This window comes from Amblyomma americanum, chromosome 11 (genome assembly GCF_052857255.1).
Source record: "Amblyomma americanum isolate KBUSLIRL-KWMA chromosome 11, ASM5285725v1, whole genome shotgun sequence".
NCBI lineage: Eukaryota > Metazoa > Arthropoda > Arachnida > Ixodida > Ixodidae > Amblyomma > Amblyomma americanum.
In genome coordinates, this window is record NC_135507.1 from 12,255,831 (window position 1) to 12,380,977 (window position 125,147).

Here is a 125,147-nt window from a genome sequence, read left to right on the forward strand (position 1 = left end):
CTGCGCGCCCTGGCCTGCTGCCTCGGAGGTACAGCGAGAGATCGTCGACATTGCGGGATAGCGGAGCACACCACTCTGTGCTGTGCAGCAGCTGGCCAGAGCCGTCATACACGAGGAGCTCCAGGACCATCTCCTCGTGTACACCGACGCCTCAGTGGCCCGCGACAGCTGCTCCCTTGCTGCGGCGGCCACTATCCCCGCCCTGCAACCGCACAGCCAGCAACACGCAGCCTTCCTGGGCTCCCACGGCGGAGTTGATGGGGACCCGGCTCGGGCTGGACCTGCTGCTCACCCTCGGCCCTCCGCCGCCCAGTAGTGCTCTGCTGTGCGACTCCCGCGCCGCCCTCAGCCGCCTGCAATCTAACGGCCGCGGTACCCCACTAGGGCGGGAAATTCGCTCGCGCATCGAGCGCCTCGCGCAGAGAGGTTGTGCCGTGCGTGCACAGTGGGTGCCCGGTCACTGAGGCATCGCCGGCAACGAAGAAGCTGACGACCTCGCGACCGCTGCACACCAACTACCTGCCAGCGATCTGCCCCTTGCGCTGGAGGGCGTGCGTGCGGCCATCCAAGACCACCTCCGAAAGCAGCACCCCGACCCACGCATCGCGGGAGGTGAGCGCATCGACAGTGTCACCGGCTGTCGCGCACTTACAAGGTCACAACGTGCAATGATCCTCCGCGCGCGCATTGGCTGCGTGTGGCCTGGGGAACGACGAGTGCGTCACGGAATCGCTACGAGTGATGTGTGTGACGGATGCGGTGCAGTGGAAACACTAGAACACCTGCTCCTTCGCTGTGCCGCGTTCGCCGATGCTCGTCGCGATATGCTCGCGGCCTATAGGGCGCAATGCATACTACCAGACTCCATCAAGACGCTATTGCGGCCGCAGGGCAGTGCGCGCACTCGTCAGCGAACTTTGGTGAGCCGCTGTGCATTCCTCGAACCCACGGGCTTGACGTCCCGTCTGTTCTCCGTCAGGTAGTTACACGCAGTGACCGAACGCTCCGCGGGTTCTACCTTGAACGATTAATAACTGGACGCCCCACTCCAGTTGTAACCATCACAGTGCTGTGCGCGTGTGTGATTTAATTCCTCTAAATGAACTAATCACGCGCACAACCTGGACACATTTCTTATTGTGTAAATAGTTTGTACACATTACTTCTCCCCCTATCCTCTCTTCCTGTCCCCTCACCTCTCTCATTTCATTTCTCCATTCTGCCTGCTATACTTTATTTCCGCTGCCCCAGCTCAGGTGCTTCAATATCGATGGCAGATGCCGGGGCTAGCAAAAAATCTTTTCCTTCCTTTTTACTATTGTTTTTAATAAAACCACTACCACCACCACCATTTTCAATTACTACTACTCACTTTATATGTAACAACCTCGCAAAGGGCTCAGCCACCTAGCAGTGTACCTAGGGGTTGGACATTTCGTTTTAAGCCGAAATAAAACGATAGGTGTGGGCTGATTTTAGTTTTCAAAATTCAGTTTCAACCTAATTCTGAATTCTTTGCATCCAAGGCACAGATAGCTGCTGTTGAATGCAAGTGAACTCAGTCAAAGCTGAATTAAGTAAGCAGGAAGCCAGGGGCATGAAACGACGATGGTGTTGTTGAATAAGCAGCGCAGCTGTGTGACTTGAGGAACTGCTCTGCTAGTTTACACGCCTGTGACGACCGGGAAGCAGCAACCTCTCACCGCCTGCAGGCTAAGCACTGTTTGTTCACTATCATCACCTGCTTAGAGCAGCTAGTCAGTTCGGCATGTTAATCAACTGCATGCTGGACAATGACACGGAACCGTGCACGGGCGTCATGAAAAGGTAAGTTCTGGCTACCACCAAAAATTAGGTGGCAGTTCAATCACTGCCATCAACAAAGAGACCACGTGATGCCCCGCCCTTGCGCTCAACCAAGCGCGACAACCCAGTGTTAATAAGTCAACCTAGATCTTAGAAATTTCAACTTTCGTTTTTGTCTGGCCGCTATCATGTATAACTTGACCTACTCTTTTAATGAAGGCAGCAAACTCTTCTACAAGCACAGCCTGTGGTAATAACGTTTGCACGCTAATTAGTGGTAAATAAATTGTTCGTGATGACAAGAACACAGACTTCAATATGCTTTTGACCACAGAGTATTGCCGCGTAACAATACCAGAAAAAGTCAGTATTTGATACCTGGAAATAATATTCGCCGAAGAAAACCGAAACCTCGGATCTGAAATAAAAACCGTTTAATGTTCGCCAAATTTTCAAAATAAAAACCGAGAAGTCCAAGCCCTAAGTATACAATATTTACACGTATAAAATGTGACCAGTAATATAACGCAAGGGCGAAGTTTGACGCTGTGAAAATGATCGGCAGATGTACATTTCTTTTCTAGTTATTATTCTCCCTCATCAGGATGGTCGCAGCTGCCTGCCATTTATTGTCAAAAACGCACCCCATTGATTTTCTATGGTAGTCTTAACTGCTCGGTGCAAGTGCAGAACAAACTTTCAAGCAGGTCAAACAGAAAAAACGTCTAGACGTGCCGTGAGTCACCGAAGTATAGTGATATCAGGCAGGCAAAACAAGCAGCTGCGGCCGTGTGCCGGTCCATGCGGTGACGTTACGCGTTAAAATAAAAAAACTGACCCCCAAATCGCAATGCGAATATTAGCAACAATATGCGTCATTGGCAGTTCTCACCGATATTCGCGTTAAAGAGCGGGAACCGGGAGGTCATTTTTTAGTAATTCATATCTAATTACATGCGAATGAAAGCGTCTGTCATGAATAAAAAAGCAAAGGGCCACAGGCCCCAGTGTCGCAGTCTGCGGTTAAAATTGTATTTACCGCTTCGCGAAAGCCCCTCCACTTAGTGGCAGCCATAACGGTCTATCATCCACGTGTCTAGCGTCAAGAAAGAGAATGTAGGTTCTTCTCAGCGCCATCATTGCACTGACTGTACTGCCACAGATCTGTTCGTACCGCTGTTGTAAATTTCCTGCTTGAATCTCACCGGCTGCCATGCTATGGATTAAAACATTTTCTTTCTTCTCAATTATTACATTTTGGCTTAATAATTTTGTTCCATGCAGTTCCTCTCTTCATTATTATTATTATTATTATTATTATTATTATTATTATTATTATTATTATTATTATTATTAATTTTGAAGTCAAAACTTTCATCGCTTTCCTGTACATGAGGAAGAATCCTCCGGAGAGGCTTTCCCGCGGTTTTTTCTTTTTAATTACCTGAATACAGGTGAATAGTCGCCCGATTCTTGGCCGATCCCTCAGTGTATGTGCCATCTTTTGATAGGCTAACAGTAACAACAACGACTGTACTGCAAAGCGCCTTTATAGGTGAGTCGAATACAAAGACACTTCCTACAAAACGGTGGAATCGTGTTAACCGCTGGAAATGTCATATACCCCGTAGGATTCCTCTTATGCTGGACAAAACGTGGACTATCCAGTGGCATTTGCGAGATTCCCTTTGATTGACACAGACAGCCTAGGCAGCAGAACGACAAATGAGATTGCCATTAGTGTAGGAAAGAACCTCTGTTCGAGCCCAGGTCTTCTCTTACTGCTCAAGTATGCGAACAATGATGAATTTCTCTATTGAATAACGCCGGAGTGGTAAAATAATTCTCGCGCAAAGAAAACTTAAACCCTTGAAACCGTTTGATGGATAATTTTTTTTGGTAAATTCTGATGAAAAGATAGAGAAATGTTGGAAAACTCAATACTTGAGTCAATTTGGCCTCCGTGTGGCTCAGTGGTTATGGCACTCGGCTGCTGACCCGAAAGACGCGGATTAGATACCGGCCGCGGCGGTCGAATTTCGATGGAGGCGCAATTCTCGAGGCCCGTGTACTGCGCGATGTCAGTGCACGTTAAAGATTCCCACGGGGTCGAAATTTCCTGAGCCCTTCACTACGGCGTTCCTCACAGCCTGAGTGGCTTTGGGATATTACACCCCATAAACCAAAACCAAGTTTAGCCAATTTCATAATCCAGCTGCTGCTGTCGATTAGGACATAGATTGAAATTTTGCTCAAAATTCAACAATGTTCAGCCAGATTTCTGTACAAGGCTGCTAATTTATATAAGGCATTCCCAGCCGAAGTCTCGAGGTACGCCTCCCTCTTCCCCCCCCCCCCCCCCCCCATTTCATTTTTCTTACGTTGCTCACCCTCCACATCTGTCTTCGTTCTTTTCCGTAGCGATGGCTCGATGGTTATGGCTTTCTTCTGCCGAACCCAAAAGCACGGGTTCAAATCCCAGCCGCGGAGGCCGCGTTTAGATGGAGGCGAAGAGCAAACGGCACCTGTGTGCTGGCGATGTTAGTGCGTTATTCCGTACACCTTTACTACGGCACCTGTTTCTCTCTCCCTTCTTTCACTCGCTCCTACCTCCCTTCCATCTCGGCACGGTTGAGATGTCTAATGAGAAGTGGGCAGTTACTGCGTCATAAACATCCATATATAGAGTTCCAGAAGAATAATCTATACGTCTTTCTAGGTTCTACATTTCCCTTTAGTGTCCTTTTAACACGAAGTGATGCGAGAAAAAAGTACCCCGAAGCTTTAACTCGCCAGCCATTTTTAGGATCGCAGACAAGAGCGACGAAAACGTGGTCTAAGCAACTGCCTGCAGGCGTGCCAGACGGCATGCCAGACGAGACGCACGCGTGTCTGAAACAAGATCTTGATATCACTTCATCGCAAGCCATCACCCCTGCGACGCCCGAGGATGAAGAAAAAGCGTATCGTCATGGGAAAAGCGGCGAGCACTGTCTGCGCATGAAAGATGCGGCAGCGAAATGCGCCGTCACGGCTTCGGGTCCGCACGTGTGGTAGCGCTCGAAGACCATCGGAACGAAGCACAGTTGGGTTATCTGGAAGGTATAATTACAAGGCCCTCGGGGCTGCGTAGGAAAAGCTTGGTCACTTATCGCCGCTGTAACCCCAGCGACAGAGATTACCTTAGAGAAGCGTCGCTAGAGGGCGCGCAACGGCGGGCAGTTTCGCGGTTAGAAACGCGTCAGCTCTCGTCGGCGGCTGTCGTTTTGTCTTCTACGCTGTTTTTTTCGTTGGTGGTGGTGGTGGTGCTTGAGTCTTCGCCATTCCCGGAGGCGCCTGGAAGTCGTGCCCATGATCAACCGACAAGCGCCGAGAGAATTACCTCCGAGCCAGGCCTTCGGCATCCAAGGTAGGAGCGGGGCTGTAGCCTCGCAGCGAGGGCGACCCGTGTCCATGAAACCGGCTCTTGGCTACGCGCCAACGTTCAAAATTGTCTCCCATAAGCATTGGAAAAGAGCGTGTCACTAACACGCATCGCGTACAGGTTTCATGGACCGTCGCCGTCGGGTTTTCTTCGGTGACGGAAGCGCGGCGGGCTGTAGGACTTGCGGCGTGCAGTAGATTTAGGCTTAGCTGACACTAGGCAGGGATGCGGTAGAGCCCGCTGCCGTTAGCGTCAAGGAAGAGCCACCCGTTCCGAACGCCGTTGCGTCTCGGCCACTATGTCGTGTCAAGGAATGCCCGGGCGCGGAAGTGCTCTTGAGCGACATGTGGTTTGTGGCTGCATACGGCGCTCGGAAATTCTCGCCACCCTCGTCCAGCAACTCCGAAGAACGGACGCTGCCTTCGGTCTGCGGCACGTCGTGTTTCCGCTGCAGCCAAGGTCAGTGGAAAGCATTCATTGTCGTATTTCAGATCCGTCTTGGACATCATCCGTCTCTGCGCTTCAAATACTATGACGCCATGCCTGCCAGGTGAGTACCCCACTTTCCCGTTGGCGTTTCTTTGCCAGTCATCTTTTCTTTTCTTCTCTTTTCAGATGCGCGCTCTCCGCTTCTCGCACGCGTGCATACTCGCAGGAGGCCCCTCGGTGTGGGGTTTCGAGCTGGCACCTGGCCCGTTGTGACAGCTGCTTACGGTGCAAGTTTGTCCACGTTCCCTGCCTCTTGGTGCTCTGCGCGAGGCTATTCCTCACAAGCCCTGCAGCTGCCCGGTTCGTATACATCGTACGCTTCTAGAGTGTGTGCACTATACTTACGCGCGGGTTCTCCTTTCATCTCCACAGGTACGCGCTGACTCGGGCTTTCCAGTGCTTCACGCAGTCAGCACGGAAGACTCTGCAAGCTGTGTTCCAGGCTGACATGAGTGGGCCTGGCGTCTCAGCCACGAGTGGGGCACGATATTCCCCAGCCTGCGGACTGTTGTGTTTGCCGGACGTCTTCCGAGTAAGGACCAGAATTCCTGACCCCGAGTGTTTTTGTTGCAGCTCCGCTTTTGTCTTCGCAGATGGGGGAACTTCGGCTGTGCCGTACTCGACACATCACTCGAACGGGCTCTTGGTCGCCGCACAAGGCACTCGGTTCAGTGGATGTCTTCCCAGCTCAGCTCCGACCCGGGCGTGAAGGCGTCGTGCCAGATGCCTACCTGTTCCACATGCTCTCAAGCCAAATTCCTTGTGCTGTCCCAAAGGCGCCGGCGACTTCCTCTAAGCACTGACCTGCTGGCATCAGCAAGATGACCTAAATTTTAAAAATAAAAGCATACACCTTTGCACTCTTGCCATTTGTTTCCTTACGCCACTTCTGTGCGCGCTGGCGTCAACTGGTTTGAGCACTTTTTTGGCTGACGCAACTGACGTCTGTAGGTGCCATGGAGAAAATGGGTATTTCTTGCAGGTTTTTATTTCTAACGATAAATTGCGCTAGTTACATTATCATGCAATACATCAAAACCAGCTACATAAAAAAATTTCCTGCTAGCAGTGCATTTAGGTATAAATATACAGTAATGTGAACTTTTATTTGTCCTAAAAGAACCTTCCGTGAAGAATGAAGTATATTTACGACGATGTGCTTATGACACGAGAAGAAAAAATATTCTCTAAACAGGCCAACGTTCCTTGCTCCCTTTGCGCCTTTTCAGCGTCCGAACCAAAATCCCATCATCAGAGGCCCTACTATTCGATGCATCGAAAATATCTGCTGCCGTTGCAGTATAATGGTGTGCACCGTGGTTTTAGCGAGCGCGCACCGTCGCGGCGCTGGCAGCGTCCTACGCCGTAGCCTCCGCTTCAAGGGCATTTCAAAAGCTCGCGCCTCACGGTAAAAATTGCAGTCTACGCCGAAAACGAAACTAGTTCCTAAAGTGCATACTAGATGGCGCAGGATCACCGTAGGGGCTTCGGTGCTTCAGTGATCAGTTCCGCATTCATGAAGAGGACAGCGCTCTCGGCGTGGCCATGTTGGGTCCCACTCTCCCGTAGAACGCAAAGTGGCGGCGCACCGTTTCGAAGAGAAAACTGCGGCTGCCGGCTGAAAGTCAGAAAATCTGGTATCCTACCAAGTTAGAGTGGTACCACAGATTGTTTTAAACAGTGAATCTGAGTTAGTTGATCGAAAGTATGCCATCTTTCGCACCCAATCTGCCGAGAAAGTCGGCGCTTTCATGTTGATGCGTTCATGTTTGTTGGTTCTCTTCTATCACTTTCCTTTTTGGCGCAGTGTTCTTTCATAACAGCAACCTTACAACGTGCGTAGCATACTCCAGTGCGATCTCTGGACACGGATACTCTACATTTTCAATTACTTTTCCAACAACCAAGATAATTTATTTCGAGTTGCAGTTGCATATTCGCCAGACAGCTATTGAGGGCTTCTGGTTCGCCATGAAATCAATGTCAGAAGGTGCCTTTTACGGTTGATAATTTCAATAATCATCACGATGCAAAGTTAAGTTGTGCATTATACCTTCGTCGCTAAAAGTAATTGTTCTGGAAAGCGAGCGTTTCGCACGCGTTGGTCCAGCCGTCTCGTTTGACCTGCGATTGCAATTTTTTGGGCGCGCGCTATAACCACGCCGTCAGAAGTCGCATTTTTTGTCCACCAGACCAGAAGCACTTGCGCTGATGACGCAGTTAATGGAAGCTGAAAAGCTAGCTTTAAAACTTGGCGGGCCACATCAAAATTTTCCGAGCGGCTTCTTCACAACCTGCATGATCACAGTGACATTTCCCAATAAGGCAGCCGTGTTGTTTAGGCGCTCGTGCGGTTAAGCGAGTACGTGAAGCTCTCGTCGCACGTTTTGTTCAGTTTATTATTGGTTTTATATTAATGCCACGAAGGTATTATAACCTAAACCCTCTTTCTATTTCTTTGCGCCAGCCCACTACGAATATCCTTGCGCCAAACCTATCTTTAGTGCTTCAGTATAAGCAAACATGCCGTGGCTGCTTTACGCGAACGAAAGGCGACTTTTTTCCCCCAGTAGTGGTTTATTATTCCTCCTTTTCGTATCGCTTTTAAGGAAACGACCACTCGAGAAAAAAGGCCCTTTTCATTGCCGTCACCAGCCACACAAGTAGACGGCCCTGAAGTTTTAGACAACTCGGAAAGGCTGGGAGTTTTTCTTTTCACGCCTATCGTATTACCTGCACCTCTGCCTCGACGGTGCATGCTCTACTTCAGTTCTTGCACCGACACGTAGAAATTTTCAGCCTCCCGTTATGCGCGATTTCTTCACCTAATTTTGGCTGTGTGCTTTCCGGAGCCGACCGACGGATTAGGCGATGTTTTTGCCCACGTATACCTCTTGTGGTGTGCAGGTGTCACTAGACTGCCCGCTGGCGCAAAGGAGGGTCAACATCCCCTGCCGTGGAGTCCGATGCGGGCACCTCTTATGCTTTGACGTGTACTCCTACCTCGGCTGCAATGAGGCCACTCTGGAGCCGTCCTGGTGCTGCCCTGTGTGCCGTGAGAAGGTCTTCGTCCAGGACATCCGCATGGACGTATTCACGCTGTACATTCTGGATAGGGCCGGCGCACGGTTCAACGCCGTGGAAATTAGAGCCGACGGAAGCTGCGAGTTCCTTACTTCGGGCGACGACCGTAAAGTTAGCGGCGGAGAGGACAGCTCGGCGAAAGCAGAGGCCGCCCCGTGACGTAACCTCGACGTTCCAAACACTAACAGCTCATCCGAGTACTTTGCGGCTCCACCTTCATTCTTTAGACCACAGCTTGTTCAAGCACTATAGACACCCAATTTTATTGCGTGTTTGTTTGAAATAATCCATGTATTCAAATGACATTAGAATACCTGGATCACCTCATGGTTTTCGCCTACACCCGCTAAATATTATATGACTGAATTCCTTATTTCATGCTGTTTCGGTTTCATCAACCGACCGATGGCTGTGACGTGAATTTGATGTTTAGGTCACGTGAAGCCCCAAAATATGGCAATATAACAGCTGATACGCCGTTTGTTGTAATTCCAGCTATTGAAGCAGGCGTGTTTAAGTGCTCTAGTGAGTTAAAATTAAGTATCAGCGTTTATTTTGCCGTTTTTCGTGCATCACATGACCTAAAGATCAACTACAGGTCACAGCCATCGTTTGGTTGATTAAACGGAAACTGCGTCGAAGAAATTCAAATCAAAATTATTTAGCGGTCGTAGGCGAATACCACGGGGTACTCTGTGCATACCAACGTTTTGCGCCGTTTGAAAGAAGAAAGCACGCCAGCAAAAATTAGGTGTCCATAGGCTTTTAACTTCAGGGACCATCTCTTCCCCTGGCGAAAGGACGTAGTGGCCTCGTTTAGCTAGCTGAATTAAGATGCGAATAAACCGTTTGCAAACCGCAGTTGGTCACCATATTGCTGTAGCTGAGGAAAAGAGACCGCATTTAGATTTTCTAACCTTTGGACAGCATCGCTTGTAGCTATTTTCTATGCTGCTTTAATTCTAAGCGTGAGTGTTGTTCTAGTTGCGATACTAATAGCCTGCTTTTGAAGCGATCTTTAGGTAAGTAAAATAAGGGCAAATAAATATTCCTGCACGGTATTCACGTCACTGTACTTCTAGCTTTTGACCACATTTTGATGCTCTGGGCCTATTGACATGATGTTTACGGTCTTCTGTTGATGACCAGGTACGTCTAAATAATCACTTAGCGAGTGTGGTTTTATGGTGCAACAAATGAAAGATGTGCATTAATTTTGAAAAAAAAAAAAACGTTTTTATGAAAATTACACACAAGAAAATACCTCTTCACTTTGTGTACGGTACTAATAACATATCATTATTAGAGGTGACAGAGTATAAATATTTTTGTCTATGGATTACTAACAACCTTTCGTGGTCAAAACACGTAGGCGCTGTCGTAGGAAATTCAATGCGGAAACTCTCTTTGTTGAGGCGCTCATTAAAGTCATCCCCACCTAGTGTTCGTCTACTGACATAAAATTTCCTCATCCGTCCGTTACTAGAATATGCTTTAATCATCTGGGACCCTTTAACGGTAACAAACATTCAAAGATTAGAGCGAATACAGCATAAAGCAGTTAGATTTATTTTTAAGTCATACGGCCGTGCATCTGTAAGTGAGCTCGTGAGGCGAAGTGGTTTTCCCCCAGTTGTTGAGCGCAATCGTGTTTGTCGATTAAAGTTTTTCTTCCAGCTCATAAAAGGTCATTATGAAGTTAATACTTCTAATTATTTTGCTTACTCCTCAGGTTATAACACGAGACAAAGGCATGCACTAACAATAACCCCTTTGAGCGCACGAAATAACTGCTTTAAATATTCTTTGTTTTTCCGAGGACAATTACTGAATGGAATAACTTAATAGCGAGAATGTAAATCATAATTCTTTATTGATGCTTGAAAATTGCTTGCAAATGTTAAGAATTTGAGTGTTTATATGCTTGTATTTTTTTTTCCCACCCTGCTATGACCTGTACTAGATCGCAGTATCTATAGATAAATAAATAAATAAATAAATAAATAAAGTGTACTTTTTGTACTGTGTTTTTTGTCGCATCCACAGGGTGTTGTTACTTTCTGCTCGCCGCATGGGTGCGGTTAGTTGGCGTACGTGCTCTGGACAGGAGACTCTTCATGCGCGTTATCTCCAAAGTTCCGAGATGTTTTTAATAAGGGCCGGCGGCTGTTAGCTACAGTAATTCTGCTGGCGGGGATTGCGAGCTGGGGCGGCGCATGTTGCGCTCGTTGATCTCGCCGCGCACCGAATTCTGTATAGTTGCGCCTTCCGAAGCACTGGGAAAGCGGAGGCCGCGTAACAAATTGATTTAAACCAGTCGTGTGACCTCCGCGACTCGCCAGTGTGAATCGGCCTCAAGTTCGGGCAAGTTTGTCCTCCATCGCCGCCTTCCCCCAGTCCTCCGCATGTCGATGGCGGCAACCTGTGCCCGAGGTGGTCGGAGTCAATGCGGAGCCCATACCTACGGCACTCTGTCGCAGTTCAGTTAACACTTGCAGGTTCGGTTTTGAACCAAATGTACTACAACAAAGTATGGCGTGTGGGGGCCATACCAAGAGCAGCTTGTTTTCAAACCATTCGCCACCCTCCCTGTCCCAGCTTGCCTTTGTCATCATACAAACAATATGTTAAGTGAGCCAAGGCCTAGCTCCACATTTTCGTATATTTTCAATGGTTAAGCGCTTCTAATAACCGGCAACTTTTCTTTCGAGTGATTTGATATTCCAACACAAGTGTCCGTATTTGTGCCCCACGAAAACGATTTCGGTATGTTTTTGTTGTGAATTCGTGTGCTCTTCTACTTTTGATTTGCTATTGTGCTTTGTATTGTCTCGTGCTGCGCATTCTTTACAATTTCACAATATGTCATTTCCTGTGGAGCTGTAGAGGTATTAAGCATTAATAAAACAAACAAACAAACAAAAGTGTTGCGTCTGCTGCACCGTAAGCACAGCCCCCCCCCCCCCCCCCCCCCCCCTTGCACTTGCTGTGCCCGGAAGGAGCACCCTCCATTGGGTGCACCTCTTGGTGGCCACCGGTAAAAATCCCTCTCTCACCCATGGGCAGATCGCCGACAATCCTTCCACCCAGCACATCTCGCATACGAGGCGGATGGTCTAATCCCTAGCTCCCCGCTGTGATGGCCTACAGTGTCCACTCCAATATGTCAACTCTAGGAATGTGGGATTAATCAACATTTTCGAATATCGTATTTAACATTCTTGTATTCGACTCGGAGAACGAATGAACTATTGAATGTTGAAAATTAACCCAAACGAGTGGAGTTCATTTCAAGTTTTCGAATAGTTTTCGAATAACTGGCAGTAAGTTCGATTGGGGCACGCAGCAGTTTTATCGACGACTGATGAAAAACAGCCCGCTCCGACGCCGCACAACATGATATATATACGCGGTGTGTATGTTCAAAAGGAGGGTCTAGCAACCGCGACGTGGTCCATTCCTGTAGTGGAATTCATAATGCCCATATTGTAACGTAGCGGTGAGTGCAATTCGGAGAGCGGAAAGACAGCGAAAATGGCGTCTAAACAAAACCCTTTACTTGGGCTGCCTTGCGCCCACAATGGACTAAATCACTCGGCGGCGGCGTAGCAAAAAGCGTGCTAGGCGGTCGTCGAACAGAACGCCCTCCGTTCTCGGCCGTGCCCAATTTAATGCTGATAGCGAACTTTCGAGATACGTTGTGCAAAGTTACCACAATATTGTGGAAGAAACGTAGAACAGACTCTGCTTGGATGCAATCAATATATATAGATAAATCTGGACGAGTCTTGCAAACAAAGAGATAAAGCCGCGCGCCGGCATCTTTGAAGATGAATGAACAAACAAGCAGTACACAGATCAGCGGTATTACTCCTCTCAAAGAAACATCGACTCGATGCCTTAAAACAAATGCGGTGAAAAGAAAGAAATAGCATGGTCAGTGCATAATAAACACCGAGAATGGAAATACAGCGTCCTTTAGCGCACATAATGCGGCTTTAGTTGGAAATGGACAACTTCTGGTCGTACGCGACGTCACTCAGATGCAGTCATTTCCTTAGGTTGGACTTCTTAGTCCAGTTCACCTAGTCGACGAAGAACTTTGTATACGGGCCGAAAGAGCGGCGCAACGTTTTTCACTCAATCCGCGGAGGCGAATTGGGCTCTTAAAGGGCACCGAAACACATACTCACTGCGTTGTTTTGCCAGTCGTTTGCACAGAATGAGTTATAGAGATGCTATTAGCATCAGTCGTACCGCGTATACTCCGGTTTTTAATATTGAATTAGCTCGCGAAAACAAATTCATGGCGTTGACGGTGTCACCGTATGCTTGCGGTTTCAGAAGAGAATATAACATCACTGAGCGGGAGCTTGATGATTGGACAAACAGTCAATATATTGCAAATTGTGGTAATAGAGATACGTTTTTTCAAGTTTTTGCGTCTTACAATTAACAAAACCCACTCGGATCCCTTAGATAAAAGTGCTGTAAAGCAAGTATAACAAAAATGCACCACCAGAGGCTTTGGCTACTTTTTTCATCGAAGGACTTCGCGCCTTTCTGTACACATCCTACGACCTAGCACACAAAACTACTTTCTAGGTATCTGAGAACGGCTTTTCGGAATCGATCCGATTGAACCATTGCACTCTGCAAGCGTTAGTTTTGGTCCCCATGAAGGGTGCGAAGAAAAAAACCACGCGTTTCACATTTAGCAGTGCGCGTCGTCAGCTTGTGGAGGATAGCCGGGCGACGGCGCCAGATGGCGCCACGTTCCCAACAACAGCGCGCGCGCCTAATTCGCCGTGACCAATCTGCGCGTTCAATAGCGGGGCGATGGTAGGGAGTAAGCAGTAGTAAGCAGTAGCGGTACCCGCTATGCTAAAATGCTAAATGTATCTAGTATCTTGTGCAGGCCGTCCATCCGTCGCAGCATCTCGCGGTCGAGTTCTGCTCCCAGTTCGGATCGCGCTCGGATCTGTCAGGGAACGTCACTGATCAGTGTTCTCTTCTGCGCCGTCGACGTAACGATGAAGCATCGCTGGGTCAGCCTGGGCGTGCACGTGGTTGTTGTAACTATTAAAACGGCGATACCAGCACTGCCAAGAAGGAGTTACAGCGATTAAGCAACCATGATACGCAAACTTCCGCGACGTGCTCAGATATGCTGTTTTGATTTCTCCCGGCCCGTGTCCTAATTGGGAGAGTGTAATTGTAATGGGAGCCGCGCGATAATCGAGTTGAGGGCAGCATGTTGTTTGCTTGTATTTCAAATTTCTTCATTGAATAACCCCCTTTCCTATGCATCGATTCCTGCAAATCTTTTTGAGTCAGAGCCGCCGCGGTGGCTGAGTGGTTATGGAGCTCGGTTGCGGCCAGAAAGACGCGGGTTCGATCCCGGCCGCGGCGGTCGAATTCGATGGAGGCGAAATTTTAGAGGCCCTTGTACTGTGCGATGTCAGTGCACCGTTAAAGAACCCCAGGTGGTCGAAATTTCCGGAGCCCTTCACTACGGAGCCCTTCACATCATTAAACAGAATAAATAGAGGTAGCGTGAACTTTATAGAGAGGCTTTAGGTTGGAGAGCTCCAATACGAAGACATCGTTAAAGTGACGTCACCACAGTTAATTTTTCGTTGGCGCTTTGAATTCGGAAGGGTTCGGGGCTTTCATTTGCGGTTTTAATTCTCAGCAACGCAGCCACCGTTCCTTGTGGAAAAAAATGTCGGTATATAGAGTCTCCGAAAATAATCTATCCGTCTTTCTAGGTTCTACATTTCCCTTTAGTGTCCTTTTAACACGGAGTGATGCGAGAAAAATGTGCCCCGAAGCTTTAACTCGCCGGCCATTTTTAGGATCGCAGACAAGAGCGACGAAAACGCGGTCTAAGCAACTGCCTTCAGGCGTGCCAGACGGCATGCCAGACGAGACGCGCGCGTGTCTGAAGCAAGATCTTGATATCACTTCATCGCAAGCCATCACCACTGCGACGTCCAAGGATGAAGAAAAAGCGTATCGTCATGGGAAAAGCGGCGAGCACTGTCCGCGCATGAAAGATGCGGCAGCGAAATGCGTCGTCACGGCTTCGGGTCCGCACCGTGTGGAACCGCTCGAAGACCATCGGAACGAAGCACAGTTGAGCTATCTGTAAGATTTAATTTAAGGCCCTTGGGGGCTGCATAGAAAAAGCTTGGTCACTTATCGCCGCTGTTACCCGAGCGACAGACATTACCTTAGAGAAGCTTCTACCAGTGTCGCTAGAGGGCGCGCAACGGCGGGCAGTTTCGCGGTTAGAAACGCGCCAGCTCTCCTCGGCGGCTGTCGTTTTGTCTTCTACGCTGTTTTTCTCGTCGTCGTTGTTGGTGGTGGTGGAGCTTGAGTCTTCGCCATTTCCCGGAGGCGTCTGGAAGTCGTGCCCATGACCGACCGACAAGCGCCGACAGAATTATCTCCGAGCCAGGCCTTCGGCATCCAAGGTAGGAGCGGGGCCGTAGCCTCGCGGCGAGGGCGACCCGTGTCCATGAAACCGGCTCTTGGCTACGCGCCAACGTTCAAAATTGTCTCCCATAAGCATTGGAAAAGAGCGTGTCACTAAGACGCATCGCGTACAGGTTTCATGGACCGCCGCCGTCGGGTTTTCTTCGGTGACGGAAGCGCGGCGGGCTGTAGAATTTGCGGCGTGCAGTAGATTTAGGCTTAGCTGACACTAGGCAGGGATGCGGTAGAGCCCGCTGCCGTTTGCGTCATGGAAGAGTCACCTGTTCCGAACGCCGTTGCGTCTCGGCCACTATGTCGTGTCAAGGAATGCCCGGGCGCGCAAGTGCTCTTGAGCGACATGTGGTTTGTGGCTGCATACGGCGCTCGGAAATTCTCGCCACCCTCGTCCAGCAACTCCGAAGAACGGACGCGGCCTGCGGTCTGCGGCACGTCGTGTTTCCGCTGCAGCCAAGGTCAGTGGAAAGCTTTCATTGCCGTATTTCACACCTCCGGCTTGGGAATCATCCGTCTCTGCGCTTCAAATTCTGTGAGGACATGCCTACCCGGTGAGTACCCCACTTCCCCGTTGGCTTTTCTTTGCAAGTCATCTTTTTTTCTTGTCTTTTCAGATTCGCGCAGTCCGCTTCTCGCACTCGTGCATACTCGCAGGAAGCCCCTCGGTGTGGCGTTTCGAGCTAGCACCTGGCCCGTTGTGACAGCTGCTCACGATGCCAGTTTGTCCACGTTCGCTGCCTCTTGGTGCTCTGCGCGAGGCTATTCTTCACAAGCCCTGCAGCTGCCGGGTTCGTATACATACATCGGACGCTTCCATAGTGTGTGCACTATACATAAGTGCAGGTTCCCCTTTCATCTCCACAGGTACGCGCTGACTCGGGCTTTCAAGTGATTCACGCAGTCAGCACGGAAGACTGCAAGCTGTGTTCCATGTTGACATGATTGGGCCAGGCGTCTCAGCCACGAGTGGGGCACGATATTCCCCAGCCTGCGGACTGTTGTGTTTGCCGGACGTCTTCCGAGTAAGGACCAGAATTCCAGACCCCGAGTCTTTTTGTTACAGCTCCGCTTTTGTCTTCGCAGATGCGGGAACTTCGGCTGTGCCGTACTCGACACATCACTCGAACGGGCTCTTGGTCGCCGCACAAGGCACTCGGTTCAGTGGACGTCTTCCCAGCTCAGCTCCGACCCCGGCGTGAAGGCGTCGTGCCAGATGCCTACCTGTTCCACATGCTTTCAAGCCAAATTCCTTGTGCTGTCCCAAAGGCGCCGGCGACTTCCTCTGTGCGCTGACCTGCTGGCATCAGCAAGATGACCTAAATTTCAAAAATAAAAGCATACACATTTGCACCCTTGCCGTGTGTTTCCTTTCACCACTTCTGTGCCCGCTGGCGTCAACTAGTTTGAGAACTTTTTTGGCTTACGCAACTGCCACCTTTGTAGTTCAATCAATATTGCCGAAGTGACCTCTGTAGGTGCCATGGGAAAAAATTGTATTTCTTGCAGGTTTTTATTTCTAACCGTAAATTGTGCCAGTTACATTATCATGCAGCGCATCAGAAGCAGGTACATAAAACTTCCTGCTAGTACTGCATTTAGGTAGAAATATACAGTAATATGAAATTTTATCAGTCCTAATAGAAACTTCGGTAAAGAATGAAGTATATTTATGACGATATGCTTGTAACGCGAGAAGAAAAAATATTGTGTAAACTAAAAGGCCAGCGTTCCAGGATCCGTTTGCGCCTTTTCACCGTCCGAACCAAAATCGCATCATCAGAGGCCCTACTGTTCGATGCATCTAAAATATCTGCTGCCGATGGAGTAGAATTGCGTGCAGCGTGGTTTTTGCGAGCGTACACCGTCGCGGCGCTGGCAGCGCATGAAGCCTGGACTCCATGTACGCGAAAACTCACGCGAAAGCGATGGCGGCAAGCGAAGAGCAACGCCGTCGCGCGAAGCAAAATGCATGTGTCGCCTGCGGTGTCGCTGGGATCTGCACCCACAGATAATTTCGCTCGTCGCCCGGAAGACCCCCACGCAACTGTCCAATCAGAGCCCCACAAAGCCATTTCCGGTTTTGCCATGGTTTGTCACGTGTACATCTCAGGAAACCCTACCAGCGCGTCGTCTTGGTCATCACCACCGTCGAGAAAATATTTGGTTTTGTAGCTGAGAGGCAGAACCCGCATGATTTAAATAATTAAAACAATCCACATATTGGTTGCGGAGGGCAACAGCATTTGGAGCGGGCGTACTGCAGGGAGAGATGCGTGTCGAGCCGCGGGGACCGGCGCTCGATCCACAGTGCTGCTGTGCAGGACTGTATATACGTGCAGAAACACTCGCGGCGCGCATTCTCACTGGTATATTGTAGTTTACTCACTAACAATCAGATTGCGGTGACAGTTTATGGGAGTGTTCTTACTAAGCCGGAGTGCACACAGGCACCGAACGAAAGCACACCTCCCCCGTGAATCCGTGATGTGACTTCGTCTCCGCAAGCACGCCGTTGGTTGTCTCCACTGCCACTACACCGCTGCTGTAGAGGAAATATTTATTTTGCCCTGACTATGAGGCACACTCACAAAATTTTAAGGGAGAGAACAGGTTACGGGCGTGTTTACTAAACTGGAGTGCGCAAATTACTGATTGCCGAATCTGGCTGTGTTAGCAGGTATTATCGCAAGCGTTATATATATATATATATATATATATATATATATATATATATATATATATATATATATATATATATATATATATATATATATATATATATATATATATATATATATTAGCAGACAAGTTAAAGGAAATGAGGGGCCCGTTTGACAAATTTATGAAGGGGGCCAACAGTCACCGAAACCAAGGTGCATAGGGGAACGTTAATTTTTTTTTTTTTAATGTGTTATGCTTATGAGTGGGATAATAATACTTAGATTAATAAATTGCTTAAAGAAAATTACTTATAAAGCAGCAGAAAAAACAACCATGCCGCCGGTGGGATCCGAACCCACGACCTCCGAATATCGCGTCCGGTGCTCTTACCAACTGAGCTACGGCGACGGCTGTCCAATCTGCTGCTGTCGTGGGTATTTATGTTTACTAGGTGTAAGCGAGCCTTGAGAGTGTTCACCAGTAATTTTCTTTAAGCAATTTATTAATCTAAGTATTATTATCCCACTCATAAGCATAACACATTAAAAAAAAAAAATTAACGTTCCCCTATGCACCTTGGTTTCGGTGACTGTTGGCCCCCTTCATAAATATATATATATATATATATATATATATATATATATATATATATATATATATATATATATATATATATATATATATATACACACCTTGTGCCCCTTGGTGGACCAACCAAGTGGTCTATGAATAGAAAAATGTGTAAGTGACCGCCAAAGTGTGCTACATCGATAAAATTAAGCACATAAAAAGCGCACAGGTCCTTAGTTGAATCTGGGAGGGAATGGGAGGGAATTGAGCGCTGCAGTCCTTTGCCGTGCTACGCTCTTCAGATATAATACAAACACAATGGTCGCTTCCTTTTAGTGCGTGGCTGCTCTTATAAAAATAGTTTTTAGTCTTTCTGTACACTTCTTATAGACTCTATTACCCTCTCAGAGGTATTTGTTTTTGCGTATTCATTGTCAATAGAATGTCTGTAGAAAAAAGTCTACTGAAATTGTTCAGCAATACACCTCGACTATCCATAGATTTCTATCAGATTTGTCTATGGAAACTGTATAGATTTTATACACAAATGTCTATGGACAGCTACAGACTGTCTAAAGAAATTTTTAAGGGCCACACTAAATCATACAAACCGAGATGGGGAAACGAGAATCCGGGGCCTTTCTTCTTTCACTGTCTCCTTAATGCCTTCCCTTACAGGACAGTTCGGGTGTCCACCGAGTTAGTGGGACAGTTACTGCGGCCTTTCCTTTCCTTAAAAATTATTTCAATTCAATTTGAAAACATGACATGGAAAGAGCTGTTCATAATGCCACGGGCATTTTGAGCCTTGGAACTTTGCTTTTCGAATAACTAAGTGCGTTGAAGATAAGAGCAGACATGGTGGCGGCATAAAGCGGTGAGAACCGGTGAACTCTAGCTTTGAGACCGGTGATATGCATGAGGTCTATCCCCTCCTTGGTTTCATAGGAGTTCCACAACTGCCAGGAATTGCACCAGGAGCGTTGCGTGTTTCCATTCACCAGCGTATATTTTTTATTGGTTTATTTTGGGTTTACAATGCATATGTAAACCAAGGACGAGCAGGCAAAAGGCGTTATACAACACCTGACTAAGGCCTGCCCTCCTATACAAAAACAAAACAACGAAATTAAAACAAGCATTCAAAGCATTTGACAGCAACCGACTTCGAACAGAAAACGGAAGTTAAATTGGTAGTAATATACAGAATTGCTTACCAATAAAGAAACAAAGCTCTTTACATATACAGCACTGTCACGAAAGTAGCATATCATGCACGGCTCTTTTCTAACTTTGGTCACTTCATTTTTTCAGTGCCATAGAAAGTAGCGGGGGGTAAGCATTTAGAGCTCTCGGTACCACAAATGTCAACATTTGGTGGCCATAATTTGTAGGGGACCTTGAAACATGGAAATCAGCTGCTCGGAAGTTATATAGTTCAGGCATGTGCAGATATGTGTTCTGAAACGTTTCTTTACTGTAGTTTATTTGATTCTTTATATATATAGCCAGTTTTTTGTCATTTTGTATTTTAAGTAACTTGTGTTTTCTAAAAAGCTCCCCTGTGTCTTGGCTGAGTGTAAGATTGAATATAGCCCGGATAGTCCTTTTTTTTTGCAGCGAAAATAATGTTGCTATATTCGTAAGTGTTGTTGTTCCCCACACAAGTAGCCCGTAATGTATATAGGAGTGAACTATAGAGTATTATAGTATAGCTGTAGTCTGTATCTGACAGGTAAAAACATACATAGTCTGTTTATTGTACCCACTGACCGCGATACTTTACTGCGCAAATAGTCTGAATGGTCATTCCACGGTAAGTGCTGCTCGAAAATTACTCCTGAAAGTTTTATTGAATTTTCACGAAATATAGTTGAATATTGAAATTTTAGTTTAAAGCCGTCAGCAATGGTCTTGTTTTTGTCTCTAAATACGACATATTTAGTCTTTTTAACATTTAGTTTCAATAGGTTAGATTCCAGCCATGAAGAAAGTTCTTGTAGCCATACGTTTTCCTCTTTTTCTAATATAGCCATATTATTTCCTGAAAAGAACACATTAGTATCATCTGCGTAAATAATAATATTCTTAGTCTACGGTATGCTCACTATGTCGTTAATATATAGAAGGTACACTATCGGCCCTAAAATAGAACCCTGTGGTACCCCAACTACCATTTCACCTGATGTTGATGATACTGCGTTTATTTGTGTTCATTAATAATAATAATTGGTTATTTTTGGGAAAGGAAATGGCGCAGTATCTGTCTCATATATCGTTGGACACCTGTACCGTGCCGTAAGGGAAGGGATAAAGGAGGGAGTGAAAGAAGAAAGGAAGAATAGGTGCCGTAGTGGAGGGCTCCGGAATAATTTCGACCACTTTGGGATCTTTAACGTGCACTGACATCGCACAGCACACGAGCGCCTTAGCGTTTTTCCTCCATAAAAACGCAGCCGCGGCGGCTGCGTTTCTTCTTTCACTCCCTCCTTTATCCCTTCCCTTACGGCACGGTTCAGGTGTCCAACGATATATGAGACAGATACTGCGCCATTTCCTTTCCCAAAAATAACCAATTAATATTATTAATGAACACAAATAAACGCAGTATCATCATCAGGTGAAATGGTAGTTAGGGTACCCCAGGGTTCTATTTTAGGGCCGATAGTGTACCTTCTATATATTAACGACATAGTGAACATACCGTAGACTAAGAATATTATTATTTACGCGGATTATACTAATGTGTTATTTTCAGGAAATAATATGGCTATATTAGAAAAAGAGGAAAAAATATGGCTACAAGAACTTTCTTCATGGCTGGAATCTAACCTATTGAAACTAAATGTTAAAAAGACTAAATATGTCGTATTTAGAGACAAAAACAAGACCATTGAAAACGATTTTTCAAATAACTGGTTAGAAGCTCAAGAGCAAGAACTCTTACCCCGTGCCGTTCCAGCTTTTTAAGAAGGATATCATCTTTTACCGAGTCGAAGGCTTTCTTTAAATCGAGAAAAATTCCCATTGTTACTCGTCTTCTTTCTATAATATCAATTAGCTGTTCCTTTATATTAAGGAAAACAGATTCTGTTGTTTTATTCTTTTGGAAACCATATTGCTCTTTCCAAGTAATTTCGTGTCGTGCCTGATAATTATACAGGCGATTATTTATTGCATGTTCAGCAACCTTCGCAAAAGTAGAGAGAACAGAAATCGGTCTGTAGATGTTGAGGTTGTTGGCGTCATCGCCCTTGTGAATTACAGCTACACGAGCCACTTTGTTCACGTTCAAGTTGTTAACGAGCAAGTTTGTTCACGTTTGACAGCAAATTTTCATCCTCACCTTGCTTATGGCCATGAAGTTCTAGTTTTTGACCTCTACCGTACTGCTCAAGCTCATTGACCTGCAATTTTAGGTTGATAATTTCATTTGCAAGATCAGTTGCTTCAAGGTCGTCCATAATTTTTTTGAGGGTCTGAATATCAGAATCCTGTTCTTTTTTTGGTGTGCCGGAATTTCATCATACTTATCAGACATCATTTGAACAGATGTTTTAAGACTCTCTATTGTTGTTCGCAAACCCGCCAAACCATCAACTTGCACTTTCATCTCGGCCCAAACAGCCAACTTGACATTGATGTCGGCCAGTACGCCAGTGTGTTCACAGCCTTCCTCGCCTCGAATCCACACGTGTACTGCGTAGGTTATTTCAGCAGGCATAACACCAAATTTAATATAAGCTGAACTGTCGCAACGTCCAGAACTAGATTTAGATGGTGACGAAGAAGCACGGCGCTTCTGCATAGGGCACGACGTTTCGACGTCTGTTGTGTAGATGTCAGTGCGACAAGCACTGCTAGGAACAGAGATCTTAGCTGGGACTTGGGGAGCATTAGGAGGTGATGTTGAGCCTCCAGCACTAGCTGCACAAGCTGAAACAGATGCAGACGTGACTGGCAGAGCGGAGGATGTTGACGGTGACACATATTGAACAGCAACAAACTGAGCCAACGCCCCCCAAAAAGTGTTTAGCAATCGCTCCACCACCTTAGTAAGGGCTTTTTCTACTGTGGTCACAATCGAGGAAGTCAAGTTGGACTCAATGTTCCCAACAGAAGCGCGCACACGACTAGCATATGAGTCTTTTTTTCTGTGAAGAACAGAGTAAGCATCGGCTCTTGAGTACCAGTTCTCTTTGATAATTTACAACAAGCTACGCTATTCACTATGTTTTGCGCAGTTGGCATCTTCAGCTGAGTGGGTGTTGCTGCAGAGGCAACAATGAGACTGCCGCTCTGAGGTGCAGTTTTCAGCAGAATGACATTCTCCACTTAAACGGCATTGGGTATCTGACTTGCATGCTTTGCCGCTATGCCCGAACCGCCAGCAGTTGGTAAGAAAAGTTTTAATTTAGCAGGGCAGGAAGAGCCAGCAAAAGTAATTACAGACTCGGTAGCAATAAACAAGCCATTTACCTCTCTACTACAGCGGTAGACTGAAAAAACCCCAACTTCTGAATCCTGAAATTCTTCTAGAATTTCTTGCGCGGATGATGCTGGGCCGACACCACGTACGATATCCTTGACACATGCAAGTGGTTCGGGAATGAATGATTTTACCAGCAGTGAGCTGAAAATTTTGCACTGAAGCAAGTCTGCAACACAAGCGATATCAGAGGGCTTGCACACAATGCCTCTACGGCCAACTGTACGCACTTGAGAGATCTGCAGATAGTGGTCTGTCAATGATCTTAGCTCCTGTCGAATTAGTTTGGGGGTTTTCATTTTGATCGCACCCTCGCCGACTGGGACAAGAGCCACGGCAATTGCAGCAATGCCATTTTTTTTGAAGGACTCAAGCGGTAGGCTTTGGGTTGGCAAGCTGGCAAACCAAGCTGCGAACCCTCCACCTGGGGAGGTCAACGACATCTTTCAGAAAACGCACCCTCAGGTTCACATTAACCGCAGCATAACCTACGCGTTGTCCAAAAATACTCAACGTAGTACGGGCTCACCAATTATAAACATGCCGGAACCACCAGAAGCAGTGTTGTGGTCCGCATTAGTTCACCTTCCTCAATAACTTTGGAGTTTAGCATGTGTAACCCATGAATGCAGGAGAGAATTTGTAAGTCGCAGCCAGGACAAATCTCACTCCCACTCCCTGCATTCAGTGGAATCGCGAACCCTCGCATCTTAGGATTCTTTCCAATGTCAACTGGTTATGTACCTGATTTTCGCCTTTGGAAAGTGTTGGTTGTGTACCGGAATTTTGCCTTTGGAAGGTGTTCGCGCTTCTCTTGTGTCGACGGACGGGACTTGCAACCTTCAGTGTGGGCTGCATTCTTGCTGAGTTCCTTCCACACGATGTCGGTTACGGCGGTTACCAACCGAATCTATAGGCATCGCGTTGTAAGAAGTTCGCTTTGGCGGAACCAAAAACGCAGAGCAGCGAAAGCTGTGTAGGGTGTGTGGGGAGCTGCACGCCACACAGCGGGGAAAACATTGTGCTGAGGATTATTTTGCAGTGCTGCCTGGAGTCCAATACATTCCTTAGAATGTCAGAAATGACAAGGGTGGTACAAGCCATGCTCCGGTTCTAGGGGCTAAGCAAACAGAGCTCCTGGCGCAGCCGTGTTATCTATAAACGGCACAGGAAAATGCCTAACACGGTAGGTAGTTCCCTCATAAAAATATACATAGCGCCATGGCCACAATAAGAAAGGAAAAAAGCTGCATCACCTACTTCTAAACAAAAATTGAGCGGGTGTTATAACTTAATACTTATGGACCAAAACAGTTTTGACGTCCGCAACTTCGACGTATGAATGTGCCCTTATTCCCAGAAAGAGCTGGACGCTTAAGAAACTGCTTTCAAAGTCATCGCCGCCGTTCAGAAACTGCTTTACGGCTTATTTACCTGCGCATCTTGCTTGCGAACGTGTCGCACCACTAACAGGCTCAACGGTTCACGAAGCCAACGCAATGCCGAACTCTCAAGCATCTCAACTAAGGTCATATTTATTTTGCTTCAGGAACATCAGTTGTGGACGGGTGGCGATGCGGACAACAGCCCGAAGATGCACCGAAGACTAACACTCCGAGAGCATCCGTCCACACAAGTAACTTCGCAAATGGTGCTTGAATTGGTCGGACCACAGACGATTAGCCAGGTTGACGAAGGCAGGGCTGTCAAGGGTGCATCGTCGGCGAGACGCCAGGATTCCGCAGCGAGGCTAGGTGGCGTGGCCTCTCCTGTACCCCACTTTGTGGAGACGGAAGTCTGTTCTCGAAGACTGCGGCACAACATGCGAACGAAAAGACGCACAACAGAGCATAAAGATTGCGTTGATAGAACTTTTTTAACGAGAAAACACACACTATGAGGTGTTTCTTGTTAATCTGCACCCTGAAAACCACCACAATATAGTAACCATAAGCCAACCGCTTACGCGGGGAAAAAAAAGGATTACTCGCTGCATTTCAACTAAATTTAATGGTAAGAGTAAAATAAAGGCTGATGGGACCATATGGAAACGCGTTTTCATGCGTTTTCAAGCCATTGGTCGTGTGACGCGCGCATTACGGACTCATGAAACAAGAAGTACAGTCTTTGCCAAATGTAACCAGGCTGCATGGTTTGCGTCTCCCTTATAAAATCGAGCCCCCACCTCTATCCTAAAAACCAAAGTGCATCGGTAGGTGATGAAAAGGTTTCTCCTTACCTCACAAAGATTTACAATTTCATGGGTGCGATGACTGTTTCGCTATAGAAATGTGAACAAACCGGGCAGACCAGTTACTTTGGCGAAGGGTTTACATTGGTTTAGGCTAGCTGCTTCATAGGTAAGATATATTCTAATGACAGCGCAAAAGGGCCGTTGTTTCCTTCCACCTTCCTTTTCTCTTTCGCGCCGGCTTCAGAATCAGCCGTATATCATGAAACGAATTAGCTGCAGAAATGTCCACATTCAAGGGAGACCTTGTGGCCAAGGACTGCTCTATTTGTTCAACTGGCTGCCAGCATAACTGTGAATAGAGCAAATTCGAGGCTTTAGAGAATGTCATGCCCAAGAGTCAGTTTTTTTGTTCCCGGGGTGATAAGTATTGCCACCGCCTCAGTTGCGCCGCTGGCTGCGTGACAGTGACGTAATCCCTGCCAAATCACGCACTCTTCGACAAACTGAAGGGCCTCGGCACTACCGTGAAGGCGAAGCTTAGGGACGAGCAAAGAAGCGGTAATTACCCAATGGAGGGATGTCAACGTCATGGTCGCTGCCGCTACCTGCTTCCATGTTGTGGTCCCGTTGAAGTGCCTGTTCTTTAAGTTCCGGAGGATCGCACCAGGTGACTCCGAGCCTGCAACGAGAATGCGTGTAGAGTTAGGTCACCAGAAGGATGGCACGGCATTTTTTAACCGCGCACGTTCAAAAGTGTGTTACCGTACAAGCATTTCCTAATGTAGTCCTAGTTACTGACACAGAGTACGAATAAAGCGGCGGGCAATAAATGAGTCTCATGCTACCGAAACGAAAACAACATGATTACCAAGAAGAAACACTGAACGCAGCCCTCACATGCGAAAATTATTCTAGACAGTCTTCGGACTGTCCATATTCTTTTGTCCATATAGTCTATAGACTTTCTACAGAAAAATCTTTTAGATTTGTCTACAAAAAATATCAATGCTACAGACGGCCTACAGAGAATTTAGATTTATGGCGTACATTATTAGTAGACTCTTGTGTGTAGACAATCTACTGGCTATGAATAGACAAAAGGAAAAACCCGTAGGAAGGTAATAGAGCCCACAAGAAGTCTATTGAAAGCCTATATACCATTTTCGTAAGAGTCGTGACCTCAAGCTTAACAAAATTTCGGCCAGACGGTAGACAGCCAATATCCCCCATAGAAGAATGAGCCAGAAACGGAGCAAGCGGCAGAAAAGACAATAGTTTAAAAATAATAGCTTTGCGCCCTAACAGCGCATCTACTTCTGTAGAAACCAGATTGCGCGCCCATTCTTCCGCCTTGTGGCCCTGATTAACTCAGTGGTCCTCGATGTTCCGGGTGTAGTCCTGTCGATGGTCAGCTGGCGCACGCTCTTAGTTTTCGATTAAACGACATGAGGTCAGCGCAGTTTACGTGGTAACTGCACAGTTATGAACGAGGGGGCGGGGCGCTATTTCTCAATTGATGTCTCAAGCAATATGAGACTTTGGGAGGCTCGACAGTTGTGATGCTATATTTGTGGTGCCATGAATAAAGGCGTTATTCTTATAATCATCATCATTGCAGAGTACCCAGTTTTTATTGTAGTACAGCCGACTTTACTGACCAGCGGGAAATTGAAGATTGACTGGAATTATGCGTGGCCTATTTTCAATACACTTGAAGTTTACAAAATTAGCGTCAGTTGGAATAAACCGGAAGTTCGAATTAAGCAGGTTAGTATTAAGAAGCCTGGAATACGAGGCTTCAATTCAAACTTCTGTTTTCTTAGAGTGGACGCTTTTTACTAGTCAACTTAGGTTCCGAATTATGGAGGATCGACGTTATAGCTGTTTGTTTCAAGTTTGTTGCATTCCAAGAGTATGACGCTATGTGTTCGTCTGTCGTGGGGTCTACTGTGTACTTCCAAAGGATCATAGCTGTGGCGGTGGTGGGGGCTAGTGCCTCAGCGGAAAGTGCCGCCATGCTTCCAACAGTGAACCAAGGCCCATTAGGACTTACCGGTGCGCCCCACGGGAAAGTGGCGAAGCACCGTTGTTCGCACCACCTGCTTCCATATTGTGGCCACACAGTCCGAAACTGGTGTTGCGTCCCCCTAGGTGTGCCTCTTCTTTCCGAGGGAGGAAGTGGACTGAGGTCAGACCAGCTGTAATTAATAAAATTTTTTATCTTGGATCGATAAATTACAGAGAACGGATCTGAAAACAAATAACGGCGAACCAAGTCTAAAACACAAAACACCTGAGCGTTTGAACAATAGTAAGAATCTCATTACAATAACTCTACGGCACCCATCAGTAGCTGCATTTAAGGGTGCTCTGACCGAAACAATGCTTCTTTGTGTTTACTGAGTGTACTGTTTTCTTGACCGATTGAATGTTGAGTTTATAATATACCCTTTTCTAACACACATCTTGGTGGTCTCAATTTTTTCGTTTTGTGCATTATGTGATGTGAAGTTGTGTCTTTTTGTCGGGAGGTAATACACGGATACCGTCAGTGTTATGAATTGTTTTCTGTTTTGTTTGCTGCTTTATGTGCATGGTTCGTTCATATTTTTTTGTGCAAGTAGAAATTTAATTACTTTCTTTGAGTTTGCTGTAGCGCTGTTTCTTGCGCTGACAGTCTGCGTGGTGTCCCGGACTCAGTCGGGGGCGGCGAAGTATTAGTTTCTTGTATTAGGAAAATAATAATAAATTAATAGAAAATATTTATCCCAAAGAAAGGACGGCGGACTGGAATGAGAGGATGCCTCGTACAGGAGAAGGAAAAAAGAATGATAAAATTGTAACGTGCGCTCCAACCAGGCCACGGGAAGCTGAAAATGTTTTCCAAGAACGCTCTCTCGGCGAGGGCCCGTCATCACGAATGTCATGTTGAGCACAACAGTGAGAAAAGTCAGGGACAGAGATAACAGAACAAGTGTATGCTATTATATTTTTCTTTTGCGTCTCTGGCTCAATCAGCGCCGTGACCACGTTAGAGATTTCCTGTTCCCGTTCCTCTAGTTTCGCATCCTGCCGAGTGCAATCTTCTGTGCGCTGTTCTCAGTAGCAACGCACTTGCATCTGCAAAATGTGCAGAACAGCTGATGCCCTCTGAACATCTTTGCATTTGCGGTCGCCCCGGGCAGGCCATAATGAGGGGCATGAGAAGATAGAAGATCAGGACGATGATCAGAATCAGCACTCGGCGAATTCGGGCGCGAAGGAACATATTTGTGCTTCGCGCGTCATCTCGACTGGCTCAGGTTGCTGCGTTATCTACAGTGCGACTAACTGGTCGTGACAGGAACTATAGACGAACGAGGCCTCCCCTGACCCTCTCTTCCATGTTCCATGGTTTTGAGGAGAGCAGCGGGGACACGAAAGGGTCGAGAGTCGTGAGCTGTGTCAAACCAGACGGAAAAGAAGCGTCCTCATTGCGTTCCACGGAGATTACACAAGACAAGCAGAAACTCATTAAAACGCCGCGCTGCAAAAATTTGTGACTGGAATCGAGCAAGACTCCGCGGAAGCGCCACCGGTTCATTGTTATGGATCTGTATTGTGCAGTAGGAGGCGTATGAATGGAGTATATACAAACTACCAGAAACTTTGGCTTCATTTTACCGATAAAGGCACCTACAGGCTTACCAGAGCATCCGGATATGGTGACTGCTCCAAGCATGCTGGTGTGGTGGCCGCGTGCACGCATTGGAGCGACCTGCTTCCGTGGTATGGCCCGCCGGCCACAGCCACATTTGATGTTCCTGGAGAACAGGGACAAGAATAAGCTGCAAATAAACCTACTGATACAGCATTAGCACATGTCTCGCCGAAAATGAGCAGTGAGTACCTGTTTTGGCGGATTTTTTACCTGAAGAACTTTGCAGCGGAACCATTGGGCGGCCATAGTGCAACCATTCTGATTTCATTGGTCGTCAGGAGAAGGGACGGGATGATGGTAAGAATCGCGGCACTGCTATTATTCATTTTCGCAGCGTAAGCTCCGCGCGGAGATCGAGTCATTCGTTTGAAAATGAGTCAGTGATAGCATCAGCTCGAATTTTATCTGCACGTGGCCACGCGACGCACCGCGCCCTATACACGGGCCTTTGACGCCATTACATAACATGGCCTCTTTAATAGCTATCGCCGGAACTCCTGTCTTCGCGTCAATGTAGCTACGCCTGGCCAAACACAGGAAAGATTGATTACTTGTCACCCAGTCTCCAGCCCAGATTCACTGCCTCTTGCAGTTTTAGACATCAGGCTGCATATTCAGGCCAAAATCCGCCGTTGCTGCGGGCGGGACTACATCGTGCTATGTCCTCGAAGACTATGTATTCAGACACCAAGCGAGACTTAGCCCTCCTGATCAAACTAACTCTATAGAATTTATTACACAACAATGAATTGTTACTCATAAAATCTACTCTTTTCACATCAGGCAGGATGTAGGGAAGAGGCGCGATTATGTCTAATCCACGCGGTTTTTTACAATGTTCGCCGGAGAGAAAAAGAGAGAAAAACGCATGTATTTAGACGACCCATCTCGGCGTCCGTATCTTTGTGGGCGAGGGCACTATGTTTCCACCCCCAAGATGGTGAGCAGGTGATGCCGGAGATTGCCGCATGAAGAGGCCAATTTGCTACGGTAGGCACCACATGCCTACTACGTGGGCAGGCTGCCAAATAGCGAGCGACGCTAAATGATGGCTCTTAAGCAGCTCGAGTAACTTCATATGGACAAGAGTGGATATGGAGCCACAACTAGGCATGGGGGGTGTATTGGGACCTGCTGAATTTGGTGTAAGGTGAAGTGCGTTCGGAAGCATAACAAGCGCGAAAATCTGAGCACAGCTAGGTTTCAAGGCCCATGAATGTGGATTCACACGACACTCCATCAGCCCGAAGACCAGCCGTCACTTGATATCCCACTTCTGCTCTGCCAGGTCCGTGCCATTTTAATGGTTCGGTTTCTACAAAGGCCACGAGGGGGACATTGAACCCATGCCTGCCTTTGGTTCCCAGTGCAGCGGCTGGCCGGAAGATGTCGGGCGTTGTCCGAAACGCCACCTGCTTTCTCGCCGTGGTAAAAGGTGCACTCTTGCGTTGTCCAAAGTGTGCGTGCTTTTCCGCGGGAGTCATTTGAAACATAAGTCGTTCCTCCAGGAAGAAAACCATGCTCGAATGAAATGACGTCTCATATAGCAGATAGACCAACGATGCTAGGAAATGTCTAGTGTGCTCGGTTGGGTCCACCCCCTAACTCAAACAATATCCCCAGAAATTCCCCGCTTGGCAGGGGCTTCTGCCTCTGTTTCCTCGCTCAGCAAGGAGGACAGCCAGAGGGGACTGCACGAAGCCGCGTTGCGGAGGAGGCAGTACGGCGCAACGCTGAGTGCCCGAACGGCCACACGCGCGCCGTTCGTGTAGAAAAATCGCACCTGCCCATTGCATAGGGGTGCGTTTGGGTCGGTGCTCCTGTGTATCTTACTTCCGTGGTCCCCACTATGAGCTGCTCTCTACCGACCCACTTCCATCACATGAACATAGATGGCGCGCTTTGTTCTCTACTTACGAGCCTACATATAGGTCACGGCCGCCGTCAATAAAATTCTCACTGCCTTGCACGACGCAAAACAAGGGACTGGCGGGCGCGCGCAACTGGAATACTGGTAGCACGTGTCGCGCTATTCACCGAAGCTTCTCTTAAAATATGACCACGTGAAAGATAGAAAATTTTCCATCGCCGTTACGGAACACTCAGGTCAGCCGGGTCTCCTGGGTAGACCCAATCTTAGAAGAGGTCGAGTGTAAAACACTTTGCTCAAATTACCTATATTCTCGGTCGGACGTTGTGCGGGAGCAGCCCCAGCTTCCCAACTGCAGCCTGAGGGTTCTTGTTTGTAAAGCGAAGCCTCCAAAAGGTCGGCTTCACCTGCTTCCTCTCTGGGGCTTGAACGAGTTTCCCGTCGTCCCCATGATGTCCGGGCCACAGCGGAAACGCAAGTTTCTTCTCAATGACATCTGCAATGAAAATATTCATAAACGTTAGATATGTGCAGAGTAGTTTATATGCCTCGATTATCTGCTTAGCCGATTATGACGTTCACAACTGCACCATTTTCAGACAGACCCAAATAAAACGCCGCCTATATTATTTCTAAATGCTGCACTTTCGGCTGCATGGCCAGGCAAAGAAGCTTTGTTTTCGCCAGATATTTATAAGATTACTTGAAGCCTACGATGTCTTCGTGAAACCAAATGTCTCGTGGTGGAAAAAAGACAACCCTAAACGGAAGCGCCCGCACGGGGATAAACCTACCGCAACCCTCCCAAGAGCGTCGCTTATAAAGGCATTACCATGGTTGGAGGCGATCTTCGTTTGTTGATATCTACAACGGGCCTTGCCACAGTTCGTTCTTCGTTTTGTGGAGGAGAAGTATAGCAATTACTGACAAGGATAGCGACGGTGCCCAGGTACGTAACGTTGAAAAAGTGCACTTCGCCGCAGCGTCGAAGTTAAATGAGCACCTGCCTATAGACAGGGAGATAGTACGGGTTAGAAGCAAGCTGGAGCTAATGACGTATTATTGTTTCCTTTTTACACATGCAGATAATGCGTCCTTGAGCCATGGCGCACAGAAACACCTCATGATCACGAGAAGCAATCAGTGGGATTTCATTATATTTGGTGAGTCATTACAGGCGGTGCTTGGTTCTAGCAGGTTTTATAGCAGGTGACAGGCGGAGCAAGACGCGGGCCAAATCGGATTTACCTAGCGTAGTGAAGCTTTCGCATTAAAAAGAAAGCTTAAGATGAACCAAGGGTCACTTACTGCGAAAACAGACCAGCTGAATACTTTACTCTTTCATCCTCAGAGATAGAGCCACCATACGGATAATTCAGGCGAGGAGGAACATATAGAGCGCGCACTATACCCATTGGCTCAGGCATTGCTGCGTTATCAACAGTCCTGCAAACTGCTTATGAGATGATGTATAGACGAACGAGGTCTCCTCTGCAGCTCTTTTTCTTGCTGCTCGTTTCTAAGAGAAATGTGGCGATCCGTCGCGACTCATGAGCTCGGTGAAACAGGCAGCATAAGAAGTGTTCTTAATGCGTTGCGCGGAGATTACGGTCAGAGTAGAAACTCTTTAACATGCCATGTTGCAGAAACGGGTGACCGGGAACGAGCAAGACAGCATGGAAGCGCTACCAATTCGTTCTTATGGTTACATCTTACGCGACAGGAGGCAGATGAATGAAGTGCCAACTACCCGAAGTCTTCGCTTCATTTTACAGAGAACGGCGCCCACAGGCTCACCAGGGAGATCGGAGGGGGTGATGACTCCAAGCATGCTGGGAACGAGGCCGCATGCACACAACCTTCCTGCTTCCGTGCTACGGCCGGCCGGCCGCAACCGCCTTGCATGTGTCTAAAGAAAAAAGGACAAGTGAGCAGTTATCAGTTACAAACGTATCTACGACCCGCATAGCAAAAAACATACATGTACCTCACCAAGAGCAAGCTGTAAGCACATGCGTTGCGGATTTCGTGCCGGAAGAATTTTGCCCGTGTGCTGTGCGCCCGTGTGCTGTACGATGTCAGTACATGTTAAAGATCCCCAGGTGGTCGAAATTATTCCGGAGCCCTCTACTACGGCGCCTCTTTCCTTTCTTCGTTCACTCCCTCCATTCGCCCTTCCCTTACAGAGCGGTTCAGGTGTCCAACATTATATGAGACCGACACTGCGCCATTTCCTTTCGCCAAAAACCAATTATATAATTATAATTTTGCAGTGACATAGTTGGGCGCTCATAATGGTAGGCGTTCTGCTATCGTTTGGTATAAGCAAAAAGCGGGAGAGGAGGGGGAGGGGGGGGTGCGAGATTCTGGTGCTGCATTAGTTATGCACAATACAAGATCGAAGGGGCAGATGCCCTTAAAAGAAGCCCCTCCATCCAAAGGTGTCGACCAATTTTCATGATTCCGAGGTTAGTTAGATTAAACCGCAATTATCCGCCATTCATCTGCCGTGCCGCCCCTTGGGATTTTACGCTAACGGGTCCATGGCCATAGGTCAAAAAGGACAGGTGGAGAATCATTCAAGGGGGAGGATCTGTCGACACCTTTGGCTAGGGGAGCTCCTTTGAAAGGCATTGGCCGCTTAATTCTTGAGTTGCACCCGAGTACAGCAACCAACCACTCTTTACAGCGTCAGCTCTGCGCGGAGATCAAGTCATCTGCAAGAAAATAAGTGGCTGATTACTCGCGTTCCTATTTATACGTGGACAAGCGACGCACTAAACTTTTTACAAATGACCTTGAAGACGCTACGTAACATAGATTCTGCTGAGGTCCGGGCCTCGCACCAAGGGCGCGACGCCTGGCCAAGCACGGGAAACCTTTAAAGGGTATAACCTATTCCCTAGAATACTTGCGCTCCGTAGTTTCAGGCATCAGGCTGCATTCTTACTCAATCATCCGCTGTTTCAGGCGGGATTGATGTATGTACTGTCCTCATGTACCTACGACCTGGAGGCTTAGTCAGACAAAGCGACCTTTTTAAACAATAATTTCTTGCAATTATTACACAATGAATTCTAACTCATCGTATCTACTACTGCCTATCACACATGCTGTATGGGAGTGGTAGGACTAAGTTTAAACCACGCGGTTTTCTATTCTTTGTGCAAGAAGTTTTTAAGGCGGCCATATATGTGCTGAGTTATTCTCTTTTATGGCCCATAAATGGGCATTCACACTACGCACTACGAGACTGTGGTCCAGGTGTCACGTAATGTGGTCCTTCGTGTAAATCTACCTTCAGCGCTGCTCTCATGCACCAGGCACAGGTTTAGAGGTTTCTTCGTTTTTGATGGGCTGCTTTTTCCAAGATTCGATTTCTACATCAAAATTTATTGCAACGGGATCGAACCCATGACATTAGACCGCAAATGGAGTTTTACAGCGATCACTATTAAAGGCCCGTTCATTTGGCTTAGCGGAGTAGAGTAATAGTAGTAGTCGCGTAAGCAGACTCTACCTGAATCTCGCGTTACGAAGTGGTAACTTTTCTGCAGTTATTTTTATCTTTCGGAGCACACGAGAATATCGATCATTCCAAGTTTAAGGCAAAGGTCTTCGAATTATGAAGAGCTCGAAAACAGGGGATATTGACAAAAACAAACCTGCAGTTCGGATAAACTCGAATTCGAATTAGGCGAATTAATGAGATTCCGCTCTAGTGGTAGCGGCTCGGTGTTAGTGGTGTAGAGAAACCATACAGGCTAAGGGAAGATCATTGAATCCATGCCTACCGGTGGTACCCTGTTCAGCAGCCGACCGGAAGATGTGTGGCGTTGTCGAAAGCGCCACCTGCTTTCTCGTTGTGGCCGCTAGAGGCTTAAACCTCACGTCCAGGCTTTGCGTGTTCTTCAGGCGGAAGGTACTGAAGACGCTGGGGTTGCCTCTGGAAAGCAAACCATGCCGGTATGAAAGTATGTCTCATATAGCAGATAGACGAATGATGCTGCGAATTGTAAAGTTCGCTAGTCGGGACCACGCATAGACCGAGACATGTCCCCAGAGATTGCTTCCTTGGCAAGAGCCGGTCATCTTGGAGGTCACGTCGTGCGCAAGTCGGCGTTGCCTCAACAGGCACAGGCGAAGACAAATTACGGAGGGCACTTCACACTATTTACTGTATTGATTGCGAAACATTCGTTGTTAACTTTATTTCTCTTTCAGTAACAAAATCTTTTCTTTCTTTCTAATGAGACACCTGCTGATCAGAAACACTCGTAAGGCAAAACCTTCTAGGCTCACCTTTGTTCGCCAGTCAGCAATGCGGATTTTTGTCCTATGGCTGGCGTTCCCTCCTAAAAACCTGAAAATTCGGGGTTCGATTCCACACCCTTAGGAATAAGTTTTAATTTTCTTTTTCAGGTAACAGGAGTTTTCTGACCCGCACCTCGTGACGGAAATAATCGGGGGCTGTGTAAAAAATCGTGTCATGAAAATTTGTGACTCTAGCGAGTGCGGATTTCTGGGCGTGCTATAGCCAATGATGAGTTAATGAAATCTTTGGAAATAAGGAAATGACGAAAGGAAAAGAGCTGGAAAGGGGAGTAAAAATTGTCGAAATGCTCAGAAAGAAAAAGACAGTCTTTGATGATTCCAGTTAAGAAAATTGAGTGTGTGTAATTGATCATCTCATTAACTGAAACAACTTAAAAAGCCTGGAGAGTCGCATAAGCAACAGATGACGTATCAAACCGCGTATGCTATCGCGTCAACTCATAAGCGCAGCATAGGAGTCCTCCACTTCATTTCTTACACTGTGAAGGGGATGAATTTTTCTGCATCAAAGAAAGCTTGGCAGAGGATGTGGTAGATGGCGCTCGGATTTGGCATTGGCGCTGGAAAAATACTGGCACTGGTGAAACTTGGGCTCGGAAGCAACCACGCTGCCACCGCAGCGAAAGCTGCGCATGGTGATTAAGCCCTGTTGCTATACCAATTCGCTTTTCTCGCAGTGATGGCGCTAGACTTGCGGCTGTTGTATCTTAACGAGCGCAACCCTCTCTGTGGTGTTATTCAGAGCCTCAATACAGACCCAGTACTTCGTACTGACCCCACTTGCGACTTTCGCATGCCACAAAGTTTACATAAGCGTGACTGCAAACGCCTGCACCAAATACAATTGGACTTTTCTTGCGCAGAGTTTTTTTTTCTCATAAACTACATGTATCCAGCAGCTCTCTGTGCCCCAGCTGTGGTGCCCGCGAAGATCTTGAACACTCGGTTTGCCGCCGACAGAATATTAATACACCCCGCAAGCCTCCGCTAAGTACTTAAGGAGTCTGCCAGGACCGCGTCCCCTAGCATTTCGTTTCGCTGCAGTGAGGAGGTGTAGCGTGTCGGCGTGGCTATGTCTGCAAGGAGGACAGCGAGAGGGGGAAAGTGTGCAGTGTGCACAAAGACGAAGTGGCGAATGAGGAGCAGCAGTGGGAGGCAGTACGGCACAAAGCTTAGTGCCCGGACGGACCGACGCCACCTGGCCGTTTGTGTAGCAAATTCGCACCTGCTGATTGCATAGGGGTGCCTAAGGGCCGCTGCTCTTGTGTATCTTCTGTGTTCCCCACTATGAGCTGCTGTCTACCGACCCACTTAATTCACATCAACATAGATGGCGCGCTTTCTTCTCGACTTACAGGCCCCGATACCTCATGGCCGCTGCGACTAAAATTCTCACTGCTTTGCACGACGCAAAACAAGGGATTGGCGGGCGCACGACACTTGAATACTGGCCGCACGCATCGCGGTATTCATCAAAGCTTCGCCTGAAATGTTACCACGTCAAAGGTCGACGAATTTGCCATCGCCGTCACAGAACAATCAGACCTACCGGGTCTCCTCGGTGCACACTATCATAGAAGAGGCCATACGTAAATCCCGTTGCTCAAATTACCTAGAGGCCTTATCGGACGTCGTCAGGAGCGAAACCTGCTTACCAGTTGCAGCCTGCGGGGTCCTGCTCAGGCAACGAAGCCTACTGGGCAGCTCCACCTGCTTTCACGCTGCGGGTTGAAGGGGTTTTGGTAGTTCCCATGCTGTCCGGGCCAGAGCGGAAACGCAACTTTCTGCTCGATGTCACCTGCAATGAAAACATTCATATGAGACTCTAGGCATTTGAAGATTCGTTTATTATGCCTTGATGATCTGCTTAGCTGATTATGGCGTTGACAACTGTACCATTTTCAGACAGGCCCAAAAAAAGCGCCGCGTATATTACTTCTAAATGCCGCAGTTTCGGATTTCTGGCCTACATAGAAGCTTTGTTTTCGCCAAAAAAGTTAGAAGCTTCTTGCTAAGACCTGAAGCCTACGATGTCTTCGTGAAACAAAATATCATCTGTAGGCGGTAAAGAACAACCCTAAACTTAAGTACCCGCATGGGGACACACCTACCGCAATTCTCACGAGAGCGTCGCATTTAAAGGTCTTGCCATAGTTGGAGGTGATTTCCGAATGTTCAGATCCACAACGAGCCTTACCAGAGTTAGTTTTTTTTCTTTTAGTGGGGGACAAGTAGAAGTAACTTTGGTAGCAAAGAACACCGACCGAGCCCAGGTACGTATCTCTCAAAAAGTGCGCTTTACCGTAGCGTCGGGGAAGTTATATGATTAAAGAATTAAAAAAAATGAGAACCGAGCTATAGACAGATAGGTAATCCGGGTTGGAAGCAAGCAAGCATTAAAAAAATGAGAACCGAGCTATAGACAGATAGATAATCTGGGTTTGAAGCAAGGTGGAGCCAGTTCTGTGTTCTTGTTATTTTACTTCAGATGGAGATAATGTGTCCCTGTGTCATGGCGCAGAGAAATATGTCATGATCACGTGAAGCAATCAGTGATATTTCATTACATCTGGTGAGTGATTACAAGCCGGTGCTTGGTTCTAGCCTGTTTTATAGCCGGCGACAGGCAGCACGATGGCAGGTGTAGAGCGGGAATTCCGCATAAACGCCTCCTGCCACTGTTGATAGGTAGAACCATTCACACACACACACACGCAGAGTCCGACTCCGGACTCTTTCCGCCGTCAAGGCTCTGCTAATGCTCTCGCATTAAAAAGGAAGCTTAAGAGACAGCAGGTGCCGCTTACGGCGAAGACAGAGCAGCCACTGATCTTCCTCCCCAGAGATGGAGCAACCATCCGGAAAAATGAGGCAAGGAGGAACATGTTTATGCAGCACGCGCCATTCCCATTTTTTGAGGTTTCTGCGTTATCTATAGAGTGCTGCAAACTGCTTATGAGATGAAGTATAGATAAATGAGGCTTCCTGTCACCCTCCTTTTCTTGCTCCTCGCATCTGAAGAGAAAAGTGGCGATCTGTCGCGACTCACGAGCTCGGTCAAACCAGGGAGCATATGAAGCGTCCTCAATGCATTGCACGGAGATTACAGGACGAGTAGAAACTCTTTAACATGCCATGATGCCGAAATTTGCGACCGCAAACGAGCAAGACAGCAAGGAAGCACCAAAAATTAGTTTTTATGGTTTCGTCTTACGCGACAATAGGCAGATGAATGAACTACCAACTACCCCAAACCTTCACTTCGTTTTACCGAGAATGTGTCTAAACAACAAAGAGAAGTGTCAGCTACCAGCCACAGACGCACTTGCGACCCGCATAGGAAAAACATACGCTGAAGGCATGAGTTGCGAATTTTGCGCTGGAAGAATTTTGAAGCGGCACCATTGGGCATAATATGATAGCGGTTCTGTTGACGTTACGCATAAGGATAAAGCAAGCAGGGGTGCGGGGTCCTGGCATCCTTTTATTGCTGTAGTGGGGTAAGACTTAACATCGAAGAGGGAGACGCCTCTTAAAAGAGACCCTCCAGCCAATGGCGTCGGCCAATTTTCTCGAAGCCGCGGTTAACCCGATCGAGCCGTAATTATCCGCCATTCATCTGCCGTCCGCTGGGATTCCACGCCAATGGTCTACGCCATTGGCTGGAGGAGATCCTTTGAGGGCCATTGGCCGCTTCATTCTTGAGTTGCATCCGAGTATATCTACCAACCGTTTTTACAGCGTCAGCTCTGTGCAGAGATCAAGTCGTTCACAAGAAATTAAAACGCTGATGACTCACCTTCTTATTTATATGTGGACAAGCGACACACTAAAGTTTTAACGCGACAACATTAAGGAGCTCGTGTCGCAGAAAAGCCGGTGTCATCGGCGTCGGCCGTGAGCGAAAAATCCTTCCTTCTCCCCGTGAGCAAAAAATACGCCCTCCCTCCCCCTCGTGAGAGAAAAATCCCTCCTCTGTCGTCCTCACAATGTACGCCATTGCCCCAACAAAACTGAAAAAGGAAATGGCGTAGTAACTGTCTCACATATATAGGTGGACACCCGAACCAGGTTTCAGGAAAGGAAATGACGCATAACTGTCTCGCATATATCGGTGGACACCCATGCGAAGGGTCCAGAGAACTAATTATACCGTACGCGCACTTGTGTGATGGCCACTAGCAGACGTGCTTTCCTTTGTCGAACAGCCCTGCCAGGGCTGTTCGTAGCGTGCGAGTCAAGTGCACATCGCTGGTCGTGAAGTGCGAAATCCCCGAAATCTCGAACTGACCTGGCTGAGTTACCCTTGCGCTTCTTTCGCTTCCAACCGAGGAGCTCCTCTATGTCGGCTGCGTGATTTGCTTCATGTCGTCGAAGAGTTTGGGTCGGGGGCTCCACCCGCACCGCTTACCTGCGCCACGAAATGAACAAGTGGAATGATCTTCGCCGCGCAAGAGTTTGGCAAATCCTTAGATTCAGCTTGCGACTATCACGAATACCACGCGCTAAAGTGCTGCACGTGTATTCCCGAGGTCTTGTTCTGTGCAGTAAATCTCAGAGATCCATTTGCATGCTAAGGCGTTTTGTGTGATGGACACATGTTTGCTGGTTGATCTCTATTATCCAAGTCGACACTGATTAAGAGGTCTTCTCTGTGTTGAGGCACAACGTATTGATATTTCAAAAAGCTTCCTAGGACCTGTACCGATCGCTGTTGCACGAATGGCAGTCACTACCTTTATGACGTAGATAAAAATGTGCAGTACAAATTTGGTACTTACTCAAAGGCTAGTCGAGAGCAAAAAAAAAAGAAAGCTGAAAAAGGGGGCAACCCCTGGATCAATAAGAAGGGCAAACTGTGCTAATCTTAACTATGAATAAAATATCTGCAATGCGACATGAATACATATAAGGTTTGCACAACCTTATTACTATTTTTAAAGCATTAGCTTTACTACGGCCCTCTGTAGCTTCTTCGCCATGTGGGCCGTGTGAGGGAGTTTGACTTTGAACAGAGTTGAGACCACGTAACAGCTATGACATCACTCACCCGCCACCCCCGAAACCGAGCGCTCGTCTCTTTCTATACTTATTTGTATAGGCTGCCGGCGTTCATTGTGTTCATGGCATTGGCGTTGCACTTTTCGAACAAATGATCCAGAATCCTGTCCTCTCATCAAGGGTGCGATGCCTGGCCAAACATGGGAAAGGTATAAATGATATAGAATACCTGCGCACAGTAGTTTCAGGCACCGGGCTTTATTTTAACACCATGATCCACCATTCTAGGCGGGATTGTCGTATACACTGTCTTCATGTACCAAGCAGCCGGAGGCTGAGTCAGAGATAGCGACCCCTTTACGCAGTGAATTTTTATCATTCCGTACACAATAAATTCTGACTCATCGAATCTTCTACTTCCGTATCATACATGATGTAGCGGAGTGGTACGCTTAAGTTTTAACGAGACGGTTGTATACAATTGGCGCATCAAGTTTTAAAAGGTGGGCATGTGTGTGCCTCGTTGTTCCGTTTTATTTCCCATAAACCTGAATTCAGGCTACGCAATATGAGACTGCGGTCGAGTTGTTACGGGATGTCCCATTTCTCCTCTGACAGTGGTCCGCCGTCTGAATCTACCTTAAGCGGCGCTTTCATGCGCCAAATACATGGTTAGAATTGTGTTCGTTTCTCGCGGGCTCCGATTTTGCAAGAATTACATCTCACTTCACATATTTCTGCATTGAAAAGCATTTGCTCATAACAGCTGCGTGAAACCACGGGATCGAACCTTGCCAATAAAGATATAAAATACAGTTTTACAGCGACCGCTACTAAAGGCCCATTCACTTGGCTTAGCGGCGTATTGTAGTAGCAGTAGTCGCTTAAGCAGACTCTCGCTGCATCTCGCGTTATGTAGTGGCAACCGTTCTGTAGTTTTTTTTCTGTATTGGAGTACACTAGAATGTCCATCATTCGGTTTGGTTTGGTCTATGGGGATTTAACGTCCCAAAGCGACTGAGGCTATGAGAGACACCGTAGTGAAGGGCTCCGGAAATTTCGACCACCTGGGCAAAGTGCACTGACATCGCACAGTACACGGGCATTAAAATTTCGCCTCCATCGAAATTCGACCGCCGCGGCCGGGATCGAACCCGCGTCTTTCGGGCCAGCAGCCGAGCGCCATAACCACCCAGGCACCGCGGTGGCCTCATCCATCATTCGAAGTCTAAGGTAAAGGTATTCGAGTTATGAAGAGCACCAAAACCGGAGCTACGAAACCAAACCTGCAGTTCGAATACACTCGAATTCGAATTAAGCGAATTAACCAGATTCCGCCCTATCGGTAGCGCCTCCGTTTTAGTAGGGTAGACAGGCTACACATTCCACGCGCAGGACATTGAACCCATGCCTACCGGTGGCTCTGAGCGCAGCGGCCGCCCGGTGTAGTCGGTGTGGCGTCGTCCAAAGCGCCACCTGCTTCCTCGCTGCGGTCGCTGGAGGTGCGGCCTCACGTCCAGGCTCTGCATGTTCTTCCCCCGATGAGGTATTGGAAGCGCAGGGCTTTCCTCTCGAAGCTGAGCATGTTGGAATGAATGCAAGTCTCATGTATATAGCAGATAGACGAATGATGCGGCGAAATGTCATGTGCATTCGGTCGGGGCCACGCATATACCGAAACATGTACTCAGATATTCCTCGCACGGCAAGGGCCATCACCAAAGAATATTGCCACGTGAAAGGTCAGAGAATTTGCCATGCCGTGACAGAACACTGAGACCTTCCGGGTCTCCTCGGTGCACAAAAGCTTAGAAGAGGTCGTGCGTACAACCCTTCGCTCAAATTACCTAGAGGCCTGCTCGGACGTTCTCGGGAACCGCCGGCACACCGTTCCCATTTGCAGCCTGTTGGTTCTTGTTGAGTCGGCAAGATGTTCGTCGGCCCCACCTGCATTCACGCTGCGACTTGAACGAATTTCCGTCGTTCCCTCGCTGTGCATGGCCACAGTGGAAACGCAAATTTCTTCTCGACGCCACCTGCAAAGAAAACATTCATATGACAGCCTAAATGTTTTGAGATTTCTTCGTTATGCCTCGATTATCTTTTTAGCCAATTATGGCATTGACAACTGTAGCCAAATAAAACACCGCCTTTATTATTTCTAAATGCCATAGTTTCGGCTGCTTGGCCAGGCATAGAAACCTTGGTTTGGGCAGGAATTTAGGAGCTTCCTGGCCAGACATGAAGCTATGAAAGAAAATGGTGCCTCTTGGCGGAACATGGACAACCCTAAGCGTTGGCGCCGTGACGGAGACACCCGTTTCTCGCAAGAGACCCACTTACAAAGACGTTATCATGCATGGGACGATCTTGGTTTTGTTCAGGTGCTCAGAACTTCGGAATTTCTACCTCGAGCAGGCTTGGCAAAGGCAGTGTTTTCTTGCACTGCTTGGAAACGCGTTGTATTGAGCAATATCGGCTTTAAAACAAGATTTTTAGATATAATGGTCAGCTTTTTCTGTATACGCTCCGCCGTCTTTGGCCGGCGCCGTCAGCTTCCCTAGAAGTCTGTCTGTCTTGCATCTGGATGTATTTTGTCCATAAACTTTTTCCTATATTTTGTCAGACATTGCCACACTGTATACACACTGCACATTTTTCATTAACCCCTCTAGGAGATTTTTTTTATTGTGAGATGTATTCGTGGCTAGCTCTTTGTCAGGAGAAATCAAAAGCACTCCCTCTTCGTATCAGCTGGTATTTAGTATAGGCTGCTCAGCCAATAAAAGCATTCGGGGGACGTACATACATCCCTGTCTATTATATACAGTATCATTACTCGAAGGAGCTAGAGAGAGCACATTGGACCTGATATACAAAATTATATTGATCGTAACTTCTCAAAGACCTGAGTAGAAAATAGGAAGTTCATTTCCTTTGCAGTAATGCTGCAGTGGCAAACGTGCACATTGAGACGTTAGGAAGATGGTTGTTCAGGAGAGCCCAAACGGCAAACACAAAATTCCCGATGTAAATAAAAAAGATCGCGAAGGAAGAGTAACAACATCCTGAATCACATGTCTTATGCGGATATATCTCCTTTTTTCGGCTCGACTTCAAATCAAAAGCGCTCTTTACTGTTTTATAGCTAGGCGTTCATTTAGCAATATGCGACGCACTTTTTTCGTGTCTGACTTGAGCCCCATATCTTTGGTGAGAGGATAACGTGTTTGGCAAACATTCTCACGCGTTAGAAGATTTCTGCCCGGACAGTTCTCTTTGTTCCCGCCTTGACGGGGTGCCGCTTTACAGCGCCGAAGAATATTTTGTAATTGTCGCCGATATTGCATCTGCCGCCGCATCGAAGCTACACTTAAAGCTTAAAGATGTTGAATGCAAGTGTCAATTTCTATCACAACCTAAGTTACGGCTATGTTTAGTTGGAATGTGATTCGCTTACTGCCACCAAAAATCTTAAGTAGACAGCAGTCTCAGTGGTCTACACACGCATTTTCTTTGCGTTTTGCTTTTCTTTTGTTTAAACTAAACTACCACACACTTCCTGAATCGTGCGAAGCAACATAGCATAGTACAGAATGTAGCAGAAACATTGTTCCGGACTCGTAAATTTCAGCTTACAATGTAACTGTGGTTTGTTGTTGGCACGAAGAATTTGCACTGCGTTGTATTTATGGCAGGCCGAAACAATATCACGATACCTCACAGCCGCCTCGTTTTTATACCAGTGACGTCAACTACGCCTTGTGCACGTATACATGTGCGGCTACGCACACAGACATGTGGTTTATTTGTAATTTACACATGTAATTTATCAGCTGTTGTTGGCAGACTTCCGGAAAACCTTGTTGGAGCAAATTTGATGTCTGAATAAGACATATTTGAGAAAATCTGAGGAGCAACGAAAGGTAGTACATGTAATGGCACGACCTAAGCGCGGATTGCATTCTAATCTGCACAGAGGTTAGTCCAGCAGAGACGTGGTGTGCTACTTGAGCAGACATGAAATCGTATTGGAGGTCGGCATAACTTAAGAAATGCCAATCGGTACAATACTGAAAGAAAAAAGAAACAATGAAGTCATCGTGCAATACTTTACTACACTGGTTTTTCTACACCGCGTTAATAGGGTTTGCTATGATGGCAGTTGGCCAACTGTCGAGGTACTGTGCTCTTTCTATATGAAAACGGTACCGATTATCTGATCGGTGTGTTTGTGTGTGGCTTGCGCTTGTGTGTGCATGCATGTGTGTATGTGTATGTGCGTGCGTGCGTGCGCGGGCGCGTTTGTGCGTGTTTTGTCACGATTTCTTGGCCTTACACTGCATTTCTGCGTCACTCGTGCAAAAGCGCTTCTAGATGCGACCCTGGTTTAAGCGGTGCGCGACTGTGTTAGGCAATTGCGTAGGAAGTGTAACTGCATCAGTGGACATCTCAATTGCAATGAGAGGCTGTAGCGGCGTCAACGTACAAATTGAGGCAGTTATGCGCCTTTCCTTTTAACATAACTGCAGCGAAGAAATACGTTCACATTGAGCAGAAACAAACATACGGACGAACGGTGCTGTTTCTGCTCTATGTGAGCGTGTTTAAATAGCTGCGAACTGCGTTGATTTTCAGGAAAGAAAATTCGTATTAATTGGCTCTCTGGCCCAGTGGACACCGCAATCGCGTGGAAACCGTGGTGTCGCACAATTACGTGCTTAGAAACGCTGATGTGCTGTCATTTTGTGAAGCGAAAGTTTTGTGAAAGTTTCACTACGCTAGGTAAAGTCGATTTCGCCGTGAGTTGCCGGTTGGCCTTCAGGTGAGCCTGAGGTCAAGTGTGTATATAGACCGTACCATATGTGGTCCACCAAGGTGTCGCACCACTTGACTTTTGGCTTTTCGATTCGTCGGTAGAGGGAGGTAGAATAGGCCGCAGCGTTCACTGGGTGACCGACCTTTTGCGATTAAGCATTAACTGCCACCTACCAGGGTGGGCGCGCTGCCTATCGAGTGTGCGGAACGCAGACATCAAGCCGCGTCTACTTGCCCAACACAACACAGCTTTCGCTGCCTAACCGAGATGAGCAGTAGTCAAACCTCCGCTAATATTTTCGACCACGTTTGTTGCCGTGCCTATGAGGCAGCCCACAGGCACCCTTTGAGCCTCTAGACTAGGCTCTGTTACTCCTGTCTGGTTGTAAGTACCGATCTTGTCGCGCTCTAAAAGTAGACGACAGCACAAGCTGTCCGAACCCTGCACACTTGCATGATGAAACTTACCGCATCAAAGGAAGGAGCATTGGCACCAGCTTTATCGTTAAAGCTTGGGGATACGACGTTGTCTTGTCTTGGATGCAGTGGAGCCATCTTTTGCCGTTCTGAGCGATTTCAACTTGGACGAGGAAGAACGCTTCTCCTCGCGACAGAGGAGTCCACCTGCGTTGAGAAGACACGATGCATCGATCACGCCAGAACCCACCTTGAACAGGAGACGACTTTTACACTGCAGATGCCACCTTAGGTGTACGACGCGATAGTGTTAATGAATTAACCACCATATATGTCATTCTATGCATAACATTCTACATCCCTGGAGGTCCTCATACCACACTGAGCGCAGTGGTGCAGCTGTTCAGAAGTACTGAAGTTTGCGCCAGTTTGTGTTTATACAAGAATTTGTCGCAGCGGGAACAAGACGGGGACAACGACAGAGAACGATCACAACAGGATTAGCCCTGCACTTCCAACACAGCCCACCTGCATGTGAAAATGCTCACAACACGGCATAAGGACTGCGCAGATTCAACCCCTAACGGTGGTCACACTAAGGGTGTGCCTTTATTATTCTCTACACAGGAGAATGGCCACCACGAAGGCGCCAATTGGGCGAACGCGTACTATCGGCAACAAATGACACGCGAACAGGGCAGCACGCGGCCTGAGGGCCGTTTTAAGCTGTTTGCCTGCCGCAGTCAGAAAAGGGCGCACTCATCGGGTTTGCGAGTTTTTGTTTTTTTCGTTGACGTGCATTTCCTTGCTCTGCCACTGGAGCGCCACACTCGCACTTTCCACCGGTGCTCAGCAACACAGTTTCGTTGGTGGCACCGGCTGTGGCCCGCGTGGGTGAAGCGAGCGCTCCTATCTCCCTGCCTTGTAGCGCTGCGACTTTGCTTCCATCATCGTCGCGTTATCAGTGTCTACTTGCGATGCGAACAGTGAAGAAGACTGATCGGGCTGCGGCCGTTGTTCAACGCGACAGTTCTTGAATCTCTTGCTTCTGGTAATGAGCACAACTTTATCGCCACCAGACAAGATTAAATACACTGGAACCAAAAATTCACGCGTCAGCGTAGACCCCGAAAAGAGAGCGCGGATCGTGTCCTCACGGTGCGCAGCAGAAGGGTCACTGCAGAGGAAACACGGCCATACAGTTTCTGCAATTACCAGAATTTTCCAGACGCTCTCTTGCGTAGCACGGCTTGCAAACGTGCCCCGTGGGCACAAAAACGGGTTACCGGCAAGGATCAAGAAATACTGACTGTGGAACCTGCAGCGGACACACCAAACATCACGGCTGGTGGGGTAGAGGACCCTTTTATATTGTGTGCCAACGCGCAAACCATTAGACGCCGTCTACACGAGGATGTTCTGCGGAGCCTTGTAACGCCGAAGGGGCCAGCGGTCTCGGAAGCAAACTGAAAAGCAAGGCATGTCACGCCGAAGGGGCCAGCGGTCTCGGAAGCAATCTGAAAAGCAAGGCATGTGCTTGCACAACACCATGCGTCACGGACTAGGCAGAAGTGGCGGTGCGAGATCTGGTCTACCGAATCAACGTTTTCAACTGAATGGAACCAGCATCACCGAATTTGGAAGGCCGACAGCAAACAGGTGTGCCTTGCCATATGTGGATGATGATCTTGCCATATCTAATTTAGGATTGCTTTTTAGCGGTAGCGCATACAAGTCGTTCGGTAGAAAAGCCGTCGGTGTACTAATAGTAGTCGGCACCACGTGTCGGAAATAATCGGGGACTGCGTAAAAAAAATACCGTATCACCGTAATTTGTGGTTAATGTTATTGATGACTGATGGTTTGTGATAGGCGATGACGAGTTAATGAAATATTTGTAGTCATTATTGATTAATTAAATTCAAAATGCTCAGAATGGAAAGCCAGTGCTCGATGATGCTAATCAAGAAAGTTTAGTGCATGTAACAGATGAATTTCGAGAGGCCGCCTAGAGACTCAGCGATTTGTCCAGCGGGCGAGGCGTCGCGCAGAACGGGCGATAGCGTTCCGTGGACTCCATGGCAGCGCTGCAACACTCTGCCGCGTTCCACTCTTTTTAAGCGTCCTTCAATTTTTTTTATGTTCTGCCATATGTGGATGATGACCCTGTCATATATGAGGTTGGATTGCTTTTATGTAGTTGACATCATATTGAGTATTGCGATGCGAGAACAGCACTTGGTTCTTTTAATTCACGGAACGGGTCGACTTTTATTTGTTCAAAGCGCAACCAGATGCTGATAACTGGGCGATTAGAGCAGCAAAATGAAATCTCTGCAGGGCAGGGAGCTAATAGCGCTTACTTCAACCATGCGGGCCCCAGCCGTGGCCACCAGCGATACCACGCTGCGGAAGTTGGAACCGGTCGAGAGAACGCGCACGTGTGGCTCCGGTGGCAAAGCGAGAAAATGAACGTCAAATAAAACAGAAGCACAAGCATCGCACAGCGGATGAACGCGCCGCGCCCATCACTGATGACGCGGCGCAAAATAGACGTTTGGCCACTCGCTCCGCCGTTTGCATTTCATTTGTTGCCGATAGTAGTTATATGGGAAGACAGGGTTGCACGCTGCATCTATCCAAAATTTACTGGAGACCCGAGCAGCAGAGGCGGCAACATATTTTAGTAACATCGCGCCAAAATACATGCGCTTTCGAGAAGCTTGCAGGCAAAGGGACCTCTCCAGTGCACTAACGCGCTGAAATAGCAAAGATCTGCTGGCCCCCAGTGCCGAGGGTGATCGCATTTTAGAAATCCTAAATCTGGTAATGGATATCACTTACAGTGGGCTGCACGGCTGTCTGTAATAGAATCTCAGCAACAATAGTCAAGAAGTTAACTATTCAAAGTTAATTAACCAGTCTGCTAGTTAGTGCCTCTTAGCCGTATTCCAATGTACTAAACACGTGGCGATGCTGTGGCAAAAAAATAAAAGCGCTCTTCAAACTGAAAAAGCCAATTAAAAAATGCGTAAAGTCTTAGGTGAAACACGCCATGTATATTGATCGATTGTATTCTACCCATTTTTCTCTTCTGAAATATGGCGCGAATATCGGTTTATTGTCGAGCAGCCTTTACGAAAGCCAGCCTAGACCTTTGGTTGGGTAAAGTATAAGGCTGGCCTGCTTGTATCCGCTGCCCTGATTCTACTTGCGATAAAGCCTCCAGTGGCTCAGTGATTATGGTACTTGGCTGTTGACCCGAAAGACGGGGCTTCGATTTCGTCCGCGGCTGTCAAATTTCAGTTGAAGCGAAATTCTGCAGCGCCGTGTATACCGTGCGATGTCAGTGCACGTCAAAGGACCCCAGGTGGTCGAAATTTCTGGAGCCCTTTACTACGGCGTCCCTTGTACTCTGAGTCGCTTAAAGGGACGTTAAATCCACATAAACCAAACCGAACCAATCTATACGCAGTAACTTTTGATATACATCGTAGGTAACGGACGCCGTGGTTGCAAAGGAGGCTAGCATAGTGCCGCGAACTATGCGGTATACCTGTTACCGAATCATGCAACAGACTGTGCACTTATCTTCAGTTCGCACGACGACTGCGCTCTACCACCAAGCTTGGTCAGCGCCACACGCCTGCTCGCCGATGACTCGCGGGAGAGCGACAAGGCAGACGCAAAATATGCTTGGCATACAGCCGCCTCGCTATATACTGTTCTTTTACCCGCCGCGGTGGCTCAGTGGTTAGGGCGCTCGACTACTGATCCGGAGTTCCCGGGTTCGAACCCGACCGCGGCACCTTAGCGAGGTGCCTGTGCCTCACTTCCACACGTGAAAAAAGACAGCAGACACTGCGATGCTGAAGACATTCTTTTTGAAGATTTGATGTTCTGCGTATACTGCGGTAATCCTTCTCGGCAGGAGTTAAGTCCTGAGGAATCTAAGGCCTACAACGGATCTATTTATTCATGTTATTATGCGATTAGGAGTATGTGTGTGATATTTATGTTATAGCTGATCAGCAGTGAGAGGTCATGCTGTTCGGCCGACATTCTTCAAAGGCAATGATACATTGTCCTTGGTTTGGTAACAGTAGAAGGAATGAGAATTTCGTTCTAAACATTACGATATCAGAAATCATCATAGATATTAATGAATGTCGCCGCCATCGCGGCCACGTAGAACTCGTAACGTCAAAACAAAAATGAGAAACCATAGCAGAATTTCTTTCGATGACGCTGAAATTCTAGAGGCCCGTGTACTGTGCGATGTCAGTGCACATTAAAGAACCACAGGTGGTAGAAATGTCTCGAGCCATCCACTAGGGCGTCCCTTACTGCCTAAGTCGCTTTGAGACAAACCCCCGTAAACAAAACCAAACCAATCCTTGTCGTCCATAGTGCCTATGTCACTCCTATTCCCAGCTGTCGCTTCAACTCTTGTCCCTTCTTTTGTGTATATATCACACCTTTTGTGTATATCCGCGTTTCAACTTAAAAAAAACGCTACCTCTCACTCACGGGCAGTTGAATGAACCGCCGTGTCAAGTCTTAGGCGCCACTTTCTACGTACCGGTTGAAGGCGTCCAGACTTCTCTGGTGGTACTGGCTGCGCATGGAGGAATACTAGACCAACAGTTCCAGGCAGGACAGGAAGTTGCACAGGCCATCTGGGGGCATGGGAGCCTACAGTGCAGGAGGCTCGGTCCCTGTTAGGGTGACCCGCTGGTGAAGGGGCCACTGCGTCACGTACAAAAGCTCGTTGCAGCGCACCGCGACATTACAAACCTCGGCTATTGCCTGACCATATCAATCAAGCCGCGCTTTTAAGAACCGTCAGAATTCAGTTCACGGCTGGGTAGAGAGCGCAATGGTCCTTAAAAACTCGCTGCAGGAAAGCGCGGCCTTTTGAGCCGGTTCACAAAATCCTTGCTGTTCATCTGACTCTTAAATGTTGCTTTGAAATCACTTCCCAGCTGAAGTCAAGGCTCCATTTATGCTCAGTAAATGCATTCTACGCGGCGTGTAAAGGAGAGGACGTTTGCTTGTAAAAATGTCAGAATCTGACTCTTGCTTGAAAGGACTTCTTCCCCCGGCGATTTCGACGATATCTCAAGCGAATAATATGAAACCTCAGCCGCACTCAGAGAAAAGGCGTCCATGGCACTACACAAAGCAAAGCTTAGTTTTGGGGATGACCATGCAGGATGAAGATGATAACAGATGGTATGAAACATGAGGCGTGTCCCAAACATGGTTGGGGCCGCCCAAAATTTGAACTTGGAATGACCTTGGCCAAGTTAAAGGCGTGTGACACATCAGGCAAGCCTCAGTTTTGGGATGACCCTGCAAGGTAACGATGGCAACACATGGTATGGCACACGAGGTATGACCCAAGAAATACCTAGGACATCGACCTAGGGAATAGCTAGAAAATTCTACCTTTGAATGACCTTGGCGGAATTTAAGTGCCGGTGAATCTGCGTGTGCGCATCTTTTTTTCCTTCTTGGTTATATAATGAACGTGCTACCCGAGCAGACGAGATTTAGTCAAACATTAGATTTCACTGCCGGTGCCCCGTTGGAAGACAGGCTTGAACTAGTCTCCAAATGGAATAGGCCAACCTCCATAAAGAGGTTTTGCCCATATCCAAAATGTGAGTGGGCCACAGGGACAATTTGAAAATTTGTGTTGACCCACGTTCTGAACCGACCTGCCACACCTAAGAAGGGCTTGGCCCAACCCCCAAACATAGGTGGCCCACTTCAGAAAATTTTTAAAATCGGGTTGACCCACATTCGGAACCAACATGGGACTCCACCAGAATGGGCTTGGTCATTCCCGCAAATTTGCGTGCACGAACCCCGAAAATTTGAAAATTGGGTTGACCCAGATTCGTAACCGTGCTTTCGCTCACTTTCGCACTTGTGCGATATACGCCGCCAGTTTCTAAAGCTGGAGTGAACTATTCGAGCGACATTCCTCAAGCCAGGATACGTGCTCACGTTTCCTTTTCTGTCTCTTCGGAGGACGCGGCACTGGACATTCAATGGAAGGGTAGAGTGATCGCAGTGGATCGAAATGAGTATCCAGCACAAATTCTCAGAGATTCCCAAGATGCATTCAGCTCTGAGGAGTGCCTTCCTGCCACAGCCCAGTGCCGCTCTTAAAATCCATTGGAAAAGTATATACAACGTTGGGTGGTGCTGAGGTGCTGCCCAGGTGGAGGCTTCATACCGACGAACCGCCTCTGTCGCAATGATGATAGCACTTCCGGTTTGGTGACGTCACTGCCGAGGATTCCTTCGTTTTTGTGAGGTCACTTCCTGGGAGATAATCAGGATTTTTCTGGAGGACGCCGAACGGCGCCGGCTTTTTGCTCCGGTGGGAGTCCTTTGCTTTCACATAATCATTAGCACGCCGGTCTGGGCAACTGAAAATTGCACAGCGCTTGAAACTTTCCAAACGGCGTGCTAGTGTACCGTGTTTGCCACAAGTAACCGGTTGAGAAGTAAAATCCTGATGCTTGGTTACTTTTGGCAAAGCGGGTATGTAACCCAATCACTGTGCAACCTAGCTACCATGAGTTCGTAGCTCGAACGTTAGATCAGTGACCTTATGAAGTGCTCTTACTGCATTACAAAGAAGACTGACGACCAATACAACGGTAATAAAAAACTGCTTTTTAAGATCAGTAAACTTGAAACGAGGAAAGCAACCTCTTACCACTCCACATTTTTTTCCCGGAACAAAGAAAAACAAAACGAAAGAAATTATGAAGGGATGAGTCCTTGTCCTGTGCCCCTTCCTTTCGTTATGTTTTTGCATTACCATAGGAGACATAAAAAGGTGTGCCAACTTCCCTAACCCTTTCCTTCATCACAAAAAGTATCCAGAGGCTCACCTGACCAAAGGGAGACATTGACGCCTTGAAGCCGCCGGTCGGGCAGAGGGTGTCCAGACCGCGGCCACCTGCTTTCTCGTTAAGGCTGCCGCCGCTTGCGATGCTCCTGTAGAACAGGGAAATAGATTATAAAGGAGACAGATAAAATGGTGCACCAACTACCCCAATCCTTCCCTTCATCACACAAAATATCCCCAGGCTCACCTGATCAAAAATGAGACAGTGACCGCTTGCAGCCGCCGGTAGGGCAGAGGGTGTCCACGCCTGGCCACCTGCTTTCTTGTTAAGGCTGCCGCCGCTTACGATGCTCCTGTAGAACAAGGACATAGATTATAAAGGAGACAGATAAAATGGTGCACCAACTACCCCAATCCTTCCCTTCATCACACAAAATATCCCCAGGCTCACCTGATCAAAAATGAGACAGTGACCGCTTGCAGCCGCCGGTAGGGCAGAGGGTGTCCACGCCTGGCCACCTGCTTTCTTGTTAAGGCTGCCGCCGCTTACGATGCTCCTGTAGAACAAGGACATAGATTATAAAGGAGACAGATAAAATGGTGCACCAACTACCCCAATCCTTCCCTTCATCACACAAAATATCCCCAGGCTCACCTGATCAAAAATGAGACAGTGACCGCTTGCAGCCGCCGGTAGGGCAGAGGGTGTCCACGCCTGGCCACCTGCTTTCTTGTTAAGGCTGCCGCCGCTTACGATGCTCCTGTAGAACAAGGACATAGATTATAAAGGAGACAGATAAAATGGTGCACCAACTACCCCAATCCTTCCCTTCATCACACAAAATATCCCCAGGCTCACCTGATCAAAAATGAGACAGTGACCGCTTGCAGCCGCCGGTAGGGCAGAGGGTGTCCACGCCTGGCCACCTGCTTTCTTGTTAAGGCTGCCGCCGCTTACGATGCTCCTGTAGAACAAGGACATAGATTATAAAGGAGACAGATAAAATGGTGCACCAACTACCCCAATCCTTCCCTTCATCACACAAATTATCCCCAGGCTCACCTTATCAAAAATGAGACAGTGACCGCTTGCAGCCGCCGGCAGGGCAGAGGGTGTCCATGCCTGGCCACCTGCTTTCTTGTTAAGGCTGCCGCCGCTTACGATGCTCCTGTAGAACAAGGACATAGATTATAAAGGAGACAGATAAAATGGTGCACCAACTACCCCAATCCTTCCCTTCATCACACAAAATATCCCCAGGCTCACCTGATCAAAAATGAGACAGTGACCCCTTGCAGCCGCCGGTAGGGCAGAGGGTGTCCACGCCTGGCCACCTGCTTTCTTGTTAAGGCTGCCGCCGCTTACGATGCTCCTGTAGAACAGGGACATAGATTATAAAGGAGACAGATAAAATGGTGCACCAACTACCCCAATCCTTCCCTTCATCACACAAAATATCCCCAGGCTCACCTGATCAAAAATGAGACAGTGACCCCTTGCAGCCGGCGGTAGGGCAGAGGGTGTCCACGCCTGGCCACCTGCTTTCTTGTTAAGGCTGCCGCCGCTTACGATGCTCCTGTAGAACAGGGACATAGATTATAAAGGAGACAGATAAAATGGTGCACCAACTACCCCAATCCTTCCCTTCATCACACAAAATATCCCCAGGCTCACCTGATCAAAAATGAGACAGTGACCCCTTGCAGCCGCCGGTAGGGCAGAGGGTTCCACGCCTGGCCACCTGCTTTCTCGCTAAGGCTTCCGCCGCATACGATGCTCCTGTAGAACAAAGACATAGATTATAAAGGAGACAGATAAAATGGTGCACCAACTACCCCAATCCTTCCCTTCATCACACAAAATATCCCCAGGCTCACCTGATCAAAAATGAGACAGTGACCCCTTGCAGCCGCCGGTAGGGCAGAGGGTGTCCACGCCTGGCCACCTGCTTTCTTGTTAAGGCTGCCGCCGCTTACGATGCTCCTGTAGAACAGGGACATAGATTATAAAGGAGACAGATAAAATGGTGCACCAACTACCCCAATCCTTCCCTTCATCACACAAAATATCCCCAGGCTCACCTGACCAAAAATGAGACAGTGACCCCTTGCAGCCGCCGGTAGGGCAGAGGGTGTCCACGCCTGGCCACCTGCTTTCTCGCTAAGGCTTCCGCCGCATACGATGCTCCTGTAGAACAGGGATATAGATTGTATAGGAGACAGATAAAATGATGCACCAACTACCCCAATCCTTCCCTTCATCACACAAAATATCCCCAGGCTCACCTGATCAAAAATGAGACAGTGACCCCTTGCAGCCGCCGGTAGGGCAGAGGGTGTTCATGCCTGGCCACCTGCTTTCTCGCTAAGGCTTCCGCCGCATACGATGCTCCTGGGGAACAGGGACATAGATTATATTGGGACTATATATTTTGATCATATTAGGTATATATTGATTCTATTGCGCTGGTTTGAATTTGCCGCGCTTGCCTTCATCTAAAGTTCGAGGAGAAGAGCAGCTTGCGCGACCATGGCGCCAAGTTAGCTAGGCGTCCTTGTTACGGACGGTCACTTGACCGTCACAAGGTCACCTGACCGGACGGACGGTCACCGCGATTATGAGCCGTTAATGGCTTTCGCCTTAAAGTATTACAACTGCACCACGTTCGAATTAAGGGAACCTTCTCTACACACTTGATGTTGAGGAAATTCGAAAGAACCTATTCGAAAGAACCGAAAGTTCCAAATGACCGATTTCACGCTAACAAGATTCCATTATGGTCGAATCTCGATGATTCGATCTCGAAAGGGAACGAAAATTCGAACTGAGCGGACTTTAGTTAAGGGGAGCTTCCTTGGTGTTGACATACGAATTAATGAAATGATGCTCTACTGGCGCAAGGACGATTGATACCATGTGCCAAGTTCTTGGGACTAACCGGAGTGCTCAACCGGCCGGAACAAGTTGCGGCGCAAACACCGATGGCGCCACCTGCTTCCACGTTGCGGCTTCGGGGCGGGACCGGGCTTTGTGTGCTTTCTCCGCAGCAGTAAGTGGAAACGCCAATCTCTTCTCCAAGCCCGACTGAAAATGAGAGGGTTTCGAAAAATAATAACCCGAAATGAAGCGGTAGTTGAGTTCACTTAAGTTTATTTTCCTTGAAAAAAAAAGTGGCATACAAAGTAAAAGGCATGAAGCCTGTCGAGGCCTTGTTTCCCGTCGGAAAGTAATAAAAGGCCAAAATTTTGAAATATATTAAAGTTACGACATAAAACGTCGGCATGTGAACACCCAATGCAGGAGGTAGGTTATATACAACTTATGCGGTGAAACAAACATGATCGCGAACACGCATTAGTCAGAAAAATGAATAAGCACTTATCTCGAAGCGGAAAGAATTTGAAACAAGGATGACAAAAACCTGAAAACAAAATAGTGAAGTCTGATGTGTCTGTTGCCATGAGTGTATCTGTTGTGTGCGTAAAAATGTTCAGTGGTAATTAAGAACTCCATATTGTAATTCGAATACCTTAAATGGCAGCGTAACTTCGAAATAGCGATCATGTTGGCTACGCAATTTGAGTGCTTGATAATTCATACCCTGTTTTCAATAATTTGTTCTGACTTGGTTTTATGCATACCTTCGAAAGCTATATGGAGATATATCAGTATGTCTACTGTAATGAATTTTCTGTGGAATAATTGAGCCAGTTTAGATTAATGTAGCTTGTTGGCCGGCACGAAATCATATCATAAGAAGAGTGGTTGGACTGCTATGACGCAGAAAGCGTTTTCGCAGCACAAGCAGCCTTCCTTAATTGCCGTTTGTTGTACTGTTACTGTTGAAAGTTGATAAATAATGTTCGTCAATACACGAGCAATCCACTGGGACTTATTCTAGTACCGTTCAATTATTTTCTTCTTCCCTCATCGTCAGGGGCTTCAAGGAATGCAAAACTACCACTGGATTCTTGGTAATGCGTCGCGATACTTCTGTTCGTGTAGTGAATGCATTTGCGAGGTTTTACTCCATCAGTTTTTCTTTGTGAAAATCCATTCAATTCCGGCTGTCTTGATATTAATACGACGTGTTTCCGGGAAGATTAGTATAGAGCAGAACGTTGGGCCAGTTGATGTAGCGACATATTCAAGAAAACTTTGCGCACATTCGCACAGGATGGGAGGGAGAAACACGCACACACACACGATCGCGAAGAACTCAACTATTTTTCAAAATAGGCTTTCCGAGGTAAAAATACGGTTTTTGCAGCATAGCGCTACCAGTGTTGGCGTACATTGGAAAGCCGGTGAATTGGTTTAACTAGTAAGCTGGTTAACTAATTATAACTATTTTAAGCTGGTTTTCAACTAGCCTTAAGCTGGTTAACTATCACTGACAGCCAACTAACTGGCAACAGTAAGGCGAGGCTTACCAGTCGCTGAGGGGGGGGGGGGGGGTTGGATGGAAGTGGGTGCAACCAGGTGCACTGTTCCTGCAACCTGCCACCTCTTGCCGTGCTGTCGACTGTTTCACATCCCCCCGGTGGGGGGAGCTTCGGCGCACTCCCAAATATTTGCGAACAGGCAAGAAGCTTTCAAATGTGTTCATCCCGGACATAGTATGCGAGCCGGCTGCTAATTCTCCGCAGCCCAGACTTCCTTTGTCTGGCCGCAAGCCCCCACGAGGACCCGACTTCTTCGATATCGGAAACAAACCCGTAGCAGCTGGGTGCCGCGGTTTTCACACCAAAAGGAAGAGCATGGGGCGTAGTCGTTTTAGACATTTTGTTCACCCTTTGAAGCCACGTCGGCAAGTACGCATTCTGACACTCCTCCACACTTGCCACCATACCCTGACAACGGGCATCGTGAGAAGCAGCCCGCTCACATGGCCGCGGAGAAAGCTCTGACAGTCCTCCAAGGGATACGCAACTCCCTACAGAGTAGGCTCCGTGGGAAACCCCGACTATCGACGTAGCTACTGGACACGGTACAGCAGCCATAACAGCCTCCAGCACAAATGGAGGACAACGAGCACTTGCCATTCGGATTCACCCTCGGCCGACACACCGTTGTGGAATTGGACGCGCGTGGAACAAAAAGTTTTGGAAAAGCAATTAATTTATTTGCAGTCTAAACATGCAGCCACAAACCGAAGGGGGTGGCCTACAGTGCCTCCGCCGTCAACTTCACAGTGCATCTCTCAATGCGTGGCCCCGTCTCTAGGCAGCCAGAAAAATTCTTTATTTTAGCGTCCCGAAAACTTCTGTGGACTACTGCAGCTTGGACGAACAGGAAAACCAGGCTTACCTGACCAAGTGCCTTCTTGGTGCTCATAAGTCAAGTGCTCCAGGCATGTCCCTGAAAAAGAAAAAAAAACTTTGAATGCTCTTTAAGATGTCAGTGTGATCTGAGTAATCAAAAACATTTCGTATCTTTTTATCGTGCAGGTGTGACGAGTGTGCTGAGCTGTATCTGTCGAAGGACGTGAGAATCCCGCTCAAAAAGACTAGGGTGAGGGTCGGGTAGAGTTTACGGTCGAGGCGGAGAGCGTTGTAATACTCTTCGATGGTGGCCCGAAGAAACAGTCTCGACCCACCCTGGTAGGGCCTTATTCGTAAAATTTGGATAAATAACTCTGACGATGCGTTTCAAGAACAGCACAGTAGGACTGGCTGTGAATCATTTCTCACATTTTCGCGTGTTACCTCCCAAAAACAAGTACTTGTGCGTTACTTGAGTGCGCGTGATGCTCATTCTGGAATGTATAACTTCTCCTTTAAGAATGGGGTTAAGAAGGCCCCAAGTTTATTTTGCTACATTCTCCATAAGACATAAAATACCAGCTCATTTGCGAGATGACGGATGCAAAATTCATCTTAAACAAAGCAATGCTTAGTGCAGCCCACTCTCATATACAAGTACAATATAGATTTGTACACAATTGTGCACCTAGCGTACTTAAGGGTTAAGTTCTCACGGGGAGAGACACCACTGGTCAGTATATCTGACCGAAATTTGAGATCGCCTGAGTACTCTTTTAGGTGTTGCAGCCCTTGGACGGACAGAGTTGTTCGTATCAGTAAACCCGGTTTCCGGCGATTACGTAACAGGAACCCCTGCAGCATCTGCACACGGGGCGGATGCTCAACTGGTATGACATGACGCATTCTCTGATTGAACTCAATAACGACCCGCGAAATATCCACAACTGCGCTTTCCTCTTCCAGCGAGACTGATACTGTCAAACAGCAAAACCGAGTTTATGCGTACTAACGATGACCTCAGATATATCGTGACTCACCGAGGCGTGCAATAGAAAGATGTTGCAGCGCTGCCGGTAGAAGGACCACCTGCTTCCACGCTTCGGCCTCGGGGCTTCGGACGCGGGCGGTCGTCCCCCAGGCACTGTGAGCCCCTTCCGCCATAGGAAGGGAAATGCGGAGTTCACCTCCAGCTGGCAGGCCCGGATGGAATAAAAGGACACCTCATATAGCAGGTCCAAAACAATTTCCAGGGTTTAGCTCTGCTAAAACAGATGTGTGACGTTCGAAAGCGCGGTTACGCCAATGGTGACGCCAGGAGCGAGACCATAGAAACGAAACGGGTCAAATCGGGGTAGCCCCGACCCAATTTTTAGAAACGACCGGGGTCAAATTTGGATGTCACCATCGTGTCGGGCATGGTCAATTATGGTTGGATATCGATTTTGGCCCAAATCGGCCAAGGTGAAATTTCCAGTGGCGCTCAGGCCAAATTTTTGCAAATGGCCAGGCCAAATTTTTACGCTACCACCATGTCAGGCAAAACAATTGTAGCTGCACTTCGATTTTGGTCCAAATTGTCCAAGGTCAAAATACGCGGATGACACAGGCCAAATTTTTGAAATGACTCGGGCCAAATTTGGAGGTCACCATTGTGTCGAGCACGGTCAATTATGGCTGGAAATCTACTTTGGTCCCCAAACGGAAAAAAATCAAGTTTCAGAGGTGGCGCGGGCTAAATTCTTGTCGCTTGTCATCATAGGTTCTATGGAAAAGAGCGATGCGCAAGCAAGAGTCTTGCTCGGCTGCGACGATCGTATGAGCGCTGGCGCAGTAAAACCGACGGCATCTGGCGGCGACGCAAATAGAGCCCTGACACATGACGTGAACGCTTGTCGCGGATCCCCGGAGAACACTAGGGCCGAAAGAATTGACTTGGCGACAGGTGTAGCCACAGAGGGGCAGATCTAATACAGCCTACATTACACAAACACTAGCACATAAACCTAACTAACAAACCTAACAGAAAACACAAAGACTACCAATACACACTATCTGGGACCACACAGTCTACTAGAATTCGGCGTTCGTGCTCACGGTTCGGCGATGATGAAGAGTTGCATGGGTCCGGTAGCCGGCGTCAAGGTGGCGTTCGAAGTGCGCTAGCGTCGCTGATTGCCTGTCTTTGCTGCCTGCGTGTGCTTCTTCACTGCGACAAAACCACAACGACCACTTTAAGTTCAAGACAGCCTTGAAGCAGAACGTCTTTAGCGAGATTAAAGCTTTCTCTTACATCCGACTAGTAAGACACCTGGTCAGTGCACGTTTTTTTTAGAAACCTGTTTTGGGTGCCTGAAACGAAGGGCCCTACTAAACAGGTGTCTGCATCTGGCTTTTGAAGATGGCAACAAAACTACATACTCGAGACCGGCAGCGAACGCCATACAATCTGTGCCGTAGCGGCGAGTAGGACATGAGAAAAGCCCACCCTCAGTGTTCCCTTCATTCAGCCCCTGTTTCTTCTGCTGAAGTTGCATTACATATAACTGCCAGGGATGTGCAGCGCATTGCACCCAGAGACCAAACACAGGAGGCCAGGCTCACTCACCCAGTCCGTCGAACGCACTGGACAGTCATGTCGGTGGGTTTGCCTGCTTCCGGGTTACGGCTTGGTGACTGGGCAGCCAACTTGGACGGAAAGCTGCTCACCAGCTTTGATGCTGCGGCTTCCTCGCCGGAACACTGCAAGTCCGCGGAAAAGACCGGGGAAGCGCAAGTCTCTTCTTTTGGGACGTGGCACCACCTGCGACAGGTAGACACATCGCACTGATCACATTGGAATCTGCGCTGTACAGTTGGCCCTACGGTTATTCCACTGCGTGTATTGAATGTGCACTGTAACAAGCCTTTTTCATGCCGGTTCCCTTCTTGAATCATCTTGCCGAATATTACTTGCGAGAGAACCAAATACTGGTCGGCAGGTTTATTACGCGAAGCTTTACCGTTTGGCCGCAGAAAGACAATACTTCCATTCAAAGAATATTAGTTGTTTATGCTAACGCTGGCGCATTATGCTTCGCTGCCACCCTGCCACCCTGCCATCTGACTATGCCTGGGACCCAGATCACCGCAAGTACGCTATCACGAGGACTGACTCTTGCACATAGGACACGTAACGAAAACTGTTGGGCGTTATGGGTACGGACCCTAGATACTACGGGCTTAGGCAAAAGAAGGAGAGGCTCTTAACAATATTTATTGTTAACGGCATAACAGTGGCCATGACACCACAGGCCACACCTCTTCATAGCAGTAGGCCGCAGAGCCATCTGAAATAAAATTAGTTTTACCAATCGATCATGTAAATGAGTTTTTCCGACGCCTGCCGATCGCCGAGGCACGCCGAACGCGCCCTGCGTGGAACGCGGGTGATGGGTGAAATATCAGAGATGCGTGACTGAGGAAACGCAAGGCTCTTTTGAAGGTTGGCGACCAACTGCGTTCAGAAAGCTCGTAAACAGGAAGCCACAGAAGCCTCGGCAGCCCTAATTGCGACAAAGGGAAATACACTTATGGACTGAACGCCCTGCTTTGTACTCGCGAATTTGGATTTCGGAAGTCACGACATACAAATCTCAAAAATACTTCCTGATCTGAAGGCGCCCGCACTTTCGTCCTTTCTAGACAATGATAAGCGGACTACTAGGAGGTGCGAGAGCTAAAAATGAATTCAAATTCGATTTTCATGTTTGGAGACACACGAAATGTATAGAACTCGAAACAGTGGCGCCACCACCAGATGCGGAGGCTGTATGCAGCTCTTGCTGCGCACCACAGCTGGAGTGGCACCCGCCAAAACGTACTCGATGCCCAACGCATTGCTATTGCAAAGTACAGGCGCGGACAAAAGTAAACGTATCATGCTATTGACTTCCAAAAATTTTCACGTGTTGCCTAATTGAAATTGCGAGCAATGTTGTGAGCATGCTGGTAGGGGACGCCACTGCACTTTCTCGTGGACAAGCAATGTTTCTTCTGACCCTATAGGGAAGGCATGGTTGCAATTAGAATGAAGTCGCGTGCTCCCTGTACACTTGGCCGCGCCTCTACATCGGACTAGGAGCAGTTATGCCCTGCTATATAGAGTGCAATATGCGGTGGTACCCGTCCCTGTGTCTCAGTCGTTACGGCGTTCCGTTCCGAGCCCTAATATGCGGGATCAAATCCGTGCAGCTGCGTCCACGCTCCCTAGCAGAAGCTCAAAATACGATCGTGTGCTGATATGAGTAGACGTCAAGGAAGCCAAGGTGGTCGCAATAATTTTTTAGTAAAGGAAAGACGAAGTAGCTGCCTCACTTCTCGGTGGACACCTAACCGCGCCGAGAAGGAAGGGAGGAAGACGGGCGTGAAAAGAGAGACAAACAGTGCTGAAGTAGAGGTGTGAGCCCAGGAACTCTCGTTCAGAACCTAAGTACACTAACCATTAATCGAAAGCGTTTCACGACGGCGCTTAGTTGAGCGCACTAAGGACCAAGCCACTGCGGCGGGTGGCATTTAGTCGAAGCATTTCACTACGCCGCCCAGTTCGCAACTCTTTCGCTGCCAACATCCTTTCTCCCTGGATAAAGTGTGAACTGAGAAGTCACAATGTTACTGCGCCTTTGCTCTCTAGAAGAGAAATTATAATCTACGACACAGCACGCGGTTGTTAAACAGTTTACTTATACTGCATCAAGACCTCGTGGTGCCAGAGCCGCTACAATACTCTAAAAAAGAATCGCACTGCCGGGACAGTCTAAAAGCGATAAACGCGCTTCTTACAATATTGCAATGAGCGGATGGGCAGAACGAAAATCAAAACTGATCATCATATTCAAGGGCTACTAAGTAGCAGCGAACCTGTCCCATGTGTCCTCCCACCCACAGGCAGATCAGTACTGAATAAACAGAGGCAGCACACTTCACAGATCCTGTTACTTATGGCTCGAACTCACCTCTGCACCGCTCTCATTTTTAAACCGACAACTGTGGGATTGACGCTAAAGCTGCCTACCGGGAATAATTGTTACTGTAGTGCGAGGTGCGAGATGTAATACTGCAAGTGAACGGTTGTCCTCAACTAAGAGTGGTCAGCGTCTTGATGTCACAGCGAGTCCTCTCATAGCATCAATGCGCATGGCGCGTCTCGCCACTCTTGACTAGGCTATGCCGCAGGCCACGCGGCACTCTTCTACGGAGGGAAACGTTTAGACGCGACCGAATAATGGGAAACGCGCGGCGGCACCACTTGCGCACCTTCAAGATCGACGGCCGGCGCGCCTCAAATCCAGCGACGCGTAGTACTGAAGACCCGAAGCGGCGGCTCAGTGGCTAGAGGGCTCGGCTACTGATGCGGAGAACCCGGGTTCAAAACCGACCGCGGTGGCCGTGTTTCGATGGAGGCGAAACAATAAGGTACTCGTGTGCTGTGTGATGTCAGTGCACATTAAAGATCCCCAGGTGGTCGAAATTATCCAGGAGTCCGCTACTACGGCACCTCTTCCTTTCAGTCCCTCCTTTATCCCTTCCTTTAGGGCGCGGTTCAGGTGTCCGCCGACACGTGTGTTGCGTGAATTTTTAGTTTCGGTTTTTAGGGCTGAGGCGCACTAGGTCCACCGAGGTCACTACATTGCCTCGGCTGACACGCAGGTGACGGGGCACCAAGCAGGGATGCGCGACTGTCGTGAAAAATTTAGACGCTTCCATCACCTCGTGGCATTATGTAAAGTCGCCTTGCGTGCGAGAAAGTGTACAGACCGCAAAGACAGAACGACGCAATTCTTCCTCGGCAGTGATGCGGGGTCGGCACGCGGAACATGTTCTACAATCGCGACGAAAAGCAAGACAATTACGAGTTTTCTGCTAAGGCACACGAACTAAAAAACAAACACTCATCCGACGTTTAGGCAGTTGCCAGCCTAGTTTGGGATTGCACAAGAATATCGTAGGCATCACTTAGCATGGCTTAACCACTGCTTGAAACACTAGCGCTTTGATGAGGACGCATGGAACTTGAGCAGTCTCTCTGCTGTGTCATGACCATGACTGCGCGTAACTAAGCGATATGTTTGCTCACGTGACATGAGCCGACGAGCTCCTTTTGCTGACGCGCAAAACTACGTCTCTTCGACGAAGATTCGGAGTAGAAAACGTGCAGGATGTCACACTGCATTACAGCAACTGCAGGCTTGAGAGGAGCGGTTAGATCGTTTTCGTATTTCAACTCCTTACTTTTGGTGTAGTTTTGAGGCATTCTGAACACACTCTCCGAATCTCTTGCTCTAGGGCAGGATTGCTTAAGCTTTGACAAATCTGCACTTTACGCCACTGAAGTACCACAGTCGCACTTACCGGCACAAGCGCAGTGGCTGTCTGCACTGGTCGTGGCGACTGGTCCTGCTTTCACGTGAGGTCTTGGCGAGTGCCGCCTTTGATGCACTTGAGACACCCGCTATGGACGCGGCGGACAGCCGTCTCTTCTCGAGAATGCGCGATGCACCGGTCATGGCGGAGCCTGGACTGCCGAGGTGACTGTTCTTCTGCGCAGTCAGAAAAAAAATGACAAGAAAAATTACACCCATGGTACCGTATATCTTCCGCTTTAGTTGTTGGGTCTGTGGCTTTGTATTTATTTCTCCTTTTGCGTTGCGTAGTTTTCTCGCAAATGCGTTCTTGTTGTGGCACTAACCAGCACATAGGAAGTGGTCACGTCGTCTGGCTATTTCGCGAAATGTTCTGAACCCGCATTTAAGTATTTTGGCATTTGTACACAGCTGCGATTGCCGGGCTTCACAGCTCGCAGATCGGTGTGTACGCGCGCACTGCAGTAGTATACTCTACAGCATTCCGTCCTCCCAAATGCTCTTCGGGCGTTCAAAACTTTGCTCTGTTCCCCCTTCGATTCTGCGGTATTTTGCGGTAAGCGAAAGCATTATATGCTTCACCAACAACAAAGCTGACCGTCGGAGTTGACTAAAAAAAGTGGTCCCCAAAATCCCACATGAGGTCACCGTGGTATCAAAACATTTCTTCCGAAAGTGCGGGGAACTGAACCCAGGACTTTCAGCTTGCGATACGAGCACGCAACCCATAAGCCGCAATACTGGGTTGTTTCAGTGCGAACAATGGTATGCAGTACGACATTTTGCTAATGAGTACGTGGTTTATTAGAGGCAGAGAATTCATAGCAATACATAGAATCTTAAGGGGAAGAAAAATAAAATATTCGGCAGACTCTTACGGCTGCTTACATGTGGACTGCTTGCAGTCCCTGCATGTATTGACCCCAGCCACACACCTACTCTCTCTCTCTCACACACACACACACGGACGCAAGCACATGTACATATGCGGGCGTTGACACCACCTGGAGGTCTGTATGTGCGACAAACGGTTGCATCAGGATTTTGAGAAGAAAATTAGGTTTTGAGGAAAGCGAATGGCGCAGTAACTGCCTGACATCTCGGTGGACACCTTAGCTGCGCCTTAATAAAAGCGGTAAAGAGTCTGGGAAGGCAAAAATTTAAGGTACATACGTCGTCAGTTCAAATGTCTATTGCAAGCTAGCCTCGAACTTCGCTAGGACATGCGAGCTACATGCAACGAGAAATCCTATGAGAGCACCAGGAACGCTGTACGAGAAGCAGTTGCATCACAATTTTGGTACGCACGTCGTCGGGAAATTTCGCGCCACGTGGAGTTCAGACAGTGGCGAGTATAAATTACATATATAGGATTGTTTGAAGTGGCGGTTTTCGGATTGCTCTGTGCGCCATACGGCCGCTTGATGGCATCGCCATATTTTTGTTGCCTTCGCAAGGATTTTCTCCACCATCTGCGAGTAGACACACACGCGCGACATCGGCTTTTGTCAGAGTGGGACTAATAATGCCTTCCTACTAAAAACAATACTTTCGCGATCAAAATACTTACGTACTTTTGAATGCCCTCCATAATTTTTGCTTTCATCGAAATAAATACGCCAGGGCGCGAGTTCTTCCGCGATCTTGAGTTCAGAAAGCGAACGTCGTTGCAACTAAGTGAGCTCGGCGGCTAGACTCACCTCGGGAAACTGGATTCTTCGGCTAGCACGCTACTGCGTATGCTGTCTACCCTAGTGGTGAGGGTTAACTTGCTCCCAAAATATTATATATGGCGGCCAGCGTCCCGCAACTCAAGACTGAGGCCACGCAACAGTCTCATTAACGGAGGTATAGGTCTAGATCGCATGTAATGAATGGCCTCTTGTCGTGGAGTGCATTTAGCAGGAAATACTTGTATTGAGGTGAAGAGCGTCCCTCATGTTATACACATGTTAAAGAGGGGAGAGTACATTGAGATATATAGAATTAAAATAAAGAACAGGCATGACACTACACATAACATTATGTGGAAAAGCATCTGAGCGTTCCTTTTCGTGCTGCCCTTGCGTGGCATGGGTGTTTGTCCAGTATTACTTTTTTTCGTTCTTGTGGATTTCCAATTGAAAACTAAACATTTTGACAGATTTGCCTGTCTAGTTGGGTTTGAAGACATAATTTCCAGTACACCGTCAGAGGTGCTTCAATGGTTTACCGACGAGCCAAAAATTTCGTTTTGCGCCATTTCACCGCAATAAGACACCCACAGGCTTACCACGGTACCCTCAGGCGAGACCATGGCCCCTTCGAAGCAGCCAGTGGTGCAGTCGAGCTTCCTGGCCGGCATCACTGGCTTCGGTGGTCCGGCCGGCTGCCACAGCCTTTCGTGTTCCTGCAGAACAAAGACAACCGACAATCACCGGTTATCAGCACACATTTTACTCGTACAAAAGAGCATGTATCGCGCCAAAAGGTCTGGACATGCGCTTGTTGATTCCTTGCAGGAAGAACGTTTCAGCGGTGCCTTTGGGCGGCCAGAGTGCTAACCACTGTATTGTTACAGAGCACAGTAAGGCGGCCCCTCTTCTACATCATCATCATCTCTGCGCGGAAATCAAGTCTGTCTCGAGAAAAGAATTCATCACCACGTGACCAGGTACCTGGTCGAATACGTGACCAAGTCACGGATGACCTGGTCTCGTGTTTTATTATGTGGCCAGGTGACGCACTGAACACTTAACTCGGGAGATTCACCGATGTTTGGGCCAGTTGGTATTGATACATAACAGAGGAATTTCGCTGCACGAACAACGAATGGAGGTGTAAGATAGTGAACAAGCATCGTTGGTATTTGTCGTGCTTGTTCACTATCTTCATTATATTATTAACCATTAACACCTGATCTTGAAACCCTTCAGTGAAGTGACTAGCAGCTTACAGTGGAACCCCTCCAACAAACGGCCAACTCTAAACAGAAAGGAGTAAAAAACGAATAAGCTATCCCCTCATGCACTCCATTTTATATAAAGGAGTGCGCTAGGGGACGTTTTATTCCCTCTTTGCGCCTAAACAGGTTGTTTCAGTGCGAACAATGGTATGCAGTACGACATTTTGCTAATGAGTACGTGGTTTATTAGAGGCAGAGAATTCATAGCAATACATAGAATCTTAAGGGGAAGAAAAATAAAATATTCGGCAGACTCTTACGCTGCTTACGTGTGGACTGCTTGCAGTCCCTGCATGTATTGACCCCAGCCACACACATACTCTCTCTCTCTCTCTCACACACACACGGACGCAAGCACATGTACATATGCGCGCGTTGACACCACCCGGAGGTCTGTATGTGCTTCAATGGGTGCCTCACAGTCTCCAGAACGAAATCTTTCTCAGTGGAGTTTCAGGCCACCCAGCGTTGATGGCGGTATTGCTGCATACAGTGGCCCCTGTGTCACATGTCACCGTAATATGCAGCACTAAAATGGCATTTTTATTCGGACGCTTTTAGGTCAACGTTACCCTTAACAAGAAAAACACTATATAGGACGAAACCTGCAGACAGGCTGGAAATAAATAGTACTCGATTAACGCAGCACGCCTTTGTGCAACTGAAGGCTACTGATGCAAAAATGCAGCGTTGTGGCGTTTTCCCCGAGACCGTTCGACGTGTTAGGAAACGGTGCAGTTCGCGTGAATTCTGCGCTACTTTGGCTCGCTCCGACTACGCCGAGACACATTATGTAGTGTTTGCCGCCGTTGTCGGCGTCCAGGAGAAGAGATTCAGAAAAGTCGCAATGACGTCATCACCAAAGCAAAATAATTCCTTCCGAATGTGCGGAGAATTGAACCGCGGGCCTTCGGATAGCGAGGCGTGCACGCACCCCATAGGCCCCATTACCCCGCTGCATCTTAGCGAATAAAGCTGAACTTAATGTATGAGTTGCCTTACGACTGTATGGTAATGAGTAGGCGTGTCATTCGAAAGATAGAAAAAATAAATTAAAAGTTAATGCTTTCCCCTTCAGATCCCGTAAGTACCCTCAAGTGCATTCAGTAATTTTTGTCCTTAGTGCACTATAACTAGGTGGGTCACCAGTGGAAAAGCCGTTACTCCTACGTTGAAGCCTCGGAGGAACTCTGGTAGTCTCAAAGCAGCGTCGCGCTAGCTGCAGCTGTGTGGAGAGAGGCTGCGAAGATGGAGTGAAAATTGCTTTTTTTTTCGGAAAGGAAATGGCGCAGTTACTGTCTCCCATATCTCGGTGGACGCCTCAACCACGCCGTAAGGAAAGAGATAAAGGAGGGAGTGAAAGAAGAAACGAAGAGGAGCTGAAGTGGAGGTCTCCGGTATAATTTGGATCACCTGGGGATCTTCGACATGCACTTATATCACAGCACACGGACGCCTTTGCGTTTCGCCTCCATCGAAAGGCCCCTATCTCGGTTGTGTTCGAACCCGGTTACTGCGGCTTAGCTGACAAGCACCTTAATCACTGAGCGCCTGCGGGGTTGGATGAGTGAGGAACGCGGTTTCCGGCACACGCTGATTGCAGAAAGAAATGAAACATGAAGTCACTGGAGGAACGTGCGCCGGAGGAAGGACAAATAATTTTGCACAGAGGGAACCCTATGTTCTAATACATAGTATCAATCAAGAGGTGTGCCGCAAGGGTCGGTGCTATCCACGCTGATTTTATTATTTTGGTTAGTGGAATCCCCATTCATCCTGATATAACAGTTCTTGTGTATGCAGATGACATAACTTTTTGAAGTGAAAAGCTTCATTCACTTCGCTAATCAACACCGCGCTTCGCGCGAGCGGCCACTAGAAGCACCGAGCCACACGTGTTCCGCTGCTGCGCAGCGCCGCGCCTTTCTTCAAAATTCAACTTGCAATTTTCATTTTTTTTCTTCTTTTCCTCCCTCCTTTATCTCTTCCTTTACGGCGCGGTTGGGGTATCCACCGAGATATGTGAGACGGTTACTGTGCCATTTACTTTCCTCAAAAACCAAACAAAACAAGTGAGCCGACGGCGTTCATAGAGTTCATTGCCGTTGACAACTTTGCAAAGGCCGTTCATTTTCACGAAAGGAAAGGCGCACAACCGGCTCAGTGGAAGTGAACACCCCAATCTCGCTTTCATGTACGTGGCGTGGCGTTGGTGTCCAACTGAAAAAGCCGGCTTTGCGTTCCTCACACTGGATAGGCAGGGCGCCCTCCTTGCCACCCTGGGAGGTGGCATGCAATTAATGGTTGATCGCGATAGATCGATCAACAAATGAACGCTGCGGCCTAGCTAGTGCTGCAGTGCCGCATGTCAGCCACAACGCTGTCAGCGCTAATGCATTCAGGACACATCTCTTTCTCACCACCTCCACATGTGTCAAACCACGAATGAAGCATCCGCATATCCAGGGAGCAGGTTATGCGCTCTTCCTTTGATCAAAGCCATCGCCGTCTAGAACATTGTAAATGCCAACGCCAATGAACACACCGTATGCCGACATCGTTCGCTCTGTATATCTTGGATTAGCTGAGCTAATCCACATTAATTTTTTTTTCGCCTTGGCCAGGGATGTCCTTTCCCTTTACCAGATTCTGCACGATATTTGGATGCTCTTGGAGTACGGTTGCCCGGTATTAATATAACCCTGAATGTTGACAAATGTGGCGTTCTGGTAGTTCCTCCAGACACGCCTTTGCACATTTCATTAGCCCTTCGCTCTAACCAGATTCCACAAGTAGAATCCGTTAAATATCTAGGTGTTACTTATCACCCAGCATTAGATTGGAGCCTTCATATAAAGAACGATGTTTCTAGAGGAGAACGCGCTCTAGGCCAGCTGACAGGAATCGCCAATAAAAAGTTTGGGATGCGCCGCGACACATTATTGTTGCTATACAAAGCCTATGTAAGACCTGTACTTGAATTCTGATGCATTCTGTTTTCTGGTAGCACAAACTACAGGATTCAACTCTTAATCTCACTAGAAAGGCGCGCTCTATGTCTCTGCCTTGGTCTCCCCAAATCAGTTTCAAACGCCCTGCTTTATCTGGAAGCCCGCATCCCTGATCTAATTTCCCGCTTTCAAATACTCACGGTGCGAACTTTTCTCCGGTCGTCGGACCTGGTGACTGATGTCAGTACTCCTATTTTTGTGTCTCAGCCGGCCTTATTCTTTTCTCATCATTGGCCAGGGTATCATCAAATGCCAGAAGTTATGCAAACGCGGAAGCTTTTAACACCGATTGGTGTTGATCTCAGTTCTCTGCAGTGGGTTGCTGACACGCTGGCAACAGTGGAATTCCATTTTTACCGCATCTTCTCATCTCATGCGAAACACATGCCGGCAAACATTTTAAACGGGCTTTTCGCTCATCACATAGAGGAATACTCCTATCATACGGTGCTTTCTACCGATGCCTCCATCAGCTGCCGAAAAGCTGCAGTCGGCATATTTTCGCAGAATTTGGCCTGGAGCTCTTCTGTCCGCGTCCCTGATTATATATATATTGCTATTTTCTTTGCAGAATTTTTGGCTCTTGGATTGGCCCTGCACAAAAATGCCTTGTCATGTGTCTCACGTTATTATTCTCGCTGATTTAGTCTCCCTTGAAACATCATAAAAAGATTCTCTGAGCCGCACGTTTCCTGGGATTTTTTGTCCCATGCACTTTGAAGGAGTCCGTTTTGTCTGGGTCCCTGACCATGCAGGTATTAATTCAAATGTGGTGGCTAATTACATAGCAAGGTCGGCTCTAGATGGGTCAGTGACATATCCTGTCCCGAATTTCTGGCGATTTCCAGGTTTCAGCGGTTCCAACACGTATCAGCCAATTTTCGTGATTCCTTACTAAACACCACTGATTATCAGCACTTAGCATATAATTGAAACGTCCGGTCGTGTAAAACCAGGCTGTGTGCGGTATCAATGACGCGGTTGCGGTGCGGATTCTCAGTTTGAATTTGTATCTATGCAGGCGTAGGTTGACATCGACAAACCTATGTGACGCATGCCGGGAAATTGAATCTGTAGACAATTTTCTCCTCTACTGTCCACAGTTCGCGCTTAAGAGGAAGATTCACCTGGAGGTTCCTCTCTCCAGGTTAGGGCTCCCGTTATCTCTGCCAGTGTTGTCGAATTTGGCGGCAGTGTTGGCGGCAGTCGAATTTCGATGGAGGCGAAATGCTAGAGGCTCGTGTGCTGTGCTGTGTCAGTGCTGGTTAAAGAACTCGTGGAGGTCGAAATTACCTTTAGCTCTTTGCCGTGGCGTCCCTCATAGTTTGAGCCGCTTTGGGACGTTAAACCTCGATAAACTATAAACCGAATTAACGAGATTTCGCCATAATGATACCGGTCGTGATTTAGTGTCGGTGAGCCAACGAAGGCATTGCGCTGAAACATGAACTCGCTCCTACCTGCGGTTGTCGGAGAGGCAGCCGAGCGGGCGACTCCGGTGGTCGTCGTCCGGAACGCCACCTGCTTTCTCTCTGCGGTCTTTGAAGGTGCAGCTGTTCGTCCTCCTGGCTAAGCATGGCTCTTCCGCTGGAGGCAGTGGAAACGCAAGTCTCTCCCCGAGGAAGGAGACCAAGCTGGGAAGATAGAAAGAAGTCTCGTATAGCGGGTTAAAGAAAATGGCGGGGTGTGTAACGTGCGCTCCGATCGGGACAAGGCACATGCTAATGCATGTACCCCCGATTATTCGTTCAGCAAAGACTGGCTTGTCGGCACTGAGGTCGTCTTCAGCACACGATCCATGGGTGAGAGGGATATAATGGTTTTATTTCTATTTAGCTTTTTTTCTGATTATTGTCATAAGTATAAATGAAACCACGAACCCGCCTTAAATTCCTGGCAATGCGCTCCTTTAAGCAGTGTAAAGTTACCATGTTCGAACAGAACAAAATATGTCGAAACATGCAATCGCTTCGGCACTTTGGTTCTGTCCAGCTTGTTGCTCATGTCTGTTCGGTATGAATAAACTATCTTCTTAATCTATTTAATACAGGTTAAGGCGCTTTTTTTGTGAAACGTTCTTGGTGTCCGCATGGACTCCATTCCTCTAAAACGGGTATCAGAAGGTCACTTCTTTGGGTTGGGCCGTAGTAGTAATGGCGGTGGTGTTTAGTGCAAGGAGCGTAACGCCGAAAAGGTTGTTGCAGCGCACAGCGATGTGACAAACCTCCGCTGCAGCGTGAACATATCAGTCAAGCCGTCCTTTGGAGAGCGATGGAGTGTTCCGTTCATGGCTGACCAGAGAGCGTAATGGTTCTTAAAACTCGCAGCAGAAAGGGAGGTATTTCGAGCCGGTTATTTAAAAATTTTTTAACAAACCCTGACTCTTCATCTGACTCTTAAAACGCGGCTTTGAAATCGCTTCCACGCTGAAGTCTAAGCTCAGTTTACGTGAAGCAAAATGTATTCCACGTGGTGTTTAGGGGAGAGAATGTGTAATTGTCAAAAATAGCAGAACCTGCACTGTGTTCGTGAGTATCTCTGAACATAGCATGGAGGAGCTCGCCCCAGTCACTGTAACAATGAACAGCGTATTAGGTTCCTTAGCCTGCCTTACACAACAGAGAAAAGCAATGAACTTTTTGTTTGCAAATTTAACTGACATTGGGCATCCTGACAAGCTCTATTTTCACCTTGCATGTTACGCTCATGCGTTCTTTACATAGTGAACTTTCTTAGAATATTTGTCGGACTATGCACTGCATCATTTCATATGTTACATCAATACGTGCTAATTCAGCTTAGTAGGCATTTAATGGCCGCCTTTTATCTCCTCCGCTGTTTGTTTCTTTTATTTTATCTTTTACGCACTGCTCTCCTTCCATCTTTATCTCCCAAAGTCCCTTCCACATGAGAGTGGCATGACAGCGATCTTTAAATACCGGCTAAATTGCGTGTTTTTCCATTAAATGGTTTCTCTCTCTTGCTCTAATATAGCGCGAAAGCACTTCTTTCCTAGCCCAGTGATAACGACTACAAATCACGCGAAGAATATGAATCCTCAGCAAGTCTCAGTAAGGAAAAGGGTGCCCTGCACGGTAAGGATGGCAACACATGGTATAATACATGAGGCGTTAGGACACCCGAAATGCACCCTTGCAATGACTTTATCCGAATTTCACTGCAGGTGAATCTGGGTGTGCATGCGCGTAAGACAGGCTTGACCTAGCCTCAAAATGAAATCCATCCACCTAAAAAAAAGTCCTTGGCCCACCCCAAGAAGAGCCTGGCCCACCCCAGGAACTTAGCCTACGTCCGAAAATTTTGAAAATTAGGTTGGCCCACATTAAGAAGCAGCCTGGGTTTACGCCTTAAAAATCACAAGCAGGTGGTCCCCTAAGAGCAACATAGCAGGCAGGTGGCCTACCAAGACGACGTCATCACAACCTGCTCACCTGATATTGCGCAAAATGCCCACTGTACCAAGCGGTAGAAGAAAGCACAAGTGGCACTCTTCTATATCAACCTCCTTTTCCGGTCAACACGCCAGCCCAGAGTCTGTCCATGCCCGATCAACACCTCAGAATGCCGCCGCTAGGGGAGCGGCGCGGCGCTGTAGTCGCGCAGCAAAGTTTAGGTTGTGGTATCCAAGAAAACGCATGCATGCGCCTATGGTTCCTAACAATGTAACTGGTAGATGCAGCTCTCGTCCCGTCAACTGCAATGCCAGTTCTGCATTTCGCCTTCGGACACGAATCGAAAAGGCACACTTTTGCTTCGTAGCCACTGAGCCAGAGCGACGGGCGGGAGATGGAACAATGCGCCTTTGTCACAAGACGTGGCGCTTTCTGGGGAGTCTGCGAAATGTGCTTGAAAACAAATGCACTTGGGAAACGCAGGCGCCATCCAATTCCACGAGGCGCGTTCTGCGCCTGCGGTCGGGCAAGTGCATGCTTCACAGTCGCCGCCATCTGTTGCCCATGCCTGTATACCTAGCATCAACTCGGCATTCGCAATAGGAGCAGCCGGTTTTCTCGCAACCAGTGGGGCTGGAAGAAGGACGGCGCTTGTGCAGAGTCTTGGACTGTACAAATGGATAATGCAAGCTTCCCTAAGAGACAGCAGTATTTCACACAAACAGCACCACCAAACTTACCTCGTGGTATACGTTAATCATCCAGCATGGAGGGCGAGCGATGCGTTTCGTCGGCAGAGGTACCTGCTTTCACGCTGTGGACGATATTGTGCCCGTCAGGATGGAATAATTCTATCCCAAACAGGGGACCCACAGGAAACGCAACTTGCTTCTCGTAGGGACGCACCTGAAATAGGAAGACACGGCGCAAAGATCACGCGAAGCTCGTGCCACCCAGGTTTTGTTTAGTCTTCGACTATCCATACATCCTTCTGGGCAACGCTTTATACCTTCACTCCGCTGTGGCAGCAGCGTCCCTATTGGGAGGTTTTACAGAGCCATCTTAGCTGTGGATACGCGGCATTGTCCGAAATGCACTTGCATTTATTAAAGTTAGCGACATTCAACTTTTTTCTGCCCTATCCGTGTCTGAATTCCTTAATCATATCTTCAAGCGCCTCGTCTAAAGTCGATGGATATAAAAATTCGAAGCTTTGCTAGTGCTTTGCATCCGGGTATAAATATATCGTTTGCAGGAAAATTTGATTTCATTCAGTGGGCAACAATTCGTGAAAACGCCAGCGCAGTTGGCTGCTGCGTGGCCTTGCCCCACCACATGTGACGCACACTTTCGACACAGACGGCCAGACGCATGCGCACAGTCTGGAGGCACGTACAGGCTCATTCTGGACAGCGCTAGGTCCCGGCCGTCGTTAACGTTATGCACCGCGGATACCGTCCTTAGAGTTTACATTAGTTCTTTACCGTTTTAAGACCTCGTGGAGGCGCAAGAGGGTGGGAAAGGTAGATCAGGTACAACGTCATGTCTATCAATGGGTCCGCGTTTGGCCAGACCATGCCGCAGACGGAATTATAGCTAGCACACTACAGCTTCGCCTCTTGACTGAATATCACACGAGTACCTACCTCCATAAATAGTTCCTAGGAGCACTGCGGTTGTGTGGTGTGCTGTCGTCTTTGTAACCACCGACTTTCAAGAAGCTGCGGCTCGGCGGTGAAGCCGTGCCCTACCTTCTGCCTGCGAAATAGGTAGAGGGGGGGGGGGGGGGGGTCTACATAAAATGAGAGAAGTGGCGTCGTCTGTTATGGCAGGTTATGAGACTGTTCCGAAGTCATAACAGACCGACCTGAACATTAGCGAACATTGTTGCATCCTGTGCCCGCTGTTCCGTCTGCAGATTCTAAGCTACCTAAGGTAGCGCCATTACCCGCCCAAGCACAGAGTTAAAAGAGCACAGTTCTTGCACGCGCTATTCGGAGAGTGACAAAGGCGTCACGGACAGATAACGTGGTTGTCAGCTGGCCACTCCTCTTAATGCTCACCGCCTCCGCGGGCGGGACCGCGGTGATCACGTTGCCCATTCGTCACGGAATGACTAGTGGTTGGCGTTGTTGGCGTTAGCATTCTTCCAAGCTATTTAATATTAGTGGAACAGCCTACACTTAGCAAAACGCGCTCAAAATTCTAACTCAAAATGCATATTGTTATATGGCAGAGCATTTTAGGAGAAACGCCCGCTATACACTATGATGAATGCCGTGCGGGACGGTTTTCGCACTCTTCGCGTCGGGAACAGATCACTATCTTTTATGGTAAAACTCTGAAGAAATACGTAAAAGTCTATATAAATAAATGTCAGAGGAGGGGCAAAAGCCCCTTTCTTATCATTCGTTATTCCCCCTCTTTATTCTTTTCCATTATCAGGGGAAATATTTCCGGCGTTTCAGTCTCGCCAATTGTAAATGACAAGGCCCAAACACAGGTAGGCACATCAAAGAAGTCGTCGCGTTCCCCGAGAGTATCGGACAGGTCTTGCGGAAAACGCTGAAATTGGAAAGCCGATGTAAGCAATCTTTTTGCAATGAAAACCTGAAATGACGCGCTATCCACGAGGACATCTTCAGGACAATGAGGCCAGGTTCTCTTAGCACCTTGGTGCATCTCAGCTCGGGCGGGCATGGGTGTTGGTGCACCGCCACCTGCTTTCAAGTTTCGGCCATGAGTCCACGTCTCTCCACGCCTTGAGAATGCTCTTGTCGCTGCGGAGCTGCTCCACTCAAGAAACTCATTCTACATTCTAACACAAGGCCAGGTTTCGCGACATCCTCACGAATAACGTACGCTGGAACGCTTTTATGTATTTACGTTTTATGCTTTTGTGTTTTGACAAAAAGTGGTGGCATACAGCAGCGTTAATTTGTTTTTTTTTGGATCCGCCCCATATATACTATCTATAGACAATCTATAAATTTATGGCCACATTCTTGTAGTAAGCTTTTGTCTGGAGACAATCTATAGGCTATAAATAGACAAAATAAAATATCTATAGGAAGGCAATAGAGCATATAAGAAGTCCATTGGCTGTATATAGACCATTTTCGTAAGTGCGCTCTACTAAAAGAGTCTTGCGGTTGTGCCCAAAAATGGTCCGAATACTGACAAAAGCAACCCACGGTAGGGGTTCAACACAGCGCGGACGAGAACTTTCGTTCGTGGTGACCGTCTTCCCCTTTAACACAGTCGGAGGCTACAACACTCAAAAAAATTCTTTAAACAGTCTACAGATTGGGTGTAGACTTCTGTCTATAAAGTATATAGACTCTTTTAGACAAACCCTAGAGAATAGTCTATATGCAATACAAATCATATAGCCAGTCTGTAGACTATCTATAGATTTATGGCCATGCACGTTTTGTAGACTTTTGTCTAGAGAGAATTTATAAACAGTGAATACAGAAAAATATCCATAGAAAGGCAATAGTCTATGAGAAGACTGTCTATAAACCATTTTTACAAGGGGAAGGAGGTCGTATTGGAGAGCTCCGGAATTTTTGAATGTTTCTTTACCGTGCACTAACATCATACGCTACATGGGTCTACAGGAAGTCGCTTCCCCCGAAATACGATCGGGATGCAATCCGCGCCTTTGGGGTCAAAGAGCCTTTATGTACGCGATCTCTATCCTTCTCTCGCAAAACATCGTATGAAACGAACGGACGTTCTAAAAAATCGCCGTGCGTATCGTGACCACAGACAAGGATGAGAGCTCGTGTGTGACGAAAAACAATTAAGACCGCTGGGGGAAGAACTGAAGACACGTTCTTGGCAGCAGAAAGGGCCCCTCAAATTTCTATACCTGTCTGTTTATCAGATTCCGATTTAGCATTCAAACCCAGGACAACCCGGCCTGCCCGAACGTACCGGAGTTCGCCACTAAGTCCACTTACTTTCAGACAGCTGCCACAATGACTACAGGAGTGGACGTGTGTCTCTCAGGCTGTGGGTGTTCTTTCCGCTGGAGGAAGCGGAAACGCATGTCCCTGCTCGAGCTTGCAGCGCCGAGCTGAAAAGAGAAGATGCCTCTTATCGCACAGCGATAAAAACAGGTGAGAAGTGCATATTTGTAACCTGTATAGAGCACGGGAGACTGAAACGTGTACGCCAAGATTGTTCTCTCAGAGCGAGGACCATGTCGCTAATCTGTGGAATATCAGGCTAAATATTGGGACATGTCTATAACGCCTGCCAGCCACCACTATCCTCCGTAAAGACAGAAATCAAATTTCAATAAGGAAGGCTGTCAGAAAGGGAGACACGATTTCTCCAGTGCTGTTCACCTCCAGTTTACACCAGCTATTCATAGACATGCATTGCGAACAGTTGGGTGTCTCTCCAATGCTGTTCACCTGTTCAGAGACCTGGCTTATGAACATTCATCTACAACAGTCAGTGGACAGAACGTTAGTAATGGCGATTCGAGCGCATTTGGCAGGTACTCCTAATTGATGACTGACAAGTTGAGAATGCATCCTAGAGAAAAAAGTATTCCCCAGCTGTATGTTACGGTATACTCACATATGAGGCAGAAACGTGAGGCCAACGAAACGGGCTCAACTTAAAACGAAGACAGCGCGACGAGCACGTTTAAAACGAAGACAGCGCGACGAGCACGTTTAGAGGAAGCAAGAAATCGAAAGTTGATGGGGGAGCGAAAGCGGGTTAATGACAGCTGCAGTCGATATCATGAAGAAGAAATAGGTTTTGGAAGGGCATGAATTGCAAAGGCAAGATAACCGATCGCTGTTATCGGTAACGGAAAGAATTCTATTACAAGGCAGGCGTTGCATGGGGCAGGAGAATGTTGGACAGGCAGAGGTGATTAAGAAGTTTGCGGGTATAAGGATGGTGGGGCTGGCACAGGACAGGGTTAATGTTTCTTTCATTATCATATAACACTTAATCTAACTTTAAGAGTACAATTCAACAGCATTAGAGGTCCCTCTTGCACAAGTACTCCTTTTCTGTCGCCTAGGTTCTGCCTATGCCCGTATATGCAAAATTGGTCATTCTCTACTATACATTCATAGGTCGCAGGGAGTCTTCATAGCGTTCCCGGCGCAGTGGTGCAGTGGTTAAGGGATTTAAAACACAGTCAACGGTGGGGCTTGTAAGACCCAGGTTGTTTTCCAAGCAACCTCTCATGACCAATGATTAATTTAACTGTCACCTGCCACAGTGGGCAGGTAGTGAGGACTTGAGCTGTCCATGTAGCCTAGATGGCAGGTGGGCCATCTGCTCTTCTGAACAAAGTGATGATGTAGGAGTTGCCGCTGAATGGGACCCTTAACACTAATGCGTTAATATCTAGTTAACGTCTGCAGTATTCAGTCATTACATGCAAGAATGAAGCCTCCATTGATGAATAAGAAGTAGCTTTCCTTACCTCCCAGCATGCAACCCGTACAAAATAAGATAACTGGCCCGTCATGTTAAACCAGGTACCAAGAAATTAAGAACTGTAATAACAACAATAACAAGAAATATAACCCTACAACTCACACTGGATGCAAGATGGAATGAAACTAGGCAGACAGCTCATGCACGTGTGTTTACATCATCATCCTGATCCTATCAGCCTTTTATAATTAAGACAATGCTGCTGAGTTTGCATACTACCCAAAGCTGCTGCAAGCCTCCGGAAGTTATACACATGTATCATAGTGGTTACTACACTTCACACATTAGTTTCTTAAAAAACTAAGTATAGCAAGTCCTAAAGTACAGCACCAGTCAAAAGACGTTTGTAGCCTAAAAGGTTGAAAGGAAAGGTACTTACTGCAAAAGCTTAGTGTCATCAGGGGGCTTGAAGTGCAGAGCGTCAAGACAAACCAGCAAAACATCCTCCATTCCTGTATTAGCAGTGAAATAGCAGAACTGCATGTCAATGCCAGAGTCCTTCAATGCATGCCAATGCTTAAACTGCAAAGTACATGAAGAAGAGGAGCATAGGTGTGTGCAAAGGGGGGAAGGTGGCAGTGGTCACCTTACAGACAGAGGCAGGGGGGTGCAAACTTGGTACCACACTGTTCCTCACTACCAAGAAGTCATGAACGGGCACTACCATTAACTTTAGCCCCCTTTTATGAAGAGGCCTGTGATGATGATGAAGACATAGAGTGTAAAGTGCTTTAAATATGTTTAATATTTTAAATTCCACTATGTTATGCAAATATAAGTTATGGCGTTCAGCTGCTGACTCCGAGGATACAGAATCGGATCCCAGCAACATTTCGATTGAGGCAAAGTGCAAAACTGCTTGTATGCTGTGCGACGTCAGTGCACGTTAATGAAACCCGGGTGGAATAAAAAAACTGGAGCCCTCCACTACGGCATCTCTCATAGCACATGTGCAGTTCTCCACATGCCACACACCACCAGAAAAGGTACAGTCTTCCATGGTCTTCCTTGATTCTGCAGCCACAATTAATGTCCACCATGCCAAAAGGAAAGTAACAGTAAAGTTTATAAATACGCACTGCTCTGCACAAGTACTTTAAAACAAGTTCTTCCGCATACGGCCAAAAGGCTGAACTAGGCTGAGCCACCGAGCCACCGCTGACAGCAGCCTGTATATGTTGTGAAGGCAATTAGCAAATAACAGCACATATTTAGTAATATTTACCATTTACTATTCTATTTACTCGTTTCAGACAACCACCTGGCTTCATTTGACTAAACAAATTTCCCTACAAGGGCGAAGCTCCGTGACGACGCAGGTTTGAGAGCATGAATGTAGGCTGCTAAAGGGATACGGATACAACACATGCGCCCAGACGCATTTAGTGCATCCGTTGTTGTTGCGGCTGCAGGAAGAATGGAAAGGAAAGTGCACGGGCCTGCCCACTGGCTCAAGCTGAACCACAATCGCTGCCACGTGCAGACAGTAGGAGAGTTAAAAGAGATGCGAGAAGAAACATTTAAAGGCAGACAAGACGCGCGTCGCAACAAGTGCGTCATCCGAAACGACGACTACGGTTTAGCAGTAGATACCCCCGGTGACAAGGAGCCCTCGCCACACTGGTGAGAGCTCCTGCAGCCAACCCCCTAGTGTGTCGCAGAAAATCCGGCGTCGTCGGATACTCTATATGTAAGCTCTGAAATGAGCGCCCAGGTTTTACGACATACAAAAGCGGATCATACTAAAACAGGCACAGCATGCACCAGAACTTTGTGCTGTGGTTTTCTACATCAAAACTTCAACGAGAAGAAAACGCGACGAACGCACAACACCCATTACCGTTTCGCAGTACCGCGGCAATTCGTCTCCAGCAGAAGAAAATGATGATGATGATGCCATGAGAAAATTGATTATAGTGACGGGGTGCAAGGGTTACGCCCTAGCTGGGGTATTGGACGTTCTATTTTATAGCAGAATATAAAACAAAAAAATGTACGTGTGAACAGATAACTGATGACTACCGCTAGATATTTGCGCATGCTACTGATCGAACAAAACCGAAACCAATTCTGAAACCGCGGAAAGCAATGAAAGCATGGCTTGGCTGCATGGTCGGCATGGTGCAACGCCACACCTGCCGATGTCAAGGCGTCAAGGCACCGCGTTCTCCTATGAGTTCTATTTAGAAGTTCTCTTTAGCTCGTGTTAAACCATTTCGCCGTTACTGGCTTCTTCTTTGTATGGCACAACACTTCGTTTTCACAGTGCTGTACTGACGAAAGTAACAGCATAGGTAGTGTCTCAAGGGGGTTTAACTCTCCAAAGCGACTCAGGCTATGAGGGACGCCGCAATGAAGGGCTCCAGAAATTCGACCATGTGAGGTTATTTAACGTCAGGGCCGGGTTAATTAGAGAGATATGCGAGAGGCATTTACCCTCCAGTGGACGGAGTGAGCCTGATGATGTCAATATCTAATAGGTAACATAGCAACTATTACAGCGACGCGGCTCATTTATCCAAACGTTTGTAGCTGGCCGTAAATAGTATCAATTTCTTCATTTTCGAAAATTCTATTCTCGCCGCCACTGCAGCGCAAGGTATTTTATGCACGCACACTGTTGAATAAAAAAAATGCTCGGCCGGGTAACCACGTCTACAAGTGCTCGCACAAAGAAGAGCGCGTATGAGATGCTGTCTCGTCGCTCAGCGTTCCCACCGCGCGCTGCGCAAGGAGCAGACGACACGTACTGTGTCAAGGCGCGACGTGCACTCGAAGGCGTAGCTGTAAGCAATACCCGGCAGCGCATTTTCTGCATCGTCCGAATACAACATTCCTTGAGCCGCAACGGCGAAGAGAATGGGAATTTTGAAAACTTAGAAGCTGATACGGATACTACTTGTAATGAGCTACAAAAGTCTGAATAAATGACGACTATAGTCACAGTTAAAGAGACAACTATTAGATGTTAATAAACCGGCCTGATAGTTAGCAGCCCTAAGCTGTATTCTGATGCACACCACTGCTAACGATATTATAGCACACGCAGAAAGCGCTCTCTTGACTCAAAAAGCGTCAGTTCCGAAATTACTAAAGGTCCTGGGTAAGAAACATATTAAATCGTTCTGCCGCGCAGCGGAGTAGAAAGAAGTGCCGGATAATACGCGCTCCCTATCAAAGAACTGACATGAGTATGAGAGACAGATTGAAACACCGTCATGCCTGTAATACTTATTTTTCCATGTTTCATGTATGCCCCCCCCCCCCCCCCCCCCGTGCTTGGGCTTCGGTCTGCAATATTTCTTAAAAAATAACTATCGGATTGTACTTCTTCCGGGCAGGGCAATCAAGCCTACCTGACTGTGTGCCTCTCATGAGCAACTCCATGACGCCACCTGCTTTCCGGCTGCGGTCCGTGGTCAGGGCCTCGAGCAGTGGGCAGCACTGCTGATCAGCGACCTAGAGGACCAGATCCTCCTGGTCAGATGAGCCAGCCGCCTTGAGGGAAATCTGCAGAGCCCTGAAACATAGGGGTGATTACCATTGTCAAGACTGAACTAATAATTCGACCCTCTCTCTCTCTCTCTGACACACGCGCACGCATACACATAAGTTACTGGTAAATTACTTGACGCCTTAAGAAATCTTTAAATACGCCGCCGCGGTGGCTCAGTGGTTATTATGCTCGGCTGCTGTTCCGAAAGTCGCGGGTTCGATCCCGGCCGCGGTGGTGGTATTTCGATGCAGGCGAAGTTCGACAGTGCCGTGCACTGTGCGATGTCATTGCACGTTAAAGAACCCCAGGTGGTAGAGATTTCCGCAGCCCTTCACTACGGCGTCCCTCATAGCCTGAGGCGCTCTGGGAAGTTAAATCCCAATAAACCAGAACGCCAAACCGTCACATACCTCTCGCTACGGTCTGGGAAAGACAAGCGTCCAAGTCCTGCGCATTTCTCCTGTTTTTGCATAACAGCTTTTGCATACCATCTACCCACCAAATTAAAATTAAGGTTATTAAAATTTATTCAATGAAGCATGTTCCGCCTCCTCAACGCGGTATAAAGAACATGAATATGCGGTACAGGCTCTCACCCTGTATCATACAGTTGCTCAATCTTTTAAAGTCGTGCTGGATTTTACACGGCAGACTTATGCGCAGCAGGCCCTTTACGACATTTCCCTGTAGTAACCACTAAGTTCAAAGATAAATTATTCTATTTTCATGAGTATGAGCCTTCGTTTATCCAATAAATAGGCGCAGCAGTATCACTTGAAAAATCTCGAAAAAGGTTATCGTCCGGGCTTTTCGCGCCGTATATCCAGAGGTTATTCACAACCTTTAAAGCGAGGGCGCTCAACAGCGCTGGTTTTTCTGCTTTTGAAAGATCGCCAAGCGCACTTGTTGCTAGACTTCCACCGGGCTGTTAACCTTTTTTCGCTGCAGGTGCGCCCCCCTCTCCTCCCACACACACACAAAAAAAGGTAAACGGTCTTGGTTACCTCAGCGATTTTTATTGTTCGAGGATAGTGTTTACCACGCACAATTTTTTGCTTTAATAATTCGACTTGGTCAGCCATTTCCTCCGCTAGATTACGCATAATGAAGGGTTGGGTTGGGGTAGTGTGTGAGTACAAAGGTTTCTGCAGTGCAAGGTTAGAATGTCCCGAACCATAAAAATAGTAATAACACGTATTAGTTCGAAAATCAAAAGCGTACGAAGAAGTGAACATATTCAATGGCTAAAGGCTTTATCATAAACCAATCTGAGGCTATACTGCCATCTACAAGAATGCGCTTTCTGCAAGATGTTCCAAGCTTACAGCCACTCAAGCTTAGAGCCACTCTCGTCTACGGAGCATAGTAAAATTTTCATCATTCGCCTTTCGTACCATCTGTCTAAAATCACCTTTCTCTCATTTCTCAAGACACAAAAGCTATCCCAAGGGCGTCAGAGCGCCTCCTGTACAGATCACCGCTCTTCTGCGTTCAGTGTTCGTTGAGTAATGTCGAGGCTGGAATGATCCGATACCCCCTGATACCACAGACGATACCAACTCCACTCATTTTAAGAACACCATAGACACGACCATTCCGTGGGAGCTACGACCATACCCCGCGTGAAATCTGTTAGCAAGGTCTTGGTAAAAATAAATATGCCGAAAACGGTTCGCAAGATAGTTCTCAAATCCAGTTATATCACTGCTAAAGCAAGCAGACCTCCGTTTATGTCTGAGTATGAGAGAGAACACAAAGGTGTCTTTCTTTTCTGCTAACAACGCCAGGGCCCGACGCATCAAGAAGTTTATGGTTTATGGAGTGGTAACTTACGGTCACGCTGGGGGGGCCGGAGGGCAGACGTGACCTTGCAGCGCCACCTGCTTTCATGTTCGGGCTTCAACGAGTGCGCGGTCATCCCTGGGCTGTTGAACGGAAGTCTTCTCGACACCTCCTGCAATTTATTTTTTTATTTCCCACACTCAATACCCGAAGCACTGTAGAGCAGAGTGGGCTCAAAATATAACAAACACAAAAATGCAAACATTTCAATCAAGTCTATATTTCAAGCAGCAACAAATACAAACATCAGCAAACAATCTTTCAAATAAAAGGAGTAAAAACGCGTGTACTCCTAGAGGAAAACCACAGGAAGCCATGAAGCAAAATGCAGGCAACGACTGGCGGAAAAGCGCAATCGGTTACTGCGAACGTGCACGGGTAAATGCACGGGTGAATCGGCTCTATTCCCTTCAGATCCGCGGAGTGACAAGTGACTGGCAAGTTTTGGGGTGCCTACGACCAAGATGAAGATTGTGTCCGTGATCACCTCATAAAGAACGGTCGGATGGCTATGATAAGAAGTGGCTTTGCAAGATATGATGATAAAGTTTAGAAACAGGCACAGACGACATAATTTTATTACTTCGTCGGTGTCGTGTTACCTTTACAAGGTCGTATGTAGTCCCTAAGAAATTTTTTTTTTAAAATCATCGCCTGATGTAAACTGCGCGGTCACGGCAATGCACGCGTCCCACAACCTCAAGGGAAGTTGTACTGCTCCCATCAGAAAGCTCTTTAATTTATTTTTAATCGAATAATCTATGTATCATCATAATTACGATATATTTGTACAACAAAACTCCGACAGCAATGGCTGGATGGACCGGTGAAGTGCTTACGCAGAGAAGCATACCACGCAGTACTGCGCGCACCGATCCTTCTTAAACCATTGTTCGCAGCGCCGCCTCAGCGCTGTGTCGATTTCGTGAAAATCACATTTCGTGCCAACAAAAAAGCAGGCCTACCTGGGCAAGTGGCTCCACCTGCAGGATCGACGGGTTGGTAGAGGTGAGCAGAGGCGTAATGGCCGACGGTAGGATTAATACCGGGTCACAGTTCACCACTCTCGATGTTGTCCCGTCAGAGCGCAAGGCGTGATCCAGTCGCTGTTCCCAAAGGGCTGCAGCACTTCCGCTGTGAGGTATTCGAGGGCAACTGCCATGTGGACCAGGCCATGCTGACCCTCCAGCGTCTACTTGGAGCGGCCTTTGAGCTCTTGACAACCACCCGCCCGCTAATGCTGCAAGGAAAGGTCGATCGGATGACGTGTAGCTTGCTGGATGCACACGCCATACAAATGGTAGGTGTCGCAGCGCGTACAAAGAAGTCTGGGGAAAGGTACGAAGCAAGCTAAAGCTGGAAGGGAAGCTAGAAGGAGGGCAAAAAAGCTCCTAGCAACACCTTCCCGACATTTTCCACCCTGATTTTAGCACTAAATTGAAAAACAGCAGTGCTGTACGGGACTGGAAAACGTTTCTTCTGCGAACAAACGAAGCTACCAGAAAAGCACCTCTCGTTTAAAACGCGCGACACAAAGGGGACGCAACCAGGGCCAGAGGGCGCTGTGGACGGTAGTGAACAGCGTCCTCTCCAAGCGGCTCCTCCTAATTGACCGGAAAGGCACACTATTTGCCGACCATAGTTCCCCTACTGACTTCTACGTGTATGCACTGACAGCACGCGATATCTTGCGCGCGCACGTGCTCGCTCCTCCTCGCTCGCACTTCGACGCTGTTGTGAGTGTTGACAACACATACGACAGTAAGCGAATGCGTCATTTCAGGGAGACACTACGAGACAAGTACGACGCTTCCTCGCCTCTAGTCAACAACGGCGCGCCGCATCGGTCATCGCTAAATTTGCCCACCGATGAACGTAATCGGGGCGCGCGGATCACCTGTCGGGCACATGCTCGCCTCCGCCACGGGTGCGTGGAGAGGGGCGAAATGGGTGCGCGCAGCTCGCGGTGAGAAAGGGCTTGCACAACGCCAGCATGGTCAGTGAAAGCGCCAGGGCAGCGTTGTGCCCATCGCGGTCGTGCCCGATCAACGCCTCAGAATGCTGCCGCTAGGGGAGCGGCGCGGCGCTGTAGTCGCGCAGCAAAGTTTAGGTTGTGGTATCTAAGAAAACGCATGCATGCGCCTATGTTTCCTAACATTGTAACTGGTAGAGGCAGCTCTCGTCCCGTCAACTGCAATGCCAGTTCTGCATTTCACCTTCGGACACGAATGGTAAAGGCACACTTTTGCTTCGTAGCCACTGAGCCGGAGCGACGGGCGGGAGATGGAACAGTGCGCCTTTGTCACAAGACGTGGCGCTTTCTGGGGAGTCTGCGAAATGTGCTTGAAAACAAATGCACCTGGGAAACGCAGGCGCTATCCAATTCCACGAGGCGCGTTCTGCGCCTGCGGTCGGGCAAGTGCATGCTTCACAGTCGCCGCCATCTGTTGCCCATGCCTGTATACCTAGCATCAACTCGGCATTCGCAATAGGAGCAGCCGGTTTTCTCGCAACCAGTGGGGCTGGAAGAAGGACGGCGCTAGTGCAGAGTCTTGGACTGTACAAATGGATAATGCAAGCTTCCCTAAGAGACAGCCGTATTTCACACAAACAGCACAACCAAACTTACCTCGTGGTATATGTTAATCATCCAGCATGGCGGGCGAGCGATGCGTTTCGTCGGCAGAGCAACCTGCTTTCACGCTGGGGACGATTTTGTGCCCGTCAGGATGGAATAATTCTATCCCAAACAGGGGACCGACAGGAAACGCAACTTGCTTCTCGTAGGGACGCACCTGAAATAGGAAGACACGGCGCAAAGATCACGCGAAGCTCGTGCCACCCAGGTTGTGTTTAGTCTTCGACTATCCATACATCCTTCTGGGCAACGCTATATACCTTCACTCCGCTGTGGCAGCAGCGTTCCTATTGGTAGATTTTACTGAGCCATCTTAGCTGTGGATACGCGGCATTGTCCGAAATGCACTTGCATTTATTAAAGTTGGCGACATTCAACTATTTCCTGCCGTATCCGTGTCTGAATTCCTTAATCATATCTTCAAGCGCCTCGTCTAAAGTCGATGGATATAAAAATTCGAAGCTTTGCTAGTGCTTTGCATCCGGGTATAAATATATCGTTTGCAGGAAAATTTGATTTCATTCAGTGTGCAACAATTCGTGAAAACGCCAGCGCAGTTGGCTGCTTGTGGCCTTGCCCCACCACATGTGACGCACACTTTCGACACAGACAGCCAGACGCATGCGCACAGTCTGGAGGCACGTACAGGCTCATTCTGGACAGCGCTAGGTCCCGGCCGTCATGAACGTTATGCACCGCGGATACCGTCCTTAGAGTTGACTTTAGTTCTTTACCGTTTTAAGACCTCGTGGAGGCGCAAGAGGGTGGGAAAGGTAGATCAGGTACAACGTAATGTCTATCAATGGGTCCGCGTTTGGCCAGACCATGACGCAGACGGAATTATAGCTAACACACTACGGCTTCGCCTCTTGACTGAATTGCACACGAGTACCTACCTCCATAAATATTCCTAGGAGCACCGCGGTTGTGTGGTGTGCTATCGTCTTTGTAACCACCGACGTTCAAGAAGCTGCGGCTCGGCGGTGAAGCCGTGCCCTACCTTCTGCCTGCGAAAGAGGTAGAGGGGGGGGGGGGGGGGGTCTACATAAAATGAGAGAAGTGGCGTCGTCTGTTATGGCAGGTTATGAGACTGTTCCGAAGTCATAACAGACCGGTCTGAACATTAGCGAGCATTGTTGCCTCCTGTGCCTGCTGTCCCGTCTGCAGATTCATAACTACCTTAGGTAGCGCCACTACCCGCCCAAGCACACAGCACAGTTCTTGAACGCGCTAGTCGGAGAGTGACAAATGCATCACGGACAGATAATGTGGTTGTCAGCTGGCCACTCCTCTTAACGCTCACCGTCTCCGCGGGCGGGACCGCGGTGATCACGTGGCCCATTCGTCACGGAATGACTATTGGTTGGCGTTGTTTCGCGCTCGCGCACAAAGCGGAATTTTTGAAAAGGGGGCACAGAGCTGCTGATATTTGTGGACACGCAGCGCCGAAAGTTATGTTTTTGAAGGCGCAAAAAGGGATATGGCTATAACCTGCGGTCGGTAACAAATCTCCAATTGTAATCAAGCGTCTATTAGTTGAAACGTTAATATTAGGATTAGTTAACCATTTTGCTAGTTATTAAGATACCTTGTTTTCTGGTGTCCGCCAACAATGGCATAACACTGCCACACAAGCCATGCCTGTAGCAGAAAGGAACATTTTCAAACATTCTGGCTCACCTTTCTTAAAACAAATCTTAAGTATCATTGCTTTCCTGCTTGCGATTAGCTCTGTATATATACGATGCTAGTGCCAGTTGTCAGCGCACGCTAAAAAAAAAAAACCAAGATGTCAAAACCAGTCCGGAGCCGTGCACCATGGCACCTCCATTTGTCTTCCTTCTTTCACTTCGTCTTTTATCGCATCCCTCGAGGCACAGGAAGGGTGTCCCCTAAGAGTGAGACAGTAATCTGCGCTGTTATTTTTCTGAGAAGGTAATTATAGAACGCCGCCAAACTGGGTAACCTGCTACCACTGTAAAATGAAAAGGGAGAGGCTAGAAAAGAAAGATTATGGCGACACCTAAGCAATTCTTATGCGTAAATGCGGAAACAAGTGTAACTGGCTTCCTGGGTCAGTGGACACCTCAGTCGCGCTGTGAGGCGGCGGTCGTCTCCACCTACATGTTGAGGCAGTTATGCACCTTTCCTTTTCACGAAACCAGCAGAATTGGCTTAGACTCCGTTTATTTTGAGGAAAGCACAGACGCCTAACTGGCGCCCCCGGGTGTGTCGACACCTCATGAGCGATTTAAGGTACGTGGCGGTGGGGCGGCGGGAATCTATGGCTGCAGGAGGGGTGACGATGTCATCTGCGCGTCGCGTTTCCGCCTCAGGTTTCTGATGACGGGAGAAGGTTTCGCACATGAGTCAAGTCGCACTCGCCGGCGTACAAAAAAAAAAACAGCCCTCGAGATGAATAACGCCTATTCAAGAAGCATTTAGACAAGAAACGGGCAACCTCGCGACAGATGAGGCCACATTTCATTTCTCTACAATTAGACCCCAACAGAATGAAGAGAACTGGTAAAAAAGAAAATTGGCATTTGAGGAAAGGAAATGGCGCAGTATCTGACACATCTCGGTTGACTCCTTAACCGCGTCGTAAAAGTGGGGCCGTGTAGGGCTCCCGAATAATTTCGACCACCTGTGGATCCTCAACGTGCGTCGACATTGCACAGCACGCGGTCGCCTTTGTGCGCTTCGCCTCCGGGAAAGCAGTTCGGCTCTATCTTTCCGACCCGCCGCGGTGGCTCAGTGGTTACGGCGATCGGCTACTGGTCCGGAGTACCCGGACTCGAACCCGGCCGCGGCGGCCGCGTTTCGATGGGGGCAAAACGTTAAGGCGCCCGTATGCTGTGCGATCTCAGTGCACGTTCATGATCCCCAGGTGGTCGAAATTAATCCGGAGCACTCCGCTACGGCACCTTTCTTCATTTCTGTAGTCCCTCCTTTATCCCTTCCCTTACGGCGCGGTTCAGGTGTACGTGAATATGTGAGACAGGTACTGCGCCATTTACTTTCCCCAAAAACCAATTTATATATTATTATTTATTTATTATCTTTCCGAACCAGAGATTGTCCGGACACTGTCCGGGTACCTTCCGGTTTCGCATTCCCCCGCTCGTCGCCTGTCACCTTTCCTCTACGCTCTATCCTTCCTCTCACAACCGTGGGGAGGAGGATGTCCTTTTTGGCGCTTGCTACGTTGGCAGATGGCAATATATTTTATTTAAAAGAATTTAATCCCACGATTGCGCTGACAAATTCACCAAGTAGTTATGGTCATGACTCATAAGGCTGGCGCTGCAGGTTCAAGGCAAATTGCAGGGCTATATCGCTGCACCAAAGTAATAATAAACTTCTCTGTAAAAAAAGCTTCGCTAGCTCTGATGAAGCCTACTGATGCAGTAAACGAATGCAATGTAAACATCTTCCGCAATACTGTCGAACTACAATAAGCAACTGAGCATGCTGACGCTGTGTTGAGCAAATGGCTAAACTGCGCAGAATTCGCTATTTAAAGCAGGCTCCATTGCCTGGCGGCAGCTTCAACCACACACTTCCTTGGATCCCAACCACGTACATCAGTTCACCCATCGCAGTGTGCCACGAGGCGACAGTCAAACGGCAGCTCTATGCGCACCCTAAATCATCCCGCATAGGCATGTTGCAAACCACGAGTGAGTGAGTAAAAACTTCATTGGTCGAATGAGTAGAGCGTTGGCTAGGTAGGTGACGTACAGACCCTGCAGGTCTCGGACGGCATAGGCCCATTCGACGGCCTTGACTTGAGTATCTCGCGCATCCCTGGCCTTTACTGAAAGCCTCGCGTAAGGTAAGGGAGCAATAAGGAAACCTGGGGGTGGAGGATGTGCTTTGGAGGATGAGCTCTACAGTCCCAGATTATGTGGTCCAAAGGAACTTTTTCGCCGTAGAACCAACAGTTCGAGCTAAACATTTGAGCAAATGAAATGAAAATGAAAATTGGTTTTTGGGGAAACAAAATGGCGCATTATTTGTCTCACAGATCGGCGGACTCCTGAACCGCGCCTAAGGTAAGGTATAAAGGAGGGACTAGGAGAAGGAAGAGAGAGGTGCCATGGTGGAGGGCTGCGAAATAATTTTGTCCCCAGGATCTTTAGCATGCACTAAAAATATACAGCACACAGGTGACTTTTGCATTTCGCCTCCATCGAAACGCGGCCGCCGCGGTCGGCATCGAAACTGAATATTGATCTTGAGATAAGAGAAGACGCAGTAAATGTCTCACTTCACAGTGGATACGTCATCCGCGCCGTGAGGAAAGGGTGGAAAGTGATAGAGAAGAATACAGAGGGAAATAAGAGTCAGTTTGGGAATTTTGAGGAGAGGATGCGGAGCAGTAGCTGCCTTACATCTTGGTGGACACCTCAACGGCACCGTCAACGAATACAAGGAGATGGTAGCGAAAGAAGAAAATTGGTATGCGGTTTAACTACTGCTGAACCTGGTTAGAGAGCGCAAGCTGTGGTGTATCAGGACTTGACGCGGCTTGGCGTCTGTAACGTTGCGTGCGTTCCGCACACTGAATAGGCAGCGCGTTCACCCTGCCACTCTGGCAGGTGGCAGTTAATGGTTGACCGCGAGAGGTTGGTCGCCCAATGAACGCTGCGGCCTCTTGCTGCAGTGCCGCGTGTGTGCCACAAAGTTGTCAGCGCTAATGCATGAAGCCTATATCTCTCTGACCACCGCCAGGTACATCAAAGCGCGTTTGAGGCGTCCACTAAGCCAACATGAGGATCCATAGCACGCAAAATTCAAGGGACACAACACGAGTGCTACACGGGCGCCTCAGGTAGACTACCCACAAGCCCGAACTCTGACCCTTCCAAACCAAGGAGCAAGTTATGCGCCCTTCCTTTCCTCAAAATCATAGGAATCTAGAACGATGTCAATGGCAACACCAACGAACACAGTGAACGCCGATGGCCTACAGAAACAAATAATAATAATAATAATTGGTTTCTGGGGAAATGAAATGACGCAGTATCTGTCTCATATATCGGCGGACACATGAACCACGTCGTAAGAGAAGGTATAAAGGAGGGAGTGAAAGAAGAAAGGAAGAAAAGAGGTGCCGTAGTGGAGGGCTCCGGAATAATTTCGACCACCTGGGGCTCTTTAACGTGCACTGACATCGCACAGCACACGGGCGCCTTAGCGTTGTTCCTCCATAAAAACGCAGCCACCGCGTACAGAAGCAAACGAACGCTCGGTTTCGGCGGCCGCGGCGGCTGAGTGACGACATAGCTGTCACGTGGTTCAAGGTCGGTTAAAAGTCAAAACTCGCGCACACGGCGAAGGAGCTACGGATGGGGAGTAGTACAGCTTTTGCTTTAATAAAGGGGAAAAAAGAGGTGTAATTGATGAAGGCTCCGGAACAATTTCGACCACCTGGAGATCTTTAACGTGCATCAGTTGGCATCGCACAGCACACGAGCGCCTTTTGCGCTTCGCCTGCGCCGAACCGCGGCTGTCGCGATCGTGTTCGAAACTGGATACTCTGGCTAAGTAGCCAAGGGCGCTAACGATTCGGCCACAGCGGCCGGCGAGCAGCAGACATCCTCCGCCGTGCAGAACTGCCCAATTGGCACGCAACTGTACTTTCCTCTTCGATCGTCCAGTGGTAAAGTGCAGTAAAGTTTGGAGCCCTTGACTACATTATTGTGAGGATGCTTGCATTTTTTTGTAAAACCCTTCTGTGCATAAATTAATTCCAGCTGCTCAGTTCCTCCTGCTGTGAAAAGTTACCACCAATAGGGGGACGCTTATTGTCTAACAAAAGTAAAAACAGCCCTAATTTTTACACAAACCACACAGGCACATAAATGAAATTTTATTTATTTATTTATTGATACTGTCAGCCGTAGGCCGTTACAGGGTGAAAACAGATACATATGTAAGTTATGTCACACAGCCACAAGTATGAACAGTGCACAATTCAAAATAGTCAAATTGAAAACGACAGTCATCGCAACACAGCTGTCCTGCACTGCAGATACAGACCTAAAGCACAAACGCTAGCGGGTAAATATTTTAGCTTACAACCATAAAATAGCAGTAGGGAAACAAAACGTATGAAAAGAAAAACAAAATTACAAGGATGTCTATTCACGCCTGTCAAAAACAGTAGGTATTTTAGCAAAACTCCATTTCTTCCTACCGGCGAGAATTATGAACATATCTATAAATCGTTATTTTTATCTCAAATAAACTACTGTTTGCTTGTATGGGGTACAACTACACAAACAAATTCAAATCCAATATATGCACTACAAGAAAAGCTATTCGCCATATAGCTGGAAAAGACTACCACACTCATACTGCGCCGCTTTTTAGAAATTTTAAAGTAATGTCAGTACACTAACTCTACTCGTATAACTTAGTAGTTCGCTACAAACAGCCCATTACTACCCCTGAGAGCACAATGCTTTCGGTCGCCAATTTAACACTTACACGATGATATCGTTCGCGCTCTGCTCATAACTGGACGGTACCTTTCATACGAACGACGTTTGGCCAGCAAATGCTTGCACATACTCTGCCCACCCTGTTAAACTATTTCGAAAAAATAAAGTCAATATTGAAAATGTAAATAAAGAAACAATACATTCATTTTTTTCACTCGCCAATGTAATTTTTGTAGTCTTCCTGCAGTGTGGTTTTCATGTGTCTTTTCGATTCTTTGCGGGTTTGTTGCTATGTAAAATTGCTGTTGTTCGGTGATCATGTTTATCTTTCATATTGTGCCTTTACCTTTAACAACAAAAGGACTGAACTATGCGTAGTAAGAGCTGCAATGTCTGTAAATGTACTGGGATGTACTGCCTAATTTTTAAATGCGCCAAATGTTATTACTGACACCTCTATGTTTTGCCATGTAATGGTGCCCGAGTGCCGTCAAGTGAATTAACGTTCACATTTTGTCTCGGGTCCCTCATTTCTTACTGAAATGAAAATAAACTTCAAACTTCAAATACTAGACAGGACGGGCGCTGAATACGACTATGATTATTGAAAGCAACATGTTGCATGTATGTAGCCCTAAGAAGGTGAACGCATGCGCATTTCTTACATGAAAAGAAGTACAAACCCGAAAAAAACACGCATACCAAAACTACTCATTATCACGTATCTTTTTCAATATATTCTCACTTTCTCGTAGGGTGCCAGAAGTGGTGCTGACGCACATGCCACCTCTCTCTTTGATAAAGGCTTCTGCCATTTCACGAGCTAATCTCTCTTTACAGAATTTTAATCCCGCCAAGTCGTGGTTCACAGTTTTTTTCGCTTTTATCAATGCAAGAGCGGCAATGGGCGGTCAGGGTTTCGGGCGAATCTGATGCGTTCCCTAACGACCTCTGTGTTCCCCAGCAAGCTCGTTAACGCAGCGCCCACTCTTTCTGTGTGGTTTTGTAAAAATTTGCGCTGTTATTACTTTTGTTACACAATGTTACACCAACTAGCCCCGCAAGAGGTACTGTTAAAGGGGACGCTTATTCGCTGATTACATGTGATAAAGCGATAGCATACTCGCTCACCATAGACACCCATGCCATTGACACCCATAGACACCCGCTCACTTTGGCACCATTGCATGTATTCAAGGCCCGACCAATGGCTAGCGAAGTTCCGACTAGCAGTTCTCTGCTCGATCTCACGAAGACTGAAACGCGATCAGTCACGCAACTAGACTAGTACGACAGTTTGGGGAAGGCTTCATCACCGACTGTGGGCAATGCAACGATGCCGGGAAAACCCCTCTACGGGCTCATGCACTGAGCGTCTCCTTCACGTGGAATAGCAACGCCTCACCCCAGGCCTCAACGTCTCGCGGTCTAAATTACTGTAAGCGTTGGTTCAAACTTCATGAGAAAGTATCCTTCACGCGGAAAAGGAACGCTTCGTGCCTGGCTTCAACGTCTCGCGGACCGAATTACTGTAAGCGTTGGTTCGAATTTCATGAAGAGCCGCCTTCACGTGAAAAAAGAACATCTCGCCCCAGGCCTCAGCGTCTCGAGGTCCAAATTATTGTAAGCATTGGTTCAAATTTCATGAAGAGCCGCCTTCATGTGGAAAAAGAACATCTCGCCCCAGGCCTCAGCGTCTCGAGGTCTAAATTACTGTAAGCGTTGGTTCAAAGTTCATGAAAAAGTCTCCTTCGCGCGGAAAAGGAACGCTTCGTGCCTGGCTTCAACGTCTCGCGGACCGAATTACTGTAAGCGTTGGATCGAATTTCATGAAGAGCCGCCTTCACGTGAAAAAAGAACATCTCGCCCCAGGCCTCAGCGTCTCGAGGTCTAAATTACTGTAAGCATTGGTTCAAAGTTCATGAAAAAGTCTCCTTCGCGCGGAAAAGGAACGCTTCGTGCCTGGCTTCAACGTCTCGCGGACCGAATTACTGTAAGCGTTGGTTCGAATTTCATGAAGAGCCGCCTTCACGTGAAAAAAGAACATCTCGCCCCAGGCCTCAGCGTCTCGAGGTCCAAATTATTGTAAGCATTGGTTCAAATTTCATGAAGAGCCGCCTTCATGTGGAAAAAGAACATCTCGCCCCAGGCCTCAGCGTCTCGAGGTCTAAATTACTGTAAGCGTTGGTTCAAAGTTCATGAAAAAGTCTCCTTCGCGCGGAAAAGGAACGCTTCGTGCCTGGCTTCAACGTCTCGCGGACCGAATTACTGTAAGCGTTGGATCGAATTTCATGAAGAGCCGCCTTCACGTGAAAAAAGAACATCTCGCCCCAGGCCTCAGCGTCTCGAGGTCTAAATTACTGTAAGCATTGGTTCAAAGTTCATGAAAAGGTCTCCTTCGCGCGGAAAAGGAACGCTTCGTGCCTGGCTTCAACGTCTCGCGGACCGAATTACTGTAAGCGTTGGATCGAATTTCATGAAGAGCCGCCTTCACGTGAAAAAAGAACATCTCGCCCCAGGCCTCAGCGTCTCGAGGTCTAAATTACTGTAAGCATTGGTTCAAAGTTCATGAAAAAGTCTCCTTCGCGCGGAAAAGGAACGCTTCGTGCCTGGCTTCAACGTCTCGCGGACCGAATTACTGTAAGCGTTGGTTCGAATTTCATGAAGAGCCGCCTTCACGTGAAAAAAGAACATCTCGCCCCAGGCCTCAGCGTCTCGAGGTCCAAATTATTGTAAGCATTGGTTCAAATTTCATGAAGAGCCGCCTTCATGTGGAAAAAGAACATCTCGCCCCAGGCCTCAGCGTCTCGAGGTCTAAATTACTGTAAGCGTTGGTTCAAAGTTCATGAAAAAGTCTCCTTCGCGCGGAAAAGGAACGCTTCGTGCCTGGCTTCAACGTCTCGCGGACCGAATTACTGTAAGCGTTGGATCGAATTTCATGAAGAGCCGCCTTCACGTGAAAAAAGAACATCTCGCCCCAGGCCTCAGCGTCTCGAGGTCTAAATTACTGTAAGCATTGGTTCAAAGTTCATGAAAAAGTCTCCTTCGCGCGGAAAAGGAACGCTTCGTGCCTGGCTTCAACGTCTCGCGGACCGAATTACTGTAAGCGTTGGTTCGAATTTCATGAAGAGCCGCCTTCACGTGAAAAAAGAACATCTCGCCCCAGGCCTCAGCGTCTCGAGGTCTAAATTACTGTAAGCGTTGGTTCAAAGTTCATGAAAAAGTCTCCTTCGCGCAGAAAAGGAACGCTTCGTGCCTGGCTTCAACGTCTCGCGGACCGAATTACTCTAAGCGTTGGTTCAAATTTCATGAAGAGCCGCCTTCACGTGGAAAAAGAACATCTCGCCCCAGGCCTCAGCGTCTCGAGGTCCAAATTATTGTAAGCATTGGTTCAAATTTCATGAAGAGCCGCCTTCATGTGGAAAAAGAACATCTCGCCCCAGGCCTCAGCGTCTCGAGGTCTAAATTACTGTAAGCATTGGTTCAAAGTTCATGAAAAAGTCTCCTTCGCGCGGAAAAGGAACGCTTCGTGCCTGGCTTCAACGTCTCGCGGACCGAATTACTGTAAGCGTTGGTTCGAATTTCATGAAGAGCCGCCTTCACGTGAAAAAAGAACATCTCGCCCCAGGCCTCAGCGTCTCGAGGTCTAAATTACTGTAAGCGTTGGTTCAAAGTTCATGAAAAAGTCTCCTTCGCGCGGAAAAGGAACGCTTCGTGCCTGGCTTCAACGTCTCGCGGACCGAATTACTGTAAGCGTTGGTTCAAATTTCATGAAGAGCCACATTCACGTGGAAAAAGAACATCTCGTCCCAGGCCTCAGCGTCTCGAGGTCCAAATTATTGTAAGCATTGGTTCAAATTGCATGAAGAGCCGCCTTCACGTGGAAAAAGAACATCTCGCCCCAGGCCTCAGCGTCTCGAGGTCCAAATTATTGTAAGCATTGGTTCAAATTGCATGAAGGACCGCCTTCACGTGGAAAAAGAACATCTCGCCCCAGGCCTCAGCGTCTCGAGGTCTAAATTACTGTAAGCGTTGGTTCAAAGTTCATGAAAAAGTCTCCTTCGCGCGGAAAAGGAACGCTTCGTGCCTGGCTTCAACGTCTCGCGGACCGAATTACTGTAAGCGTTGGTTCAAATTTCATGAAGAGCCACCTTCACGTGGAAAAAGAACATCTCGTCCCAGGCCTCAGCGTCTCGAGGTCCAAATTATTGTAAGCATTGGTTCAAATTGCATGAAGAGCCGCCTTCACGTGGAAAAAGAACATCTCGCCCCAGGCCTCAGCGTCTCGAGGTCCAAATTATTGTAAGCATTGGTTCAAATTGCATGAAGGACCGCCTTCACGTGGAAAAAGAACATCTCGCCCCAGGCCTCAGCGTCTCGAGGTCTAAATTACTGTAAGCATTGGTTCAAAGTTCATGAAAAAGTCTCCTTCGCGCGGAAAACGAACGCTTCGTGCCTGGCTTCAACGTCTCGCGGACCGAATTACTGTAAGCGTTGGTTCAAATTTCATGAAGAGCTGCCTTCACGTGAAAAAAGAACATCTCGCCCCAGGCCTCAGCGTCTCGAGGTCTAAATTACTGTAAGCGTTGGTTCAAAGTTCATGAAAAAGTCTCCTTCGCGCGGAAAAGGAACGCTTCGTGCCTGGCTTCAACGTCTCGCGGACCGAATTACTGTAAGCGTTGGTTCAAATTTCATGAAGAGCTGCCTTCACGTGAAAAAAGAACATCTCGCCCCAGGCCTCAGCGTCTCGAGGTCTAAATTACTGTAAGCGTTGGTTCAAAGTTCATGAAAAAGTCTCCTTCGCGCGGAAAACGAACGCTTCGTGCCTGGCTTCAACGTCTCGCGGACCGAATTACTGTAAGCGTTGGTTCGAATTTCATGAAGAGCCGCCTTCACGTGGAAAAAGAACATCTCGCCCCAGGCCTCAGCGTCTCGAGGTCTAAATTACTGTAAGCATTGGTTCAAAGTTCATGAAAAAGTCTCCTTCGCGCGGAAAAGGAACGCTTCGTGCCTGGCTTCAACGTCTCGCGGACCGAATTACTCTAAGCGTTGGTTCAAATTTCATGAAGAGCCACCTTCACGTGGAAAAAGAACATCTCGCCCCAGGCCTCAGCGTCTCGAGGTCCAAATTATTGTAAGCATTGGTTCAAATTGCATGAAGAGCCGCCTTCACGTGGAAAAAGAACATCTCGCCCCAGGCCTCAGCGTCTCGAGGTCCAAATTATTGTAAGCATTGGTTCAAATTGCATGAAGGACCGCCTTCACGTGGAAAAAGAACATCTCGCCCCAGGCCTCAGCGTCTCGAGGTCTAAATTACTGTAAGCATTGGTTCAAAGTTCATGAAAAAGTCTCCTTCGCGAGGAAAAGGAACGCTTCGTGCCTGGCTTCAACGTCTCGCAGACCGAATTACTGTAAGCGTTGGTTCAAATTTCATGAAGAGCCGCCTTCACGTGGAAAAAGAACATCTCGCCCCAGGCCTCAGCGTCTCGAGGTCCAAATTATTGTAAGCATTGGTTCAAATTGCATGAAGAGCCGCCTTCACGTGGAAAAAGAACATCTCGCCCCAGGCCTCAGCGTCTCGAGGTCTAAATTACTGTAAGCGTTGGTTCAAAGTTCATGAAAAAGTCTCCTTCGCGCGGAAAAGGAACGCATCGTGCCTGGCTTCAACGTCTCGCGGACCGAATTACTGTAAGCGTTGGTTCAAATTTCATAAAGAGCCGCCTTCACGTGGAAAAAGAACATCTCCCCCCAGGCCTCAGCGTCTCGAGGTCTAAATTACTGTAAGCGTTGGTTCAAAGTTCATGAAAAAGTCTCCTTCGCGCGGAAAAGGAACGCTTCGTGCCTGGCTTCAACGTCTCGCGGACCGAATTACTGTAAGCGTTGGTTCAAATTTCATGAAGAGCCACCTTCACGTGGAAAAAGAACGTCTCGTCCCAGGCCTCAGCGTCTCGAGGTCCAAATTATTGTAAGCATTGGTTCAAATTGCATGAAGAGCCGCCTTCACGTGGAAAAAGAACATCTCGCCCCAGGCCTCAGCGTCTCGAGGTCCAAATTATTGTAAGCATTGGTTCAAATTGCATGAAGGACCGCCTTCACGTGGAAAAAGAACATCTCGCCCCAGGCCTCAGCGTCTCGAGGTCTAAATTACTGTAAGCATTGGTTCAAAGTTCATGAAAAAGTCTCCTTCGCGAGGAAAAGGAACGCTTCGTGCCTGGCTTCAACGTCTCGCGGACCGAATTACTGTAAGCGTTGGTTCAAATTTCATGAAGAGCCGCCTTCACGTGGAAAAAGAACATCTCCTCCCAGGCCTCAGCGTCTCGAGGTCTAAATTACTGTAAGCGTTGGTTCAAAGTTCATGAAAAAGTCTCCTTCGCGCGGAAAAGGAGCGCTTCGTGCCTGGCTTCAACGTCTCGCGGACCGAATTACTGTAAGCGTTGGTTCAAATTTCATGAAGAGCCACCTTCACGTGGAAAAAGAACATCTCGTCCCAGGCCTCAGCGTCTCGAGGTCCAAATTATTGTAAGCATTGGTTCAAATTGCATGAAGAGCCGCCTTCACGTGGAAAAAGAACATCTCGCCCCAGGCCTCAGCGTCTCGAGGTCCAAATTATTGTAAGCATTGGTTCAAATTGCATGAAGGACCGCCTTCACGTGAAAAAAGAACATCTCGCCCCAGGCCTCAGCGTCTCGAGGTCTAAATTACTGTAAGCATTGGTTCAAAGTTCATGAAAAAGTCTCCTTCGCGCGGAAAAGGAACGCTTCGTGCCTGGCTTCAACGTCTCGCGGACCGAATTACTGTAAGCGTTGGTTCAAATTTCATGAAGAGCTGCCTTCACGTGAAAAAAGAACATCTCGCCCCAGGCCTCAGCGTCTCGAGGTCTAAATTACTGTAAGCGTTGGTTCAAAGTTCATGAAAAAAGTCTCCTTCGCGCGGAAAAGGAACGCTTCGTGCCTGGCTTCAACGTCTCGCGGACCGAATTACTGTAAGCGTTGGTTCAAATTTCATGAAGAGCTGCCTTCACGTGAAAAAAGAACATCTCGCCCCAGGCCTCAGCGTCTCGAGGTCTAAATTACTGTAAGCGTTGGTTCAAAGTTCATGAAAAAAGTCTCCTTCGCGCGGAAAAGGAACGCTTCGTGCCTGGCTTCAACGTCTCGCGGACCGAATTACTGTAAGCGTTGGTTCAAATTTCATGAAGAGCCACCTTCACGTGGAAAAAGAACATCTCGCCCCAGGCCTCAGCGTCTCGAGGTCCAAATTATTGTAAGCATTGGTTCAAATTGCACGAAGAGCCGCCTTCACGTGGAAAAAGAACATCTCGCCCCAGGCCTCAGCGTCTCGAGGTCCAAATTATTGTAAGCATTGGTTCAAATTGCATGAAGGACCGCCTTCACGTGAAAAAAGAACATCTCGCCCCAGGCCTCAGCGTCTCGAGGTCTAAATTACTGTAAGCATTGGTTCAAAGTTCATGAAAAAGTCTCCTTCGCGCGGAAAAGGAACGCTTCGTGCCTGGCTTCAACGTCTCGCGGACCGAATTACTGTAAGCGTTGGTTCAAATTTCATGAAGAGCTGCCTTCACGTGAAAAAAGAACATCTCGCCCCAGGCCTCAGCGTCTCGAGGTCTAAATTACTGTAAGCGTTGGTTCAAAGTTCATGAAAAAAGTCTCCTTCGCGCGGAAAAGGAACGCTTCGTGCCTGGCTTCAACGTCTCGCGGACCGAATTACTGTAAGCGTTGGTTCAAATTTCATGAAGAGCTGCCTTCACGTGAAAAAAGAACATCTCGCCCCAGGCCTCAGCGTCTCGAGGTCTAAATTACTGTAAGCGTTGGTTCAAAGTTCATGAAAAAAGTCTCCTTCGCGCGGAAAAGGAACGCTTCGTGCCTGGCTTCAACGTCTCGCGGACCGAATTACTGTAAGCGTTGGTTCAAATTTCATGAAGAGCCACCTTCACGTGGAAAAAGAACATCTCGCCCCAGGCCTCAGCGTCTCGAGGTCCAAATTATTGTAAGCATTGGTTCAAATTGCACGAAGAGCCGCCTTCACGTGGAAAAAGAACATCTCGCCCCAGGCCTCAGCGTCTCGAGGTCCAAATTATTGTAAGCATTGGTTCAAATTGCATGAAGAACCGCCTTCACGTGGAAAAAGAACATCTCGCTCCAGGCCTCCGCGTCTCGAGGTCCAAATTATTGTAAGCATTGGTTCAAATTGCATGAAGAGACGCCTTCACGTGGAAAAAGAACATCTCGCCCCAGGCCTCAGCGTCTCGAGGTCTAAATTACTGTTAAGCGTTGGTTCAAAGTTCATGAAAAAGTCTCCTTCGCGCGGAAAAGGAACGCTTCGTGCCTGGCTTCAACGTCTCGCGGACCGAATTACTGTAAGCGTTGGTTCAAATTTCATGAAGAGCCGCATTCACGGGAAAAAGAACATCCACAGTGGCGGGTACTCACCTCGGGAAGCCGGTGAACGACGTATTCCTCGGTAGAAACGCTAACACTGACGCCACCTTTTCCGTAGATAACTCCCTGTGATCGCACGTTTGTAACACGTCTGCAATGAGGACGAACTCACCCGGAAACTAACGAAGCGCGGCCAACGTCCACATATACATGGCACAGCAAATTCTACGGGGCAGCCTTTCATTGGCGGACACGGCCTAGTGTTGCCGAATCACAGCACAGGAGGCAGTAACACGTGCTCTAAGGTCCAGCACGTGCACTCTCCAACGCCACCTGTATGGCGTCTCAGCATTAGACGCCGACATGGAGATGTTCGAATGTGTTGAAAAAAAAAAACAAATTTTCAACATATTCGAACATCTTCATTTCGGCGTCTGGTGCTCAGACGCCATACACGTCTCGGTCGCTGAATGAATGGTTAGGCGCTCAGCTAGTGAGCGGGAACACCCGCGAACGAACGCGGCCGCAGTAGCCGCGTTTCTATGGAGAAGAAACCCAAGAGGCGCCGGTGTGCTGCGCAATGTCAGTGCACGTTAGATCTAAAGGTGGATATCGCTGCTGTCACGATTGAAGATAATGCTGAAGAAAGTATTTATTGTGGTACAGGTAGAAGGTGGGGAAGAGGAGGGTTGTATCCTTAGAACGGGACTCCATTAGCGTAAGCTGCTGGCCTTGCTCGCTCGATAAAATGGCGTTGAGGCCCTTCTTGCGAGCTATTGCGAGGCCCTTCTTGCGAGCAGTGCCGCATCCCACCTCTCCGGCGTTGGCTGAGCTATAAGACTAATGACGGTTTTTTGGCAGACCCAAACCATAGGGTAAAAGTCTGCCTTCTCCCCTCGAACTCTGCGTTTTGATTCGTTAGAATACGATTTAAGACGCCTAATACATCAGGGATGTGGAATGTCTCAGTCTGTAGTCTGCGGTGGTAAATCTCCTCGTGTTGGCTCAGGCTTTTGGCAGGTACGGAATATGTCTGTCGCGGTATTCTGAGGTGGTGTAGCATATTTGGGAGGGGATCGAACTGTTCTAATCCCTAGGTACTTCTGTCGGGGCCCCGGTGGAGAAAAGGATGAAAAGGAAAGTGAACGGGCCCGCTCACTAGCTCGAGTCGAGCTAAAATCGCTGCCTCGTGCAGACACAGGAGAGTTAATTAGTTTGGTTTATCGGGCTTTAACGTTCCAAAGCGACTCAGGCTATGAGGGACGGCGCAGTGAAGGGCTCCGGAAAATTCGGCCACCTGGGGTTCTTTAGCGTCCGCTGATGTCGAACAGTGCACGGGCCTGTAGAATTTTGCCTCCATCGAAATTCAACCGCCGGTGCGGGGGACCGAAGCCCCGTCTTTAGGGCCAGCAGCTGAACGGCATAACCACTGACCTACCCCGGCGGCCCGAGGAAAGATTAAAAATGCGACAGCAAAGAAGGGACGCGCGTCGCTAAGAACCATGTCCGTCAAAGCGACGACGCCGGTTATTACGTGAGACCAGGGATGCAGGGTTATCGCCAAAACATCGGGCCCGCCTATCCTTTGGCGGCGAAAACTTTACATCGGCATGTTCCTCGACCTTCCCCGGCCACGCAGCTTTGACATTCAGCAACCTTCAGCGCATAGCGTGCGAAGGTCCGCGTGCGAAGTTATTAGCTTACAAATAATTCGTCAGGTCCAAACTAGAATTTGCATCGCCCATTTAGAATCCTCATCAAGCTTGCCTCATCAATGCCCTCGAATCCGTTCAAAATCGCACTGGACGCTTCATTCATTCATCGTACTCTTATGACATCAGCGTTTCCTCCTTAAAAACAGCATCCGGATTATCACCCTTATCGCTCCGCCGCCCTTTGCCAGCCTGTCTTTATTCCACAAATTCTTCCACAGCCCTATGCGCATCGCACCTTACATTCTTCCTCCAGTACGCATATCTCATCGCATCAGCCATCGCCTACAAGTTGCCCGTCCATGCTCACGCACCGTCACTTTTTCTACTTTCTTCTTTCCTCGTGCAGCCGCAGACTGGAACGGCCTTCCAAACAACGTTGTCATCATCACTTGCCCAAGCCTTTTCTCTGAAAATGTAAAAACTTTCCTGTTATTGTGAATCGGTGCTTTTAATCGTTGCCACCCCTTATGTAACACCCCTCTTTTGGGGCCTTTAAGGTAATAAAATGAAATGAAATGAAAGAGCGGGAGCTTCGAGAGCAAAGGAAAGGCGCATAACATGCCCGCTGGGAATGACGTTTCTTACCAAACTATGTTTCTTAACCAAATTACGCGTTTGCTTGCATCACGATAATCATTTTTCTTTGTATAACTCGTTCATGTTTTGTGTACTTTTTTCTGTTGTTAATCTATGTGTGTCCCACCCCTTATGTAATACTTTCACACGAGGATCTTTAAGGAAATAAAGTGAAGTCAAGTGAAGATGAGCACCTCAGTTGCGCTTTAAAGAGCTTTGCACGGGCTCGGGCCCACCCGAAAGCCCGGACCCGGCCCGGCCCGCGGGCCGGGCTCGGGCCATTTGGAGATTCTCTCACTCGGGCTTGGGCCGGGCCCTGGCCAGGCTTTTCTATATCTCGGACGGGCCAGTCGGGCTCCCCGATCTCGACTGCGTATACCTTATGCGAAAGTATGCTTGTCGTCTCGCATGTAGGTACAGCAGGAAGTGCAATGTATTTATTAATCAAAAATGGAATATAACTTCAAGCAGTGAACGAAACTTCAGCGCTGCCGGATTCATAATGCAGGAGCGCCGCACTTGCCTTAACCCTTCATCAATGGACAACTTGTTTTTGCACAATAACTTAGAATATCCATTCTGTGCGCGCGCTGCATCTGTATATATTCACGATTTTGTCACATGAAATGCCAGAGTTCAACATTATAAAATCATTTAAATAAACTGATTTTCCTGATATTGCTTTTTTGTGTCGGCGTCGCTCCATTGCAGGTCGGGCCAGGCATTAACCCGGCCTGAGGCCAAGCAGGGCCGGGCGAACTCAAGCTTCTTTAGCGTCGGGCCGGGTCGGGCCGCCTGTGGTAGTGTAGGGCCGGGCCGGGCGCGGGCTCAGAATTGCGGCCCGTGCACAGCTCTACTTTAAGCTACGTGGCGGTAGTCACAAATGTGCGCTGCATGCGTTGGCTCTGACAAGGTTGTGGCAGAAACGCGCCACTGAAGCGATAGGCCGTCGGTGTTCGTTGTGTTCATTGGCGCTGGCGTTCACAACGTTTCATGATGATTTTGACGAAAGGAAGAACGCTAAACTGTCTCCCTGGGTTAGTGGACTCCTCAGTCGCGCTTTGAGGCACGTGGTCGTGGTGAGAGAGAGGTGTGTGCTGCATGCATTAACGCTGAGACGTTGCGGCAGACACGCGCCACGGCACTGTGGGATGTCAGTGCACGTTAAAGATCCCCAGGTGGTGGAAATTATTCTGTAGACCTCCACCACGGCACTACTTCTTTCAGTCCCTCCTTTATCCCTTCCCTTACGGCGCGGCTCAGCTGTCCGCCGAGATTTGAGACACTGCGCCATTTCTTTTCCCGGAAAAACCCCAATTTTTTAACGTGACAGCGTTAAGGAGCTAGTGTCGCAGAAAAGCCGACGTGGTCGGATTCATTTGCCGTGAGCAAAAAAAAAAAGGCGAAAAATGGGAAGAGATTTTCCTTCCCTTACGACGGGCCACGGGTGTTCAGAGAGAATTGTGAGACATGCGTCATTTCCTTTCCTTAAAACCAGTTTTCATTTCATTTTCCTTTACTTACGGCGCGGTTCAGGTGTGCACCAAGATATGTGAGACAGGCGTCCTTTGCTTTCATTCAAAAATGGATTTTCAATTTTCTTACCTTACGGCGTCGTTCCGGTATCCACCATGATATGTTTCCTTTCATTAAATTATCCGGGCAAGGGGTCGCACCGAAAGACGATGGCGTTCCGTCAATTCCTTGGAAATGCTGCAACACGCTGTTGCGTCCTGCTCTTAAAGGCGGAGCTTAATCGTCCTCCAAACTTTATATTTATCAATAGGCCGCAGCATTCATTGAATGGCCAACCTCTCGCGATCAACAATTAATTTAACGGCCAGGGTGGCAGGATGAAAACGCTGGTTATCAAGCGTGCTGAGCCGGAGTTCCCGGGTTCGATCCCAACCGCGGCGGCTGCGTTGTTATGGAGGCAAAACGCTAAGGCGCCCGTGTTTGTGCGACGTAAGTGCAGGTTAAAGATCCCCAGGTGGTCGAAATTATTCCGGAACCCTCCACTACGACACCTCTCTCTTCTTTTCTGCTTTCACTCCCTCCTTTATCCCTTCCCTTACGGCGCGGCTCAGGTGTCCAACGATATATGAGACAGATACTTAGCCATTTCCTTTCCCCAAAAACCAATTGTTATATCCAGCGTGCGGACCGCACTCAACATCGCTAAGTCGGAGCTAATTTTAAGGTAAAAGTATCTATAGGCTCATGACTCGCCAGTGGGGGTGTTCGTAGAAAAGTGTCACACAATACTTTTGAATCGAACGTGGTTGAGGTGTCCACCGAGATTTCGAGATCTGAGAACTACTGCGAGACCCGCCGCGGTGGCTCAGTGGTTAGCGCGCTCGACTACTGATCCGGAGTTCCCGGGTTCGAACCCGGCCGCGGCGGCTGCGTTTTTATGGAGGAAAGACGCTAAGGCGCCCGTGTGCTGTGCGATGTCAGTGCACGTTAAAGATGCCCAGGTGGTCGAAATTATTCCGGAGCCCTCCACTACGGCACCTTTTCCTTCCTTTCTTCTTTCAGTCCCTCCTTTCTCCCTTCCCTTACGGCGCGGTTCAGGTGTCTAACGATATATGAGACAGATACTGCGCCATTTCCTTTCCTCAAAAACCAATTCTTATTAGAACTACTGCGTCCTTTCCTCAAAAACCTTCTGATTTCTCTAGGTATGCAGACAAGTGTCCTCATAGTTATATAGTAATTAGGTTATTGGTAATTGATTGATTAGTAAATCAGTAATTAGTTAATAATGCTACTATTTGGCCTAGTAGTCGTAACTGGGAATTCAGTATAAAGTAATGAACTGCGCATGCTCAAGGTGACAGCAAACATTGCACCCTCGCTTCATACTACTGCGCATGCGTGTGACGTCATTGAGTGGCGCCGCCATCGTTCGAGAGGAGCGCTTCGCAGGCAATCTTGCCAGACGCCTCCAGAACGCCGATCTGCTTTCCTGTCTCCGGCAACCAAGCGCGCGCGATAATTGACGTCAGCGAAAGTATCGTGAAGAAAACAATTATGTAGTCTCTAATAAACAACTTCACTACACTTCAGCGACACAAGCAGTAGCACCGCACTAAAGGCTTTCGCCGGACCACACTTTAGGTAAACGAGGTAAAATTGATAATTAAAATTTGTTATTGGGAAAAGGAAATTTCACAGTACCTGCCTCACATAACGGCGATACCTCAACCGCGCAGTAAGAGAATAGATAAAGGAAGGAGTGAAAGAAGAAATGAAGACAGACGTGCCGTAGTGGAGGGCTCTGGAATAATTTCGACCGCCTGGGGATCTTTAAAGTGCACTGACATCGCACAGCACACAGGCGCCTTAGCATTTATCCTCCATCGAAACTCAGCCGCCGCGGCCGGGTTCGAACCCGGGAACTCCGGATTAGTAGCCGCGTGCCCTATCCACTGAGCCACCGCGGCGGGTAACAACGTGTCCGCTTGAATTTGTGTTGAATAATAATAATAATTGGTTTTTGGGGAAAGGAAATGGCGCAGTATCTGTCTCATATATCGTTGGACACCTGAACCGCGCCGTAAGGGAAGGGATAAGGAACGGAGTGAAAGAAGAAAGGAAGAAGGAGGTGCCGTAGTGGAGGGCTCTGGAATAATTTCGACCACCTGGGGATCTTTAACGTGCAGTGACATCGCACAGCACACGGGCGCCTTAGCGTTTTTCCTCCATAAAAACGCAGCCGCCGCGGTCGGGTTCGAACTGAATTTGTGTTGAAAATTAGTTTTCAGGAAAAGAAGGGACGCAGTAACTGTCTCAGATGTCTCGGTAGACACCCACTCGCTTACTCGAGTGTAGTACACGCAGGAGAGACGTTCTAACGAGGGTGCACATTCCAATACGAAAAGGTTCTATTTAAATTAAGAAAACTGTAAGCATGGAAATATCAGCGTATGCAAACCAAGATAATTTCGCGCGACTGTGAAGGATTCTGCAGGCGGAAGGCAACGGCTCCCGCAGTTGTGCTGCGGTCACTGAAGTCCACGCTGGTGTAAAAGCATCTGTGCGTGTGCATAGCTTCCACTCCATCGCTTTCTGAGAAGCCGGTGTTGAGTAGAAACGTAAATGTATTCACAACCGTAATAAAATTTGGAGGACGCTTAAGCTTCGTCTTTAAGATTAAGACGCGACAGCGTGTCACAGCGTTTCAAAGGGATCCACGGAATGCCATCGCCCGTTCGGCGCGACGCGTGGCCCATTGGACAGTATGAGGAAAGGACGCGTGTCTCACATATCTCGGTGAACATCCGAACCGGGCCTTTAGGGAAGGAAAATGAAATGAAAATTGGTTTTAAAGAAAGGAAATAACGTTATCTCCCAATTCTCGCTGGACACCTTTAAGGCGCCGTAAGGGAAGGAAAATCCCTTCCCTTATTTCGCGGTTCAGGTGTCCACCGATATGTGACATATACTGCGATAATTTTCGTTCACCGCCAACGCCGACGACGAGACCGGCTTTTCTGCGACACGGGGCCCTTAATGTTTTGACGTTAAAACTACAACTGAAGCGTATTTCACGTACCGACACGGTAGGTGAGCAACGAATGATGGCTGAACGTTCCAAATAGGTTGACAGCCGGGGACACATCTGGTCTTCTGGAGGCCATCCGAGATTTCGTAGGCTTGCTGCGGTGGATATTCCTTAAAGGGACAGTGAGGAGATCTCTATTTTTTGTTAGCAAAATCTTATAGTTCTAATTTCATGGCTTTGTTGCCGGTTTTCCGCGAGCGAAAGTTGCGTTTATTTCAATGAAATTTGGATTCGAATTTGAACAAGTTTTCCCCATCGCTCCGTTTCAAACTCGGTGCCCTCTTATAACCTCACGGCGCCCTTTTATGACGTCATAGGACGGAGTGACGTGAACGTACCGTAAACGCAGACTTCGTGATTTCTGGTGGCTAGCGGTGCGGTGGAGCAGCAGCCAATATGATAGCTTCCGCCGCCGCACGTTGAAGGCATCTATCGGGGGACGCTACCGTCGCTTCGTTTACGTTTGCACTGGCACCCTGCAAGCGTTACGATCGATCCCGTTCCCGAACCACACATTTTCCCCTTCCTCAGCGAGAAGCTGTTGATAATTAAATGTAACCTCACTGCGGGGAGTCGTGAGGGGCGAAGACAAGTTCGGCGCGTCGCGCGCATCGGAGGCTGTGCGAAGCTTTGGGGTCAATGTATTCTGATTCCTTGAACGACGCCGTTGCACGCTGCAGCAGGCGCCGTCGAGGAGGTTTCCTATGGTTGCAAGGGCCAGGTTGTTTTCTTTCCGCAAAAAATGGATGTATGCTCAAGGGCGCTCGCGTTTAAAGTTGCGCGGCTTGAAATTAAAGCCGGCGCACGACGCTTCAATGGGTTCCTCGCGTTGCTGGGGGTGCGGGGTCCACTGGATCGGGCTCTCTCGCCCATTTGTATGTACCTTCACATGTGTACTATGAATTGATTAAATTAGCCGAGAGGTCGAGTAGATCAGCTCCGCCCAACTGCCGAAGCTATTGAATGAACCGCAAACAAACGAGTTGGAGGAGAGCGGAGTCCCGCTCTCGCCAGGTTCCAAATACCCTTTTCTTAGCTGCCTCGTATTTTGTTCCCCGTTCCTAATAAACGATTTCCGCTAAGTAGTTCGAAGTTGACTGGCACAACCGGGAACGTTTCGCAGGGCGAGCGCACGAAGACACAAGTGCTATTTATACTGCTAACTGCCTGTACGATGTGACGAAGGGTGGCAATTTGGGCCTGTTGGTTGATCACAGAAAAGAAAAATATGCAGTTGGTAGTGCCAGCGCTGTGTTTGTCTTTCTTCTGGCGTCCATGCGTCTATTTGCGCTCCATATTTTCCTTTTTTTTGCCTGTACGGTCACCGACCATCGTGCCATCATAATTTTTCATCACGTGGCGATCATCTGACCAGCCTTAACAGGCTCCTTCAAAGGTTAAGAAGCAGCACTTAGAGTTCCTCTGCTGTTCGGCGCTTGTAAACGGAGGCGCGTTAAAAATAAAACCACGGGGCACGCAAAGCTCATAGACGCGAAATGCCATAAAAACTGAAACTCTCCTGCTGGTACTCTATCGATGCGAGTTCTCATTAGTGTCCCTTTAATGGCTGGTTGGGCCCGAGCTGGGGCCGGCTGGCAGCGAACTCTTGCCACATAGAGAAACCAGCAGAAGAAGACGCGTGCACAAGAGAAGAAATTCACAAGGTGTTTTAATATCCCCAGGTGGTCGAAATTATTCCGGAACCCTCCACTATGGCCCCTCTTTCTTCCTTTATTCTTTCACTCCCTCCTTTATCGGTTCCCTTACGGCGCGGCTCACATCTCCTCCGGTATATGTGACACATACTGCCCCATTTCCTTTCCCACTAAAACCATTTTCAATTTTCAAGGACGACGCTCTTCCTGGTGGCCGAAATTATTCCGGAGACCTCTACTTCGCCACCTCTTTCTTTCTTGTCTTAGTCCCTCCTTTATCCCTTCCCCTAAGGCGCGATTCAGGCGTCGGCCAAGATGTGAGACAGATACTGCGCCATTCCTCTTCCCGCAAAATAATAATAATTTGTTTTTGGGGAAAGGAAATGTCGCAGTATCTGTCTCATATATCGGCGGACTTCTGAACCGCGCCGTAAGGGAAGGGATAAAGGAGGGATTTAAAGAAGAAAGAGGTGCCGTAGTGGAGGGCTCCAGAATAATTTCGACCACCTGGGGATCTTTAACGTGCACTGACATCGCACAGCACACAGGCGCCTTAGCGTTTTGCCTTCATAAAAACGCAGCCGCCGCGGTCGGGTTCAAACCCAGGAACTATTTGCTATTTAAAATTTGGAAAGCTCCATATATCTTCTTGTCTAGCATGCGTTGTTTTTAAGAACACGCAGAAGGCAGTTGCTTACACACCCCCCCTTTCCCACCTCCCGAATTTACAGCACCCGAACAGCGTTTTTTTTCCCCCGGCGTGCTGCTTTCTGCGGTGACTCTTTTTAGGAAGAACCGTTAGCTGTAAACTGCAAGCGAGTACATCGAAACAGAAAAGCGGTTGCGTTTCAAAACGAAGTTTGACCTTAGCGACATAGACGAGATTTCCTTTCATGTGTATGTTTATTAATTGCGAAAGGCTTTATTATTATATAATAATATAGCTATCACATCCCCGAAAGGTTTCCGCGGTTTCACAGATATAGCGACAGCCACATTTAACAGAGACCCTAAACCTGCCAATTATTTCTTTCAGTTGCCTTCTACGCTGTTCCTACTTTTCATTAAACCTTAGCGAGGCGCATATAAACGACTAAACGATGTCTGCAGCCCTATACGCCTTTACATGCATAGTTTGCTGAATATTGATACCTCTCTGTTTCTTAGCCTGCAGTGAACTAAAAAATGATACGATTTGAAAATTTTTCAAATGTGGTACAATTTTAAATACTGAATGAAGGATAAGGCATTCAGATTTTTTATAATGCCACAAATTTTTGTCGATTAAGTGGCTAGTAAAGAACAGTTTCTGGTTGGACATGATATATTTGAAGATTAAAGCCGGTTGTTATTCAAATTTAAAGATGCCACGTCAGAAAAACCATCCATATCATCCATTCTTTAAGCTTCAGTAGCCACTCGAGAAATCACGGCGTTACGCCTATCAGCAAAAATTGTTCCCAGAGGAATCAGCTGGAAAAATAAGGTGAGAGCTAGCCTCATTTTATTACCAAAAGCGGCTGAAGCGGCTTCTTCCAAGCTACGGGTCTCTATTCAGACACCACTTATTTCGCGCCTCTTTAATTGTCAAACCGCTTATAGTCGACAATGTGTGCCGGACGCTATCAAACACAGCTTTGCAGTCTCGCCTTCGTCATTAACGAATAACAGGAAAGAACCAAAACAATGAAACGCTTAAAAGCACATTGGTTTCGTTGTGCTTATTTATTTATTCACAGGTACCTGCAGCGCCCGAAGGCATAATTGCAGGGGGGAGGGGGGGGGACGTACAACGAAATCAAGCATTATATATGCTATGGTCAGGTGATGAGCCACTCAAACAACGCACGGAACAGCCACAAAATACAGCTAAATCAGGCACACGCACACACATACATTAATGATACAAAGTTAAGACCAAAAGGTTCTATGAAGAAAAGCACGAATAAAACTCTGAAACACCTCCACAGATGTGCAGTCAACGACATTTTTGGGGAGTGTGTTCTAGACAGATATGACATGCGGAAAGAAAGAATTCTGATAAACGCTAGTTCTACATCTAATTTCACACACCTTAAAAGCATGATCACAACATGCAGATGCTCACTTTTGTTTCCTCGTCTTTGCATCCCCTAAAGTGCGCGAAACTAAGTCACTACTGCCGATCCTTGTGCGAAGCTGGTGTGTCCGGAGGCGTTTCTGAGCACAGTTACCAGCAATCTTCGAACCCATTTCTTAGTCCTTTTAAGCCGACTGGATACCAACATTTTCGTGGAACTCGGGCCTGATAGTTCCAGCAACGCAGAACGCTGTACGCGTTTTATTCAACACTTAAGCCCAGCAGGCCCAAGCGACTGTCTTGAATTGTCCTCAGCGCTCTACGTTCCCGCGCCGCGTTATCCTTTGTCCGTGTTATTTGTATATCGCAGCCTGCAAGCGGTTTATTAATGTGCGGTAGCCGAGAAATGACAACTCGAGTTTAACCGCTGGAGCTCGTAAATTGTGCGAGTTGAAAGCGGTGCCTGTCTGGTCTCACTTGCTCTGTGTTGTCTTTTTTGGCACTACAACACATTTCTGGAAAGGATTGTTATCTCTAATCGTGTTACGGTAATGCGCATGGTCAGTTATGCATATTGCAAGAATGAATATGTAGTTGCAGGTTACCGCTAATTTTGTGTTATTTTCTAAATGTTTTCTTAATTTCGCAATGTTTTCTTAAAGCTGGACCACGCCTGATGGTATGCTGGGCCACGTTAAAAAAAAAAAACCATCCTATATGCTCCCTGGTTTCGTTGACTGTTGGCTTCCGTATTGCCTGATACAACAAGTTGTTCCCAGAATTGTGTTTCGGAGTTTCGGTGCTACCATTAGCGGGAATCCTGGACAGTACCTTGCCACTGCCCCAAAGCTTAGCGACCTACCGTGTTCTGTTCCGTAGACACTCAGTCATTCACTTTCTCTCTTACGCCACTACTGCCATTTCTAATGGTCCAAAACCATGCGCCACGTGGTAGCAGCCAAGCAAACTAGGAGCTATTATCCCGGATTGCAGGCTATGAATTGTCACATTGATGTTGTCCCCGTATTGTGATCAGTGAGACTACTACACGTGATGACTATGTCGTAATATCTTCGGTGCGATCCAGGAGACGTATTTAAACAAAACAAGCCACGGGAGAAATGGGTAGAGCAGCTCAGCGTTTATTAATTTCTCCGGTGTCCACGTTTTCCGATCTTCCTGCGGCCTTCTTTTTCTTTGTTGCACTGGTCCTTGGGGATGCACTTATTGTCTGACTGTCTCCGGACCAAGCCTTCCGAGCAATGACATCCGTATAACAACGAGTAAGGGCAAACGATACGGCCTACAGTGCCGCACCTGTCCCCGCAGATGCTGCCAAGTCTGAACTCTTCGCCCGCGGGGCATGATGGTCCTAGGAGAAATAACTCACATTAGTACGGTTGTGCGCCATGTGTTAACTCAAAGAGGACAGATGTCCGCAAAATAAGGAGGCAAGTAAAATATATACTGAAGGTCTCAGTGCGGGTTCACCTATTTTATTATTAAGCCAACGCGGCGGCAGAGTGGTTATGGCGCTCGGCTGCTGGCCCAAAAGACGCGGGTTCGGTCCCGGCAGCGACGGTCGAATTTCAATGGAGGCGAAATTCTAGAGGCCCGTGTACTGTGCGATGTCAGTGCATGTTAAAGAACCCCAGGTGGTCGAAATTTCCGGAGCCCTTACTACGGCGTCTCTCATAGCCTGAGTCGCTTTGGGACGTTAAAGCCCCATAAACCAAACTAAACCTATTTTATTATCATTTCTACCTTTTAAAGGAAAGATTTTAAGAAAGCGGCATTCAATGACCTTCACGAGAGGTGCTGCTGTAATGAGTGCAGTTTTTGGTATATCAGAATGGTTTATGTTTTATGGGGGTTTAACGTCCCAAAGCGGCTCAGGCCATGAGGGACGCCGTTATGAAGGGATCCGGAAATTTCGGCCACCTGGGCTTCTTTAACGAGCACAGACATCGCACAGTACACGACCCTGCCTGTCACGTGGGCTCCAAAAGTAGTGACGCACGGACTGCTGCGTCTTCTACCCACGTACACATGCTGTGCACGCCAGAACCTTTTGATATGGCGCCAAACATGGTCGGTACTGGAATGCGCTGAGAAAAGTCAAGCGATCGACGGATGACACCGAGCTCTGGAACCAAGCGGCTGGCTTGGGCCGACCTAAGTCGGCATTCCGCGCATGCCAACGAGGTTTGTGCGTTGTATTTAGCTTTGCCACCCTCCGCCGATGTTCGGCGGGCGTCTGTGACCCGACGACCAGTAGCCGACACGCCATCAGTCGGCCGAATTCCTGGTCACATTATAACGGCACGATGGCCCGCTGTTCGTACCGACCAATACCCGCCGCTGTCTTCACTTCTCGCCACCCGCGCAGCCACGTCGCAAAACTGCTCGGGGTGCCATCGATGCTGATTTCAATATCTGCTGCTCACTTTCTTCTGTTGCTTTTTTAAGCAAAAAATTCATTTATTCGCTAAATGAACGTTTCAAGATAATTCTACAGTATTCGGCATTTACCGCGCGGGAACGCTATTCCCCCAGCAATGCACCAATTACGACGACTGCACCTCAGCGGTACTTTTCTTCCCATACAAAGTTGCATGTGCACAAGCAGCAACTGATTTTTCGTTTGGCATGAAATGTAAGCTACCTTCTACTTAGGAAGAACAATCTCTTTTCGTTTGCGCCGGTTGTACATTTACTTGTTACTCAGTGCGATAACAGCAAGAATCGCCGGTGAAAGCGAGCGCCACTGGGAACGCTTCAGAGCCAGATTGTTAACACAGCGTTGTTCCGGCTTTCCTCGCTCGATCTAACTGCTTTTTCCGATGTTTCCAATACTTGATTTTAAATTACTTTATCTAGAAGTACGTTCGGCGCCCATTTGGAGTAATTAATATGGCTTAGTCTACATGCGACACCGACGACTGCTGCCGGGCGCCTGCAGCTGTGGTCGGCATGCAGGGTCACACCGCCTAGCAGTGGCGCTTCCCGTTCGATGTATGTGCGTACTAAGATGTAAGAAATAGTCGATTTCAGGTCGCATTTGTCAAGACTATGCTCCATGGCAATTGCTTCTCGCAAAAACCTGTTAACTCGCTCTCCACAATCGCAAAACTTTGCACGTATAATTCCCGCGGACTTGCTGGGACTACCATACCGCTGATGAGTTTACAAGAGTGAACTTATGATATTTAGCAATAATAATACGCATAGATGCAGACAACATCAACTAGTAAGGTCGTCGTCTCATCGACGTGAAGATTTCGCTCGGCCACCGAAGCTGGCACCGGCTGGTGCGTCACCGACGGCATATATTTGCCGATCAGTCCGCCGACGCCGACGCAGCGCCCAGAGATGTCTCGAGTCGCCGTTCATAATACGTCAGGTCACTGTGCTGTCATGTCACTAATTTTCGCGGGTATTGTTCCCACGGTTATATATACGTCACCAACTACTGTGCTAAGGCTGGGTCTCATTCGTGAGAAACAGCATTTGAGAACTCTTAGGAGCGGAATTAAGGTTAAGGGTTTGTTATATTCAATACTTCACCCTTGGTGACCTTACATACAGAAGAAGACAACAAGCTTTTTATAACCTCGAAGTTTCGTGCCTCAACCCTTTTAAACGTCTTCTGCGCCCTGCTTTCAACACCTGTTGCATTAGTACTAATACTCACCGGTGCGGTGCTCACCATGGGATCATGGTGAGCACCGCACCGCATTCAGAATGGGTCACTCACCTCGCCTCTTCTTCGTGGTTGCCCTTGCACTCTGTGTGGTTGTCCTTGTACTCAGCGTGGTTGCTCTTGTGCTCTGCGTGGTTGCCCTTGTACTAAGCGTGGTTGCCCTTGTGCTCTGCGCGGTCACTGCAACTCGTGACACAGTCTCCCCTCGATCATCTGTCTTGCCTGCGGCGCAGCGGCCAGATTATTGGACGCAGCAAGAAGCTATGACCACTGGTCAGCACCTGACTCGGCAACAACCCGGCCGCTCTCAGTAATGACCACCAGGCGTATAAGCAGCTGCCAGAAGCCGCCCCTGCTTGGCATGACACCACATTCAAAATTGTTCACTCACCTCGCCTCTTTTTCCAGGCTGCTCTTGTAGTCAGCGTGGTTGTTGCAACGCCTGACACAGCCTCCCCACAAGCCTGTGTCTTGCCTGCGACACAACGGCCCGATTATTGGACGCAGCGTGTAGTTATATAGACCAGTGATCAGCACCTGACCTGGCAACAATGAGCGCACTCGGCCACTATTAGATATGACTCTTGGGAATATAAACAGCTGGCAGAAGCCGCCCGTGCGGGACATGACACCACATTCAAAATGGCTCACTCACCTCATGTCTTCTTCTGGGTCAGTTACCTAAACGCTTGCCGTTGCGTTAGCACTAATATGGGCTGAAATTTTCCAAGCTCCACCTACCGGAATGTTTCAAGGAGGAAAATTTGTGCCTTCCGCTTTATTCTGCGTTGTGCCATTTCTCCATTAAGCTTTAGTGAGACTCGCATAGTTTAAGTAATATATTGGCATGAAGAGTAGTTTAATGTTCCAATTTCTTCATATTTACAAGTTATAATGGCATAGTTTGCAGAATTTTGTCATCGACTTTCTTCTTAGGCTACAGAGAAATGAAAAATCATATTTACAATTTCAAAAGTATCAATGTTAATAATTCTTTACAGTACTAAACAAAGACCCTAATTTTAGCCTAAACTGGATGGTGATTTTTATCATTCCAATACAAGAAATATGATTTAGTGGATTTCGCTAGCGAAGCTTTAATTTTCAATTAGCAAAAGAAAACAACGTGTTATCCAAAGCTTCTTCATATAGCATTGCATGAGCATAAGCAAAAACTTGAGAAATTCATGCTTTCCACTCACCAGCAAAAGCAGTTTCCAGAACAATCAACAAGAAGATGGCAATGACAGCTATTTTCATTTTCGTCTCCACTCTGGCTGAGGCGATGACTTCGGCGATCACAACTGTTATTAAGCCGACGCTTACTGCTCGCGCACTTATTATAAGTCCATTGTAATGCAAACACGTATGTCATACGACTTTCAATCGCACATTGCACCGTCGTTTCATGACTGACAGATAGCACGACAGCCCGAAAACAAAGGAGGCAGTAAAGGCAGGCTTTGTTTACTTTCTTCTGCTTTATTTTACAATTTTTTTTGGAGCTCACGACGTTCTACGCGACGCGCCATCGCTCACTTCTGTCAAAAGGGCACCACAGGGGAAGCAGATTATCTAGCAGTCTTTTTTCTTCTTTGAATCAACAACGTGACCACAGCACTTGATGGACAGACAGACAAACATAGCACATGGAACAGGAGTGTAGTGGCTATCAAAGCTTTGTATGGTGCTTGAAACCTCCCCCAAAGGAAACAAAACCTGGCTTTTAGATTTGTCAAGACACATGAGTCATGTGTTGTAATGAAATACCGAAATATAGAGCGCGCTCTCCTCGTAGATGTAAACGAAGGCCTTTCCAGAAAAACAAAGATTGTAGCGGATGCATGTTAAGAAATATATCCAAAAGGATATGCATTAGTGAGGGGCTGATTACTTACTGTAGAAAATGCTGAGAAGAACCATGACAAATCTTGCACCCGTGAGCCAAGCATTGATGGGCCGGATGAGACACAGGACGATGGCTTGGACAGGAGGCATAAGACTGGTTTGGAAGTGGCTGCTTACCGGGTGATCTTGTGCTCGCAATCAGACAAGAACTTGGCGGTGGCGAGAGCGGCAAGTGCGCAGATTTATTCTCCATTGCCGGGAGAGTTCGCGTCAGCGACTATTTCAGATGAGACACCCACCACATGCAGCCATAAACAAATTTCAAACCGGCGCGAGTGGCCATCTTCACTCGAGAGGCCTCTGGTCGGGTCTCGCCTGACAAATAAAGCGATAAAGCAGCGTGCCACAGGACATAGGCAAATACCCTAAAAACCAGATCAGAGATCTGGAGCAAGATGGAGACAGCACCACGATTTCGAGCATTGGTCACGGGAAAACGACAAGAGGGAAACAAAAGAGCAAACTTAAAAGAAAACCACAGAGGGGCTTAAACGACGTCAAACATTCTTAGTGACAAAGCCCTCAAACGCTCACCAACACCAAGAATCTTGTGCGTCCAACTTTGTGCCGATATCTAGCAAAAATGACGATATGTTAAGTTAAATAGAGAGCCCCAGAAACCAGAAAAAATGCGACCCGAGCTCCTGTCGATGCAACGCAGACCTCCAAGTCAGCGCCGGACAACGTACATCACCTGTTTATTTCGAAAGGCGTGGATGTTTTAATGTGCGGCACTTTTTCTTGTCTGCGGTTTCCTTGAAGCGTGTTAAGCGCACTTTCCACAGACAAGGAAGAGGGATTTGCAGTTTGTTAAAGGAAAACGCTAAGCATGCAGTTGATGCGTCTTTCAAGCCACTTTTGAATAGCCTCGTTCCAAAATAAGAGCTCAGGCAAGAAAAAAAAATATACTGCATTAAGCGTGAGCTAACAGGACTCACGCAACAATTTAACAAGGGCAGTTCTCCAAGTTTAGAGGTATTTTTCTCTTTCAAGAAGTACAAGATTGACTGGCCATTGCGCGTCACTGTGATGGAGCTTTGAAGGTGCTAAATGGCAGTGGTATCCTTTTCACACGTGAGGGTAGACCTTCCAAAACTGGATGATCCATTTTTGATGCGGAATTCGAAAAATGTTATTGAGGTTTTGAAAACAATTTACTAGAATTACTTTTAAAGTTTTTTCATTGGCATAAAAAAATCTTTTTATTCGCTGTAATTTTCTGCAATGCGTCGAAGAGTGCATGTTTTCGTCTGATGCTGTCCAGTTTCAGAATTCGGCTGGTGTAAGCGTGAGAGGTTTTCGGATCCACGGATCTCCGATCTATCCGCTTGTGACATATTTTACTAGTGTTTTAGTACAGAAATAGGGTATCTGCACTACGTCAAGCATCGCTCCACTCCTAAGCGACCTTTTTGCACAGCACATTCATCGGGCCTTGACCGAATCTTGTAGGCTTAAAAGCCTTAGCCCTTTACGACGCTTTTTGCTCTACTGTGCACACAGAAAACTCACAGCTTTTTCTCAAAGAGTGCTGCCCCTAGCAGTGAGTTTACTGTTTCAGTCGAATTTAGTACCTTTCTTGTCTCAAATAAGTTTATTTTTGTGCCATATAGCGAACACGGTAAATAATATCTTACCAAACAGTGATCTAGGTAGCACGTTGTCCGCCATTTTTATGCAGACACACTTTGCCACTAGTAATAACATCAGTTATTTCTGCTCAATTTCTAGCGTAATGGGCATCCCCGAAACACCGAGTTATTCGAGGATTTCTAAGTGTTCAACTCACGAATAAGAACATTTCGGTGTCGACTATGTGTAACATATCTGACAGTTTGTACGAAATTTTGTACATCGTTGTGGAAACTTACCCGCTGGCCTTTCACGTTAGAAAACTAAGACATTTTCTTTCTTGAGGGATGTATATACTATTTGGGTGAAAAAAAATAATTCGTTTCGATCAAAAGAAAAATGGGGCCTGCTACCCCTGATTCTCTAGAAAGCGCTGCTACCCGTACTTAGGCGTACTCAAAGGTCGCAGAAGGGGTCATACAGCTAACTTAATGTTGGAACCCTCTGTGAAATCCCTCGCCAAACTTTACTGAGCACAATATATTCACGTATGTTAACCAGCTGAAGTCGTGTGGCTATTAAACTCATCTGTTTTGTGCCATGAAAGAGGACATCCTCGAAAAGCTAAGAAAGTATAGCAGCGACAAGATTTCCGAAGAAAAATTCGAGAATGAAAAGCTATCAGAGCTACCGTTGATCCACGCATTGTATCTAAAGTGTCTGCACAGAGGAGGAAAGTAAAAGCTGTTCTTTCAGCCCCCCACAAACTAGACAGGCTTTGTACATTGTCGAATCCATCGTGGAACCGAAATGGGGGCTGTCAGGTACGACACGGCAAAATGCATGTGAATAATGCACAAGGTGTTTTCTACAAAATATCTTTATCATGTCGCCTCTGTGCTGGCCTCAGGGAACGGTGTTTAAGTTACCGCCTGCACTAGCATGCTAGCAATGTGCTGTCTCTGTGAAAAGCAGCCATGCATCATACCTTGCTTTTCAGTCCTATATGAGAGGCCGTACGACTTCCCTAAACATCATAAGGTCTTGAAAGGTAAGCACAAGCGTTCTCTTACCTTACGGTGATTGAAAACTTGAGGAGTGGCATAAGTGCTTCGCTATGCGACAGAGATGTTAACCTTGCATACTAGTTACTTTCCGCAAAGATGGTACGTCACATGCCGGAAATCCTTTCGATTTATTGCTTTCATGAAGATGGAAGCATACGTGCACTGTGCTCCTGATTTCTAGAAATCTGGTTGTTGACGGCAACGCCTCGTAGATAACACGAGAAATTCTAGAGGTGTCCAAAATATGATAGGCAGCCACTGTGTAAGTGCGACGGTAACTGTTCCTTAGAAAAAAAAAGAGATTTGCTATCTAGGCTCTAACCGTGTGAAAACATCACCTTTAGTTTTGTGTTCCTCGTTTGTAAGCCCATGGTTTTGTTTACTTTTTTCTCTTGTATGTTCCAAATGTCTTTCAACCGGTCTTGCGAATAACCTTAAGTTGGAACTAGAGCTTGTTTGTCGTCGTTGCTCGCCCGTGTCTCTTTGCGCAGTTTATTGTTGTTATCCTGGGGCAATAAATAGCGGATACCCACTGTGGGGGACTGGCAAAAGGCGGCCGATTTTGTCGCAAAGGCGTAAGAAGAACGGCGAGCGTTACGGCACTTCGAGCGGCGAAACCAGTGAAGAAAGCATAGCTCTGTGCTTATTGCGAAAGGAAGAAAGCAGTTAAAAGTGGCGAGGAACGCTAAGCTCGCTTTAAAACATGAAACATCGCCACCGTCATTACCCTTCATCTGTTCATTAAGCGCTTCCTGACGATGGGCGGGAGTAGTGCTTCAGACAGGGCGATGCAATGAAGCCGGGGGAGTTAAGAGGTAGGAAGGCTCGCCTATATCGCCAAAGGCAACATTATGTAGCCGCACACAAAGATGAGAAAGCGCCCAAGGTCGAGCCTAAGAAGAGCGGGGACTACGGCGCTTCCTTCAGCGGAAGCACTGAGGGACGCACAGCACGCTGATCAGCCCGAAAGAGAAAAAGCGGCTGAGAGCAGCAAGCGACGCTATGATCGCTGTCTAACAGTCGAAGAGAACCGGCGGACGGAGGCAGCTTTTCAAGCTCTGAAAGCAGCCAGGGGAACCAAGCGCGCTACCCAGCTCTAGGAACAGAACCGGGGAATGACTCGGACCCGCGGCGGTGGCTCAGTGGTTACGGCGTTTGGCTGCTGATCCGGAGTAAGTGGATTCAAATCCGACCACGGCGGCTGCGTTTTGGTGGAGGCGAAACGCTAAGGCGCCCGTGTGCTGTGCGATATCAGTGCACGTTAAAGATCTCCAGGTGGTCGAAATTATTCCAGAGCCCACTCCTACGGCACCTCTCTCTTCCTTCCTTCTTTCACTCCCTCTCTTATCCCTTCCCTTACGGCACGGTTCAGGTGTCCAACGATATATGAGACAGATACTGCGCCATTGTTTTTTCCCAAAAACCAATTAATATTATTCTTTTCAATGACTCGGGCACGCACAGAACCACGTGACCTCCCTGATACCCGTGTGCGTCTGCCATCTAAGGCGATAAAGACTGCAATTTTTTCGCACCCTATTTGAGGAGCAACGTGTACATAAATGCACGTTCAGGAGAACCACAACGAAGGCCTGTGCGGCTTCCGATCCTGAAAATTTTGTTAGAAAGGCTAGTGTTAGTTAAGGTGTTATCATTGTATAGACAAGCAGTGCGACGGAAATGATTGTGGGGCGCTGAAAACATATTCGCATGACTTAATGGTTTATCAGTAACAGGGTTCTCCGCTCTGCTCATCCTCACCCGCTCCCATCACACGTATATTATATTAAGCCGAGAAGACGGCGATTTAACAGCTGTTAGGAAGGAAGGTTACCTTCCTCTTGTGATTACTATGTGAGCGCTTCAAGCAGCGTATACGCTTGCATCACTTCGCTCAGGTGTTTACTGTGACACAAACTACCATTTAAGAGCGTCAAGTTACCATCGGCAGATGTTCACAACCACATGTGGTTGAAAATCTCTTTACAGCGGCACCTCCCCATTAACCGATTGGATCATCCTTATCGTTCTCCAGCCGCCGCGGTGGCTCAGTGGTTATGGGGCTCAGCTGCTGACCCGAAATATGCGGGTTTGATACCGGTTGTGGCAGCAGAATTTTGATGGAGGCTAAATTCTAGAGGCCTGTGTACTGCGCGATGTCAGTGCACGTTACAGAACCCCAGATGGCCGAAATTTCCGGAGCCCTTCACTACGGCGTCCCTCATAGCCCGAGTCACTTTCAAACGTTAAACCCCATACACCATAAAAAAATAAATGTTATTGTTCTGACGATTAGTTAAGGAGGTCAACTAAAGTGCTTGACTGAGCCTGTGGTGGCTAATCAGAATGGTAGGCTTCAGGATTAATTAAAAAGGGTAATGTTCACAAGTAGGGCAGAAAAGCAACGCTGTGTGGTGGGTGACTGGGGTGTCAACAAAGGGAGAGAGTCCATTTACCGGCGGTAAATAGTACACAGCAGGATCACTAGAATGCTGTTGCCAGAACGTCAAGAATGGCGTTGAAACTATGCTGCATGCAGTCGCAAGTAAGGAACGGTTGTTTCTTTGAGATGAAAAGTGTACAGCCAATGTTTTTTGAGAGTGTTTACGTGTGGCGCCGAATCTTGGGCTCCAGTGACAACAACAAAATCTTTATATGATATTTAGGGCAGTTCAGTGAGCATTAGGCCTTATGCAAAACTGCTGCTATCTATGGTAGAACAGCGAAACCGGTAGCGCGTCGTCATGTTAGAGAATGACTGTGTCTTTGTTTGAGATATTCCTGTGTTTCTTATAAATTTCGTAATGATATAAATTTACTGAAAAATTTTACGACTAGCTAACCTAATAACGCTCATCTGTCTCTCCTGTTTCAATTTCCAACACGCCGCGGCCAGATTCGCGCTGGAGTTATGTGCCACTCCTCCTGAGGCCAACAACAACGACTGGGCGTTTAACACGTGGGTCTAATGGTCTAATGCAGCGGCCAGCGAAGCTACATGTTCGCGCCACCACGGATTACAATCCCACTCGCGCCATATTCTGTTCTTTTATTTCACGCCGCGACTGAATGTGACATCCCAACCGTCTCGACCAATCAGGAGATTTCGTAATTAACGCAGGGCCCGACCGGTTTTTCTCGGCGATGAGGCTTCTAATGAAGCCGCATTAAAGCACGAAAAGGCGCTATTGCATATGTTACAAAAGCGAGGATAAGAGTCTGTGCCGGCCGCGTAGTGCTAAAGGCAGGAAACGGTGGTTTGTTAAAGCAAAAACTTTAAGGGGGGGGGGTCACTTTGTCGACCTAAAGTTCGGTGAGGCGAAAGCCTTTAGCGCGGTGTTTCTGCTTGCGTCACTGATGTGCGGTTAAGATGTTGACCAGGTACACAAGTGTTCGTGAATCTGAAAGGTTGGAGACACTGGAGGGCATTTGCGAGGGATCCGCCTGATTCGACGCCTTTCCGCAAACACACCCCAGCGACCTAGACAAGGCGAACTACATATGCATTGGCAGGAAGTAGCGTAGTCGTTAGCACGCTCGGCTGCGAAAAGGAAGGATCGATGGTGGTTCGGGTCCCACCGTGCACAAAGATTTTTTTTTCTCATGGAGCTGCGGCAGAGCGTGACATCGGAAGGACATGGTCGTAGCCGCGAGTATGAGCCCTTAAAGGCTTTCGCCTTAAAAGCGTGGAATAGAGGGCAACGTCAGCGACACAAGCGTAGTTGCGAATGTCTGGGATACTGAAGGCGTACACCAAAGCGCCGTTAGCACCTTTGTATCGTTTTTGCGCAGCGCTTTTCTTTCACGCTGTGTTAGTGTGAAGTGCTTAGTGTCGTTTTTGCTCCTTTATTCCTGGTTTGTCCGAGCATCTTTCGTCCTCAGGAGCTGTTAGTCATTCATCATATTTGCGCTGTTTCACAATGACTCATTACTAACGGGCCCAATGTTCGACGATGCTGAACTTCATTATATATGCCTGTAATAGATTTTTCGTTATTGCTGCTATAATCAATTCGACTAAATACTGGGAGTCTCTGTAATCATTTCGAGTAAATACTGGGAGCGTGCTTTGTTCCTTATTTTCGATATTTAAACGTGTGATCTCTCTTTGTGCTGATTTTATTTAAAGAACTGCTCAACAGTGCCTACAGCAACCATTCGCAATGCTCTAGACTTTAAAGTGCGTTTTAAACTGAATACTGGGCTTTGATCACTCTGCCGCTAAAAACAATGGCGACAATAATTGTAAACGATCAGTAATGCTTGCACGGTTCATGTCAGCGGTAGCGTTTTGAAGTTTGCTTAAGCGGACATTCTCTCTAACGTTTTTTTCGTTTTGTTTGCTCCTCTCTCACTGATGTCATCCATCTCATCATACCTCACCCGAAAGCCATGACAAATACAAAAAAAAATGGCCGGGGTTCAACGTGACTTGAACGAGTTATACGAACGACAGCTCTGTTAAACATGGTGAATACTCTCTCAAATTGAAATGGTTTTTGGGGAAACGAAATGGCGCACTATCTGTCTCACATATTAGCAGATACCTAAACCGCGCCATAAGGAAAGGGAAAAAGGAGGGAGTGAAAGAAGAAAGGAAGAAAGAGGTGCCGTAGTGGAGGGTTCCGGAATAATTTCGAACACCTGGGGATCTTTAACGTGCACTGACATCGCACAGCCCACCAGTGGCTTAGCGTTTCACCTCCATTGGAACGCAGCCGCCGCAGTCGTGTTCGAACTCGGAAACTACGGATCAGTAGCCGAGCGC

At 47.8% G+C, this 125,147-nt stretch overlaps 3 protein-coding genes and 3 long non-coding RNA genes across 7 annotated transcripts; 2 read left to right on the plus strand and 4 right to left on the minus strand.

Annotated features, from left to right (window-relative positions):
* The first annotated feature begins 4,932 nt into the window (after positions 1 to 4,932).
* Positions 4,933 to 6,572, plus strand: LOC144109479 (uncharacterized). The gene is made up of 4 exons (XM_077642302.1): positions 4,933 to 5,780; positions 5,846 to 6,019; positions 6,092 to 6,251; positions 6,313 to 6,572. The coding sequence occupies exons 1-4, from the start codon at positions 5,575 to 5,577 to the stop codon at positions 6,520 to 6,522; spliced, it is 750 nt and encodes a 249-aa protein (XP_077498428.1). The 5' UTR covers positions 4,933 to 5,574; the 3' UTR covers positions 6,523 to 6,572.
* An 8,492-nt stretch (positions 6,573 to 15,064) lies between these two features.
* On the plus strand, positions 15,065 to 16,641 carry LOC144109987 (uncharacterized). 2 transcript variants are annotated; one of them, XR_013309669.1, is made up of 3 exons: positions 15,065 to 16,086; positions 16,142 to 16,320; positions 16,382 to 16,641. It is a non-coding gene; the product is annotated as an uncharacterized LOC144109987 (long non-coding RNA). The 2 variants fall into 2 exon arrangements; XR_013309668.1 differs by having other exon boundaries at positions 16,163 to 16,320.
* Positions 16,642 to 28,905: 12,264 nt separating this feature from the next.
* Positions 28,906 to 41,636, minus strand: LOC144111236 (uncharacterized). Its single transcript, XR_013310006.1, has 7 exons — positions 41,534 to 41,636; positions 39,409 to 39,528; positions 36,773 to 36,915; positions 34,577 to 34,728; positions 32,580 to 32,691; positions 31,088 to 31,278; positions 28,906 to 29,015 (listed from the first exon to the last, which is right to left on the minus strand). It is a non-coding gene; the product is annotated as an uncharacterized LOC144111236 (long non-coding RNA).
* LOC144110913 (uncharacterized) lies at positions 41,629 to 50,095 on the minus strand. The gene is made up of 4 exons (XM_077643981.1): positions 49,936 to 50,095; positions 45,405 to 45,560; positions 41,966 to 42,154; positions 41,629 to 41,695 (listed from the first exon to the last, which is right to left on the minus strand). Exons 1-4 carry the CDS (start codon positions 49,977 to 49,979, stop codon positions 41,629 to 41,631), a joined length of 456 nt encoding a protein of 151 aa, XP_077500107.1. The 5' UTR covers positions 49,980 to 50,095.
* A 3,257-nt stretch (positions 50,096 to 53,352) lies between these two features.
* LOC144110083 (uncharacterized) lies at positions 53,353 to 53,727 on the minus strand. Its single transcript, XR_013309697.1, has 3 exons — positions 53,696 to 53,727; positions 53,492 to 53,597; positions 53,353 to 53,393 (listed from the first exon to the last, which is right to left on the minus strand). It is a non-coding gene; the product is annotated as an uncharacterized LOC144110083 (long non-coding RNA).
* Positions 53,728 to 113,259: 59,532 nt separating this feature from the next.
* On the minus strand, positions 113,260 to 117,151 carry LOC144110618 (uncharacterized). Its single transcript, XM_077643643.1, has 4 exons — positions 117,035 to 117,151; positions 116,224 to 116,307; positions 115,887 to 116,054; positions 113,260 to 113,501 (listed from the first exon to the last, which is right to left on the minus strand). The coding sequence occupies exons 1-4, from the start codon at positions 117,090 to 117,092 to the stop codon at positions 113,275 to 113,277; spliced, it is 537 nt and encodes a 178-aa protein (XP_077499769.1). The 5' UTR covers positions 117,093 to 117,151; the 3' UTR covers positions 113,260 to 113,274.
* Between the last annotated feature and the right edge of the window lie 7,996 nt (positions 117,152 to 125,147).

What these genes read in the sequence shown, in the direction of transcription:
- LOC144110618 (XM_077643643.1), bottom strand. Translation starts at nt 117,092, where the DNA reads ATGAAAATAGCTGTCATTGCCATCTTCTTGTTGATTGTTCTGGAAACT. An exon ending in TCTGGAAACTGCTTTTGCTG is followed by an intron (nt 116,308 to 117,034) that starts GTGAGTGGAAAG and finishes GTTGTGTCGCAG; the next exon opens with GCAAGACACAGGCTTGTGGG. An exon ending in AGCCTGGAAAAAGAGGCGAG is followed by an intron (nt 116,055 to 116,223) that starts GTGAGTGAACAA and finishes GCTGCGCCGCAG; the next exon opens with GCAAGACAGATGATCGAGGG.
- LOC144110913 (XM_077643981.1), bottom strand. Translation starts at nt 49,979, where the DNA reads ATGCGCAGCCAGTACCACCAGAGAAGTCTGGACGCCTTCAACCG. An exon ending in ATGCTCCTTCCTTTGATGCG is followed by an intron (nt 42,155 to 45,404) that starts GTAAGTTTCATC and finishes TTTTCTTTGCAG; the next exon opens with GTGGCGTCGAGAAGAAATTT. An exon ending in ACGTCCGAGCAGGCCTCTAG is followed by an intron (nt 41,696 to 41,965) that starts GTAATTTGAGCG and finishes CAACATGCTCAG; the next exon opens with CTTCGAGAGGAAAGCCCTGC.
- LOC144109479 (XM_077642302.1), top strand. Translation starts at nt 5,575, where the DNA reads ATGTGGTTTGTGGCTGCATACGGCGCTCGGAAATTCTCGCCACCCTCG. An exon ending in ACAAGCCCTGCAGCTGCCCG is followed by an intron (nt 6,020 to 6,091) that starts GTTCGTATACAT and finishes TCATCTCCACAG; the next exon opens with GTACGCGCTGACTCGGGCTT. An exon ending in GTTTGCCGGACGTCTTCCGA is followed by an intron (nt 6,252 to 6,312) that starts GTAAGGACCAGA and finishes TTGTCTTCGCAG; the next exon opens with ATGGGGGAACTTCGGCTGTG.